The sequence below is a fragment of the Tamandua tetradactyla genome, chromosome 10, assembly GCF_023851605.1.
Source record: "Tamandua tetradactyla isolate mTamTet1 chromosome 10, mTamTet1.pri, whole genome shotgun sequence".
Taxonomy (NCBI): domain Eukaryota; kingdom Metazoa; phylum Chordata; class Mammalia; order Pilosa; family Myrmecophagidae; genus Tamandua; species Tamandua tetradactyla.
This window is the reverse complement of record NC_135336.1, coordinates 63,188,901-63,333,079: the sequence shown is the minus strand read 5'-3', so window position 1 is coordinate 63,333,079 and position 144,179 is coordinate 63,188,901.

The following is a 144,179-nucleotide window of genomic DNA, read 5'->3' as shown; positions in this document are numbered from 1 at the left end:
AAGCTATTTGGAATTAAAAGTCTAGTCTTATTATTCACATTTCATTGTTTTTATCAGTGACTAGATCACATCCAGAAAAGTATGTACTACTGATTTTTAATGATTATTTTAATTAATAAATAAAATCTGCATATCAACTGAAGGTAAATGCATTACTATTATTAATTCATCTAAGTCTTCTTCACTGTTATCAAATTCATACAAATGTCTATTTTTGTTGTTATGGAACCAATCTAACTATAATGTTTGAATTTTCAACTTACCTTATTCTGGTAATGCAAAATGATGCTTCTGGAGCACTTTGTTTGAGTTCAATTCAATTTTCAAAAATTTAAGACTGTAATGTTAATGGATACTATATAATTAGCATTTATTCCAATGAAAAATCAATTTTTAAAGTATTATGATGAACTTTCACATTGAGTTTACGATAATATATTGACTCTAATGTGCTATTTTTTTTTCCTATTTTCCTCTAATGAAATTGAATGTATTGTGCCCTCAAAGTGCTAACTTAGTGATTTACTGTGTTAGCATTGCTGCCTCGACTCTCTATATTTACAGAGGTAACAAAAGCTATTATTAAATCACTGATGTTCCTTATAAGCTGTAGCAACTCGAAATGATGATAATGCACCAATTCTTCTGAGGATTTTATTTGTTTTCTATTGACTAGGTTCATCACTATTCAAAATTATTTGAAAAATCTGCCCATTTTGACTATTTCTTGTCATCTGGTAATTCTCATCATAAGAATATTACATAGTTCCATATTTTATATGAAATGACTGTGACAATTTTCGTTTCTATTGAGAGTAAAAGTAAATAAAATAGAAAGAAGTGTGCTCTTTGTGTTTTGCATTTAGCCTCCTGAATACTCTTTCATATGTAGATGTGTTTAGCACTTGCCTTGACTCTAATGCACAAATTAGTGCAAATTTATTTTGGTTTTCCCCAAAATACTTGAGAAAAATTTAGGGGAAGTAATCAGGTTGTAAAATTGTGTGTGTAGCAGAGGGTAATCTTGACTGTGTCAAGCATTTTATACTCAGGTTTATTGTAAATATCTCATCAAGAAAAGAAAGGAGACAATCTATCACCTCCCAATTTTAGCAAATTTCCTTTCCAGCTCCAAGTCAACCATTGTGATTATTCTGCTACAAATTATGGTATATTTTGGTATTCCTATTCCTATGGTACTGTTCTCATAAAAACAGAAGTAATTAAAGAATCCCTGACAAAAAGAAAATTTAACAAAAATGTTGATAATTTACTAGAAAACAAATTATAACAATCTAGAATGAATATACAAAAATTGCTACAGCAAAATTTGTTTACAAATTTAGGGAAGAATAAATAAATTATTCATTCTTTGGGAAAGTTGCTTTGATTTCCATAATGAGAATGGATGGAAATTAATGAGAATTTTATCCTTTTTATTTTCTCCCAATATGTATTTGTTTCAGTGATTTGATTCTAAAGTCAAATGCAAACAAAAGTAGATATAACTAGAAGCTTATTAAAATTTCATCTTCAGAATAACACCATTTATCTGGAGTTTAAATGAAATAGGAAAAAGAAATAAAATGTGATTTCAAAGCAAGTAAAGTAAAAAGGCTTATGCAAATAAAACAGAATACTATGAAATGTTTAATTTTTCTTAATGTAATGACTTTGGCTGTCCAAACTCTTTCATTTATTTAGTGAGAGATGTTTGCTGAGTTAAATATAAAAGGAATTGTCTTTAAAATTAGTAGTCTCTTTGCTATTACACATTCTGAATTGTAAGTTAAAATATCCAAGTTCCTAAATTTGTTGTAAATTAATTGATTTGTAAATTAATCAATATTCTTATGTATCTTATGATTTAAATGGTGCATCAAAGTTAAAATAACTTGGAATATCGAATCTAATTTATGAGCTATACTGAAAATCAAGATCTCTCTATCATATACAATATCATAATCCATGCTAGGAGAAAAAGAAAAAAGTCCTTATTTTCCTTCCTAACAATAATGCTTCAAAGTTTCTTATGCTAATAAGGACATAAAGTCTCATTACAAGTTAAATTAAGGAAGTTTCTATGGTTGTTTTCATTCATTTAAATTAAATGAATGAAACTTCCTTTTTTTTACTATCACTTTCTCCCAGTAATTTTTAACAATGCTAATTATATATATCTTGAAAGAATGGAGAATCATAACTATCAACTCAATTTGTACTATTGCAAGAATATCTGAAGAAAAATAAATAAATATACTGTTTTTAAGTGAAAACATTAAAAAATATATAGCATAATAATTTTCACTGTTGGAGAAAGATCCCCCAATTTTTGGAACACAATCTAGGGAAGAAAGTTCACAGCACAGTTAGTTTATAGAAATGGTTGTAAAGTGCAGTGTCCTTCGCAGGTGTGCGATCTTATAGCAACTAAACTAAACAGTGCTACAATGCTACAATTGAGTACTCCTACTATTAGATTTTATAAAACAGAACTTCATCTGAGCAAGTGGTAATGCAGTGAGTGTAGTATGCAAGAGGCTTAAAGTATCAAGCAAGTAATAAAAAATGTTCATGTCTTACTACGTCATATGATTGATAATAAGAATGTAGTCAGGGTTTCAAAATTGTCTTCTTAAGAGATTACAAAATACTGGGGATGGTAAAGAGAAAAATGGGATACCTGGGATCATTATATTGCAGTACAGTTGTGTTGTAATTATCACTAGCTTTAGCTTTTATTTTCCTTCTGTTAGCTTTAGACATAATAAATAATTCTATAATTCAAAATTGTAATATGAAGATAAACTGATTTAGAGTATAAATTTCCCTGTTTGGTTTTAGGCACATATTTTCTAGAAATTTAATTCATTCTTATTCTACTGTGCACATTCGTAGGCATAAATGAGGTTTTATGTAGGAGGTGACAGAGAACCATAGATGATTGCATGAAATGCTTTTATACTCATGCTAATTCCTACAATAAGATTCTCATCCTTCCATCATGTTTTTTTCCTCAAAGACAAGAGCAAATGATTATTTCTACTGGCTCTTATTGACTTACATGACCATCCTAAACTTAAAATGTTGGAAGGGATTCAGGATCCTTTATTATTCAGATTCTACTCTTTCTTTACTAGTTATTCCTGGAAACATTTATATTTTACAGGGTATTTCTACTTTTTAAGAACAGTATTTAATATTCTTACTTTTAAAAAATACCTTCCCAGTTCCCCTTAGTTTTATAGAATAACTTTTTCTGATTTTGGAGAAAAATTGTTTTAATAAAAATCAACCTGCCCTAACAATTCAGACATAAACATTATTGATGTTTTCTTTGGGGATTTATGATAGAATATTTGTATTTTAGGATAGGTAAGGCATTTGCTCTGGTATTTTTTGGAAGAAACAGGTCGGGGACAGTAAAATTAGACAAAAGGTAAAGTAAGATAAAAGGATAAAGATAAAAGGGGGGAAAGGTTTTGTGAATAGGTTGGTGGGGAATTCTAGGCTTCGATTTAGAGTAAATATGGAAATAATATTGTTTTTCCCCTCTAAGCCAATAAAAGAAGCATCTTACCAAAATATACAATATACAGCATCACCTAAAATTCTCAATTCATGTGTATAGAAGATAAATTCTTATGTCTTAGTTTCATCTTCTGCAAATACAAAATTAAATATTTATGCATGTGATTTTTTTAAGTAACCATGGCACATAGAATACATTCAAGACAATTTTACTAGTAGAAAATCACTTTATAAAAACAAGCATAGTGATGAAACATACTGGTATGGATATACATTTCAAACCGCAATCCATAAAATGAAGTCCATTACAAAATAAAATTTTACTTTTCCTCCAAAAATTATCGAAAATTTGGTGGTATGATAATTTTTGCTGACAAACTAACAGTAAATATTCTAAACAAAGTTGAGTAGATTTTCTTTGCCTGCTGATGAGCTTACATGTCAAATCCATATATTAGTCAATTGCATTACATATCTTGCGAAATATTCTTTCATAACGTGCCCATTTTAAATTAAATCATGTTTATTTATTTTATAAGCTCACTATGTCATAGTTAATCATTTAAATTTTATGTTAATTGACATACAAAATTTAACCCTTTTAAGGTAGTGAAAAGACCCATATGTTCCTTTAAGTATTTTTCCTTTCATATGTTTTTTAGAAATTTTGACTATCTTGAATTATGCAAACTTAGTTAATTTTTCTTCTGATATTTAGGAAACATAAGATAGCATTTAAAAATATTTTGTTTAACCAAGGAAATGATACAATTCTATTTTCTCTTAAATAATATTTAAAGCATTATCAAATACGCCATCTTTTTCCCTATTGAATTGAAGGGTCGCCTTCTAGAAAGTCAGTATATTTTCTGCTATCAAAGATCTTGTATTTTTTCAGATGTATTTCTTAATTAAAAAAATAAACTATTTTGCATTCTTAGATTTTACTTTACTGGATATGTAAGATTATTCTTTAAATAAAATGTTAAATTCGAAAAACACATTTTATATATAGTATGTTCATAAGAGAAAGTAAATTCATATTGGACCACTGTCATATATTAATTTTGAATTTGCTTGTTTACACCTTTTCTTCTAAATGATCATCAGGATTTTAAACAAAAAGGGAAAACAGTTTTTTTTGTGTGTGAAAGACTAAAAGAACATCTCTGTATCTATAGTCAGATGTTTATAAACGTCTATATACTTCCAGAAAGATTGGCCAAAGAGAGTAGCTGGAGTTCACCACGGCTCCACGGACAAATTAGAGAAAGGATGGCAGTAGCGACTGAGACTGCATCTTAAGAGTACAACTGACCTAAGAGAGCCTTCTGCGCCACAGATGGTGGCCCTGGTTGCACAGGCCAAGGAAGTGAGAGGCAGAAAGCTGGAGCCTGGTGCAGAAGCACCGAGCTGGCAGGAGGGCACGGATGGGAGCCAGGGACCAGGAATTAAGCGAGGCTGCATTCCTTGAACACACTACCCGCACCAGTGCAGCCCCATGACTGCTGATTTACCGCATACCCCATGCACCAAACCCCCTCACCCACTCCCATTCCCCATGCTCCAGGTGACCCTCCCCACCAGCTCCCAGCGTGCTTACCTGCTCACACGCCCACTCCGAGTGCAGCCCGACTCACCTCTCCTGCATACCTCCTAAGCTCTGACTCTCCCTCCCTGTTCCCTGCAGGCTGTTGCCAGCACATAAAGGCTACAGGCACTAACCTCCATACTCAGTCTACCCATGCCCCCAGCCAATAGTGTCACACAGCTTCACCCTGCCCTCCTGAGCTTTGCACATAGGTTTATGGCACTCCTAGACCTGCGCATTCCCATGGGCCCTCATTCGCGTCCTTCAGCTCCGGGAACTTTAGTTTCCAGCACTCCTAGACTCGCATATGTACACTGGCCCCCAATCATGACATTCACCTCTGGGAATGTCAGCTTATGGCAGACTTAGAACCATGAGCATGCAGGGCCCTCAGTCACGCTTTCAGCTCTGAGAAAGTGCTGACCTATGCAACCGGGTCACACCTGCCCCAAACAGATGAAGACATAACACTGACCTGCTTCCCCACTCTACACTTGCACACAAAGGGCCCTGTGCCCTATCAGTGCAAACCAGGGTTATGTACCGCACCAATGCACCTGCATAGCTACATCCTCCCTGGCCACTGGGGTCCCACATTCACAAGCACCAGCATAATATCCTCAGTTGTGTCTATACCTGCCCTGAAAAGAATCATCCCCAGCTGCGTCTATACCTGCCCTGAAAAGAATCATCGCACTGTTGTGCCCCCTCATTCCCTGCTACTTCCTGCATGTCCATCCGCAAACACAAAGACTTGAGCTCCTGAAAGAATTCCCAAAGTAAATCAATCAACATATTTACATGCAACAAAAACAACAGAAGATCACTAAGTCACTGTCACAACGCAGACAGATATAGCCCTGCCTAATGACCAAATTAAAACACCAGAGAAGGCACAGATGTTGGAGCAACTAATCAAAAATGTTCATATAATTCTACTTAAATAAAATAAGTGGGGTGGCAAATGGCATAAAGGAGATCAAGAAGATAGTAGAAGGGTATAAAGAAGAATTTGAAAGAATAAATAGAAAAATAGCAGATATCACAGAGTTAAAGACTCTGTTGACCAAATTAAAAACATACTAGAGTTACACAACACCAGATTTGAAGAAACAGAAGAAAGAATAAGTGATATAGAGTACCACATAACTGACTTCAAAGCTCAAAACAGCAAATGGCAAAAATGATAGAAAAATTTGAACTGAATCTTAAGGAAATGATAGACAAAACAAAGTACACAAATATAAGAATCACTGGTGTCCCAGAAGGAGAAGTGAGGAATATAAGGGCTAGGAACAGTAGTTGAGGATATAGTGGGGAAAAACTTTCCAACACTTGTGAAGAGCATAAATACACAAGTCAAAGAAGCCCAACAAACTCCAAACAGAATAAATCCAAATTGGCCTTCCCCAAGACACACACTAATCAGTCTGTCAAATGTTGAAGAGAAGCAGAAAATTCTGAAAGCAGCAAGAGAAAAATAACCTACTACATACAAAAGAAACCATAAAAGACTGAGTTCAGACTACTCAAGTAGCACCACTGAGGTGAGAAGTTAGTGGTATGATATATCTTAGATCCTAAAAGAGAGAGACTTTCAGCCAAGATTCTGTACCCAGCCAAATTGTTCTTCAAAACTGAGGGAGAGATTAAAGTTTTCACAGACAAAGAAGTGCTGAAAGAATTTGTCAATAAGAGACCAGCCATATCAGAAATACTAAAAGGAGTTCTGCCCACTGGGAGAAAAAAAAAAAAAAAAAAAAAGACTGGAGAAGGGTACAGAATTGAAAAGTACAAGTAAAGGTAATTAAAAGAATAAAAAGAGAAAGAGGCAAAATAATACGATGAATAAAAACAGAAAGATTAGATGGTAGATTCAAGGAATGCCTTTTAAGTAATAACTTTGAATGTTAACAGACTAAATTTACTAATTTAAAGATATAGATTGGCAAAATGGATTAAGAAATATAATCCAGCTATATGCTAGACTCATTTTAGACACAAGGATACAAATAGATTGAAAGTGAAAGGATGGAAAAAGATTTTCCACGTAAGCTATAACCATAAGAAAACAGGAGTAGCTATAATAATATCAAACAAAATAAGCTTTAAATGTGAAGACATCATAAGAGACAAAGAGGGATACTATATACTAATTAAGTGGTCAATTCATCAAGAAGATATTACAATCATAAATATTTATGCTCCCAATCAAGGAGCTCCAAATGAGACAGTCATTGGCAAAGGTGAAGGGAGTGATAGATTTTCAAAAATAATAGTAGGAGACTTCAGTACATCACTCTCCTCTGTAGATAGAACAACCAGACAGAAGATCAACAGGGAAATAGAGAGGTTAAATAACTTGATCAATGAATCATATCTAACAGACATATATAGGTCATTGCACCCTAAAACAGAAGGATATATATTCTTCTCAAGTGCTCATGGAACATTATTCAGTATAGATCATATGTTGGGGCACAAAATAAGTCTTTATAAACTTAGAAGCATTGAAATTATTCAAAGCACTTTTTCTGATCACAATAGGTAAAGTTGGATCTCAATAACCCCAGGGATTGAGAACATTTGCAAATTTATGAAGATTAAATAATACACCCTTAAATAACCAGTGGGTCAAAGAAGAGATTGCTAGAGAAATCAGTAGCTATCTGGAGATGAATGAAAATGAAAATACACTTATCAGAATGTGTAGGATATGGCAAAGGCTGTGCTGAAGAAGAAATTTATTACCCTAAATGCCTATGTTAAAAAACAAGAGCAAAAATCAGTGACTTAACAATACACCTGGAGGAACTTGAGAAAGAACAGCAAACGAACCCTAAAGCAAATAGAAGAAGAGAAATAATAAAGATTAAAGCAGAGGTAAATGAATGGGGGAAGAAAAGAATAATAGAAAGTATAAATAAAACCAGAAGTTGATTCATTCAGAAAAAATCAATAAAATTGATGGGCCACTAGTCAGACTGACAAAGAAAAAAAGAGAAGATGCAAATAAATAAAATCAGAAATGAGAATGGGAGCATTACCACAGACCCTGAAGAAATAAAAGAAATCATAAGAGGATACTATGAATAACTGCATGCCAACAAGCTAGACAACATAGATGAAATGGATTTATTCCTGGAAACACACAAAAAAGCTATATTGACTCAAGAAGAATTAGAAGAGCTCAACAAATCAATCACAGGTAAAGAGATTCAATTAGTTATCAAAAATCTTCCTACAAAAGAAAAGCCCTGGGCTAGGTGGCTTCACAGGGGAATTTTATCAAACATTCTAAAAATAACTAACATAAACCCTGCTAAAACTTTTCCAAAAAAATTGAGGAAAAAAAAAAACAAAAAACTCCACCTAACTCATTTTATGAAGCTGGAATCATCTTACTGGCAAAACCAGGTAAAGATGCTATAAGAAAGGAAAACTACAGGCTGATCTCTGTAATGAACAGAGATGCAAAATTCTCAACAAAATATTAGCAAATCAAATCCAACACAGTAAAATAATTATACACCATGATCAAGTAGGGTGTATACCAGGAATGCAGAATGGATCAGCACAGGAAATCAGTTAATGTAATATAACACATTAACTAATTGAAAGGGAAAAAATCACATGATCATCTCGACTGATGGTGAAAGAGCATTTGACAAAATTCAACATCCTTTTTTGATAAAAACACTCCAAAAGATTGGAATCAAAGGTAACTACCTCATTATGATAAAGGGAATATATGAATAACTGATAGCCAGCATTGTACTCAATGAAGAGAGACTGAAAGCTTTCCCCCTATATCAGGAATAAGACTATTATTCAACATTGTGCTAGAAATTCTAGCTAGAGCAATCAGGCAGGACAAAGAAATAAAAGACATCCAAATTGGCAAGGAAGAGTAAGACTTTCATTATTTGTAGATGGCATGATACTATACTTGGAAGATCCTAAGAAATATACAGCAAATAAACATAATTAATGTGCAAAAATCAGTAATGTTTCTCTGCCAAGCAATGACCTAGCTGAGGAGTCAGTTAAGAAAAAAAATTCCACTCAAAATGGCAACTAAAAGAATTAAGTACTTAGGAATGAACTTAACTAAGGACATAAAGGACTTGTACACAGAAAACTGCATAGCAATGCTAAAATATATCAAAGGAAATCTAATTTCCCTGCCAATGGATAGGAAGGCTAAATATGATTAAGATGTCAATTCTCCCCAAATTGATCTACAGATTCAACACAGTAAAATTCCAACAACCTACTTTGAGTACTTGGAAAAGCTAAGTATGAAATCCACTTGACTAGCTAAAAGCATCCTTTAAAAGAAGGAGAGAATGGAAGGATTAACACTCCTGCCTTTAAGACCTATTAAAAAGCCACAGTGGTAAAAACAGCATGGTATTGGCACACAGATAGAACCATTGACCAATGGAATTTAATTGAGAGTGCAAAATAGACTACCAAATCTATGGGCAACTGATTTTTGACAAGACCCCCAAATCCTCTGAACTGGGACAAAATAGTCTTTTCAATAATTGGGCATGGAAAAACTGGATATCATTAGCCAAATGAATGAAAGAGGACCCCTATCTTACACCCTACACAAAAATTAACTCGAATCAGTGCCTAAATATAACATCTAGCACCATAAAACTTCTAGAAGAAAATATAGGGAAACATCTTCAAGACCTAGTAATAGGTGGTAGCTTCCTAAACTTTACATCCAAAGCAAAAGTGAGAAAGTTGAAAAATAGATAAATGGGAATTCCTCAAATCAAACGCTTCTGCATCTCAAAAGACTGTAAAAAAGGTGAAGAGGCAGCCAATTCACTGTGAGAAAATATTTGGCAATCACATATCAGACAAATGTTTGATTTCCCATATATACAAAGAAATCATACAACTCAGCGACAAAAGAACAAACAACCCAATTAAAAAAATGGGCTAAAGATATGAAAGGCATTTTTCTGAAGTGCAGATGCAGATGGCTCAAAAGTACAGGAAGAGATTCTCATTTTCATTGGCTATAAGGGAAATGCAGATCAAGACTACAATGAGATACCACCTCACACCGACAAGAATGGCTGCTATTAAACAAATAGGAAGCTATAAATGTTGGAGAGTATGTGGAGAAATTCAGACACTTATGCACCACCGGGGGAAATTTATAATGTTGCAGCCATTATGGGACACTGTTTGGCAGTTCCTTGGGAAACTAAATGTCGAGTTGCCCTATGACCCAACAATGTCATTACTTGGTATTTACCCAGAAGAACTGAAAGCAATGACAGAAACAGGCATTTGCACACCAATGTTTATAGTAGCATTATTCACAATTGCCAAAAGATGGAAACAACCCAAATACCCATCAACAGATGAGTGGATCAACAAAATGTGGTATATACATACGATGGAATATTTTGCAGCAATAAGACAAAATGATGCCCTGAAGCACATGACAAGATGGATGAGACTTGAGAATGTAATGCTGAGTGAAATAAGCAGGCACAAAGGGATAGAAACTGTATGATTCCACATTTATGACCAGCACAAAGGTATAATCAGAGGCTTATAATACACAAAATAGAGGACTTAGAGATACACAGATGCTAGAAATGGGTGAATGATTAGCTAATGAGGTTGAACTCTAATGTTAGGGAATACATAAAAATGAAGGTGGTTCTCTAGTGGGTCTATAAGTAATATTACCATATTGAAGATAAACAAGATTGAAAGGGGTTGTATAGATCTACCTGTCCCACTAAGTAACATTAGAAATATTAATTAGTTATTGCAAGAATTACTTCAAAGACATGATTCGTGTACAAAAAGTATTTAAATCCATGGTACAGGGGGAAAACTGCATTTGCATTGTATGGACTATGTACAAAAGGAAAACATCAGCACTACCACAGCAACCACAGAGGATTAATAATGTGGGGAGGGACAAGAGTTAAGAGGAGATTTAGAGATCTTATTTGGTGAGGGTATGTTTATTGGTTTTCTTTCTCTTGGGAAAAATGAAATTATTTAAAATTGAGAATGTTGATGGACTGTGGATTTTGGGCACTATACATGATGCCCCATGAATGCAGATGGCCGATGGAGAAGTAGATTGGTGAATGATGGTGTACTCTTATGAACAAAAGTTGTGCTGCTACAAAAAGGAACAAAGTCATGAGACGTGCAACGATGTGAATGAACATGTGGAACATTTGGTAAGGCAAAATAAGCCAGAAACAAAAGAACAATAGTAGGGTTACCTTTAGAAAATGTTTATAAGAAAAAAGGGGCCTAGATTGTAAGCTTTTAGAGGAGACACATTAAGTCTGGAGTGCTGATCATTATTTCTGTATTTTGAGAGTCTGATATATTTATTTATATACCCTGATATTTGGAGTTAAGAATGAGGCTGAACAGATTGGGTTAAAGTAATTCAGAACACAGGGGGAAGGAAGACAGTGTCTATATTTTAGAACCACACATTCCCTTTGAGACCAAAGACAGAAGGACTTATTTGGTCTGGAAGTGAAATTTTCTGTAGTGCATAATCTAATTTAACCTATCTGTATAGCTGATTTGAACAACTGAAAAACAGGGAGTCCAGAATAAGCAAGAGGTCCTTTAGAACTGTATAGATCATTGTGATGCCTGGATATATCCTAGAGTGCATTTGAGCACAAAATCAAAAAGTATTAACAAAGACCCCTGAGGAATGGGAGAAAGAATATGGAACTATTGAACTTTACCATCAGGGAATCTTCCCTGATACTGTGTCAAACTTTAGGAACACCCAAATCAATAGGCCATGCCCTTGATCCTGAGGCTTACTCTTGTGAAGCTTATGTAGGTAGTGGAGAAGCTTAGACTACCTATAGGCATGCCTAAGAGTTACTTCTGGAGGACCTCTGTTGTTGTTTGGATGTGGCCTCACTCTCTAAGCCCAACTCTGCAAGTCAAATCATTGCCTTTCCCTCTATGTGGGACATGACATCCAGGGATGAATGTCTCCTTGGTCACTTGGGAGATGACTCCCAGGGATGAATCTGGCCCTGGTACTGTGGGATCAATAATTTCATCCTGACCAAAAAGGGGAAGAGAAGTGTAACTAATAAAGTAGCAGTGGCAGAGAGAGTCCAAAGAGAGTCAAGAGGCTACTCTGGAGGTTATTCTGATGCAAACTTCAGTTAAACCTTGCTACCTATCATAGCAAATCCCAATCAGGACCATTCCATCCAATTCTAAAGAATGCGTAAGTCGATATATAAGATTCCACAAAGGTTCCATGCACTAGAGTAACTTTCCAGAAACCTACAACCTCCAGATGGGTTCTTGGTTCAGATAAGTCCTGAAACTTAGACGACCCAGCCTCTCCAGAACTTCAGATAGTTCCATCGCCTTAACCCTTATTAGTGACAGACCCTTCCAATATGAAAAATTTAGAATGGCCATAGCTCAAATACCCCTGAATAGAGGGAGGGAAAGATCAAAGGTGATGATGGAATTATGTAGTGAAGACAGGATTTAACAAATGAATATGTATGCTGAATAATTAAATTGATATATCTTTTAGTCTCCAGTATCTTAGAACAACTAGAAGTAAAAACTTAAAATTGTGGAATGCAACCCATGTCAAACTCTGAAATATATTCTACTAGTTGTGGTGCTGTGCTTTGAAATTTATAGCTTTTGTGTATATATGTTATTTTTCACAAAAAAAGAAGGCAAGACTATATTTTGATAATAAAAAAAAATATGTAAGCCTTCTAGCCTCCTATATTCTGAATCAGTTAGAAGGAAAAATCTGAGAGGTCTGTATGGTAGCACATGACAAACTCTGGGATCTGTCCTGTAACTACTTGTTGAAGAGTGCTTTGAAAACTTTTGTTTTTTATTTCTTTGCTTTGTATATATGTTATACTATACAATAAAGAAGTAAAAAAAAAAATAAAAGAAGTCTATATATTCCTTGTCAGCTATTTACACTGACATAATTTTATTTTAAAGGTCAATTTTATAAGATATTATTTTACAAATTGCCCATTTTACCCTACTTTGCAAGTGCATTAATGTATAAACTGTAACTTGGTAATATTTTATGTCAGAGGAACACTCTGCCAACCCCAGACTCTCTTGATCTCTGGCCTACCAATAGGAATGAGGTTGATCCACTGAGTCAGAAATTATGCTTCTTCATTAACTTCCTTTCTCTTACAGGAGAAATCTACCTTTCAAATACTGCCTCTCCAAATTAAGGATTTGAGTGAGATTTTGCCAAGATGTGCTCTATTTCCCTTTTCTTGAAAGCACTCTCTCTGTGATGCTTCCTTCCATCTCATTTCTTCAGCTTTTTTTCTTATAGAATTTCTTCAGAGTTGATGCTATAACTTTGTCTACCTCACTTAATTTCAGAGCTCGTGTGTATGTATGATATTATCCCCTCACTTGTGTTTATTTTTATTTTTATCAGATATCTGAAAGGGATTTTGAAGATCTGTTCTCATGTAATATTATTTTGGGACAAGTTTAAATAGCTATTTATAAAAGATAATATTGGATGAATGTTTCATTATGGTGTTGTGAAGTTGTACGTACCATAGAAAAATATTTTCTTCAATTTAATCCATTCCTATGGATGTGAACCAATTGTAAGGAGGACTTTTGATGAGGCTACTTCACTTAAATTGTGTGACTCACCTCAATCAGGATCAGTCTCAATCTTATTAGTGAAGTCATTTATAAATGTAATGAATTCAGACATGGGAAAGAGAAAGCTATAGAAGCAAGAAGCTGAAATCAACAAAACCCAAAACTGGAGGGAGAGACCAGCAGGTATTACCATATGCCTTGCCTTTTCACAGAGGATCCAAGGATTAGCCAGCAGCCGGTCTTTGACAAGAAAGAATCACCCTGTGGCTGTCCTGTCTTGAACATTATTCTGGTCTCAAAACCATGAGAGAGTAAATTCTCACTGTTTAACCTGACCCATTTCATGGTATGGCTATCACTTCTACATCACTGTGGTTAGGGGCATGACATCCCCACAATTTGGAAAAGCCACATACAATTTTTGGTATGTCCTTCTTACCAGAGAAGAAGTCTGATTTTTTCTTTTTCTTTTATGGGGTGTTTACAGTACCTTACTCTAAAATTCAGATTAAATACTTGGTTATAGGCTATATGTAGGTGAATATTAAGTAAAAATGCTGTAAGAAAAAGTAAAAAGAAATACAAAATAAATATGTTTTTTTAATGAAACAAATTTCAGAATAATACTGAACACACTATGTAACAAAAGACACTAAAAATATCTTTGAATTTCCCTGCTAGTACTCACCATTAGCCTATGGTACATCTCTGCTGGTTTTTGCATGTCCCCCTCTGCAGTTTCTGCAAAACTCCCCAAAATTCCCATTTATTTTCTCATGCCAAACTATGATATATTAAAATTGTGATGGGAAAAGTCACAAAGTGGAAGGGATAATTGTATTTAATATTTAATATATAAGTTGTATAAGCAATTTATTTATTAATAAGAAAACTATGAGGTTAATTTTATACTTTCCAGGTCTTATACTGGTTAATTCATTATTTCACTATAGATATAGATTTGATATGGGTTTGTCTTTATTTTAGCTTTAGATATGCAATTTTCAAAAACATTATAATTAAGGATTTGGGATTTAAAATGGGAATCATATGACATTTTATGTGCAAAGTATTTTTAATACAACTTATGTAGTGAATATTGACTGGGTTTCATGGATCATGATTAATTTCCCAATATGATGTCTAGACCATTTTTAGTTGTAAACCATTTGAATTTTATTTGACCAAAATTTTATTTTATACATTTCCAGAGATGCAGATGAAGTTTTATATATCATTTGGAGTATATATCCATTCAAAATTATTTGCAGGAAAGAACTCTCAAATGTTGTTGCTGTACTAACTTGATTATTCTATATAACATGACCTGTTTGCCTTTCACTAAATTCCTACTCATTTTCTTAATGTAAATAACATTATGAAAATTAAAGATGCAAGTAACTGAAGGAATTAGTTCGCTAGTATAATGAATTAAGGTAAAGTAAAAGAGCATCGCTAGCATGTCTTGCACAATTCTCTGAGGTTAGTTTTGCAATTCTTAAAATTTAGGATGGCAATTTTTCAAAAGACAGCCTTTTTTTCTTAAAATGTTTATTCTGATGACATGTATACAGCCTAAGATTTCCCTTTTATTAGCATTTCAAATATTAAGGCAGTGCTGTTAATTACTTTCATAATGTTGTGCTATCAGCACCACCATCCATTTCCAAAATTTTATAACCACCTCAAATAGAAACTCGGTACAGTTTAAGCATTAACTTACCGCTCCCTATCTCTCAGCCTATCCTCTGGTAAACTATGATTATACTAATTCTATCATAATAAAGCCCATACAATATCTTCCATATCTTGTTTATTTCACTCGGCATGGTATCTTCAGTATCCATCCATGCCATTGCATATATCACAACTATTCCTTTTAACTGATGAATAACAGTCAATTTTACATATATTTATGTAAACATATGTTTTGTTTATTGATTTATTGTTTGATGGACATTTGGGTTGCTTCCATCTCTTGGCACTTGTAAATAATGCCACTATGAATGCTGATGTGCGAATAACTTTTGGAATCCTTGTTTTCAATGCTTTTGGGTACAGACCCAGAAGTGGAATTGTCGGATAACATGGTACTTCTATATTTAGCTTTCTCAGGAACTGCCAAACTGTCTTCCACGTGGCTCCACTGGTTAACATTCCCAATAACAATGAGTGGGTATTTCTTTTTTCCTCTCCAACAACTGTAATTTACTGTTTTCTTAATGGTAGCCATTCTATTGGATATAAAATGTTATCTCATTGAGGTTTCAACTTTCATTTCCCTAACAGCTAATGATGTTGAAGATCTTTTCATGTACATTTGGACCATTTATTTCTCCTTCTTGAATAAATGTCTATTCAAGATCTTTAATTGTTTCTTAAATGGGTTATTTGTCTTTTGATTGTTGAATTGTAGGATTTCTTTATATATTCTGAATATTAAACCCTTGTGAGTATGTGGTTCCAAGTATTTTCTCCCATTAAGTAGATTGTGCTTTTATTTTCATAATAATGTTCTTTGAAGCACATATATATTTAATTCTGTGGAGGTCCCATTTATCTATATATTTTTTCTTTTGTTTCTTGTGCTTTGGATGTAAAGCCTAAAAAAAACATTGTCCAACACAAGATCTAGGGGGTTTATATTTCTGGTTCTTATATTAAGGTATTTGATGCATTTGGAGTCAATTTTTGTATATGCTGTGAGGTAAGGTTCCCATTTCATTATTTGCACATGGGTATCCAAGTTTCCTAGCACCATTCGTTGAAGACACTATTCTGCCCCATTTGGGTGAACTTGGCAGCCTTGTTAAAAATAAATTGACCAAGGGGGTGCAAGGGTATTTCAGTGGTAGAATTCTCAATTGCCATGTGAGAGACCTGGGTTTGATTCCTAGTCCATACACTTTCTCCTAAAAAACAAATTAAAAAAAAAAAATAGTGCTGCAATAAAGGGATACTCACTTGGAAAAGTAATGAAATATAACCCCCACCACACATCATACAAAAAATAAAAATAAAAAAGCAATTGGTCATAGATCTAAGGAAGGGTCTATTTTTGAACTCTTAAATTGGTTCCATTGGTCTATGTATTCGTCCTTATGCCATTGCCATGCTGTTTTGACCACACTTGCTTTGTAATAAATTTTGAAGTCAGGAAATATGAATACAACTCACTTCTTTTTTAAATATGGTTTTGACTCTTCAGGGCCTCTTACCCTTCCAAATAAATTTGATGATTGGCTTTTCCATTTCTGCAAAGTAGGTTATTGCAATTTTGATTGAGATTACATTGAATTGCTAAGAGCTTTTGGATATAATTGCCATTTAAACAATATTTATCTTCCAAATCCATGAGCATGGAAACCATTACATTTATTTAGATTTTACTTGATTTCTTTTGTCAAAGTTTTGTAATTTTTTGTGTAGGACTTTTAGATACACAGTTAAATTTATTCCTAGAAATTTGATTCTTTTAGTTCCTATTTTAAATATATTTTTTACCATGATTCCCTCCTCTGATTCTTCATTACTTGTGTACAGGAGCACTATTGATTTTTTTCATGTTGGTTTCATACTCTGCCACTGTTCTGAATTCAATTATTAGTTCTTGTTACTTTCTTGTAGTTTTTTGTTGTTGTTGCTGTCGACTTTCTTTATATATGATCACGTAATCTATGAGTACTGAAAGTTTTTCTTTTTCCTTTCCAATTTGGATGCTTTTATTATTTTTTTTTTTCTTGACTAATTGCTTGGATAGAACTTTCAGTACAATGTTGATTAACAGGGGTAACAAACACCATTCTTTTAAAAATATTTTTTATTCATATATGCAGAAAAATGATAAATTTCAAAGTACTTTATAACACTTTATATCTATAACAAGCAGATATAGAGCAAATTTCAAAGAATGGTATAGTTACAGTTCTACAATTTCAGTTATTTCCTTTAGCTCTTTTAATACATGAGGAACTAACATGAAATATCAATACAGTGATTCAACAATCACAATTATTTGTTAAGTCATATCTTCACCTTTACAACTCCTCCCTCTCATTTGATTCTTCTCTCAACTCTCAAGAGATATTTGGACAATGACTGTTCTAACTTCTTTCATGTTGAAAAGAGGTGTCAGCATAAAGAAGTAGGGAGCTGAAACTAGTTGATGCTCTTGGTTTCAGAACTTATCAGTCACAGGAACAATCTGAAAGTTTTAATTTCTGAAAAAGAAACAGTTAGTGAAACACTTATAGAGACTCAGATATAGTCCTGGGTATTTTTTTTAGGGTTTCCAGGAATACTGTTGATTGGGGCTTGGCCTACCATGGCAATTAGCAATAACTAGCTGAAGTTTGCATAATAGTAAACCTCAGAATAGCTTCTGGACACTTTTTGGAATCTCTTAGCCAATGATAAATTATTTTGTTAAGTTTATTTTCCTCCTTTTGGTTAAGAAGACATTGTCAATCCCATAACACCAGGGCCAGGCTCATTCTTGGGAGTCATATTTCACATTGCTAAGGAAACTTTCACCCCTGGAATTCACGTCCAATGCAATGGAGAAGGTAATGAGTTTACTTGCAGAGTTGGGCTTAAAGAGAGACAGGACACATCTGAGCAATGAAGGAATTTCTCTGGAAGGGACACTTAGTCATAATTACAATAAGGCTAACTTCTCTATTACAGAAATAAGTTTCATAAGAGCAAGCTCCAAGACCAAGGGTTTGACATATTTAATTGGGAATTCCTAATAATAGAGAGAGTATCAGGATTTCCTTGGCTGAGAAGTTTAATAGTTTCATATTTTTCTTCAGTCCCTAAAGGGATATTGTCAATACTTTTCAATTATCTGCCCAGCATACTCTGGAATGTATAACAGTACTACAGCAAGCTATACAAAATTACAAGACTGCATCACAATTCTAGGATCCATGTGTTTAGTTTGTATAAATGAACTGGACAGACAAGATAAGTAAAATTGTGTGCTACAGAAAATTTGAGTTTGGAGCAAAATATATATCTCTTCCTTTGGTCTCATATAGTGGGTGAAGTTTTAAAATATATACAATTTCATCCTTTACCCTTTATTCTGATTTACCTTTGAGGTAGGGCAAGATGGTAGCATAGTGAGGAGTGGAATCTAGTCATTCTCCAGAGAAACTAGTAAATAGCCAGGGACAGTACAGGACAACTGATGGGGGGACCTCCGTGACTGTACACACATTGTATACCAGTCTGGAATGAGTGGAATCGCTGGGATTCCACAGTCTCCAAAGCCATAAAGAATAGTGCCCCTTCTCCATGGGCACTGAAGACTGGTTCACCAAGGGGAAAGGAAGTAGACTTTATGAGTAGCAAGGAGTTACCTCAACAAAGCTCTAATTTTGTAATTAATTAACAAATTATGACTGTGGAAAACAGGGTCTGAACACAGAAAAACCTGGATCCAAAACTAAAGGAATTAGGAATTTTTACTCCAGCAAGGAAGAGGTGGGACTGACAAAAAATAGAAGCATTTTGAGTAGGACAACACAAAATGCTGGAAAAGGGTCAGACCCCAAGTAAAAGGGACACATAAAGCTTTTGCACTCATAGAGCTGTTTACAAACTCCAACGTTTTTGGGGCAAACCCAGGGTCTTTGCAGTAGTTCAGCTCTGAAAAGCCTTCTTTCTTTCTTTCCTTCTTTTTTCCTTTTTTTTTAAATTTGTTAACAGCTCATTAGACAGAATTGAGAGTACTCTCAGGCTTCAACACTGCACTAGGCAAGGGTGTAGTTAAAGCATGATTGAGAGACAAAATAAATAATAAGGTAGATGGGGATAATTCCTGAAAGGCCAAATCTTCCTCAAGGGGGAAAGGCCCAGCTCAAGTGAAATCCCTTGTACAAGTACTTCAGGCCCCAGAGGCTGGAAAACAGCAACAACCAAAGCCCAATTACTACTATAGCCTCTGCTCAACCACATCTCTTGCAGGGAGAAGCTGCTGAATTTAAATGTCCCACATCTCTTTATGCTTGTGGGAAGTTGCAGCAGAAAAACATCACATGCTGAGAGGATAGAAAAAGTACAGTGTCTAGATACTTCACAAGAAAGAAAGTCTGACAACCTGTTCGATCTCACCCTCAAGAAAACTTGATACTGGCTACATTCTCTTCCTGCGATATGGGCTTTTCTGGCCTGGGAAAATCTGACTGGTATCAATAATATCTGAGAAGACCCTCCCCAAAAAAGTCTCCACATAGGCAGGGTAAGAAACAGGAAAACAAGAACTGTAAAATTCAGATCAGTAAAACAGAAACTATTGTAGAGGTCTAGAATAAATTCAGCTGAATGCCAAAGAACAGATGGAGAAAAAAGCCATCTGACAAGAAAACCCTAGGTAAAACATTGAAAACAACTTCCAGGAGAAACCAATTAAAGAAATCAAATGCCTAGAAAGCAGCAAAAAATAACAAATTATACTAGGAAAACCAAAGATATGGCTCAGTCAAAGGATCAAACTAGCATTTCAAATGAGATACAGGAGTTGAAATATTTAATTTAGGATGTTCAAACAGACATGAAAAATCTCACCAAGAGTCAACTCAATGAGTTGAGGGAGGTTATAAGGAAGACATTGGACAAACATAAAAAAGAGCTTGAAAGTTTGAAAAAGCAAATTGCAGAACTTATGGGAATCAAAGGCATAATAGAAGAGATTAAAAAAAAACAATTGAAACCTACAACAATAGATTTGAAGAGGTTGAAGAAAGAATTAGTGAACTAGAGGACAGGACATCTGAAATCTGGCACATAAAGGAAAATATAAGGAAGAGAATGGAAAAATAAGAGCAGGATTTTGAGGAGTTCAATGACAACTTGATGCATAGGAATATGTATGTTATGGGTGTCTCAGAAGGAGAAGAGGAAAGAAAAGGAGCAGAAAGACTAACATAGGAAATAATCACTGAAAACTTCCCATCTCTTTAGAAAGACATGAAATTACAGAACAAAGAAGGGCACCGTGCTCTAAACAGAATAGATCTGAATAGATTTATTCCAAGACACTTGCTATTCTGATTGTCAAATATCAAAGGAAAAAGATTTTGAAAGCAGCAAGAGAAAAGCAATCCATCACATACAAGAGAAGCTTGAGAAGACTACGTGTGGATTTCTCAGCAGAAACCATGCAGATGAGAAGGCAGTGGTTTGATAAATTTAAAATTCTGAAAAAGAAAAACTAAAAACCAAGAATTCTATACCCAGAAAAACTGTCCTTCAATAATGAGGGAGAGTTTAAAGTATTTCCAGACAAACGATTATTGAGAGAGTTTATGAATTTGAGACTGGACCTACAACAAATAAAAGGGAACACATCAAAGATACAAAAACGCAAGAGAGAGTTCTGGAGAAGAGTGTAGAAATGAAAACTACCAATAAAGGTAAAAAGAAAAAAAAATAAATCTGACATAGAAAATCCAAATGATAAAATGACAGGAAAAAGTACTACTTTTACAGTAATACAATTAAATGTTAATGAATTTAACTCCTCAATGAAAAGGCATAGATGGGGAAAATGGATGAAAAAACAGGACCCATCTATATGCTGTCCACTGGAGATGTACTTTAGATTCAAGGACAAAAATAGTTTGAAAGTGAAAAGTTGGAAAAAGATATTTACATAAACAACAACCAGAGAAGTGCAGGACATAGCTATACTAATATCCAGCAAGTTAGATTTCAAATGTAAAAAACAAAACAAAACAAAACAAAACAAAAAAAAAACACTGAAAGAGACAAAGGACACTATGGATTAATAAAAGGCACATTTCACACTTTAGATTCAAGAACAAAAATAGTTTGAAAGTGAAAGGTTAAAAAAGATATTTCACATAAACAACAACCAGAAAAGTGCAGAGTATAGCTATACTAATATCCAGCAAATTAGATTTCAAATGTAAAAAAAAAAAACACTAAAAGCACTAAAAGAGACAAAGAAGGACACTATGGATTAATAAAAGGAACATTTCACAAGAAGATATGACAACCGTAAGTATGTATGCACTGAGCGAGAGTGCTCCAAAATATATGAGGCAAACACTGAAGAGAGAAGTAGATACCTCTACCATAATAGTTGAAGACTTCAATTCCCCACTCTCATCAATGGATAGAGCATCTAGATAGAGGGTCAGTAAGGAAACAAAAATTTTGAATAATGTATTACAAGAACCAGACTTAATAGATATTTACAGAACATTACACACCCCTGCAGCAGAATACCCATCTTTCTCAAGTGCTCATGGATCATTCTCAAGAATGTACCATATACTGGGTCACAAAGCACATATCAATAAATTTGAAAAGATTGAAATTATACTAAACTCTTTCTTACGTAATAATGGAATGAAGTTGGAAATCAGTAACAGGCATAGAGTCAGAAAATTCACAAATATATGGAGGCTAAATCGCACAATCTTAAACAACCAGTGGGTCAAGGAAGAAATTATGAAAAATCAGGAAATATTTTGAGCAAAGGAAAATGAAAACACAGCATATCAAAGTTTATGGGATTTAGCAAGGGCAGTGCTGTGAGGGAAATTTATTCTGATTTACTTTAGCCTCAACTAGAGCAGCTTCTTTCTCACCTCTAATTGAAGTCTGATCTCTCTTTTGGCCTCTTCAACAGTTGCTGTATGGAGAAATGCTGACTTTAAGAGCTGCAGAGTTCCAAATTTGAGTCTTAGATGTCATAGGTACCCAAAGTTCCAGGGATTACCAGGTTATACACACAGAGCAGACTATTTCAGAACTTAGAAATAAGACTTAGCTCAGGAATAAATGATACTGCTGTAAGAGCTTAAAATTTAGGTCCTGATTTTGTTGTAAGTATTTCCTAAAAGAGACCATACAATGTTTGTCCTCTTTCTTTTCTGGTTTATTTTCTCAGCATAATGGATTCAAGTGTCATTCACCTCATTGCAAACATCATGACTTTGTTTCTTTCTGTAGCCACACAATATTCCATCATATGTATACACCACAGTTTGCCCTCTGCTTCTCAGTTGATGTACCATTTGGCAATTTTCATCTATTGGGTATCATGGATAATGTCACCATAAATACCAGTGTAAAAATGTTTATTTAATTCCCTGCTTTCAAGTCTTCTGAGTATATTCCCAGTAACAGGATTGCCTAATAATATGTCAACCCTATCTTTAGCCCCTCTGATTCAGTACATTACCCTCTGGAGGGACTATATCTTTTGGCTATACTACCAACATTAAATACATATAATTCTCTCTCCACATTTTCTCTGGCACTTGAATCTTTCTGTTCATTTATTTATTTACAAACTTCAGATTTTGTTGATATATATTCACATAGTATATATAGTATCCAAATAAAACATTAATGTTTCACAGCAGCCTCACTTAGTTGTACAATCATCACTCTATATTTTAGACAATTTTCATTGCTCCAAAGAGAAAAGTAACAGGTAGAACATACTCACAGCAGAAAGAAAATTCAAAACACACCACGACTCTTACCCTCCCCAATTATATACCTTCAGTATTATTAAGATATGTTCTTGTTAAATATAGTCCATAGTATGTGCGAGGTATTTTAACATATACTATTCTATTATTAACATTTTGTACAAATGCCACTCCTTTGAAGTAGTTCACGCAAGAACTTATTTCTATTTGTACTGCTAACCAGTGAGATACATGACTTTGAACAACTCCTTTCAATACTATTCATATTCAATACAGGACTATTATTTGTAATCCCACTGATATATTACCAACACCTCTATTCATTCCATATGTTTAAGATCAAACTCGTTAACAAGCCTGTACACATTTGGTAACTGTTCCACTTTTCTAGATTCTGGCTATCTCTAAGTCTCCTCTATTCTACCTTTTAAGAGTCTGAGTTCACATTTTCTAGGGGTAAATATTATGAAGTCTTATGGTATCTATCCTTTTGTATCTGGCCTATTTAATTTAGTAGTATGTCTGCAGGGTTCTTCCATGTTGTCATATGCTTCAGGGTTTCATTTCTTCTGACTGCTATATAATATTCCAACATGTATAAAACACAGTTTTTGTTTGTTTGTTTGTTTGTTTTTTGTTTTTTTACCCACTGGCCTATTAATGGGTTGTTACTTGGGTTGTTCCATCTTCGGCATTTGTGAATAAAACCACTATGAACATTGGTGTCCGTATGTCTGTTAATGTCAGCTTTCAGATCTTCTAATTATATACAAATTAGTGGAATCACAATTCATAGGGTAACTCAATATTTAGAACCATTATACATTACCAATAGCAGTAGACAAGTGTTTCAATTTCTCTACCTGCTTTTCAACATTTGTAGTTTACTATTTGTTTAAAGGCAGCCATTCTTATGGATGATACCTCATTATAGCTTTGATATTCATTGCCCTAATAGACAATGAACATAAATATCTTTTCATGCGTGTTTTTAGCCATTTGTATTTCCTCTTCAGAAAACCATCCATTCATATCTTTGCCCCTTTCATAATTGAATTTTCTGATCTTTCATTGTTGAGTTGTAGAATTTCTTTATTTATATATGATATCAAACTCTTATCAGAAAAATTGTATAAAAATATTTTTCAAATTGAGTTGTCTGCTCTTTCACATTTTTTGATGACATCCTTTGAGATGTGGAAGCATTTGATTTTGAGTTCCTATTTATTCATTATTTTCTTTCATTACTTGTGCTTTGTATGTTATGTCTATGAAGCTACTTCTTATTACTAAATCTTGAAGATGTTTTCTGATATTTTCTTTTGGAAGTTTTATGGGACTGGCTCTGGTACTTAGGTCTTTGATGTACTTTGAGTTGATTTTTTTTTTTTTTATGGGGAATGAGGTAGGGGCCCTCCTTTATTCCTTTGGCTATAAATATTGGTTTCCCCCAGTCCCATTTATTGAAAGGACTGTTTTGTTTCAGTTCAGCGGATTTGGGGCCCTTGTCAAAAATCAATTGACCATAGATCTGGGAACCTATTTCTGAACTCTCAATTCAATTCCACTGATCAATAAATCTATCTTCATGCTGTTTAGACTACTGTGGCTTTATAATAAGTTTTGAAGTCTAGAAGTGTAGGTACTCTCACTTTGTTCTCTTTTTTGATGATGTTTTTTGCAATTTGAGGCTTCTTTCCCTTCCAAATAAATTTTGTGTCTAGCTTTTCCAAGCCTGCAAGGAAGGTTGTTGGAATTTGGATTGGCATTGCACTGAATATGTAGTTCACTTTGGGTAGAATCCACATCTTCATAACATTTAGCCTTCCTATTCATGAACACACAATATTTTTCCACCTATTAGGTCTTATCTCATTGCTCTTAGCAAACATTTATAGTTTTCTGTGTAGAAATCCTTTATAACATTGGTTAAGTTTATTACTAGATTCTTGATTCTTTTAAATGTGATTGAGATTGAAATTTTTTTCTTAGTTGTGTTTTCAGTGAGAGTGTATGGAAACCCTACTGATTTTTGTGCATTAATCTTATATACTACCAACTTGCTGCAATTTTTAATTAACTCAAGAAGCTTTGTCATGTATTTCTTAGGACTTTCCAAATACAGTATCAGGCCACCTGGAAATTAACAGAATTTTATAACTTTTTTCAGATTTGGATGCCTTTTATTTCTTTTTCTTGCCTGACTGATGAAGCCAGAACTTCTCACACAATGTTGAATAGTGGTATAGTGGGCATCCTAGCCTCACTCCTGATCATAGAGGGAAAGATTTCAGTCTCTTGCCATTGAGTGTGATGCTGGCTATGAGTTTTTCACATATGCCCTTATAATATTGAGGAAATTTCCTTTGAGTCTGACCTTTTGAAGTGCTTTTATTAGAAAAGCATGCTGAATTTTGTTGAATGCTTTTTCAGCATAAATTGAGATGATCATGCTATATTCCCCTTTCAATTTGTTAATTTGCTGGTTTACACTGATTTTCTTATATGAAACCATCCTTGCATGCGTGGAATGAACCCCACTTGATTGTGGTGTATAATTTTTTTAATGTGCCTTTGGATTCAGTTCGCAAGGATTTTGTTGAGAATTTTATATCTATATCCATTAGGGAGATTGGCCTGTATTTTTTCCTTTCTAGGAGTATCTTTATATTGTTTTGGCACTGGAGTGATATTGACCTCATAAGTTGAATCAGGTAGTGCTCCTTTTAAAATTTTTTTTGGAAGAACTTGAACAAGAATGGTTTCAGTTATTTTTGGAATACTTGGTAAAATTCCTCTGTGAAGCCATTTGGCCCTAAGCTTTTGTTTGAAGGAAGGTGTTTGATGACTGATTGAATCTCTTTGTTGGTGATTATTTTATTGAGGTCTTCTATTTTTTTTTCAAGTAAATGTGGGATGTTCATGTGTTTCTAGGAAATTATCCATTTCCTCTAATTTGTCTAGTTTGTTAGTATACTGTTGTTCATAGCATCCTCTTTATATATCTTCTAGATCTATAGTAATGAACCCCCTCTCAATTCTGAGGGTTTTTTTTTGTATCTTACTCTTTTTTTTACTTTATCAGTCTAGTTATGCAGTTGTCAATTGTGTTGATCTTCTTAATGAACCAATTCTGTTGTTACTGATTCTCTTTATTGATTTTTGACCTGCAGCTCATTGATTTATGCTTTAATAATTTTTATTTCCTTTCTTCTACTTGCACTAGTGTTACTTTATTATTATTTCTGTAACTTCTTCTGTTGTTCATTTAGGACATTGGTGTTAGCTCTTTCTTCCTTTTTAATGTATGCATTTAGAGCTATACGCTTCCCTCTCAGCATCACCTTTGCTGGATCCTATAGGTTTTGCTCTGTTGTAGTCTCATTTTCATTCATCTCCAGATACCTACCAATTTCTCTTACAATATCTTCTTTGAGCCAGTGGTCATTTAAGAGTGTATTTTTTTTAACCTTTACATAGTTGGAAAGTTCTATTTCTTTCATGGTTATTGATTTCCAGCTTCATTCCATTATGGTCGGAGAAAGTGCTTTGAATAATTTCAGTCTTTTTAAATTTATAGACACTGGTTTCGTGTCCAGAATATGATCTATCTTGGAGAATGTTCCATAAGTAATAGAGAAGAATGTATATCCTGGTGTTTGGGGATGCAATGATCTATATATGTCTGTTAGCTCTAAGTCATTTATCATGTTGTTTAAGATGTCTATTTTCTTATTGGTCCTCTGTCTGGTTGTTCTATCTATAGAAGACAATCACACCTCCCATTATTATTATAGAAGGTCTTTTGCTCCCTTCAGTTTTACCAATGTTTGCCTCATGTACTTTGCAGCTCATTGATTGGGTGCATTGACATTTATGATTGTTATTTCTTTTTGGCAAATTGTCCCTTTCCTTAAAGGTACCCTTCCTTTTCTCTTATGACATCTTCACATTTAAAGCCTATTGTGTCTGATAATAGTATAGCTATCCCTGCTTTTTTTGTTACAGCTTGCATGGAATTTTCTATTTTTCATCCTTTCACTTTCAACTTATTGTATCCTTGGGTCTAAGATGAGTCTTTTATAAACTGCATATAGATGGATCATACTTTTAATTCATTCTGCTAACCTGTTAGCCACTGACATTGGGGGTAGGGAGTGTGCACTGCATAACTTGAGTGAGACTCCACCTGTGGGCATAATGTATCTGGTCATTCCCAGGCTCCTGCATGGAAAGGATTCAGTTTGCAGGTCTAAGAATTTCTACTTCACTAGCCAACAGTCAGCCCAGGAGTTATCTACTTTTCACTGCCCAGAAAATCTGGGTTTGTATTAAGCCACTACTTTGACAGTTGGGTTGCTTGTGTTTCTCAGCAAATACAGGGTCAGATATCTGGGCAGGGTGTTTAGACCAGCTCTGACTGCTCCTGAAATAGGAATTGGAGATGCTCTGGTAAGCCGTATAATTACCCTGCACTTTCTGACCTACCTAACAGATGGCAGTGTTCAGTGACTTAATCATCCTCAGAAGCTTTTTCTCTCTGAGCTTTTGACCAGGCAGGGCTGAATTACTTTGAGTAGGCCTGGCAGCATCTGACCAGGAGGGGTTGAATTACTTCTGAACCCTGACTTCCTCTCACTGGGCAGGACTGAATTACCTCTGAGTCCCAGTGACCTCTGATTGGCAGGACTGTTTTACTTCTCTGACCAGGAAGGGCTGTGGCTGCAGGATTCTTGTGTCTTCACTTCACTGGCTAAAATCTGACTCAATGTTGCGCTGTGTTCCCCAATTTACTTGTGATGGTAGATTCCTCCGGTTGCCCCAGTCTACTATCTTTCTCCTTTTGAGTAGGAGAGGAGCACCAGGGCACAGATCTGTAAATACCAGCTCTGTCCATGTTTTCTCATATTCTTTATCCTTCAGTGCCTTTGGACCTTGAAATGTCCTACCCGGTCTCGTGTACCCTCACAAACCTGATTTGGACGGTCTTAGCCTAGCTTCTTGCTGATTTAAGGGAAGATTTTGGGGTCCCCTCCCTATTCCTCTATTTTGTAAAATGTAGGAACCTATTATAGTCAAATATTTCTTGCACATTAAATAAGTAGCTAATTTATAATCTTAGATTATGCCAAAGGAAAGATAATGAATAGCCACTTACAGTCCATTTTTATTATTCAAGTACAGTGCATAACAATTTCCTGATATCACTTTTTTCAGAATTTCCATATAAACATGTGTATGCTTATGCACACTTAATGTGTGTGTGTATGTGTATCCACATATGTACATATACATGCATATAGATCTTTGTGGTTATTGTTGCTTTTTTTCCCCTCAGATTCATACTTTGGTTGCCACTAGTGACCTTGTAGTCAGTTATTAAAACCCAATCACAACTCTATATTTATTAGGACAACAAGAAGCTTCTAATGTGACCAATTCATTCATCAGTTGATTTCCATCTGCCTCAACAATTTCAGCTTGCTTAGGAATATTACAAGATTGAATGACTAATATAGGGAATCACTTGCACCTAAATACCAACAATGTTATTAAACAGTTGACATATGCCCTCTCATAATGAAAAAGACTATGATCATACATTTTATAAATAGTTATGTGTACTACAAATAACTGCACATTGAACAATTCAAAGTGTGCATGCATATTTTAAAAATCTATGGTATTTAGTTACACCAGAAAGTTTTGATTAAAGTAGGAAAACATCCTATATGGATTTCATGTAAAACTTGAAAACAATTAACAACCTAAATGAACATAATTAAGTTTTAGATATTTATATTTGGATAAATAAATAAGTGAATAATTGATTCATGCCCACATAGAATATCTATTGGTTACTGAAATGTGCATTTTCATATATAGATTACAAAACACTTTTTAAAGTCCTGGAATATAGTCTATGTATAAAATTAATTTTTATTAATTATAGCTATTGAAAGAAAAGTCAGTATGCATACACAGATAATATGTGGGGAAAACGAAATATTTGTAACTGCTTCAAAAGTTTACTGAAGTTTATATAAACTCCTGTGCTTTTCACATTGTAAATAATAAACATCAAATTAAAACATTATAGCTGATAATTCATTATGCTTTCAAAGAACAGGTACTACTCTAACCAAAATAAATGAAACAATTGTTTGACTGGAGGAAAGTTGTCTGCTTTCTATAAATAAAAGCACTCAAAGTAATTATCCAAATGTATATCTGCATAAGGCTTCATTCTCAAGAAAATATATTCAAGCAAAGAAGAAAAGATGAGTGAAAAGAATTTTTGCCTTCACTGAGAGCAAAGACAAAACTTCTTCATAAACTACTATATCTAAACAGCCGCTTAATTTGTACTACACTTTTCTTTTGCACTCATAAATTGAAAACTGTTAATCTACATTGTACCAAAAAAAGTTTATCTACACCAAATTTTCAAAAAGGAGCAATAATAGCAGCCATAACAACAATATCTATTTTAAATATTACTATTGAATATACCTGTCATAAACTTGGCAATTAACAAGGATCATGAGATGGGTGCTTAGGACCAAAACTGTAAATTATTAGGAAAAGAAAAAGGAAAGACAAAGCTTTCCAGAAATTTCAGTATTGAAAGGTAAAGATTAAGTAGTTTAGATGTGAACACAATACTGTATTCTTTCAATGCAAAATGGTTGAGCTTCTTTTATTAGGACATTTTCTCCTCTCCTTTACTTGTTTATATGCCTGTGTTTCCATTAATTCCTATTCTTCTGCTAATAAAATAGAGTAGTTAAAACTAGCCATTGGTTATGTTCAATAGAACTGACAAGGTATTGAGTACTGTCATGGCCAGGTTCATGTGTCAACTTGACCAAGTGGCGGTGCCCAGTTGTCTGGTTGAGCAATTGCTGGCCTGTCTGTTGGCATTAGGACATTTCAAGGACTTAAAATCATGATTATGTTGGCTGCATTCACAATTGATTGCTTTTGTAATCAGCTAAGGGGAGTGTCTTCTGCAATAAGTAATGCTTAATCTAATCATAGGAAAGCCTTTAGGGAGGATTCAGAAGAGACAATCACTCTCCTGCTTCAGCCAGGGAGCCTCTCCTTTGGAGTTTGTCCAGACCCTTCATAGAAGCTGCCAGCTTCACAGCCTGCCCTATGGATTTTAGACTCTTCCATTCCCATGGCTGTCCAGCCAGAGTCTCCTGAGAGTTCAGGGAAGACCTTCATCAAAGTTGCCAACTCATGTCTGCCCTGCAGGCTTAGGACTCTACATAGCCACGGTTATGTGAGACACTTTTATAAATTTTATATCTACGGATATCTCCTGCTGATTCTGTTTCTCTAGAGAACCCTAGCTAGTACAATTAGTAAGAAAAGCCATTTACTCTAGGGTTTCTGCAACCAAAATATATGTACAGAATTTGGAATCTCTGCTAATTATAGTGGTACAAATAACAATGACAGTCATTTATTGACAAGGTGTATGTGGTGCTGTAGAGTAGATTTAAAAGTGTTGTTTAGATACCATTCCTGTCCCTGAAGCAAAGCAAAGTCAAGGGATATTGCAAAAATGAATTGACAGTAAAAATTAGTACATAAATACTGAATAAAAAAATTGGGGGCAAGTGAATATTTGAATTATTCATAGGGTTAGCAGAGGAATGTCCCATATTGGTTACAGGAATAACCCACAGAAAGAAATGTGAGTTTTAATTCAAAAATATCTACTTACTAAGATCTTTGATTTGGGTTAAGTTAATTAGTCCCCTGAGCCTAAGTTTTCCAATATGTAAAGATGGAAACAAATTTTAAATCATGAGAAATAAATGAATAACTTGTGAAATAAGAGCTGTAAATTATATTTGAATGACTGGTACCTATTAGGCAATTAGTAAATGGTTATTTTTAAATGAATATTGAATTCTATCTTTAGGTGAAAATAAATGAAATATTTATTTGTGGCTAAATAGTCAATGAACATGCAGGTAGTTATAATGTTTTTATTAGTTATTTAATTTATTATATCTCATATTATTCCAAAAGATTTTTAAGTATCTTACAAATGTATACCTAACACTTTTGAATGAAAATATTAAGTAACAATATGAAAGAGGAATTAAATTTAGAGCAGACTTACTTTGGGCATTCTCCTGCTTTCCTTCTGGCCTTCAGAAATCAAGTTCTTATCATGGGAGCTGTTTACTGCAGAAGATGCATGGGGAAGCCTCTAGGAAATTAGCAACTTCTCTGGCCAACAGCCAGAAAAAAAAAAAATACAAAACTGAATTTTGCCAACAACATAAATGAATTCACAGTGAATTTTCCTTCTGTCTAGCCTACGCACGAGAACACACTTCCCCTTGACTGCAACCTGATGAGACTTTGAAGGAAAAATAAAAGTTAAACCACACTTAATTCCTGTCCCAAAGAAACTGGGAGATAATAAATGTGTGCTGTGTAAAGCTGTTAGGTTTGTGGTAATTAGCTGTGCTGCAGTAGAAAACGAATACAATGCTCTCTGCACCCCACTGATTTTGGTCATATTATTCTTACTTCTATTTTCCATATATGCTAATTGCAAACATCTCCAGAGCTTTTCTTTTCATATTTGATCTTTTCTCAACTATAGCACTCTTCTATATAATTTTGTGGTTGCATTTTCTTTGCCCTATCTTATCCAATATGAAGATGTTACATCAAATATACATGCTTGTTTGTTTTTTAATTTCTTCCACCAGTATCTCAAGGGAGGGGTAAAAGAATATAAGTTTAATCTACTATTTTAAGCAAGATCCCCTCACTATTTAGACTGCAATAGATATTAAAAATGATGTCCAGCCAACTAATGAATCTGTACCGTATGGGACTTACAGTATTGTCTTTTTCCAAAGTATTACAGTCCAACTAAATGGAATGCAACCATGACCTTAATAAGTATGAAACTTTGGCCAGGATGAGAAAGTTCTACTCAGAGAAGATCTGGAAATAGAAATTCTGATAAGTACATATTTACTGAGTATTTTTGAATGATATATTAATAACAATATAGATAAAATCACAGCATTTTAATAAAATATAGTATTTTCAGAATATGCCTACATACATTTTTTTATCTGACTTTCAGAACAAATCTGTATGATGATTTTAGTAGTGTTACTTTTGATGTGAAGAAAATGAGAATAAGGAGGGTTAAATAACATGCCCAAAATTAAACAGCTAATTAAATAAATGCTGAGGCGAAGGCTGCAATCGAGACCTGGAAATAGCTATGCGTATATCTTCACTAAATCAGTGATTTTCAAACCTGCCCATTAAATCCTCTAGATATTATTTTTGATCATCTTTGCCACATACACACCCCACCTCCATTACCAACACACTCCTGACAAACAAGTTCTACTTTTATTAGCTTTACATATTTTGAATTTGGTAAAAAAAAAAGTTAAAGGTTTTCTGCTGTTAGACAATATTCAAAGCTATTTTTAAATTTAATGTTGAGTTCATCATTTGATGATGATATAGCATTCTTAGATAACACATTTTATAAAATAGTTCATCCATATTGTAATTGATGGGTAGGAGATCAATAAATTTATATAAAAAGAAACAAGAGCTTGGGGGGAGAAATATGTTTTCTTTCTTTGTCCAGTTGTTAACTGAAAATATTATTTCTTTGACTTTAAGCTGGTTTAAACTTAAATCTCCCAACAGGAGGAAAGCCAGTGCATAATGTTAGAACTAAACAGGATCATAAGGACTGTATCAGTGAAGTATATTTCTACTGAAAACAAAACAAAAGAAAACTATTTAATCAACTGATTTGTATATGAGCAAGTTGAAATTTAGAGAAGGAAAGGTAGATTTTGACCATGCTTAATGGAATAGTGCAATTGGGATAAAGACTTGATATTTTAGCTTCAGTATATTTTACAGGACCAACTCCTTATATAATCATATTTTTCAATGCAAGACTTTCTTGAGTCTTTTGCTCATTACAAATAAATTGCTTACAGACCTAGAAAGTGATTCTTTCGATGTCAGATGGAAGTAAACCTCTACTAGAAAAAAAATGGTCTGCAGTCAAATGAAAGTTTGATTCTATTTATAACCAGGAAGATGTATCTTAGGTATAAATTGAATAATTGATGACCGTGCTGGTTTGAAATGATGTATGTACCCTAGAAAAGCCATGGTTTAATCCTAAACTTATTGTAAAGGCAGCAGTTTCTTCTAATCCCTATTCAGTATTGTATGTTTGAAACTGTATTAGATCATCTCTCTGGAGATGTGATTTAATCAAGAGTGGCTGTTAAACTGGATTAACACACAGAGGTGTGTCTCCAGCCATTTGGGTGAGTCTTGATTACTTTCTGAAGTCCTCTAAAAGAGGAAACATTTTGGAGAATGAGAGCAATTCAGAGAGCAGAGTGGAACAACGTAGCCACAAGTACCAGAGTCCACCAGCCAGCGACATGGGGAGCTTCATGAAACAGGAAGCCAGGAGAGAAAGTTAGCAGATGGTGCCTTGCTCACCATGTGCCCTTCCAGCCAAGAGAGAAACTCTGACTGTTTTCGCCATGTGCTCATCCATTTGAGAAAGAAACCCTGAATTTCATTGGCCTTCTTGAACCAAGGTGTCATTCCCTGAATGCCTTAGATTGGACATTTCTATAAATTTGTTTTAATTGAGATATTTTCTCAGCCTTAGAACTGTAAGCTAGCAATTTATTAAATTCCCCATTTTAAAAGCCATTCTGTATCTGGTATATTACATTCTGGCAACTAGCAAAATAGAACAATGACATACTTAATCTCTCTAACAGTCAAGGCTCCACAGAAGAAACAGAAATCAGTTATGGTATTACAAGTAGGAAATTATTTAATACAGATATTAATATTCATACAATAACAATGATAGGGTAGAAGGATTGGAAGTCTGCATCGTAATGTGCAAATATTAGTTTCAAGATCAAACTATTGTAGCTGAAACCCAGAGGTTGGAAAGCACCTGTCATAAATGCCTCAATCCCTCCTTCCCCCTTCGCTCCTTGATAGCCGTGAATCTTACCAAGAAAAGTCCCAGAACATTGAATCTGACAGCCACAAATACCCATGTCATGAGAATTTGTTTTCCACCTGACATAGACATGGGAAGATGGCTTACAGGTCATTCTACTTTCCGCATCTCACTTGAATGAAGTTGTCTGAACCCAACTAAATTCAGTATCTCTGCTACATAAAAGTCTAAGAAATGTAATTTTCATATCTATTTGCCCCTGCAATACAGAAGAGAATATAAAAGAAAGTAGGAACAAATTCTGAGTAACCATAAGTCTCGTTAACTATAATTAATATTATATCCCATTTGCTTTAATTATCTAAATTTATTAATTCCAAAAGATAATCTTTCTCATTGCTTATAAGAATGAAATTTTAAAATAATATATGCACTAACATCCATTGCTATACTTCATAGTAGTGGCTTGCTTATTTATCTCACATATAGTATTTAAGTTCAAGCATATTTAGAAATATGATTTTTAAAAAGTTGTACATATACCTTTAAAAATTTAAAAATTTATAAAATTTTCAATTATAAGAACCAATTGTTTGTACAATGTAACATTAATCTATTAGCAAAATAGAATAATTGTAACAAAAAATATGAAAAAAGCAATACAATCTAATTGGGCAATCTATTAGCTTTAATGAAGCTAATCTCACATTCTAAATGGAAGATTTATTTTTCAATAAATTTTACTTTTTTAATGAAGTGTTATTTCTGCTGAAAGAAAAAAAAATCCTGATTTATTACTGTTGTTGTTATATCTCATGCTAAATCATTTCAGATTTTTTTAATATTCCCATCTTTTGTCAAAACAATGCCTTGCCTAAATTTGCAAGTAACATTTTCACTTTAGAAGTCCCTACAACTTTACTCAGAAGGAACTGGGCCCTACTTTTTATATATAATAGAATATGACATTAAAATGCTTTTCAGAGATGTTCATTTCTAAGCAGAAATTAATTTAAGCTAATTTAGTAATTTTCATGATTTCAGTACAATTAAAGTATACCTCCTCTCTCTTTTTATTGTCACAAAAAATTTGTGTTTTAAAATCTAATTTCGGTGCTGATCATTGTGGCATCAGCAGTAGGCTAATTGCTCATGTTACCACAGAATTATTTTTTAAAAGAAATACATTTTTTCTAGTAAAGATTTTTGTGTTTAAAACTCTGAAATGATGCCAAATTTTGAGATTTTATTCTTGCAACTATAATAGAAACTATTGAAATGCTAAATTCATGAGTTGAATTTTTCAAGTTTGATTTTTAATCTCAGATTAATGAATATAGATTTACCTAGATACCAGTGGTTATCATTTATAGAAAGATATTCAGGATATATATGCAAGATCTAACAAATAAAGTAATCAACAGGTAGCCACTAATCATCTATTGCATTCTAAATATAGTATAAAATGCATAGAGCATACTCAATAATCAGAAATTATTATCTCATAAACATCTTAAATCTAGCTGTGAAAATAAAGTCTAAATGCATACAGCAAGTACAAAATGCTAAGAAAGTTTTAGAGTTTTACTGATACCAGTTAATGGACCTTAATGAAGTGTTGATAAACAGACATCAAAGAGTGGATGATATGCTTAACGGAAAACTTACGTGAAAGAATCCCTTACACAATGCCTGGAAATAAACTGTTCCTTATTATTCACGCATGCAATTTTTTTTTAATTTATGGAGAAAAATTGTGAGATTCTCTACAATACCTTTTGTAGTTATTGCTGGGACATAGTCTTTGAATCACACATATTATACAATGTACGAATACCCAAGCATTATAGAGATTCAGGAAAGTATGAAGTATACAAGTTTAAGGGGCTCACCTGAGACTTAATTGGAGGAATGTGACCTGGGATTTTCCATCCTTACCACAACCCAAACCAATGAGACTCCATTCCACACACCACCAGTATGCACATACCATGACAAGATCTAGACAGATTTGAATATAGTAGCTGAAGACTGTACTTCCTTGCTGGCTACGTGTACAAACTCTACAATATTTTCAATAACCTGTCAGCAATGCAACCCTTCATTTTTAAGTGAATGCATATATATTTCCCCTCATGAAATTTTTATGAAGTTTTACTTTACTGTGATATCTCTTTGGTACATTACTTGGAATTTTCCTGGGTATTAAATGCTGTTTTTTGTTTGTTTGCTTGTTTGTTTTGTTTTGCTTTTTGCTTTTTTTTACAGTGAAAAGAAATATAAACTTTTACTATAAAGTTTAAGTTTAGCACTATGCAGAATTTTATCTCAAAATTATTTCATTAATAAACTTCTCCTTCTTACTCTTAAGGACAACTTTACATACATTATATTCGTAATGTTTCTGAACATCAAGTGTTAAAAATGTCACATATTTGATTAAACTTAATATGGAATGTTAAACATTCTGTTGAATCTAATTTTCAAAGAGTATTTTTAATTTATATATTTTTACATGAACAAATCTGCAGACAATTCTACCCAATTTATACTTTACATGTTGAAGGATTACTTTCTTTTTTGCATTTCTTTTTTAAACCATTTTTAAAGTGACTATAGCCATGACAATAGTGATATCCCGCAATATCAGCTGAAACAATGTTCTAAGTTAGAAATATCTAGTATTATTGGTAAAGTCACTAAAAACAGAAAAGTGATGGTTTTACTGGGAACTTGGTCATATTCCTTAAGTTTTCCTGTGATGATGGAACACAAGGTGTGCATTCATTGAAAAATAGGGTTCTAATATTCCCTTACCTGATAAACATGACACGGTACAATTTTTATTGTGTAGAAAAGGAAAAGCTCTGTATTTCATCTTCTTTTCTGTATAGCTACTTCACTTAGATGAAACTTTTAGTTTCATATCATTTATTTATAGCAATCAAAATTATGTTAAAATTATAAATTGTGATATTTTATCTTTGCTTCATAGAAAACTTGATAGTACATTATATCTAAGATGGGTTTGAGTTGAATATTTTAAAATACAATTATAACATTTGCACACTATACACACACACACAAAGCACATTTTTAAGGATTACTTAAAAATATTTTTATAACATATTGTAAAATAAATTTTCAAGTATACAAGGTAAACTCAAGACACAAGTGAATCACCTATGCGTCAGAGTAATCTCTACAAATTAGGTGTGATTTTCACAGAAAAAAAATACTTTGGAATTTGAAATAACTTACATTTTTGGAAAATACATTTTTTTAAATTTCTCCTCAGAGTAGTAAGGACATCTATTGTACTTCTTTCTCTGACAAGTGAAATAATACAGAATCTCATGATTCACACACAAGAAAGAATATCTTCTTCACTGTAAATAATAAGTATTCTATGAGTAGTGGCAGTAATGGCATTTAATTAATGGCTTGAGAGAAAATAGAGATGCATCTTTTCTGTGACAATTTAGGTAAAAAGCAATCAGTTACAAGCAAGATAAAATTCAACCTTTTTTCCAGCTTAGATTCCAGGAGACTGTGTGCTGGCATGAGGTAAGGATAATTTGTGGGCTGCAAAGAGAGGATATGTGTTAAGTAGGAAACAGATTTTGAGAAGCAGAATTGTGAGCAGGAATTGTGTAGTCCTATCTAGAACAACAACCATCAAGAGTGAGAAGGAGGCAGAAAGAGGCCAAGGAAAAAGTTTGTTTGAAATAACTGAGATCTCAGAAAAATCCTACAAGGAGCTATATAGATTTGTGCCAACTGAGGTGAGAGGATCAGCGGCCAGGTCTTTGAATTCCCACACTGACTGCCATTCAGATGCAGGCTGCCTCTGGTAAGGAGTGTAATTTTGGGTGGGGCAGCTGTTTTCATTCAAGTGCCAGCAACAATTTCAGGAGAAGAGTTCACAGTAAGACACTGCTGGGAGGAATCCTCTATATTATGCCTCTGCAGGTTTATGTGTGAAGCACTAAATCTTCCTTGTTTCAGACTGTCATTTCAAAGGTGTTTGTATAGTGAACATGCTTGGAAGATAAAGATAGTAACTCTATCAGGATCCAAATGCAGATTTTCTAACAGCTTTAGAAGTGAGAGACAATTCCCTTTGAAGCAAAGGGTAGACTTTCTTACTTTCCAGCATAATAAAAAATGTTTTGCTCTTGAGGTAAAGGCAGGCATTCTTACTGACTATTATAAAGGTTTTAAATTCCCTTAGATTCAAGGTCCTCTTACATAATGCAAATGAGGGCATTTATTTATGTGGCCTTCTTTATATTACACTTTCAGGAATGGTGCTTGGGAGACTGGTGAAAAAATGGTGTTGATACTTTAGTTATTGATACTACATTGGGTATTAAAATTCTTTTTCTCTGAACCAGGAACCTCATGTCTTCTACTTGTATTCATGAAACTGTATTGGGCTAATTTGTTAGGTTTCAAGTACCATAAGCTCTTAGGCCCTTCGTTGTTTTTGACAGTCATCAGCAGCCAGCACACTTTGAGCAGCAGAGAGAACAGGTGCATTGGTCCTGAAAGCAGAGCTAGTAGTATAACTTAGCATCCAACCAAAGATCCATGTAAATCTAGAAAGATATATTAATGAAAGAAGCAATATTTGGGATGCAGATTGATAGTGTGAAGAAAGCATCAATATAGAGAGACAAGCAAGCAAAGAGAGACAGACAGACAGGAAGAGAAAGCTAAAGAGAGAGAGACAAGAGAGAGATGCTAAAAAGCAATAGCCTACAGCATCAGAATGCGAGCCCTTAAAAGAAAATAATTATGAGAATTAAAAGTTCAAGTGATAATGTGCTCCATGTGGTTATGGTGGGCGTGGTGGGCTGCGAAGCATGTAAGAAACTCTGGACCTTCTTCATGGGGAAGAAATTGTGAAATCAGTGTATATTTTGGGGATCATGAACTTTGAGAATATTTTGAAATTATTATATAATTTGAAGAAATATACAGAAACATCTTTTTTTTAACATGGGCAGGCACCGGGAAGCGAACCGGGGTCCTCGGGCATGATGGCAGGCAAGCACTCTTACCTGCTGAGCCACCGTGGCCTGCCCCAGAAACACTTTTATAAGAGGAAAACTGAACATTTTCAAGGTGTACATAAATTCTTAGTAAAGTGCTCTAATAAACAAACAAAAATTAAAGAAATTCTAAGGCTTAACTGTTTTCCTATAAACATGCTATAAACCCTAATTATTTAATTTCAGCAGTGAAACACCATTTATTAATTTGTAAATCATCAGTGTTTTCTTGAAAATAACTCAATAACTACTGATTTATTTCAAAACAACAATTTATGAGAATCAAATATTTATTTTTACTTTTTTACCTCAAAATCAATTAAACACTTTCTATTTACCTGTGTTCTATTTGATATAAGAGATGGATGGTAAAATGGCATGAAACTCACTCACAAGCCATGGACATGGGCAAGGAAATAATCAATCATCATGTCAGTTGAAAGGTGCACCAAGATGAGCTATGGTGACATATGGAAGTAGAGATTAACTGTGAAGCAAATGATATCCAGACAAACAAAATGACTTATCCATAAAAAAGTCATTTAGTTTGAGTGCTAAGAGTATAGTTATAACTCCTGTAATTCAGGCCTATACATTTTTTTCCCAATTACAACAAAGGTTATTATAATATATAAAAGTTAAAAAAAAATTATTATAGATAAAAGGGGATGGCAACAGAAGTATGGTCTGTTTCCAATTTTATGAACTAATATTAATTTTTTTTAGTTAGAGAATCTATAATTTTACAGAAAATTCATGTAAAAATAGTAATATTCCCATATACATCATTATTGTTACCACTTTCCATTAGTGTGATATCTTTATTAAAATTGATAAAAGGATATTAAAGTATTACTGTTATTTATACTCCATAGCTTGTATTAGGTGCATTTTTCCCCATATACCACACTTTTACAAACACATTAAATTGTATTGTACATTCCTTATAATTCATGAAAGCACATTTTTATATCTGTACCATGAACTACTGCCCAAGGTTCACAACAGGGCTTCCTGTGTGATACAGTCCCATGTTATTTCTTTTAGTTGCCTTCTAATAACATACATGACTGTAAAGAAGCCTGTTGGAATTTTGAGTGGAATTATTTTAAGTCTAAAACAATTTTTAGGTAGACTTGACATCTCAACGATATTTTATCTTCCAATCCATGAACGTGAGATGGCATTCTATATACTTAGGTCTTATTTGATTTCTTTTAGCAATGTTTTGAAGTTTTCTGTGTACAAATCCCTTATATTCTTTGTTAAATTTGTTTCTGAGTATTTGATTCTTTTAGTTTCTATTGCAAATGGAATTTTTTTCTTGATTTCTTCCTCAGATTGTGCATAACTACTTTATAGAAACACTGCTGATATTTGAATGTTGACCTTGAATCCTGTCACTGCTTAACTTGTTTTAAGAGCTCCAGTATTATTATTATTATTATTATTTTTGCATGGGCAGGCACCAGGAATTAAACCCTGGTCTCTGGCATGGCAGGAGAGATGTCTGCCTGCTGTGTCACTGTGACCTGCCCTCCAGCAGCTTTTATGTAGATGTTTCAGGACTTTCTATATTTAGGATCTTGCCATCTTCAATAGTGAAAGTTTTCCAATTTGGATGCATTTTCTTGCCTAACTACTCTAGCTGAAACTTCTAGCACAATGTTGCATGACAATGGTGGCAGTGGCTTCCTTGTCTTTCAGATATCAGAAGGAAAACATTCAGACTTTCACTATTGAGTAGGATATTAGCTTTGGGTCTTTCATATATCCTTTATCATGTTGAGGAGTTTTCCTTCCTTTTGCAGTGTTTTTTATCAAGAAAGAATTCTGGATTTTGTCAAATGCCTTTTCCACATCAGTTGAGGTGATCATTTGTTTTTTCCCCTTAGGTTTTTTTATGTGGTACACCATATTAATGGATCTTCATGTTTTGTACTGCCTTTGCATAAAAGGAATATAGCCTACTTGCTAATGGCATAAAATTCTTTTTGTATGCTGTTGTATTCAATTTGCAAGTATATTGTTGAGGATTTTGCATTTTCATTCTTTATAGAGATTGATTTGTGCTATTTCTTTGTTGTAATAGCTTATCTGGCTTTGGTAGTAAGGTGATGCTGGCTTTGTAGAATGAGTTAGTGTTCCTTCTTCAGTATTTATGGAAGATTTGAGCAGGATAGGTATTTTGAGGGAATTTCTCCTTTTATTAATATATAGTGTCCAGAACAACCAGCCAAGGACTCAATCTTGAGTTGGCCCACCTCAAAAATGGGAGATGGGCACCAGAAGCCACCATATAGTGACCTAATCACATTGGATTAGTTTCTCAATCTCCTCATCCCACCCTTTCCTAGATGATGTATAGGCCACCCTTGGTCTCCATAGTCCCAGAACAGTTGCTTCAGAGAGGTCTCACCTGCCCACTAGCTGTTTTGGAGTAAGAGTGAACCTGGAGCTCCCTACTCTGCCATCTTCTATGGGAGTTTCCAATAGCTGTTATCTGAAATTGTCTATCTGGGTTTTTTTCTTCACTTTGAACACTTCTATTGGCAGTCCCACAGATTTTTGCTCATATCTATGTATGAGGAAAGGTAAGGTTAGACAAAGATCAAGAGAAAGAGACTGGATGAGTTTCAGAGATTCATTATACTCATAGTTCCCTGAAGAGAGCACAGTACATCTCACAGAGTCCCTGTCATGAGGCAGAGGAGAGAGAGGACTGGAACTCATTTTTAATCTCACAGATTCTCTACATGCATTAAATGTTTGTGTTGCTTTGTTTTTTTTATCAATATTTAAAGCTGTTCATATAATTAAAAAATGTCTGCATTAGTATTTCCCAAGTAATAAGAGAAAAAGTTTTTAAAGGATTTAAGATAAAGTATTTGAAAAAGATAAATGGGTCTCAAGGAAATAGAAATTTTATGAAAGCCATTCATTATTTCTGCACTGAAAAATAATTCAGGATTACCAAATCAAAATTGTGAGGGGGGCAGGCCATGGTGGCTCAGCAGGCAAGAATGTTTGCCTGCCATGCCAGAGGACCTGCGTTCGATTCCCAGTGCCTGCCCATGTAAAAAACAAAAAATTGTGAGGGGAATACTATATTCACTTATAATACTTTTCTCTAGAACATGTATCTTACTGTTTACTCTAAATATAATACTTATATTTAGAATATATATCTTACTTTAGAGAAAGAATAAAATTGTCTCTAGGATTTCTACTATTTAAACAAATTCATAATCTCAATTTTCACAGATTTCTATAACAAACGTCTTTTTACCTGATGGACTAGTGGGGTAACCAATGATGTAATGTAGCATTCTCCATTAAGGCAGCATTTTATAATCTGTTTATTGTTAATTAAATATATGTATATATATATGTCTTATAAATTTAATCCTTCTTCTATTTTCATCTTCCTCACCTTATTCACAGTCCATTGAGATGTCAATTAACTTATAATTTTAACATGTGAAAATAGTTTCTGTTTCCTAAAAATGGAAGACTGAATACAAATTTTGACATAAATTTTGGAATGAAGTAATAATTTGTTGATAAGTGTTTAGCAAACAGCTATCTGAAGAGGGTATTGGAGCTAATTTGAAGTTTTTACTGCTTTCTAACCTATGAATTCTCTTACCAAGGTCGATTTCATGCTACCAATATGACATTACTGAAACCAGATTTTCAAGTCAATGTGAGTCAAAGACAAGGAGTATAAAACTATAAAGAGTGAATATTTTCAATGGATAATAGTAGCAGATTTTAATAGCCAGGTGTAGACTTGAGTATAATAGTTTCTAATTTTGGATGATTTAAAATGCTATATATCATGTAACTGCATATTTTCCTGAGTGAATTTTTCTATAAATCAGTTCTTTTAACTTGAGATACATTTTTTCAAAATTAATACTTTTAAATTATGAAAATATTACTTGCTTGCAGTTAAAATTGCCATTAAAACCATTTTTCATTTTTATTTATAAAGCTGAGCCCCTACTTTCTAGAAAAATAATTTTAATTAAATATAATGTCTTTCCCTCAAAAAAAGAGTTAGGCTAAATATATTTTTCATATCCATGTCTGTGACCTCCTCTTTTAATATTAAGAAGGAAATATTAAGCAAGAATCTCTAGGGCAGCAATATTTTGCTTAATTTCAAGCAATTGACTCTCAGCTACATGAGACACTGGCATTTTTACAAATTATTTTCACAGTAGCCTTTCCCATAAAATTTTATGTCAATTATTCAATGAAAAAATGGATTTTATTTGTAGTCACTTATCATATTATTTTATTATCATCTAGTAGAGTAATAAATAAAGGAAATGTTTATTTAACACATGTTGCTGAATATAGCACATGACATCATTTTGTTAACCTATCTTCCAATACTTCTCCAGGCATCTTTGATATCATTTTCCTGTTAAGAGAACTCTGACTATTAAAAACAATGATTCTGTTACCGATTGCATTTGCAAATGTCATCTTAACTATATCATTTCATGATTTGAAGATGCCAACATATAGAGTATCTCACACAGAGCTGAAGAAGTTGTACTTTGTATACAAATTTAACATAATTAGTTTTCATCTCTATCAGATCACCTACTTAGACTAAGATGAAAGTGGAAAAACCCAGGCACCACCAGAGAAATCAGTTATAGACTCCTTTCTCACAGGAAAACATTCACATCATTTGTTGGCAGATAGCCACTTCCTGTGAAGGATATGCCCTTTTTTCTTGACCTTGGTGAGAGTGAGCTTTCCAACAGTGGCATATTTGACAAATACTCATATTTTAAATGGCAGTTTTCTTTGTAAAATGAATAGAGGAATTGGTTTTAATTAAAGATCTCATATTTTCCAGGGACTCTGAAGAAATTCACACAGGCTCAGAAGCTAATACATTCAGATTGAAAAGCAGAAAGGATAATAGTAACTCAGGAATTAAACAGCAGTCTTAATTTCAAATTCCAATGCCAAGTACTTTAGAGATTAGTGGTATTTCAAGTAAATTTGGTCTTGGGGATTTTAGTTACAGATATTTTGTGTCTTACTCGAGAACGCTGTGTACAGGCAATATCAGTAACTTAGTGGAAAAGTAAATCTTTTTTTACTTACATTAAAGTTTGAATTGAAGCCATGTTCTCTGAGGTAAAGGGTCAGGGGTTTTATCCACTAAGTCACCAAACCTTCATATCAAGTATTTGTGAATCTGGGCATTTCTTTGGGACAGAAGACACTCATGAGGAATTATGTGCTGTGCCTAAGGGTGAAGATATACAAGAAAGACAGTTTTACTAAAAGTCTATGTGCTGCAGCCCAGCAGATTTGACCTTCACAATGACACGAAAGGAAAGATGAATGCAAACGAGCTTCACTGCCTTTAAACATCGTAGCAAGGCGATCTTCAAGCCCTCTGTAGAAGAAATAAAAAAACTGTTTATCACTATAAGGAAAATGAAAACAAGTTTAGTATTGGTCTGAGAAAAATAGAGAAAATTCAAAGATAGAAAGCTTTAAAGGGTGAAAGGTGATGGTGAAAGCAGATACAAAAAAATAAGGAATGCGAAGTGTTTGGTAATCGTGTTAGATATTTTTTGATATGCATTGTCTGGCATAAATGGTCAGATTGACAAACTGCCGTTGTCATTTTAAAAATAAAAATTATATTTTTTGCCTAGAAGGAAACACACAGAGAAGCTACTCTTCAGGTTGTTTTTAAAAACTATATTCTGATTGGAGAAATAAACATATCAAGATTTAACCACCAAGGAGAAATGAGCAAATACAGAGAATGCTACTAGTTTAATTGTAGTTTCAATCAAAAATTAAGGGGGGAGGAATTATTAAAAACAAACCGGGGAAAGACCCAACTTGTTCCAAATATCACTTTGAACAATGAGTATATGTGCAGTGATATTACAGCTGGTATAACTCATGTATAAAGCTTCTAGTAAAAGCATATTATCACTTATCTATCTTTTAGTTTTCACTATTTATTGTACTAGCCCTCATGTATCTTCATCCTTCAAAAGTTATCTCTTCTCCTGTTTTTCCCACTGCTTTGTCCAAAATACCTGTGTACTTATCTACTCCAAAATTGTTTAATTCTCCTTGTGGACAGGAGATAGCAAAGGAAAGTTCAGTACAACCGTGGCTACTCCAGATGTCATGGAGTCCTCATCGTTAGCATCCAATTACAGTTAATGATGGTAGTGTCTAAAATATCTATTTTCATCTCAGTTTAGAAAAATTTAAGAAATTAAATCTACCACATGTTTTCATTGTGTTTATTGTGAAATTTCTCAAGAACACTGTTTCATAAGTTTCAAAGATTTTTCAAATTACAAATAATTACAATTATATTTAAACTTAAAATATTTCAAAATTTTACTCAATCATAATTTGTTAATGAAAAATTTAATGATTGGAAACATGCCCATTACTAGGAGCAATTCATTTTGAATAATGCCTGTATGTCAAAATAGATGTTCATTTTTATTGTCTTAATATGTTAATAATCAAGTCATATAAACAAAATCTGCAAATATATGAATTTAAAAGATATATATTAGCAACAGAACTTACTTAAAAGATGGACTTTCCAATACTACTGTCTCAAACTTTGCAAATGTATCTTTTCTCCTCATTCATGCATTTAATGATGTAGCAATGGAGGAAAACTTGTTCAATCTATCTATGTAATAGCAATTGGCTTACAAGACCAAAATACAATTATTATAATTTACCAATCAACTTTGATAAACCGTGGGCAAGTAGCCCAAACTGTTCCATTAACAGAGAAGCAAAGCGCAAAGCAAAAGTCTGTTTATGGATTTAGGAGTGGAGTACAACTTCTAGTATATCTGACTTTATGATTTCACATGGTAAGGAGACCCTCAATGCATATGATATTTTATATTATTATTATAACATGGCTTGGGAATTATAATTTTAGTTATAGTAAAAAATATTCTTCTATTCATGCATTTTTTTTGTTCTATCCCAAGTCTCAACACATTTTCTAGTATCTGGTATATGTTATTCATTTTAAAAGATAGACGGAATAAATGTCTGAGAGAGGTAAGTTTGTAGTCTGAAAGAACACCGCAAGCTTAGGTTTACATCACATATGTGCCAGGCCATTTAATACTTCTCATACTTAGTTTTCTTAACTCTGAAATGGATGAAATAATATTGTTCTACTTTGAAAGCTGCTGGATATGATATACCAGAACCAGAATGGGTTTTAAAAAGGTGAATTTAAGGGCGGGCCATGGTGGCTCAGCAGGCAATCCATACCAGAGGACCCAAGTTCCATTCCCGGTGCCTGTCCATGTGAAAAAAAAAAAGGTGGATTTAATAAGTTGCACGTTTGCCATTCTAAGGCTGAGAAAATGTCCAAATTGAAATAAAGTTATAGAAATGTCCAATCTAAGACATCCAGGGAAAGATACCTTGATTCAAGAAGGCCAATGGCATTCAGGGTTTCTGTCTCAACTGGAAAGGCACCTGGCAAACATCTGCTAGCTTTCTTGTTTACTGAAGCTCCCACACGGGAGTTGTCCTTCTTCATCTCCAAAGGTCGCTGGCTGAGTGGGTACTAAAGCTTTTCTAAAATGGCTCCCTCTTAAAAGGCTCCAGTAAAGCAACCTCACCTTGAATGGGTGGAGACACATCTCCATGGAACCCATTTAATCAAAAGTTACCACCCAGAACTGGATGGATCGCATATCAGTGGAAACAATAAAAATCTCCCACTTAGCAATACTGAATGGGAATTCAAGAACTTGGCCTTTCTTGGATTCACAAAAGACTCAAATCAGCACAATACTGATCTTCTAGATGTTTACTATGAATTTTAAAAGCAGCTAACACAATACTAGATCCACAGGTATTTAAAAAATAGAGACATAAAAGTAGCTGATAACCAGAGTACTCTAGAATCAACATCAAGTAACTAGCACTATATCTAGACTCATTTTCATGTTCTTTGCTTGTCAGTCTTCTACTGCTCAGTATCACAGGTAGAAATATTGCATTCTCTGTGTCAAAGAGCTGGATATTGGAACAGCATACATATCCAAAGCATGTGTCTTTATATAGGCAGGGTCTTCATATTTTTCATCAGCTTCACCCTGAATGCTAGGAGAAAAAAAAATAACGCTAGGAGAAAAAAAAAATACAAACACACACTTTGATAACTAACTCAAAATCTATTTATTGTGCAGTGATTCTCAAGCTTTAGCCTGAAATCAGAATTATCTGAAGGGCTTGAGAAACATTGCTGGTCTCCATCTACAGAGTTTTTGATTCAGTTGGTAAGTATTGAGTACAAAGATTTATATTTATCAAAAATTTCCAATGATGCTAATATTGCTAGTTTGGGGACCTCACTTTTAGAACCACTGTCCTAGAGAATCTGTGTTTTTATCAAATTCATGAGTGATTGTGGTAAATAGCCAAGATTAGAAAATACTATTATGTGATTGAGATCTAACTAACCTCCTGATTCCTGAATTCTCATACTTGCTATCATCGAAGCTTATCCTATCCTAGTCTATATTTATGGCTGACACATTTTCATTTAAATCTGAGAATGGTAACTCCATGAAGTATAATTCAACCCAATCAGAAAATTAGAAGCTGGAAGAGGAATTAGTTACTTCTTTCTTCAAATGATATTAAATTATTTTACCACTTTTATAAAACTATATTCCAATTATTGGTTTCTCCTTGCAGATCATGAATTATAATCACAAATGCTTGCAAGAAGCAGGAGACAAAATAAAATGAGATAAAAAAATTGGGTGGACACTGGTGAATGGGAGGACCAATGCCCTATCAAAAACAAAAACAAAATAATTTCCAATTAAATGTTACTTAGAAAGCATAGAGACTCAATATTAAAAACAATACGATTTTAAAAGAGAAGAACCAAAATAAATATGCATGTAGGTATGTAAATTTAAGCATTCAATATGTTTAAGTAACAGGATAAAATAATCATGATTCTTATCTAATAGTCTGTGATTTTCATAAACTGTTTATTTTAGATTAGTTACAGAGGTCTAGAAAAGTTGCAAACAGAGTAGAATGAGTTCTCATATGCCCCTCATCTAGTTTTCCCCATTTTTAACATCTTATATTTCTATGGTATATTTGTCACAATTAAGGAACCAAAATTGATATATTACTATTAAGCTCTCTCCTCAATTTGTTTAGATTTCATGAGTATGTCCCTAATGATCTTGTTCTGTTCAAGGATCCCATCTAGGAGATAACCTTACATTTAATCACCATGTCTCCTTAAGCATCTCTTGGCCATTAAAGTTTCTTATAATTTCTTAGTCTTTGATGACTTTGAAAGTATTAAGGATGATTGATCAGTTACTTTATAGAATGTCACTGAATTGGGATTTGTCTGATGTTTTTCTCAAGTTTGATTAGGGTATTTGATTTGGTCAAAAGACCACAAATGTGAAATGCTGTGCACATCACATTACATGGAGGATAGATTCTGTCAACTGAACTCATGATGTTAAACATTATCTCCCCAAGGTAACATTTGCCAGATCTCTCCACTGTAAAGTTACACCTCCCTCCTACTATATTCTATTCTTGGGAAGCAAGTCAGATCACACTTAAGAGAATGTAAAGGCAGTTAATTCCACCCTTTTGAAAGGCCACATATTCATAAATTACTTGGAATTCTTCTGTGAAGGAGATTTGTCTTTTATTTCCCATAATAGTAATCGTTTAATAAGAAAACATCAACAAGAAAACATTCTCCAATTTGAAACACTTTGGTACTTTAAAGGGATAGATAATCTTCATTTTATTCTGGTAGAGCAATTTTGATAATTAAGTAATGCTTTCTAAATTCAGCTACACTACAATGACTTTTACAGACATGGCTGCTAAAATAGGGTACCTATTGGTGAACTATAATGAGAAATGACATACATATTGAAGAACACAGATCTGAATGAAATCAATTTTTCTCTGGGATAAATCTTGATAATGTAAGGCTTTGTATAACATGTAATAAACAAGGTGCAAGGATAAGCAATGCATGCTGTGATTGATTCCAACCTCCTTAATATATTAAGGGCTCCCATCACTTACCATAGTTTTAGTTTTTTGTTTATTTTTTTGTATATGACCAGTGAAGAGAAAAAAGCTAAGATAAAGAGAATATTGAAATTTTAGATCAGGAGAAAACTGAAGCTATCATCTAATTTAAAAAGTCCATTTCATGTATTTAACCTGAAAATGTACCACTTGCATTGTGGTATGTATCTGTCAGATGATTATATCACTTTGTATCTTATTTTTCTAATTCACAAGCCAATACCTTATTATTACACATATTTGGATTACAATTGGTTAAGAAGGAAATTTACGTGAATTTTGGAAGGCAAAATTGAATCAGCAGCTTTTACTGCTTATGAGAACAGCTTGGACTGAGTAAAACTCAGACACACACATTTGGAAAGGTGTCTGTAAGTCCTAGCTTGGTTTTACTCTCTTCTACTCTGTTTAAATATGAAACTGGCCTTGACTGTTGACCCTGCTGACCCCAGTGGCCCCAGGCTCACTCTCAGGTGCTTAACAGCAGACCCATAGAAGAGGTAGATATTCAAACACTTTCTCAGAGATGGAAATTTTCATGGATCTTTCTCCAAGTTCTCCCTTCCAAATAGTCCATCAGGCACCTGGATGCTTGACTTCTGAGATTTTCCTGTGAGCTCTTTGTGCAGCCATGCAACAAAAGGATTGGTTAGTCACTTTTTATCTGATTATCTGATTTCCTGATTACAGACCTTCACTTCTCTCATATTCCTCACACACACATTTGGGTAAGATCTAATACGTAGAAAAAAATTCTGATCCCCATAATAGTCAACAATTTTTTTTTCTGGGCTTATACCCACCAACTTTGGCATGACCTGTTTGTCTCACTGGGTGACCAAATATGATTGGATCTCTTCTCCTGCTCTTTTGGACCTTTTTTCTGCGTTAATATTAAAGTGGCCATTTTGTTGAGAATCTCTGATATCTCTAAGCCTATATTTCCATCATGCACTGCACAGTCACTTGCTCCACAATATGGAATCAAAATCTCCAGGGAATAGATGTGCACATTTATGTTATACAAAGCTCCAAATGATTCTGAAGAAAAAAAAAAAAAAAAACAGGTTTAGAAACATCTAGTTTAAAACACCAAATCCACCTTATTGGTTTTATGGTTTTAGTCACATTACAGCTTGACCTGAATTTGAAAAAGTACTGTTTTTGATCAGAAACATGTATCATAGACATAACAAGTTGTATTGTGGCAGGTGTTGGGCCATGCCTCGTTTAAAGTCAAAAGAGGTAGGATGGATAAGATTCATGCCTACAATTTGCTTTTTTAATTGAATATGATTTATCTTTAATTAAGATTTTGTTTACCTAAAATTAAATTAAAAAGTCTGAAATCTATTGTGAACATTTAAAGCAAAAGCTAAAGCAAACATTTTATAAATGTTAAAGGTATCTAACTTTTATTACACTTAAGAAGAAAAGACCAAGAATATAATAAAGGTTAAAAATGAGAGATATTTTCTTGAACAATGCAAGAAACTATGAAAATCCAATTCCTTCAGCATTTAGGTCTGCTCTTAATAAATGTAAATGATTTTGATAAAGTAGCAACTCCTAGAAATAATAAATGTTTGCAAAACGCAACCACACTCAAATTTAAATAAATGTTCGAAAGCACAACTAAACACCTAAATCAAGCATAATTATTTTTCTTATAAATAAGAATTTTATTACAGAGTGAATTATTGAATTTAAAAGTTCATGAAGGATTATTGCAGAAATAATATTGAGCAATTTTTTCTGTCCCAGCTAAAGTTATGACAAAACCGGTAACCTATTGAAGGAGAAATCTGATCACACATTGTGTGCAAACTACTAAACTAACTATTTTTAAGGATCATGCAAAGGAAGAAACTACAAAGTCCTGGCGTAAAAATGTAGGATTTGGTAGGATAAGCCATTGGTAAAAACTATACATAGATAGCATAAATTTTGTCTGAGAGAAAATGATTTAAAGAGATAGGTTAAAGCAATATACAACTAGAAAAAATTCTTTAAAAAGGAAGATCTTTATTGAAGCAAATGACCCCTCAGCCAAATTATTCCTTTAATTTTTTTCCCAGTAGATTATATTCCTCTTTTATGTTCGAGTGTTAGTATTTGATAGTAAACAATGCAATTAAATGTGATGAAGTTACATCGGGATTATCAGAATGGGGACTGGTGTGGAAATTAATATTCTCTTGTTAAGACAGCATGCCAGTACAGTGTTTTAGAATTTTTAAATTCAGCACTTGTTCATTATTTACACATGTCCATTGTCAGCTTGCCAATCATAATGCATGCGCAAAGACAAATGCTGCATAATTAGTTGTGGATGACCTGTTTTGACTGGAAACCTCCCTTTGATGTGGCAGAAATGCTCATTTGAAGCAAATATTTTGATAAAATCTTTTGTGGAATGGATATGATTGTCACGAATAAACTTTGTTTATAACAAAGTGCACTTATACACTCTTTCAAAAAGTGTTAGTTTTTATAAAAACATTGACTCATTTGGAGGGCATAAGTTATTTTTTATTTAATGTTTGCTAATAATATGGAAAGTGCCTGCTTTGCACTCATATACTCCTTCAAAAATTGTTTGTTGTTATGAAGACATTGGCTCATTTTGAAGGTATGAATTATTTTTTATTTAATGTTTGTTAATAATATGGAAAATGTTTGCTATAAGCATTAATATGGAGAATAATGGTTCTGACATCCCAGTAGCAATAGTGACTATATTTTCTCATGTTTTATGTGCATTTTGAATTGCATATTACTGTATTTCATAGTTGATTTTGGCATAGGATGCAGATGTTCCTGACACATCTGTTTTATACCTTTATATAAATGAGCTTGAAAATGATACTAGCAACTCCAAGGACTGCATTAGTCACAATAGAAGGAACATATTTTTGTCTTGTCTACATGGGAATCATCTATGTATAAAAGAGTTGCCAAGTAGCTAGTCATTTTTCAGGTGTCCTTGCAGTTCTGTTATTTACATACTACTGATTTGCTATGCCTAGCCATCTGGTTATGGGTGAAATGTGGCAGTATTTTTTTTTTCCCTTTGCCTTTGTTTAACAAAACTTTCGAAATATCACCAATACCAAATGTTCTAGGCTCCTTTATGCTAATAGCCTATAAAAAATAAACCCTTTATTAGACTGTTGTTTAGCACATTTATAAATTTACATACCATTAATTTTTAGCTGACTGTGAAAGGATAGATTTAAATATAATCTTTTAGAAGTTTTTTTCGATTGTGTATGGCACAAATTCTTTCTTAATAACTATGTAAAACAATAGATCCATACCTCCTATTTTTTTAATCAGTTAAGAATAGCCAGGCATGTAAAAGCTTAAGCAGAGCAGTCAAGTTTTCAGTAAGGATTTAGTGACTATGAAATTGGGCAGGTTATAAATATCTCTAAATCTCAGTTTCTTTATCTGTAAAATGGGGATAGTTGTATCAATTCATATAATTCATTTAATTCAAATACCTTCTGTGTGGTTTAAATTAGATAACCCATTCGAAGAACTTCACACATCATTAAGCAAATGACAAGTACTCTATAAAGGATATGGATATCATAGGAATAAATATAACTAAATGGAGATAGTTAATATATTTTATGTAAATTTGAAGAAGTTGACTTTATCACTATTTATTGTAAGTAGTTTGCTAATTTTAATAATGAAAATATGCTATTATATAATATTATATCTTACTGTAATCTACTTATACCATATCCAAAGAGGTTCATAATATTATGTCCTAATTTTTAATGTTATTGAAAACTCTTTAATGTGAAGTCTAAATACCTCTAATATAGATCACATTTATATACATAGCGTTTTCTAAATTTTGAAAGATATTAGTTAATGAACTTTATAGTCTAAGTCAAGGTCCAAATACATAGATAAACTTACACTCAAAGTAAACCTGTAAATGTTAAACCATCATCTATGTGATTTATTTTCACATTGTTTTATACAGAAAATTACATGCAGTATTTACATCCACAAAACATTGTATGACTTTTTAAAAATTATACGACATTTTAAACAAAATAATGGGTGAGAACATTTCAAATCACATTCTAAATGGAATTATTAAGGATCATATATTTTGAGAAGGTTGCCAAATATCGAATTAGAAATGTCTTTCAGATTTTACTAGGTTAAGAGAATTATTGTGACCATGGTAATTTTAAAGCGATAAAGAGATGAGATTTTAAGAATTTTATTACTTACATCTTGGTATTTTAGTTATATTTTGGCTTAATATATAATTATTATTAATTTGTTTCCATTATTATTTTTAAAAAGAACATCTGTTTTTTAAGGAAAAATACTGATGTTAAATGGGGAACAATACAAAAGTACTGAATCAGCAAGATGTAAAGTGCTAAATGAAACTCTAAACTATTTTTCTCCACATTGATAAAACCAAACACATTTGAGAGAGAGCCCTTTAGAAAAAGAGGAATTTTAATCATTTTCTATATTTAGTAACAGAGGAAGTTCTATACTACAGGCAATTGGTTCTAAAGAAAGAAATACCTCACTCAAAATTTATGAACATTTAAGGACAGTCTTATTTTTCCCAAAATTTTAAGTTTTTGAAAAGATGCTTGTTTAGTATGAAGACAAAAATAGTAGCCTTCTTTTGAATTATGGACATATGGTGATAATATTTATTAGTCTCCGATATTTCCTATATATACTATAAGACCATGATTTATTTTAAATGAAATAATCATTTAAAATTAAAATCCCTCCCTGTTAAGGGACTCCACATCTCCAGATACAAGTAAGGACTCGCAATGGAGGACATCTATTACGTGTCCTAGTGAGATTTTAGCTAAAATTCCAACTTCAATTCTGTGAACATGTGTGTTTAACAAAACAGGAAATGGCCACAAGAATCGGTCATTGCAAGGATGGACCCATTTCTGAGAAAAGATTTTTCACAGCACAAAAATAATTGACCTGCGGGAGCTGTCTGATAAAAATGAATATGGAATATAACCTACAGAATTGCAGACAAGTAACCCAGGGTATAAACCAGTTTGGGTCCAGGAGAGATAACTTATCAGAAAGAACATGCCATACTAATCAATGTATATCTGCTTTTCTCTTTGTAAAATCCCCATAGGTAAAATGGAACCTGAAGCCAGCCAGAGTATTTCCTTTCTTGCTTCCCTCTATAAACTTACACTTTCCATTCCCTGGGTGGGGCTCTTTATGCCTTTCCATTCAGTGCTGCCCAATTTGCAAATCACTTGTTGCCCAAATAAACCCTAATAAAATTGTGTAAATACCTCAGTTGTACATTGGCCTTAGGATATATATACTATATGGAAAAATAACTCCATGATGACATCAAGCATGTCCTTCCATAACAAAGGAATTTTGGTTGTTTTAAAATTTCTTCAATAACATTAAGCTATTGCCACAGAACTCATGAATTTCTTTTGTTAAATTTACTCAGGCCACTTTTAACTGCATTACTATTGCAAACGTCTTTTTTCATAGCTTTTCATTTATGAATATGGAGAACTACTAATCCTATCAAAGTTTAGATGGTTTTCTTAAAGCTAATAGTTTTATGCGTCTGTAGACAGTGAAGGACTCATATTATGCACAAGAAAAAAATTGTCACATTTTTTATTTTCAAATTCTATGACTTTCTTCTCTTTTTCTTGACCTATTGTGATATCCTATAATACAAATCTAATACAAAATTAAGTAGAGGTGGAGATAGCAGGCATCAGGTCCTATGAGGAAACATAAAACTCCAGGGGAGATTTAATGTGCAGAATTGCTTAAAAGATACTGGAAAATTTCAAAAAAGAAATGGGAAAAGAAGGTTGTCCAGGACATGCAAAATGAATTAGATAACACCCAGCTATTAGAACTTACTAATGGCTGGCCTGAAATCCAAGAGAATGCAAATACAGGTAGTTATTCTGTGGGAAACAGTCATTGTCTGTCTTAAAAAGACATAAAATTCGCCATAGAAAAAGCTCTTCCAGGCATTTGAACTGTACAACTTATACTTCCTCTGCTTAGGCTGCAGGTGTCCAGAATCATCCTACCATTTGCTGTCTTAGCAATAACCACAAGCAATTTCTAATATATGCCAAAAGGAGGATCTTCCTTTCTTCCTCCTGCCTTCTGATTGCCTATCAAGTTCTCTAATTGGCAGAAATTAATAGGAATTACATTGACAAAGGATTCTGGGAAACACAATGGGCAGAATTTAAAGCCCAGCAGTACAGAGAAAAGTTAATACGTAAGGTTTTGAGTGAAGGAGGAAAAGTAATTTATGCCTTTCTTTATTCATTTCAAGTACATTCTCTTCTATTCTTGGCTAGTTATGCTTTTTGCTTTTGTTTTTTATGTTTTTACATCATTGATAGATGTTAAATTGGAACAATGTTTTTATTCTATACGTTTTCAGATATTTTTATTCTCTATTAATAGGTCAATATGATGTATTGTTTAAATAGGTATTTTGATTTTTAAACTTCCTTTTGTTCCTGATATATATTCGCTTGGGTAATTACTTTTAGTTTTTCTTTGTTTGTTTGTTTGGTAGGTTGGTTTTTGTTTTTACAGGGGCAGGCACTGGGAATCAAACCTGGGTCTCCAGTCTGGTAGGCAATAATTCTGCCACTGAGCCACTGTCACACCACCCCAATTGTGTATAGTTTTTATATGATACTGTATTTGCTTTGACTACATTTTAATTAGTAATTTTACCTCATTATACATAAGTGAGGTTGGCCTCCATGTTCTTTCTCTTTTACAAATTTTGTCCCATTTGTGGATTAGGAATTTACTGGAATGATAAAATGAATTGACCATCTTCTGTTTTGTTATTCCCTAATGTCGTTTCATGATATAAGGGAAATATATTTTAAATGTTTGTAAACAGTGCTTAAATTATATTGAACTTGGTTTTTAGAGGTAGAAGGAAGGAAAAGATATGAGACATTTGACACTGAATTTAATTTTTAATCTTTATTGGATTTTACTAATAAATGTGTATATTTAATATATGGTAGAGTATGTTTGTATGTGTGTGTGTGCATGGTGTGTGTATATATATATATCTATATATACACATTCTCTTGCTGATGCTTTGCCTATTATATTGTGTTTTTCAAAGAAATGATTTCAGTTATTGATCAAATCTTCTTTTTGGCACATTTTATTTTATTTATTTATGCTACATCTTATTCCCTTATCTATACTATATTTAGATTTATTCTGTAATTTCACTAAAATTTTAATTCAAATGCTTAACTACTTTTATTTTAATATTTCTTATGTGTATTTGTATGCATTTTAGAGAATTTTAGGTGGTAAATTTTCCTATTTCAGTTATATTCCATGATTTTTGACAAATAGTCTATCCATTATCCTTCAGTTGATAATTCTCTCAATCCAGAAGTATCATAGTATATTATTTTAACTTTTCAATGTTGCTCAATGTGGTTCATTTTCTGCTATATTTTTATTTGAATTACATTTAATTGCATTCTAATCAGAAAATGTGATCCGTATCTTATATATGTATATAAAATAAATATATATACTCAATAATTTACTTTTGATCATTTGGAAATGCATTCCTTTTTTGATTATGAAAATAATTCCTTTGTTTCAATTATTTATTTGTTTAAATCTGGTATGAATTGAAGTGCCAATTTTATTTTCTTTGCTGACATTCTTATCCTTCATTATGCAATACCTTATTAAGTAAACTCCATCTTGTATTAAAAATGTTTGGTTTATTCGAAGGGAAGTTTGGGTTTCCTGTTTGATTTTATTTGTTTCTCATCTCCCTCTCCCTCATCTCTCATCCCTGCCTTTCTCGGATTTTGTTCCCCTACCACCACTGCTGCCACCCCTCCATGTCCTCTGGACATGTCAATAACTTCAAACTGGAGTTCAGTCCTCTGCAAGATTATTAAGATATTTAGGTCAGGACACCATGGCAGAGGGCAGTTTGACTCAGCTTTGGAATAGGAGCTTTGGTTTCTGTCCTCTTTCATTTGCACCTGCAGTTTGCTGTCAACCATAGTCCTTCCTCCTTTAATAGTCAAGAAATGTTACCCCTTATTCTGGCTCTAAGACTGAAGTCTGGCTTCAGGCCATCCATCTTGCATGAGGCATACTTTGTCCCATTATCCTAAAGGGCAGAATTCTTAGGCCGATGTGTGCTACTCAGCCTAGAGTTTAAGTAATGGCTTCATAACCACTGCTTTATGTTCTTTCTGGGGGTTTTGTTTGTGTGTTTGTTTGTCTTTTTTTTTTCTTGTTTCCTGTTTTAAGTTTCTTTTCTGGTATTGAAAGACGTTTGGATTATTTTTTAACCTAAGCATGCATTTATGTAAATACAAGTTTAGGGCTGACAGGATATGCCAGAGTTTGAACTCACTATTCATTCTGTACCAGAATTATTTTTATATTGTTCATTTTATGGTGTTAAATAAAATGAAGAAAAAAAGAAAGAAAGAAAGGAAGGAAGGAAGGAAGGAAGGAAGGAAGGAAGAAAGGAAGGAAGGAAGGAAGGAAGGAAGGAAGGAAGGAAGGAAGGAAGGAAGGAAGGAAGGAAGGAAGGAAGGAAGGAAGGAAGGAAGGAAGAAAGAAAGAAAGAAAGATTTGGCTGCCTACATTGCCATTGTTGGGAGCAGTCCCTTTTCCAAGAAGTGAGAGTGACTGTAGAGTTAAAAATACAAGTGGATATTTCTGAAAAAAGAAAAACAAAAAAACTGAATATACCCAGTGAAACTGGCAGTTTAAGTTACAATCTTAAAAAGCTGGTTTTAGTCCAGTAGAAATAATCTATCAAAAATAGCCAAGTCTCTATAATAAATAATCTGTGATAATTTGCTGCTTTGTAAGATCCTCCTTTATAATAAAGAATTGAATGTCAGCCAATTATGGTAAATTCTCCTTTAGAAATTCCCTAATTGCCTTTATAAACCAATAAAACTTACTGACCACTTACTCTCTAACCACTCTTACTTCAGTTTCAGATCTCCCTGCTAGAGCAGATTCTGTTAATAAACTCATTATATTGATTATTGATTATAATTGGTGACAAAGTTTCCTTTGAACAATTTTTATGATATACTCTAAATTGTCAGTCATGATCATGTCATGTGGACAGCTTTTGTCACATGTAAAAGAGTTTTGGATTTAGTTATAGTTTATATAGATGGCCAGAAATTAAAATATTGGCAGGACCAAAATCTAAACTCTAAATTATGAATTGGTTTCAGAGCTTAGAATATAGTTTTTCATAATTCACAGCTGACATCTTTGAAAAATCCTTAAACAAATATTTAAACTACACTTATTATCTTATTGACTTTCATATTTAAAAATATACCCTCTGGTGCACAGGTGGTTCCGTGGTAGAATGCTCTCTGTTCATGCAGGAGACCCGGGTTCGATTTCTAGACCATTCACCTAAAAAAAAAAAAAAAAAAAGAAATCCCCATTATATACCCATTTTCCTGTCATTAGCCATACATGATTTTAAAGGTTTATTGTAGGGTCCTAGAAAAAATTAGTGAGAATAGGGGGAAACGCCTTAATCTAAAGAATGAAAAGAAACCAGCAACTTCTCACATTTCCAATGTTTGAAATCTGGTAACACTCTTCTTTCTCTGTCACATAATTTTTTTCTTCTTTATGATTAAGGGAGTTACTATCATAACTCTTAGATTAAATATCATAGTTAGAAAATCCAATATCATGAGGCTTATAGTGACTTGATATCTGTTCCAAGATCCTCAGATAAGAAGTGATGTTGCATGTGAACTTAGTTCATTGATTAAAAAGGATATGAAAGATGGGAATTTAGGTACAAGTTCTTAAAGACAAATATGGATTTTTGAACGTTTTTATTATAACAGCACATGCTATCACCCATTGATGAGTATCATTGCATTGCACGGAAATTAATACATTCACCTTTTGAAGTTTTGCTTTGCTTACCGAGGAAATTACCCTTCAATTTATAATATCAGTTTATCTCTTGTTCCACATTAAAATTGGACAGCATTTCACACACTCCATTATATTTTTGAATATGAAAAATTCTTTGAATTTAAAATGAAAGATACTAATGGTACATCTGCAACCCTGTTTTCCTTTGGCTCAGCAATTCAACATTTCCTTTAATAAACGAGGATAAATTCCTAATCCACAAAGATCAGAGGATGTTAATAATTAATTTGGTTTAAAACCTGACAAGCATAAAAACATATAGTCATTACATAAATGGGTATTATATTACATAAATAGTTTTTACTATGCTGGTTTGCTATTATAAGATCTGCCTTCAATTTACTTGTTATGTGTGTACCTACAGGTTGCAAAGCACTAGACTGAAGGGAAAGACTTTTGAGTCCTCATTTTTATTCTGAACTAACTAATAGTACAAATTATAGTTTCTTATTTTCTCATCCAAGAAATGAGTACCTGTGTAAAATATTTGTGTCTCTTCCACTCAATATGTTCTATGTGTTACCCAAGTCAAACTAGAGTTTCAGGAAAAAAAATCTATTTAATTAAGGGAAATACTGGTGAATCTGAAATTTCTTGAAGGAAGCCCAACGTACAGAGGTATGAAATGATGAAATGAGACTGAAACTAGGAATTTCAAATATTTCTTTCAATTAACAGGAAGACAGCAAATAATACAAGAGTTTTAGAATTCAGAATAAAATAACACACAATGCATTTCTGACCAAAAGTCACATTGCTAAAAGATTGTTGCTAAAATTCCAATGCAACCTACTGCATTCCAAAGGAAAAATGAAAAATATTAGAGTAATTACTAAGATCGGTCTGCTCCAGTGAGAATCACAACCTGATTTAAATGAGCCCAATGAACTCTCCTGCAGCAGAAGGATTCCTATTACATTAAAATGGATTCAGCCCATGGCATGTGTATGGTTGTGGTCCAAATCACAGCTCGCTGAGAGTGGCAGCCCCTCCATCAGTGTCTGTCAGGAAGCAGACATTCCTTTGTATTATCAAGGAGCTCCAGGCTCCTGTACCGGTCAGACACAGTGAAATGCTGACAGTTAGTTGCTGGGCAGAGAGACCAGTGAGAGACTCTCACTCTGTATTTAAAGGACCCATGAGCAGCAGGAAGACATTGCTCATGCGTCATCTAAGTGGCATGTGTGAAGAGATACCTGATTTAGGAGTTCTGACAGCCGATAGGAAACTTAATCCAAGCAGAAATAGAATGTAAAATAACAGAAACTCTCATCCTTGAGCTTAAGAAAGACACGAGTCCACTAAGAAACAGAAGTCCTCCCAGAATCCATGCATTTGCTAGATGAATTTACCTTCATTTAAATTCCAGAAAAACATGCATGCTTATAGCATTTAAATAATATGCCTTTGGTCATATACTCAATAAATAGCTATTGAGGGTAAAAATCTATTCATCTGATATGAAGCAGAGATTAAAACACTGCAATCCAAAGTGTAGGTTCTGGAATCCATTATTTATTAATAACGAGAACTTGACAAGGTTCCCAAAGTTTTGTTTGTTTGTTTTCCTTTAGGTTCCTGTTGTAGTACTTCACTCACAAGATTGCTATAAAATTCAAATAAGATTATCTCTATTTATTGCTTACACAAGTATGTGATGTTTGCTGGTGCCAAATAAATGTTGTTCCCATGGATACTCAAAATCCATGCTCATTCTAAAATGGCATTCAGCCTGTTATGTATATGATATTTACAATATCCACAGAAATGTATTTTTCAATGTTTCCAAACCATTTACATAATACCTTCACATCCTCATTTATATAATTTATGGTGGTATTATTTATGCCATTTGTGTATGTGTTCAAACACAATTTAGTTTACTACTATTGCTTGAAAGATACTATTTGATGAATTATAGGTAAAACATCAGTAGAAATAGAAAACTTAATCTGTAACTTTGCTGTCTCCAAAATTGTGACTAGAGATCAATGGAGATATAAATAAAAGTAGAAAAGCAGGAAAGATAAGTGCATTAAGTGAATTAGAGAAACACAGATAAAACACTTCAAAGTTGTTATTTTGTAATAATCACCTGAAAGCCTCGCAGGTAACTTGACTTCACATATTCAAAACTACAGACTTCCACCTCCCTATTGCAAATTGCCTCTTCACTCTGTTGTGTGTCCTGTTTGATGGCATGAATTAAAAAGCTATCAATCCGCTCCAACTGAACCTACATTTTTCTGATTTATATACTGTAAAGAAAAATATGTCTTAATATGTACTTATGCATACATAGAAACATTTATTCAACAAACATCTCACTAATAACTACCACGGACATTCACATTTTTTAACTTTATCAGTAACTGTGAACAAGCAGAAGCAGTATTTCCCATAAAGAATTTACAAGTCTTTGCAGACAAATGCTAAAATCATATATAAAAAAACACAAACAAAACAAAAAAGAATAGTGTAATGGGCCAGAAGTTCAGGAGAGGTTTTGGAGTGCTGTTTCTTTGGCCTGAACATACTTTCCCCCAGATAATTACTTTGTCCTCTCTCTCAATTCTTAAGGTCTTTGTTCCAATGTCACCTTCTCAGAACATTCATATAATATATCAACCCTCCTCCAAAGGGAAGAATGTTTGAATTATTTTACCTTTCTAAAATGTTTATAATATTGCATAACAGCTAACCTACAGCATGTCTATTTAAACATTTGTTTATTTACAGTATTATCCACTAGAATGAAAGATCTGGAAAGGCAAGGATTATTTCATGTATTTTTTTATCCCCCTCCCCAGCCTATAGGAGCCTGAGATACTAGACAACTCAATAAATAGTGTTGAGTAAATGAATGAGAGACATTCAAATGTGGAGACCTCAAAAAATAAGAACTTAAAGGATAATGGGTGGGAAGAAGCACAAATTGATCAGCAAAGGGAAGATATTATATATTGGCAATAAAATAATAAAGAACTTGACAATTTGGGGGAAATAAAGAAGACTAGTAATCCTGGAATATAGTGAAGAGAAAGACTGTGGCTCCAGAAAGATTGAAAATTGACTAAAGTATAAATTTACTCAAAAAATTTCTGTAAAAATATATGGAATTTAAGTGTATCATAAAGCCACTAGAGTCACTGTTTTAAGAGTGTTGCAGTATCACATTCATTTACTTTTTATTTACTCTAGCTCCTTTTAAAGTTTTTTTTTCTTTTTTTTTTGAATGGGGATCGTTTTTATACATTTAAAAAACCCAACTTTATTGAAGTTTAATTTACATACTATAAAATTCAGCCATTCTGATTATTCAAGTTGATTCTGATAACTCTATAAAACTACATAGATACAAACTCAATCAAGATTTTGAAGATTTCCTAATTCCATAAAGAACCCTGGCAATCCATTCCAGTTAAGCTGCACACATTATGGACTTTGCTGAACCATAGATTTGTTTATCCTGAAATGAAGATTTTTACAAATGGAATAATACTTTATGTATTCACTTGCGTAGTTCTTCCTTTGCAAAGGATAGCATTCTTGGAGAGTCATATATATTGTTGAAATCATTAGTAGTTTCTTTCCTGTTGCTGAGTTCTATGTCATTGTACAAATGTATCACATCAAAAAATTTTAACCATTCATTTTCTATGGATATTTGTATGTTTAAAGTTCAAGGACATTAAGAATAAAGCTCCTATGAACGTTCAACAAAAGAATCTTTATGTCGATATATATTTCATTATTCTTGAGTAAATATCTAAGATTGGAATAGCTGAACCATGCAATGAGTGTAGAGTGTATTTTTTAACTCATAATAAATTACCATAAGGTTTTCCAGAGTAGTCTCATGATTTTAAACCCCTATCACCATTGTATCAGAGTTCAAGTTTTTCTACATGCTCAATAGCACTTTGTAATTTAGAAATTCTAATGGTCATGTCACTGTTCAGCATTGTGGTTTTAATTTGCATTTCTTGATGAGTAATGATATTGCCATCTTTTGTGTGTTTATTCACTTTTCATAGGTCATGTTTCATAGAGTGTCTATAAAAAGATTTGCCCTTTGTAAGGGAATATTTGTCTTTTCATTACTAAGTATAACAATTCTTTATATTTTAGAAACATGTCCTCCTTCAAATATTGTAAATGTTTTCAGCTTGTCTTAGGAAGTGTCTTATTACTTTCTTAATATTTTTGCAGTGCACAATTTTTGTTTTATTAAGTCATTTCCATGCCTTGACATAGACAAAGATTTCTTAGGAAATAAAAAGCTACAACTAATTAAAAATGACTTATGTAGCTTTTTATTTCCTAAGAAATCTTTGTCTATGTCAAGGCATGGAATTTTCATAACATTCCATGTATTTTCCAATATTTTAGATTTTACTTTTTCTAATTGAATTATCTGGTGGTCTGGAAATATGCTCTATGATTTCAAACAATGTAATTATTGAAATTTGTTTTATGACCTATGGTTTGCCGATGTTGGTAAACATTTCATGTTCATGTGAGTAAAATGTACATTCTGGAATTTTTGTTTGTAAACATCAGTTAAGTAAATTCCCCAACAGTGTTCCGGTTTTCTATATCCTTGGTAGTATTTTGTCCGCATACAGGTAACTTTTGTTGTACTATCACTTACTGAGATAAGAGTGCCAAAATATTCAAGCATGATTGTAGATGTATTCATTTCTTATTTGACAGGTTCTGATTCATATATGTATTATTTTTATTAGAGAAAGTCTGTGTTTGCAAAAGAGTCATGGATAAAATATAAGAATCCCACGTATCAACCAACAATAAACATCTTGTATTAATGTGGTATATTTGTTACAATTGATGAAAACACAGTGTTTAATTGTAGAATTTACTTCACTTATGGTATAATTTAGGGTTCACTGGGTAGTGCAGTTCATTGGAATTTTTTTATTCCATTACCATAAATGCACAGTAAAATTTCCCATTTTAATCACATTCAGATATATCTTTCAGTGTTAATTATATTTGCAAAATTGTGCTACTATAACCACCCTTCATTACCAAAACATTTCCATCGTTCCAAGCAGGAACTCTGTTCATTTAAGCCTTAACTCCCTACTCCCTATCTCCATCCCATCATCTGGTAATCTCTTTTTTAGATTCTGGTACTGTGGTTTGCATATTCTAATTATGTCATAACAGTGAGTTCATACAATATGAATTCATATGTGTCTGGCTTGTGTCACTTAATATGATATTCATCCATGTTATTGCATATATAAGAACTTCATTCCTTTTATGATTAAATACTATTCTAATATATGTTTATGACACATTTTGATTATCCATTCATTGGCTGGTGGATGCTTGGGTTGCTTCAGTCTTTTTGGTAATTGTGAATAATAACTCTATGAATATAGGTGTGAAAATATCTGTTCAAGTCCCTGCTTGCAATACTTTTAGGTACATTATTGTGCATTGCCACAAGCAATAGAATAGAGTGAGTGTTCCTATTTCTCTGCATCCCTCCCAACATCTGCAATTTTCTGTTTTTTTTTTCAATAGTAGCCATTCTACTAGGTGTGAAATGTTATTTTGTGGTTTTGATTTGCATTTTCTGATGGCTAATAATGTTGAACATCTACTTCTGTCTTTGCATTTCAGATGAGTCTTAATCTTAAATACAGTGACAGTGAATAGTTTGGTAATGCCTTTTTTTATCCAGTCTGCTTTTTGTCTGAAGAGTTTAAATCTATTTGCATTTAAAGTCACTACTGGTAATGCAGGACTATCTTCTGTCATTTTGTTATTTAGCTTTTGTGAGTTTTATACCTATTTTGCACCCTCAGTTCTTCCACTAATGCTTGCACTAACTTTTAAGCAGCTGTTGATAATGCAGAGATTCTATTGAGTTCATGTCTCCAATCATTAAAGGTCTACGCAAGATGAATGCCAAATGCAAGGTCCACCCTGCCTTTTTGGGCCTATATACCTTGTCTTTGGTGTTCTTGTTAGAGGTTTTGACATGCCCCTGTTTATAGGAATTTGCATGGCCCCTCTACATCCCAGGAGACAAGTCTCCCTATCTGGGGTGTTTGAAGAATTAAGCCTCTGACTTGGGTATCTGACACAACAGTTTTCTTACAGGCCTTTCTTTCTCTTAAGCTGCTTTTACCTGAGGGCAATTTCTGGAAAAGGGGTTTATAAGAGAGGAGTTTTCCAAGGTAGTCTTCGCTGTCTTCAACAAGCCCAGAGAACCATGAAAGGGGCACAGACCAGCTCTAAATTGCTATGGGGAGCTCAGGAAGGGAACCAGGAGCTTCATCCACAGATCCCCAAAGTTATACTTTCCTGACCAGCCTAACAATGTAGTCCTGAAAAGGTATATGCTTTCAGGTCTCCTGAGCCACCTTGGCATGGGGTGTGTTGAAACAATGGCTTTCCAGAGAGCCAGGACCTCAGAGATCCAAAGTCACTCATCAAAAGTAGTGATCAGTGATTGCCTGTTCCCAAGATCAAGGGATCTGGGGAAGAAGATTTTTACATCCTTTTCTGTCACTAGTAATTTTAGAACCCATGGTGGACTGCTGCAGGAGTGACAGGAGAGCTGAAACTCAACAACTGGTTAAAAAAAAAATTAAGGAACAGACATCTCATGGAATAAATCCCAGAGTTAATTTTTTTAAATATTAAAATGTACAGTGTGTAACAAAGGAGTACAAGACAAAGAAACAGGAATGGACAGCCCATTTGAAGGAAGAGGATAAAAAATCTAGAAAATACCAAAGGAGAATAGAATGTGAACATGGGGATGGTAATTTCCTCTTGGAGAGAGCAACTCACTAGCCTTTACTGTAGTCTGCCGGCCTCTTTCTCTCACTCTTCTTGGATGCTGTCCAGTGCTGTATTGGACTCCAGAACTTTGAAATAGTTGTTTCAGAAAGTACTGACCCATTTAATAGTTATTCCAGTCGAGTGACTGAATCTGAAGCTTCCCACTCCATTATGTTCCCACAATCTTTTCTTCATTTATTTTTATGTGGTGTTGAAACAAACATATATATTTTGAATTGCTACTTCTGTTTGGTCAACTGAACCCTTAGTCATCTAAATGTCCCCATTTTCCTTAGAAGTCTTTCTTTTATTGAACTGAACTCTAAGATTAATATATCCAGTTCAGTTTTCTTATTAGTAGTATTTGAAAATAAATACCTATAGATAGATGATAGTTGGGCTCTGCGACTTTATCCTTTCTGATATTTCAGTCTTCTAGTTGGAGTTTTTGAATCACATATTTTTAGTATAATTTCTGATATAGATAGTTTCAATTTCTTTTTAAGTTGCCAATTTTTCTTTCTTTGAGTGTGTGGGAGACTTTCCATCCTTTTTATTTTAATTAATTGAACTCCATGTAGTAGTAGACGTTGTCTCTTTTTTTGGCTTTTTGATTGTGTATTATTTTTAAATTACATCTTAAATTTTATTTTACAATATTCATCTTTAGCATCATAGAATCTATTTTCACATAAAAGGCATTTTCCTTTCTCCCTTCCCATCATTTATTTATTTTTTCATTCCTTTGTTCTGCATATGTTACAAACCTCACTCTACAGAGTTAACATTCATATGTAGTTTTTAATACCAGATTTTTAATTTTTTTTGTTTTCGATAACCTGTATTTTCCATTGATGTTTCTTATTTTTGAATCATTATAATTATATTTTTCTTTATTCCTTTAAGCATAGTTTCTCTTAATTCTTTGAAATTACATATATTATCTAATTTGAAGTCAATGATAAATCCAAGATGTGGATCCCCTCAGAAGCAGTATCTTATCAATATTTGTTTTTACAGTGTATGTCACAATTTCATTTTTTCATGTCTAATTTTTTGTTGGAAATTGGACATTTTATGGGCTGTTTCAGAGTAATTTCAGATTTTGACACACACTCCACCTTGAGATGGCTGTGATTGCTTTAAAAACTTTTAAAATTGTTTACATTTTAGTTTTAATAATTAGATATATTCATTTATTTTATTAACTCACCTGATTTTAATTTCCCTTGCAGTACATGGCCATTCATATCATTTGTCTCCCTTGCAGTATATAATCACTGATGTCATTCTTGGGTTTTCCCCCTTTCTTTCTTTTTCTTATTTTTATTTTTATCCTGGCTTCTTTGATGTCACTGCCTTATCTGCATAGCATTGTGGTTAACCAAGGATTGGTCAGATGTTTTGAAGTTAAATAGTTTCCCATCTCTGTTAATAAATTTGTGGGGGGTAGATATTATTCAAAGCTCAGGCAACTTTCAAGCCTTGTTCAGCTTTTATTTTCTCCTGGGCATCTTGGATCACCCTTGTACTCATCCATATGCTTGTCAGTCAGTTAGGGGTGCATTAAGAGTTAAATAGCATTCACTGTCTCTCTAGTTTCAAGACCCCACCAGTTTTCTGGCTGGATTGTCACTGGTCCAAACTGTATGATAATTCCTGTGTGGCAGTTCATGGGCTTTTCCCATTCTTTCCTTGGAATTTGCATCATTTGCTGACAAGGCACCTGTTCTAGTTCGCTAGCTGCGGGAATGCAATGTACCAGAAATGGAATGACTTTTAAAAAGAGGAATTTACTAAGTTACAAGTTTACAGTTCTAAGGCTGTAAAAATTTCCCAATTAAAGCAAGTCTATAAAAATGTCCAATCTCAGGCATCTAGGGAAAGATACCTTGATCTCAGAAGGCCGATGAAGTTGGGGGTGTTTCTCTCATCTGGAAAGGCACATGGCAAACAGGGCATCATCTGCTAGCTTTCTCTCCAGGCCTCTTGCTCCATGAAGCTCCCTGGGAGGCGTTTTCTGCCTTCAGCTCCAAGGATCACTGGCTGGTAAACTCTCTGCTTCTCCTGGCTTTGTCGTTCTTTGCTCTCTTAGAATTTCTAACTTTCTCCAAAATGTTTCCTGTTTTATAGGATTCCAGTAAACTAATCGAGACTTTTCACCCTCTGCTCCAAATCAAATCTGTGATCTAGCATTGGAGCTGTGGTTTTACATTTCTAGCCCTGTCATAGTAATGCTGCCAATCCAGCTTAGTGGGACAGGGTGGTTTGGGGTAGGGGACAGAATAGACAGAAATAGTGCAGGGCAAGAAGGCTACAGATTACCACTGACCTTCACTATATTTTTGGAGTTTTTATGGATAAACATTTATTACTCTGTCATTCATTTTTGTTCACTTTCCAGAAGTGGAAATGTTTCTTTGAAATTTTGATCAGTTATTAGCTTGTCTTCTTATATGGAGGTAGAGGTGGGTTAGGGAGTTTGCCAAACTCTGAACTATAGCTGGCAGTCAAAAATCTATTGATTTGTTTGATGATATTTTAAATTATATCTTTAATTTTTTTGTAAATTTTCATATTGAATGTTATTTAGGATTGCAATTGATAATTATCTTGTATCAAAAGAAGTTGTTGAAGTCACTTTTCAGTTTATTATTTCTTCTGTAGGTTTCTCTTGATCTTGTACATACACAATCATTTGACCATAAATAATAGCAAGTTTATTTCATTCTTCTCAACCTCAGGCATTTTACCTCTTTTCTTACATTTTGGAGCCTTTAAAATCTAAAGTAAAATTTTAAATTCATTTGGGGATAGCAATTTCTACTCCCAAGCGGAATCTCATTTTATCAGATTAAGAAAGTTTCATCTTTCTCCTAGTTGGCATTTACAGTTTTTTTTGGTCAGAAATTTATTTTGAATTTTATAAAATGCTTTTCCTGTCTCTATTAAGATGGCCATATGTGTATTTTATTCTATTAACTTGTATATATACTTTGCCTGATATATTGAAAATGATATTGTGTTCTACAAACAAATCAAACTTTTCTATGAAGTATTGTTTTTAATTGGGTATTATTATTTAAATTGCAGATTCTCCCATTGTAGAAAAATTTTTCTATAATCTTCCCTTCTTGCTGTTATTAGTGTTTTGGTTATCTATTTTATGCTGTCCCCATAAAACAGTTAAGGAATACTAATATCTGAAAGAATTATTAAAGAATAGTATAATTTTTTCCTTAAATTAATGGGTAAATTCAGCCAACAAAGCCAACTGGGCCAGCACATTTCTTTGTGGCTAAGTTCTGAAGTGAAAGTTTATTTTATTCATTGGATACAGAATTATACAGAAATTTTATTTACTCATGTTTCGGTTTGTCTAAGTTGTATTTTTTCATAAACTTTTATGTTTATCATGTAAGTTTATTTGATGAAGCTATTCATAATATCTCTGTTATCTGTTTAACATTTGACACATAGCAGTGACTTTAAAAGCATTGACTTTTCTCAGAATGTTATTGATGTATATTAATCTGATGGTTTTTAATACATTGTTTATTCCAGATTAAATGACAGGTTCTTAAGAAATGGATAAAAACTAAAATATATATTAAAATGTGATAGGTATACTATGAGACATATTTATATATGTTAACTAACACATCAGTTAACGATTCTTTCCTATAAAATTAAAAACATTAATTTGTAACCTGATTGATGCATTACTGCTACTGGAAATTGAAACCAAGATTTATGTGGAAAAAGGAATTATTTCTAAAACATGTACTGGTTTGAAACGGTATATACTTCAGAAAAGACATGATTTTAATCCAATCGTGTGGGTGCAGACATGTTGACTCGGCCTTTTGACTAGGTTGTTTTCATGGGGAGATGACCCACCCAATAGTGGGTGAAAACTTTTGATTAGGTTATTTCCATGGAGATGGGACCCACCCAATTAAAGGTGGGTCTTAACCTTTTCACTGCGCCCTCTATAAGGAGGGTAAAAAACAGAGATCTGAGAGTCAACAAAGAAACAGATGTTTGGAGATGCAGACAGAAATGTCCCACAAGAGACCAGAAGCTAAGAGAACTGTTTGAATCTGGGAGCCTGGAGATAAAGACAGCAGACATCTTGTGCCTTCCCAAGTGACAGAGAAATGATGGACATGATTAGCTTTTCTTGATTGAAGTTATTCTCTTGTTAATGCCTTAATTTGAATATTTTCATGGCCTTAGAACATGAAATTTGCAACCTAATCCCCTTTTTAAAAGCCAATCCAATTCTGGCATATTGCATTCCAGAATCATTAGCAAACAAGACACATATATTCTGATTTATATTTAAAAGAGTTAGATTTTAGTGATAAGAAAATACCACTTTTATTAGAATGTCTTATTTGATCTGGTTTCAACATTCCACTTTCTATTGTCACTCTAGGAGGACATTTTTATTAATAAACTCTACTTTTCTACTGCTTTGAATCAAGTTTCCTATCATCTATAAAATTATTGAAAGTATGAGTATCTTTTATGATTACACTGCAGATGAATCATTATAACTATCTAAATAATAGCATTGTTATAGGAATTTATAAATCAATTTGCAATTATATTTTTCATAAACACTATATATTACCCATCTCACATGAGTTTTCTGAACTTAGATCTTATTAACACTCAGATTGTTTTATACTAAGAAACTGAGTCTCAGATAGCATCTATCAAAAGGGGAGGACTATTAATCAAGATATGCTTTTAAAACTTACAATAACAGCCCAACTCATTAACCCATGTAATGGGTACTTCATAATTAATAGAGGCCAAAAAGGTGGTTCAAGATGGCGATATACCTCTGAAATAGGTTTGCTCACTTCTTACATGGTTTCCCGTGCACTCCAGTTTTGAAATGCAAGCAATTAAAAGTTTTACCTCACCTCAGCAAAATGACAAACTACTATTAAAATTCAGGAACTTTCAGGGTTACCCACAGATAGTTATAATTATGAGATCTTTGAATGACAATCCCATTTTCCAAATCCTATATTCTTCTTCACTATAATAAGCAAAGAGAAATACAATTGTCCTAATCAATTACGTGGCATCTCAACATAAGCAGACTATTCAACGTCAAAATCAATATTTTCATTATATCCCATGCAAAAATAACAATCTTACCTCAAAATATAGTATTCATTGCTTTATTCCAATATAATTTTCCCTAAGATTTACTTATGTCAGTGCATTCCAAATATATTTTTAAAATCTGTAATTCTGTGTATGCGTTGTGTGTATTCTTTTATAATTTTTTCTGAATGTTTCTTTGGAAAAAAGCATCAAATATTCCTTACCTTGAATATAAATATTTTATCTCTGTATGGTACTCATAAACCAATTTATATCAATAGGATAAAAAAAATGAATGTCTCTTTGAGAGCCTCACCTCAATTTGCTATGAGGTAACTGTCGTCTATGAAATGGATAACTTTTGGTATAATGAACATGATACACCTAGCTGTGTACTAAGCATAAGCATGCACATGAATTGAAGGGATATTTCCAACCCTACATCTCAATCAAGAATCTTCATCTTTTCCTGAAACATTCCCAATGCTCATGGTCTTGATATTAGTCTTTTTCCATATTTTAATACTGATAATACAGTTAGCACTTGACACTTAACTAGAGACAAGTTTAAGTCTGTTATTGTTTTTTGTTGTTGTGTTACACTCATCAAAATTGCATTTTCAAAGAAATTATATATACTTCATTTTAGCTTATAAAAACCTGACTTGCAAATGCCCCACCTGTAAATCATTGCTGCTGACTTTCTTTCTAGGTATTCTTGTTACCATAGCCCCTTTCATCACAGTCATGGAGTTATATAAAAACAAATTAAACAGATGTGCAATGAAAAAAAAGGACAAAAAATAAAGCAAACATGCTTTTAAAAAATCAATTGCAAGAAATAGGAAAAAATCAATATAAAAGAGAAGCAGTGTCAACAATATTTCTCAATGGGTCGTCGTTAAACCCGTTAGATCAAAAGTCCCTAATGTCATTGTTAAAATGCAGATTCCCATGCCCTGCCTTGGATCTACTAAATTCTCAGGTTATAGCACCAGTTAAAACCCAGGTTATGTTAATATACAGAAATTTAATAGATCAATTTGGTCAACCTGGTCTGGAGCCCATAAATCTGCATTTTCAAACATTAAATTATTTAATGAATATATTCATTCAGCAAAGAGTTTTCTTCACACCCTCCACCTGAATAAGGATTTCTGAAAGAATCTAAATCCACGTTTTGTAAATGAAATTTTAATTTTAGAAAATTGCCCACACTGAGTTAATAATGGCCTGTGTAGAAAGTTACATGCAATATTAGTCTAAGGTTAATTTGTCACTAGACAGATGGATATTCAGTTTTGGAAGGTTTGTATTAGGAGAGAGTGCACACATAAACAGTTACAATTGCTGCCTAACTTTGACTTGATGAGGCAGTTAAACCTTTTAGAATATTTTGGTAAAATATGGCCTCCTTTCCCAGGATGCTGGGATGTTATATTCTGTACAAAAATGAAAATTAACTGTATTCCATTAATAAAAAGGAAAATCCTACTGGTAAAGAGGAGTCTTTGATCAGAGTAAGGTTTGAGAATGTAGGCTGTATGTAAGGCAAGAAGCTGAAGAAGTTTGGTTGCATAAAGCAGGGAGCTGAAATATCCTGCACCATCAGCCATAAATAGGAATATATATTTGCCTGGAGAATCTGAAAGAAGTTATGGGTGTGATTAGATCTTGTTTTAGTATCTATTACTGTAAAACAAATTACCTCAAAACTTACTGGCATAAAACAATTATGAACACCTCACAGTTTGGTGAGAACAGGAGCTCTCTAGTGATAATTCTGGCCTTGGATTTCTTATGAAGTAAGAGTCAGATGTTGGCCAAAAGGTAGTCCTCTGAAGGCTTAACTGGGGTGGAAAAATCTACTTCCAATGTAGTGGACTCACACGCTTCACAAGTTGGCCTGGTTGCTACCTGACTTCAGAAAAATCAGTAATTTTACTTTTGTTCTGGTTCTATCACTCTCAGTCCTATTTTATCTTCCAATACCTATTTTCTTGGATAGTTCATGATTCAAAGTCTAGCCGCCTGATAGTGAAAATAGACAAGAGAAGTTGAGTTAAAGAAAATGAGAGAAAGGTATTGTGATCATTATTTTAAGTTTATTCTAAACACCAGGTAACAACCTATTGTAGGTGATTAGCTTTAGCTATTTAATATGCTTAGGGTCATTTTCTTTCTGATATTTGCTTGGCCAATTCCCTCATTTTCTTCAAATTTTAGTTCAAATCTCACTATCACAATAAACCTTGATCTGAACAATTTACTACTGGAAAATTTCCCATGCCTTTTCCCTTTCATACTCCCAATTTTCCACAGATGGTTTTAGATGGCAGTATTTCGCACTTTCTAACACATTATGCAATGTACTTGCTTATTGCGTTCATTATTTATTATATGTATCTCAGCTTACATCTCCTCACTTTTTGAATCTCCCCACAACTTAGCATTTTAGAATGTAAGCTCCATGAAGGAAGGCTCCATGACAGAAGATTTCATATCAGATTTTTTCACTAACATACCCAAGTGTTAGAAATTATGCTTGGCACATAGTAGACAATAAATAATTATTAGATAAAGCAATACCAATCTTCCTAGGTAGTTTAAGGTTTGCATTTGTCAGGGATGTTGAATGAGGAAGATAGGGAGATAAGAGAGAAGAGAGAAGAAGGGAGGAGGGAGAAAAAAGGAAAGCAAAAGAGAGAGACAGAGATACAGAGACTGAGAACTGGGAGAGATATTATACCATATAATCTCAAAATATACTTTGAAAACCAAGATCATTTGAGTCTAAGAAATGTTCAAGTAGAATCTATTGAATAATGCCTCAGTTTTCTACTGCTTTCTATTAAACTAGAAATAAAATAGAAAGGAAACCAACATCAAAACTTTTATTAATAGAATTTTATGAACACATTTCATCTCAATATGTATTTCATGGCATCCAGGCGCTAAATGCAATTTCAAACATATTCTAACCTCCCATAAATTATACAGTAAATCATCATTTGGTAATGGGCACTTTATTTTTCATGCTGATTTCCTTAAGTGCTCTGCTCTGAGGTCTCTCAGTCATGGCCATATGTTCTGCTTTCCTATTACATATTCAAATATAGATGCACGCAGATAATCCAAATAATCTTTTGACCTTTTTTAACGAACACTGAGTTACTTAAAACTGTTCCTTCAGACCAAGAACACAGTGAAAATCATTCACAGAAAACCAACCATAGCAAAAACTTTTTTTCTTTAATCACTTCTGCTAAGATTCATTTGAAAAAGATTTTCCTGAAAAAGATGAAAGTATAATAACTTTGGAATAAAAATTTCCTTGAAAAGAAGAAACACAGGTCAAGAAAATGTGTTTGAATTTCTAAGAACTTTGGCAAATTAAAGTTGCATTATTTTTCTGTTTCATTCGGTTTGGTTTTTATTACTCTTTGTTTTATTTGGGAGTAAGTAGACTTACTATCTAAAGATATGGGGTAAAAGGTAAATTATAATTTACAAATACATATCATTTAAGACTATGTTGCTATAGATTGCTACAATTTTATTTCTCTTCATCTTCCTCAGAAATACTAATCAAAATTAATTCAATTACATTATCACAGCCCAGTCCCTAGGCAATCTTGGGCTGCTGTCTGGACAAATGTTTTTCCATGCTGTTAATTCCATGTACTGTTCTCTGGCCTATTCCCAGCTGTTCAATTTTCCTTGCTTCAGAACGAATTTTCATATTTCAAAAGTTCCTAACATTTTGCACAAAAGGTTTTGAAGGGAAAAGTTTTTCTTCTTAAAATTTTATTGCCAAATTTTCAAATATTTTACTTGGCTTTAAAACCCTATTATTATAGAGTGTCATGACTCACAAATGCTAGAAGATAAGATGGAGAAATTATTGTATCTAATTCTCTCTGGTTCTCCAGAAAACGTTATTTCTACACATATTTTCTTTTTTAAAGTGTTACCAATATTAACTGAAAAATGTAAATTCTTCTGATGCACGATAGAAATAGTTCTTCTGATGCATGATTTACAAATCTTACACTGGGTAAATGAAGGTATAAGAATTGTTCTTTTATTAAAGAAGTTGTAGGTTTACCAAAAAAATCATGTGTAAAATACATGGTTCAAATATGTGTACCCTATTGTAGCCTTGTACTAAGTGTGATACTTTTGTTACTATGTCTCTATGAAAAAAAAAACAAAAAAACAAAGAGTGATTCTCATACAGACATGGGAGAATGGAAGAAAAGCAAATTTATTAGAAAAGTTCACTCTTATACTGCATATTTGCTCATTTGCCCAAATATTATAAGCTTGAGTAATACATATGACAGTAGGTAGTAACATATTTTAGCTTTATGGTAGAATGTTAAAATGCAAATGCAATGTGTTTCCAATAAATTTTAATGCCTTTTATTGACACCAGAATTGAAATTTAATGGAATCATCAAATTTAAACACATGAATACACTTTTTTAACGTTTTGCAAGTAAAATAATTTTGATATTGGTGAATTTAATTAAAGAGTAAAATAATTTATTGGAACTTTCAAGTAACATAATCTGTACCCTGAAGCATATTTGAAGTAACTCTTAAAATTTCAATTTTGTGTTATTTTGCAATCTACCAGAATGTGATTTACCAGAACTGCAATAGTTTTTAAAAGGAGAATTAAATACATTACAAGTCCACAGTTCTAAGCCTATAAAAATGTCCAAAGTAAGGTATTCAGAAAAAGACACCTTAATTCAAGGTAGACATACGGGTCAAGAACATCTCTGTCAGCTGGGCAGTCACGTTGCTGGCATCTGCTGATCCCTTGCTCCAGGGAGCCATGCTTTCAACTGCAGTTCCTGTGGGAGTTCCTCCCTTGCTTCTCCATGGCTTCTTCCATCTCTTGGCTTCCCTTGGTTCTCTTCTGGTTCTGGCTTGTTAATATCTCATGGTGATGCCTGCTAAGCTCCAAGCATCTCCAAACATCCCTGTCTCAGTTCTCCAAGTGTTGACATCTGTGTCAGTTATGCTCTGAAGTTTCTGCTGGCTCTGTCATTTCTCTCTCCAAAATGTTTCCGCCTGGAATGGGTGGAATCACATCTCCACCTAATAATCAAAAGTTCACACCCACAATTGGACATGCCACATAACCACGGATATAATGTGATCAAAAGTTACACACTACAATATTGAATTAAGATTAAGAGAAATGGCTGCTCCCAAAAGATTGGATTAGGCTTAAAACATAATTTTTCTGGGGTACATAATATTTTTAAACTGGCACAAATTTCTTCCCCTGAATTTTATTGAACTATTTCTAAAATCTAAGATTCATTGAGTTGTCTTCAGAATATTTGTATGTACAAAGTATTTGTATATCCTGGATCCCTTCCTATCTATATCTCTGATATCACTTTGAATATTCTTCTGACAAATCATGAAGAACTCATGCCCTCAAAAATAATACATGAGTAGAACTTGACAATTCCCAGTTAAGTTTTGCTCCCACCCCCACCCCTTACCTCTTTTTCTCTTATTCAGTTTCAGACTACTACAAGTTAACTCTTCATAACATCTTCTCATCCCACCCATACCTTGAAGGTGCTCCCCAATTTTTCTTTTAAAACTGTATATTCTTGTGTTTATCTGAAAGTTTATCATTTAGTAAGACTGGCATGGACTAGTTAATTTTTAATACAATTTTACACCACTCAGGTAATTGTTCTCTTCAGTCATATTCAGGAATAATTCTTCTAATCCCTGCAGTCTCTCTGGCTTTGGCCTTGAAAATAGGCTATCATGTCATTGTTATTATTTTTTTCTTTTTTTTCCCAATCAGGCAGAAAATGTACCAAATAGCTCTGAATAGATAAAGTGGATTTTCATTTTCTCTAATTCTCCCTATATCCCAGAAATGTTAGCATAAGTTTTGAAGGAGAAGGGAAAAACAAACTTTCTTTTTTGTAGCTCTTTTTGAATTATTTTAGACAGTAGTCGGAGTTTCTTCTTAGCTTAAAGGTGGGAGATGTTCTATTACCCACCATATACGCGTTCTGATAATTTCTCTGTATACTTGTCCTACTGTTCCTGTTGACAGCACCATTTTAGCTTTCAGATGGATTTTGTTACTGCTCCATTATTAAATGTTGCCAGTGTTTGTGGTAGGTTACCCTAGGACTTCATCAGGGAGGTTATATGAGTGAGGATATGAGGTATGAGCTCAAGGCACAAGGAGGATACATATTCCTTTCAAAGAGACACAGCACCCTGGTCTGGCTCTCCCTTTCAGCTCTGTGCTTACTTATTTGAAGGACACAACTCCATGTGTATGAGATTATATAAGGAAGGGCTTCTGAGGAACTATTCCTGCATCTCAAAGTCTTGTCTTTTTTGAGTATAATTCTGCTACAAAGCAAACTGCTCAGAAGTCTGATCTTAAGAAAAAATGAAATACTGAAGATATTAATAGAGTTTAATTCCTCTTGCCACTGAATACAGTTTTGAGAGAAATTAAGGTTTTGGACATCTTAAATTGATGTATCCATAAATATCCAATTATTGGAAACATTTAATACAGTAAAGTAGATGGTTCTTGGAGTGTAATGTAGAGAGGAGCAGAGTAATAGGATTATGGTTGGGAGGAGAAATGTAGGGAATTGAGGTTTTCTTTTTACCTTTTTTATATGAGAAATATGTACATTTATTTAAGGAAAAAAAAACTACCAGAAAAGGAGATTTTGAAGACACTTGAAAGTGCAAGATTGGTAAAAATAATTTAGCCTAAGATAGAAGGCTTTTTTTATGTAATGGGAAGAGATGAAAGAATTATATGTATGAAACTATGATAGTTGGTGTAATAGTATTGTAAGCAAGGAGTTGTCTGGCCTGGATTTCCCTTCAAAAAAGCATTTGCCACAGCTGTCATCTGTTTTAACATTTGTGTCAACTATAGAGCTACTTTGATCAAAGATATGCCCTTCCAACGCTGGTGTTCATTTTGGCCTGACACAGGAAATATGTTCCAGAGTTCCCAATGGGGTTGTCCAAGTTCTTTCTCCCTCTGTCCAAACCCTGTTTATTTTCCTCTTCCTTCCAAAGGTTTTGTTCTCTAATAAATGCCCAATATGATAAATTCTGTTACAGAGAACTCAGTCAGTAGTAGGAAACTAAAGGTCTTATCTAATAGATTATTTTTTTTTTTGAGGGGAGGTATTTAGATTAGGAGACATCCTTCTTTGAAAATGAGTTTTGAGATTCAAATGGATGTATGCATGGTAAGTTCAAGGTGAGTGCAAATGTTTGAGGTAGAAGCTAGGAAAAACAGCCCTGAGAAAGGTCTAAGGCATCAGAAGTATCATAGAGCTGTGCTGGAGGCCAAATTGAGACCATAAGCCAAGATCACAATGGAAACTCCTTACTTTTTAAAAAATTATCTTCCCTAGGTTGTTATTATTATAATTTTTGAAGAATTGTGATCTTACAGAAAGATCAAGCATAAAAATAAGGTCCCCAAATACCACCCTAATAAAATCAACTTTCATTGGTGTGATACATTTGTCAAAAGTGATGAAAGCATATTTTATAATTCTACTACTAACTACAGTTCATGGTTTAATTTAAGATACACTGTTTCATTGTGTACTTCCATTGATTTTTCAAAAATATTTATTCTAATAACATATATACAACCTAAAATTTTCCCTTTTAACCACATTCAAATACATAATGCAGTGCAGTTAATTACATCCATGATGTTGTGCTACCATCATCATTATCCATTAACAAAAACTTTCCATCCTCCCAAATAAAAACTTCGAACAATTTAAGCATTAAATTCCTGTTTCCTACTCTGACCCTGTCCGCTGGTAACATATCTTCTAAATTTTGACACTGAGTTTGTTTATTCTAATTATTTCATATCAGTAGGGATCACGTAATATTTGTCCCTTTGAGTCTGGCTTATTTTACTCAACATTATATTTTCAAGGTTCATCTATGTCGTTGCCTGTATCAGAACTCATTTCTTTTCACAGCTGAATAATAATCCATTGTGAATACATAACATATTTTCTTTATCCATTCATTGCTTGATAGCTCCTTAGGTTGCTTCCAGCTTACAGCACTTGGGAACAATGCCTCCATGAATTTCAGTGTGTAAATGTCTTTTCTAGGTTTGTTTGAAATATGCACTTATGGCTTTCCTTCCCTCTGTCTGGTCATGTCTGCTAAGTTTTTTCAATTCATGCTTTGCTTATCCTTACTTATTTTGTTAAATTTAAGGTTCATCAGGTTCTGCCTTTAATTTGCTGTATACCTTTTTTCTGAGTATGCTCATCTATGCTTATACTTCATTACCTTTTATATGTTGATGAATACCCAAACTTATTTTCACCGTCTATATCTCTCTCTTAAATACATGACCATGTATCTAATCTAATAGTTTATCATATGCATCTGGAAATCTCACAGGTGCCTCAAATAGAACATATGTAAAAAATTAACAATTTTTTGTGTAAAATCTTCTCTCCTCAAAAATATGTCTAGATTTTCAAAAAGGGAGACTATTTCCTCAGAAAGACAAATGTTTACATAGGGATTGTATTTATTTTTGAAATTCAGTTGAGGAAGTGTAATATTGATTGGGTGATGGATCCATAAGTTCATTACATTTATTGGTTAATATTAACAAATTAAAAAATCTATCTTCAATGAATATGATAGATTATGAATAAATGTTTAAACAATGTTAACTTGCATAGAGATATACTTTTTAGCAAACAGTGATTTCATTCTACTCTCTGACATTTTTCTAGTATATATAATTAAGGGAAAAGTAAACATGCAAAAATCTTGCAAAGTCTTCTTTAAATTATCATGTCAAAAGAAAAAATTCTTATTACAAATGTAATAAAACCCTGAAACAGTTATTTTATTATTCTAGTATTTAAAGAAAATGCTTCAAAATGAGAGACCCTTCTACAATGAGCTTTGAAATTGCATTAATGGAACTTTGATAACATTCCTTTCTGATAGCATTGCACATTCTCTCAGATAACTCTGAAGTTACTACTAAATCCTACTAGCATTAAATATGAACTAAATTTTGTACAAAACAAAGATTTTGCTAAATTTAGAGCTGGCAAGGGGCCTATTAAGCTATCATTTTGTAAACTAGTAACAAACCCAAAATTAATGCTTACTAAGGGGAAATGCATAAGATAAATAAATAATAGGTAGAACAAGAGAAGCATGAAAAGAATCACTTTCAAATCATTTTATGATCTTGTTCTCCAGAGACTTTTTAAATTCTCAATGGTTCTAACAAAAATTATTCCAACTGATACTTTAGGGCTTCCTCAGCTTGAAATGCTGAATGGAATTATGATGCACGAAGGCACTTAACTATTAATATCTTAAATCATAAAGTAAAGTACAGAGAATGAGAAAATTGTTAATCCTCATTTTTAGGAAGGAAAAAATGTGTTTAAAGCAGCTGGCAAGAGAAAATTGAAGTCACTTCAGAGAAAAAAGTTGACTGTCATGAGTATTTGATGTGTGACTGAAATGGGGACGAGAGGCAGAAACTAAATGTGAGGGATTTTCTACTCGAACATCTGCTGGCATTCTTATAAATCAAAGCATTTAGGGATACGGAATGTCTCTGTAGTATTCAAATGAATTATTAATAAATAGGAAAAAAAACACCAAGAGAGTGACTGCTGGGCAATGTACAATGATATTGACAAAAGGAAAACAGTTGAAAAGGGCAGTTTCATTATAGCCACTAAAATTGGAAGCAGTTCTTAACATTCTAATCACTAAGAACAAAACAATTATTAGGCAATTGAAAGACATAGTTCCATTACTTTAGTGTCCTAAGTTGCTCAAGCAAATATCATGAAATTGTTGACAAACAGTGGAAGTTTATTTGCTCACCTTTTGAAGCTGGGATAAAGTCTGAATCAGGGCATCAGAGAGAAGTTTGCTCCACAATGGCTGTGACATTCTGGGGCTGGCTGCAGACAATCCTTGGTTCGTCTGTTGCATGGCAAGGAACATGACAGTGTCTCCTTGTGTGCTGGTTTGAAATTATGTATATCCCCTAGAAAAGCCATGCTTTAATCCTAATCCCATTTTGTAAAGGCAGCCGTTTCTTCTAATCCCTATTCAATATTGTATGTTTGAACTGTAATTAGATCATCTCTCTGGAGATGTGATATAATCAAGAGTGGTCATTAAACTGGATTAGGTAGAGGTGTGTCTCCACCCATTTGGGTGGGTCTTGATTAGTTTCTGAAGCCCTATAAAAGAGAAAACATTTCAGAGAATGGGAGATTCAGAGAGAGCAGAGCAGAACAATATATAGCCATGAAAAGCAGAGTCCACCAGTCAGCAACCTTTGGAGATAAAGAAGAAAAATATCTCCCAAGGAACTTCATGAAACAGAAAGCCAGGAGAAGAAGTTAGCATATGACGCCGTGTTCACCACATGCCCTTCCAGATGAAAGAGGAACTGTGTTCACCATGTGCCTTTCCAGATGAGAGATAAACTCTGTGTTCGCCATGTGTCTTTCCACTTGAGAGAGAAACCATGAACTTCATCAGCCTTCTTGAACCAAGGTATCTTTCCCTGGATACCTTAGATTGGACATTTCTATAGACTTGTTTTAATTGGGACATTTTCTTGGCCTTGGAACTGTCAACTAGCAACCGACTAAATTCCCCTCTTTAAAAGCCATTCTATTTCTGGCATATTGCATTCTGGCAGCTAGCAAACTAGAACAGCTTGTCTGCTTTCTCTCTTGGGTTCTGTCGATGTAGCATCATGATTCCTATATTTTTTTCCCTTTTTCTTGCTGAATTTCATTCTTTTATAAAGACTCTTGTAATAGAATTAAGACCCATGTGATTGCGGTGGGCTACACTTTAGCTGAAGCAACCTCATTAGAAGGTCCTACTTACAATGGATTTGCACCTACAGGACCGGATTAAGTTGAAGAGCATGCTTTTCTGGCACACATTATACACACTTTGATGTTAATTTATGTAGCAAATACAACTGCTTCAAAATGAAGTTTTTTAAATACAGTACTATCCATGAAATATTTATGAAATAAATGATGCTTTTACCCCAAATTTTATAGAAATGAAGCTCCTTCTTTTCTCGATAACAATTGTCTGGTACAAGCACAACAATGGATATGCAAATTTACTTTGGGAAATTAGGAGTAATTAAAAATATATTATTAATTATATAAACCAATAAAAATGTTAAATATTTTTCATAATGCCCAGTTATTTTATAGTGCACAGTTACGCATCATAGTTTCTCAAAAGAAAACTATGCTGAAGTGTTGAATCACAATATTTCATTTTTTTTTTTTTTTTTTTTTTTTTTTAAAGGAAGGAAAGACAGAGAAGGAAGGAAGGACGGAAGGAAGGAAGGAAGAAAGGGAAACATTTTTAAACATTTTCTTGTTTTATTATATTTTGTTTGTCCGTTTGTTTTTCACATGGGCTGGGGCCGGGAATCGAACCGGGGTCCTCCGGCATGGCAGGCAAGCACTCTTGCCCGCTGAGCCACCGCGGCCCACCAATATTTCATTTTTAATGATAGTTAATCCTAGCACACATGATGCGATTAGAATCATAATGGGACCTATCATAAAAATTATTTTAATAATTATATCACTGTTCATATTTGATCAATATGAAATAATTTCCCTATTTATAATTCTTTAAGTTTGCATGGATATAATTCATAAGAGAGTTTTTTTTTGGTAATCATTGCTGCTGGTTACATATATCCTGTAACTTTATGTTAGAAACCAATATTTCTTGCTTTCTCACATACAAGACATACAGAATGATTGCTCTTCTCTGGCCACTAAAAGTTAAGCATTCATTTGTGTCTTATTTAGCCAATGAAAAACAAGCTAATGAAAAATGAAGCAATTCCTGGTGGAAACAAAGAATAATTAGAGGATATTTGCCATTATCTTTCCCTGATCTACTTATTGTGGAAACGCAGGATTTCATATTGCAGATCCATCTGGTTTGCAGAGATGTTGCATAGAGGATGGCTGCCTGGAAAGATGTTTTAATCACAGTTGACTTGGTGAATGAGAAGTAAACATTCATTACTAACATTTTAAAAATGGAGATCTGTGGGTAATTTCTAAGCACAGCATAATATGGACTTTCTTTATTAATAAAACCTACCTGTCCTTAATCAATAACTGTCCATTTGTCTCTCCTGTCCAATTCACTGCTTAAATTCACATTAAAATTTTTCCTGTTTTCATGCAGGGGAGGTATAAATGGCACTATTTTAAATTAAAAAAAAAATCCAGCTGAAATTCCTGATTTGCTGGACAACACTTAAGTGACAGGCTTATTGGTGAGTTATATGTTCACAATGATGATAAGATAGATCCCTGTTCACAAGGAGTATATGGCAGATAAAAAATACATATGAATGGCACAAAATGATGTGATTATTGCTATAAAAGAAATATATATAAAATAAATCAAAGCAGACAGAAAGAAATTATATGTCTGGCTCAGTGAGTGAAGGAAGATTTTGCAGAGAAAGAAGTTTGGAGTCTGAACACAAAGCTTGGGCACATTGTAGGCTCTGCAAAGGCTTAAAATATGTGAGTTCAGGAGCAGAATGTGGTTCAATATTGCTCAAGTACAATATCAGGGAGATTTGGGGATATGTAAGAATGAATAAGACAGGGCCATATTTCAATGAATGGTATAGTTCATGGGAAGGGCTGTATATGTTTGTCCATAAATTTTAGTTTTACTTGGCAGCTCAAGCAAATACCATGCAATGGATTGGCATAAACAAAGGAATTTGTCCACTCACAGTTTGGAGTTAGGAAAAAGATTCAAATCAAGGCATCATCAAGGCGTCATCAAGGCGATGCTTTCTTCTTGAAGACTGGCATCCTGGGGGAGACTGTCAATGATCCTTGGTCCTGGGCTTCTCTGTCACATGGCATTGCATATGGTGGCCTCTCTGTCTCTACTCTATATTCCATTAAATTTCAGCTTCTTGCTTCCTATGACTCTTTCTTTGGTCTGTTTGAATTTCTTTCTGCTTATAAAGGATTCCAATAATGGGAATAAGCCTCATCCTAACTGAGGTGCACCACACCTTAATTGAAGTAACTTTATCAAATTATCTTACTTACAATGGGTTAAAGCTCACAGGAATGGAGTAAGTCTAAGAACATGTTCTTTTGTGGGATACATACAGCTCCAAGCCACCACAAATCAGATATGGAGAAACTCTAGAAGAATTTTGAGTAAAAATTTAAACAATGAGTCTGCATTGTAGGAAACTGTGGTAGTTAGATTCAGTTGTCAACTTGGCCAGGTGAAGGTGCCTAGTTCTACTGCTGTGGACATGTCCCAATGGCATGTGAACCTAAACTGTTGCTGATTACATCTGCATTCGGCCAGGAGGTGTGCCTGCTGCAAAGAATGATGTTTGATTTAATTGACTGGTGCTTAAATGAAAGATTCAACACAGCACAGCCCAAGCAGCTCAGCAGGCCTCATCTCAGCACTCACAGTTCAGTCCAGGCCTTTGGAGATGCAGAAAAAAATCACCCTGGGGAAAGTTGTTGGAACCCAGAGGCCTGGAGAGAAAGTCAGCAGAGATTGCCCTGTGCCTTCCCACATAAGACATAACTCAGTGGAAAGTCGGTTACCTTTCCTCTGAAGAACTAATGAAATAAATCCCCTTTTATTAAAAGCTGATCCATCTCTAGTGTGTTGCATTCTGGTAGCTAGCAAACTAGAACAGAAACAAAAATACCAATTATGAAGCTCAGGATACATTAGAATGCAGTATAATAAAAGCCATAGAACATTAGGAAACCTATAGAAAAGAGCAGTTATAGAAAGAAGAGCGCTGGGGATGTAGAAAAACAATGAACAGAACAATACTACAAAGGGAAACAAAATAAAGCTTGTTGATTAGATTTGAAGAATGCGGATGTTGAAAGGATTTAGGAAACTCTAAGAATTAAAGTTCATGGAAAAACATACGGAATTATTGATTGAAGTGAGAAATCTAAAAAGACAAACTGGTTTGAGTAGTGGAAGGAGCTATTATGATGAGTTCAGTCTTAAGACCAACTTGTTGGATTTGTAGTGTATTTGGGAGAAGATGTCTAGCAAGTGTTGAAATTAGAGTGTTAGATTTCTGATTCACCCCACTTTAATAAAGTTTGCCCCTACAATTGGTCAAAGAAAGTTCATAAAGTGAATTGAGAAAAGTAAAGGTTAAATAAAAAGTATTAGGAATTAAAGCTAGAATGACTTTCTGAACTTTTATATTTATTTTTCTCTGTATCTGAATCACTGGCTCTTTTCCATAGTTTCCCAGTAGAGAAAGCCTGTTATCATTCATTAAAATCTAAGAATTGTGAAATTGGTTTACTTACATTTTATGGTCCAGAGAAGTTATAACCATGTTTATAATTAGGAATCTCAATTATGTGTAGACCAGAGTTTACAATTTATTGGATATGTCTAAATATATAGGTACTAGAGGATTTATGTGTATGTGCCAGGGTAGCTAGCATAAGAATGCGATTTAGGGGGACAATGAATACCCTTTTTTCTCCATCTATTGATCTGTGAGATGAGTCATTTGATGAGGAATTTGTGGGCCCTAAGTATACCAAAATATATCAAGTAGGAGTGGCTGACCATTGGCATTCATTGTTCTGATTCACTACTTATTATAAAATTAAGACAATCTGAAAGTAGTGAACCTTCTCAATATTCCTTGTTAGGGAGGAATTTCAGGTCCATTAACAGTTTGGTTTAGCATGCACCATTAACAGTTTGGTTTAGCATGCATTGTCCTCACAAACAAGACAGATGATTTGTGTGTTTCAGTCTGTGATGACTTTTTGCCTTACCTGTGATGGTAAGGGAAAAAAGAATTTATTAAGGGTCTAATGGCCAGGACTGAACTTCCAAGCTTTTACAAAATCTGTGGCATATCAGTTAGCAAGGTATCCAATAAAGTCCATGTGCAATGAAATTGTATATATTCATTGATCAGCAAACTTATTCACATTGTTGAATATTAAGTGAACATGTCACAGGTCTGCTTGTTATTGATATTTGCCTTTGAACACATACCCTGATAAATATTTTATTGGTCTTAAGTTTATAGATTTTTTTTTAAGAATCTCCACTGAAATTCCAGTCTCATTATAATTATACTGCAGTACTGAATATCTGGCTACACTGATTCTAATTGCCAATATAGAATCTTATACAATCTTTTAGACTTTAGCTGCTCGCCTTCCATGGCTCTGGTGACATAGGCTTATGGTATTGGATTTGATTTGGAACTTAAACTTGTGGCAATAATCCAAGGCTTTATCTTTATACCTGTAAACCATATCTTAATTTCAAAACTATATTTGGAAACATGCCACTCTTTTCAGCTTTCAAAACCTTAGCCCTGTTCCTAAATCAGACCCCTGGATCTATCTGCACTCTTGTTTAAGTCCATCTGTCAGCTGCCATAAAAGACTATGCTTTACATTGAAGCATATCTGGCATATGGTTTCCTAGTGTTCATTAATTCAAGAGACTTGTTCCAAGTAAAAGGAGAAGCAGTTTAAACAAATTCAAGAATTTGTAGAAAACAAGTTAATTTGTTTTATACATCTTTGTTTCAGAATGCATTTATTGAGAGAGCTATTTACCGATGTACAGAATAGCCAACAGATCCAATGGCATTAAACTGTTAAAAGAGTTTGTTTTGTAGATCAAGAAGATTCTATCATAAATATTGCCACATGATTAAAAAATGTTTTTGATTTTTAAAAGAAGGGTAACTAAAAACATGACTAGTATCATTCAGTATGATGTGAGGTGACAATCATTCGTAAATATTCTGAATCACAGCATGCTTACTCTTTCCAAATCAAACCTAAAACACACAGAGTTAATGTGAATTCCTTTTCATGGGCTGCCTCCCATTTAACTTTAAGCACTTCTAATTTTCTACTGATTGTATTGATGTTAAAGTAGTTTGCCATTTGCATGATATACAGGAATTTATATTGAAATAGAGCATAGTTTGGTCTCTATCTTATATAATTAGCTATTAAAATTATACTTCTTGGCGGGCCGCGGTGGCTCAGCGGGCAAAGTGCTTGCCTCCTATGCCGGAGGACCTCGGTTCGATTCCCGGCCCCAGCCCATGTAACAAAAACGGAGAAACAGAATACAATAAAAACAAGAAAATGTTTAAAGATGTTTCCCTTTCTTCCTTCCTTCCTTCCTTCTATCCTTCCTTCCTTCTCTCTGTCTTTCCTTTAAAAAAAAAAAGATAAAAAAAAAAAAAAAAATTATACTTCTTATATTTTTCTCTGCTCTGTGTTTATGCTCATAGTATTACAAATCCTGCATGAACTATAACTTTTTAGAAATATTCCTGTAAAATGTACCAGTTTCCTCTTATTTTTCATGCTACCTGATCATGGTGATTTATCGAAAGACCTTAAGCAATATGATAATATGGAAGGTGCCATGAATACATGTGGAGCTTTTTGGAAATGAACAGGAAAATCTAGGTAACATGGAGGGTAAATTTTATTGAACATCAATATATTAAGTTATACATGAGTGTCAGCTCTGTGCAATAAACCTCTGTGAAGGGAATTTAATGAAGTTGTCAATACTGCTAAATCAATAAAAAACGAAATAATAGGAAAGTGGAAAACACTTTTAGAATACACCTATGAATACTATAGCATAATATGTGAACAGCACACTAGACACAACTATGGAAGAAAATAGTGAGACAGAAAGGATCTTGGAAAGGACTGTGGGGATCTGAGCCTTTGGCTGAATTCTGCCACCAATGAGCTCAGCAGTGTTAAGCAAGTCACTTCATTGCATATGCTTTTCATCTCCAAGGATTGGTTGAATGAACTCTCAGTCACTTTCCCTCTTTTCGGCCCCAAAGAATATGAAATTAGATTCCGTTTGAAGTACATTTATTAATGAGATTTGATAATAGACAGTGACATCATGAAGATGAATTTTATTGGTATAAATAAAAGTGACTTATAGGAAGAGAAACTGAAGGTGCTTAGGTTTGTCCATAGTTAGCATAACATGGCAGCATCTGTGTCTCCCCAGTTTTGCACTCTGGTACTATAGAAAATAGAGACCATGGAATCCTAAAAGTTATATTTTCTTTCAGTAAATGAGAGAATATTTAGGGAAATCTTAGAAAAGCATCAGTAAAGAAAAGTATCATCCTTAATTAATGTGTAATGTGGTGAATGATCATTTAGTTCAAAGCTTCTAAATAATCATAATGTCATATGAACTCTGAAGCGACTCCTTCACCATAGACAACTATCTCTACCATGTGACATGCTAATTCAAATATTTTCTCTATGTTCATATAAAAATTAGAATATTATTTCAGAAATGCTCGGGTTTAAATTATCATTAAAATTTCACAGATATGGACAATTGCAGAACATAATTTGAAACACATTGGCTGCACCAGTCAGTACTTCTCAGGAAAACGGACGCTACTAACCAGTTAATTTAAAAGGGAAAATCTAATTATAGAAAATTGATTAAATCCCATACACGTTAGCTGTGGGAGGACTAAATAGTAACACAGAATAGTCCAATAACATAGAGATAATTGCTTGAAGTATCTAATGCATTCTAAGGCTGGAGAAACAAAGGGAAGATGTTGTAGTTATCAGAACATCAAAGTGTGGAGGTCTCATGGACTTTTGATCCAGATTTCTGAACAGGGGATTCTGGCCAGTTGCTACTTGTGCAAATGAAATGGGGTTGGAACACAAGGAAGTTGGTTCCAGAGGAAAAATAGAGTATCCAAGGGTGAATTTGATACTAAGAAATAATAGCAAAACCTGAAATATGGACTAGATTTTAATAAACATGTGAAATGTATCCTATTTCCTTTTGATTACCAGTTTTTTACGTTTGTATGTGTTTTTATTTTACTTTTAGGAAATGAAATGAGAAAGCTATTTGATATTTTCTATCATAACGTCTTCACATTTTTGTGATTTCAAATATGTTACATATATATTCAACACAGTAGTTTATATAACAAAATGTTTCCAATGTACCCAAGATGTAGTAACAACTATTTTTTATATCAGCTTTCAATTAAAATAATGTAAAGCTAAATTGAAACATGATGATGAAACATGCTCAGAAGTTTGAGGCACAAGTAGTTGAAAAAGTAACTCAAATTTATCTCCAGGAATGCTTACTAAGTCCAGAATATAAAGAGTTTATTTATTAACATTAGCAGCAGAGGTCCATGTGGTTTAAATTCACATAAAGTTGTCAGGTGATAATCTGGCCTAACACGGGTAAATGTATCCAACTATGGATACATTTTATGAGGAAGATTCACTTCTAATTTTTCCTGGAAAAATGGAAATCAACAGTGGGAGTTACTGTGCTGGTTTGAAAGGATGTATGTCCCCTACAAAAGCCATGTTTTAATCTACATCCCATTTCATGAAGGCAGAATAATCCTTATTCAATACTGTATGTTTGAAACTATGATCAGATCATCTCCCTGGAGATATGATTTAATCAGGACTGGTTGTTAAACTGGATTAAGTGACAACATGTCTCCACCCATTTGGGTGGGTCTTGATAAGTTTCTGGAGTCCTATAAAAGAGGAAACATTTTGGAGAATGAAGGAGATTCAGAAAGAGCAGAGAATGCTGCAGCACCACGAAGCAGAGTCCAACAGCCAGTGACCTTTGGAGATGAAGAAGGAAAATGCCTCCTGGGGAGCTTCATGAAACTGGAAGCCAGGAGAAGATGTTAGCAGATGATGCGATGTTCACCACGTGTCCTTCCAGATGAGAAAGGAACCCTGACCGTGTTCACCAAGTGTCTTTCCAGATGAGAGAGAAACTCTGACTGTGTTCACCATGTGCCCTTCCACTTGAGAGAGAAACCCTGAACTTCATCGGCCTTCTTGAACCAAGGTATCTTTCCCTGGCTACTTTAGATTGGACATTTCTATAGACTCATTTTAATTGTGACATTTTCTCAGCCTTAGAACTATAAACTAGCAACTTACTAAATTCCCTTTTTTAAAACCATTCCATTTCTGGCATATTACATTCCGGTAGCTAGCAAACTAGAACAGTTACTAACCTGACAGTGTATTCCATGACTAAATCCTATGGAAAAAAACAAAACAAAATAGACTGAACTTTACACAAATTTAATACCACCAAATGACATTGAAAGAGAATTTATTTTAAGGAGCATCTCTACCCATTTTGCATTGTCTATGCTGATTGATTTTTTTTTAATTTATTAAGCTCTTTTTGTATTGGCTATCTTCCACTGAATTCCATATAAAAATGAAATAGAAAATAAACATCAAAGGTCCATTTAAATACAACAGGTAGTAATTCCATAAGTGGTTATTTTGATATGTTTTACTCTTAAAGCTACAACTTCTAATGAACATAAGTTTTACTGACTCTAAGACTTAAAATTTACATAATATTTATTTGAACAGGTAAATATATGTGGAAATATATATAGACATATGTGTTCATATATTGTGTGTTTGTGTGTGTGTATAATATTACTATATGAAAGAAAGCCCAAGAGCAGAAGATAAAAATAGTAATGCTTTTCAACAAAACCTCAGTTTTAGATGATGATATTCTAAAATATGATCATATTTTTAAGTACTATTGACTAAGCTGGCAATGATAGTATAGCCTCTATTTGATGTTATTGTTATGTTTTGCCAAAAATTTAACAAATGCAATGCTTATTATTTTGGAACTGGACTAAAATCTATAATTTCTAAAAGCTGACTTTGTATACACAAAGAAAAAATTAATACAAATGAAAAATTTTAGAAGATAAGCTACCAAGAAATAGCAACCTAAAGAAACAAGTATCTTGGAATAAATCTTATGAAAATTTATTATGTAAGTAAAGGACTTGTATATAGATATTTACCAAACATTGCCAAAAGAAATCAAAGGAAACCTAAATTAGTGGAAGAACATTCTGGGTTTATGGATGAGAAAATTAAATATCGTAAAGCATCAATACTACCCAAAGCAATTTATATATTAAATACAATCCCAATAAAAATTGCAACAGAAATTGAAGCAGAAATTTTCAAAAATGGAAAAGTCAATTATCAAATTGAAATGGAATATAAGCAGCCCCAAATAGCTAAAGCCATCTTGAAAAGGAGGAATGATTAGGAGGATTCACATATCCTGATCTTAAAACTTCTTACAAAGCCACAATAATCAAAACAGCATGGAAGTGGCACAATGTCAGATATTGGCCAATGAAACCTAACTGAGAGCTCAGAAATCAACTCTCACTTTTAAAGTCAACTGATTTTTGACAAGGGGGTAACTACCAATAAATTGTGAAACAGTCTCTTCAAAAGATGGTACTAAGAAATCTGGATCTCCATTTGCTAAAAAATAAGATCATCTACCCCACAGAATATAGAAAAATTAACTTTTAAAAAATAAATCAAAGGCCTAAATAAAATACTTAGAAGTATCAACCCCCTAGAAGAAAATATAAGGAAGCATCATCAGGATCTTCTGTTAGACAGTGGTTTCTTACTTTACCTGTAAAGCACAAGTATCAAAAGGGAAAATAGATAAACAGGCCTCATCAAAATTTAAAACTTTTGCACCTCAAGCGACCTTCTCATGAAAGTAAAATGACAACCTATGCAATGGGAGAAAATATTTGAAAACCTCATATCTGATTATGGTTTATTATACAGAATCTATGAAGAAATCCCTTACTTTAAAAACAAGACAAACAACCTATTTAAAATTGCGCAAAATATTTTATATAAAGAATATATAAAAATGGTCAGAAATCACATGGAAAAATGAGCAACATCATTGACCATCAGGAAATTGCAAATCAAAACCATAAGGAGATGTCATTTCATACCTATTAGGATGTCTGCTTTTACAAATAAACAAACCAAAAATACCAAGTGTTGGAGAGGATGTGGAGAATAGGAACGCACATTCATTGCTAATAGCAATGTAAAATGGTACAGCCACTGTGAAAGACAGCTCGGCAGTTCCTCAGAAATGTTCCACATCAATGCCAGGTGTTGCTGCTAAGGTAGTGTATGGAAATATTGTATTTTATGCATGGTTGTTATGTAAACTGAGAACAAAGAAAGAAAAGTCAAAATCGTTACCAAACTGTAAAAATATACTTCATCATATTGAGGAATTTTATAAATAGCTTAGTGTTTGAATGATGACTCAGTTTTATCATTGAAAATAATACTAGAAACAATTTTTAGGGCTTTAATAAAGTAATAAGAAGAACCTAGTAAACATGATCCAAATGAGTATGTGGATAGATTTTGCTGCCATAATGCAATTTAAAATCCAATGTTGTATATATTATTCAGTCTCTTCATTTTTTAAATGAATGTAAACATCCACATTAAAATGAGCAAACAACAATCTCAGTACACATAGGTACAGAAAAATATTTGCATTATAATTTCTTCACCAAGATCACTTACAGTGTAACTACTTTGCTTTTTCTAAGAGATACATTTGTAAATGTCTTGTTCAACTTTACATATCTTAATCTCAACTTGTTTACTGGAAACACAACACTATATTGTAGAGAAAATGTGCTTTTAGCATATGGCAATAATGAAATGTTATTAGAAGTGTGTGTAATCATATTAATTGACTGAAATAAAAGAAATTGTCTATAGATATTTATGTGATATCTATTTCTATTCACACTTGCTACTCACAAATAGTAAATAGGCTTCTTTACTGTCATATGCAAATCAAACTTGGTCCATCAATTTCATATTAAAAATAACACAGTAAACACCCCTGGATCACAAAGCTTATAATATCATTCTGACCCAAATCACTAATTTCCAGTGTGTTTGTAGTATGGGACTGCATATGTCAGAAAGAAAAAAAGGAAATTCCAAATGCAGAAACTGTGTGTATATGTGTGTTTCTCCTTAAATCTCTGCGTGTTATCTCCCAACTAGCATCTAGTAATTGTCTTGTTAAATTTCCTTCATAAAGTGACCAGATTGCTGATCAAGCAATGCAAAACAGCAGGAGAAACAGGTCCCTTATATGCAAGCAATGAATACAAAAAGAAAAATAAATGAGAAGAGAGATAAAATGAAAAATAAAATTAAATCAGAGAGGAAAGAGGGAAGGAAAAAATGAAGGAAGGGTTACTCAAATTTTTACCCGAGTCCTCTGATCTAGAAAACAGGGATGGTTCAGAAGCCCCTTAGCCTTTTTATTTCAGTAAAATAGCTTACTATAAGGAACCACCCTTGCCCATATGACTTAGATCTGGCTCAAGAATGCCTCCCTTTTTTGCCTATGGTAAAGTCAGTCACAGACTCTTTACATTCCCATTCTTTGCTTAATAAATGGTCAGCTGGACTGCTTGTCCCCACTGAGCAATTGGAACAAAATGCTTGCTTATTAAACATTTGTTAAAGCTTCTTTGCTTCCTCAGGATCACTGAACTTTAAGGGCATCTTCCAGAAAATAGATTGCTTCAACATACAATATACTCAGAGCTACTTTCTGATAATACTAACCTTTCATCCCAATTCCCTCTGTCTGTTTTTCTCTTCACTATAAAAGAAAACACTTTTTTAGCTATTTCTCATGACACTTGAGGACCTTGAGTGGTCTGAGCTTTGTTCCTATTGCAATAGTCTCTTTTCCCCATAGCAATGATCCTTTTGAGTAAAGTCACTCCTTACCAATTCCAAATTTGTTTTTTACAGGATGGATGAAGGAAGGAAGGAAAATTGGAAGGAAGGGAGATAGGGACATAGGGAGGAAAGGAGGAAAAAATGAAAATGAAGGAAAGAAGGAAAGGAAAAGTGAAACAATAGGTGGAAATATGCGTTTTATCATTCCTTTCTGTTTATATATTTTTAATTTTTAACTTAAGTTTATTTGTGCCAATCAATGTCTGTATAGTTGTCTCTGATGACTCAGACATAAAAAGGATTGGCAAAAGTGACAGTAACCTTAGAGATGATACTTGTTCTAGTTTGCTAGCTGCTGGAATGCAATATACCAGAAACAGAATGGTTTTTAAAAAGGGGAATTTAATAAGTTTCTAATTTATAGTTCTAAGGGTGAGAAAATGTCCCAATTACAACAAGTCTATAGAAATGTCCAATCAAAGGCATCCAGGGAAAGATACCTTGGTTCAAGAAGGCCAATGAAGTTCAGGGCTTCTCTCTCAAGTGGAACGGCACATGGCGAACACAGTCAGGGTTCCTCTCTCATCTGGAAGGGCACATGGTGAACATGGAATCATCTGCTAGCTTCTTCGCCTGGCTTCCTGTTTCATGAAGCTCCCCGGGGAGGCATTTTCCTCTTCATCTCCAGAGGCTGCCAGCTGGTGAGCTCTGCTTCTTGTGGCTATGCTGTTCTTCTCTGCTCTTTCTGAATCTCTTTCTCCAAAATGTTTCCTCTTTTATAGGACTCCAATAAACCAATCAAGACTGACCCAAATGGAGGGAGACATGTCATCACCTAATACAGTTTAACAACCACTCTTGACTAAATCACCTCATCCAGGGAGATGATCTGATTACAGTTTCAAACATACAGTATTGAATAGGGATTATTCTACCTTTATTAAATTGGATTTTGATTAAAACATGGCTTAAAAGGGGCATACCTCCTTTTAAACCAGCACAATACTCCTCTATGTCGATATTACCCCAGAGCTATATTTCAGAAAAACACAAAGATACTATTCTTAAGCGCATTCTCACCAAGCAACCAAACTCTTTTTCTTCCTCTGAGTTTGGAATTAGTAATGTACATTTCTTTCTTTACATATTATCTCACAAGAAAAAAAATGTGGGGGCTGGAGATATGTGTAATCTTCAAATTAATTAATTTTAAAATAATTTAATTATGTGCCAGTGGCTAATATTCTTATTTTGGAAGTATTTCAGTTTAAATACCTAAACCATGATTAAATAATTGCACTGGTTGGGGACATACCACTGAAGTTTCAGTCATCAAAATAATGTAGAAATTATTAGAAAGAAGTTGAGCATTCATCTATTAACAATATGTGCTTATAACTGCCATGAGGTTTGATAGAAAAGTTAATCTGAGTTTAAACATTTTATAATGAATTTATGCAGTAATCATTTAGATGGATTTACTTTTTATTTGTTAAAGAGAATTAAAAATTTTCTTCAAGATAGTAAGATAACCACAAAAATATTATTTTACCTGCTTGTTAGAAGGAGTGCAGAGCATTGACATACCCTTCGTGTTGGTTTGAAAGTTTTATGTACCCCAGAAGAGCCATGTTTTAATCATGATCCAATCTTGTGGAGCAGTGATTTCTTTTACTCTTGATTCAATACTGTAGGTTGAAAATTTTCAATAAGATTATCTCCACAGAGATGTGAAACACCCAATTGTGGGTGTGACTTTGATTTGATGGAGATGTGGCTCCACCCATTCCAGGTGGGTCTTGATTAGTTTACAGAAATCCTTTAAAAAATAAAACATTTTAGAGAGAGAAATGACAGAAATAACAAAGCCAACAGAGAGCGTTCCAACAGAAATCTCAGGGCCAACAGAGAGATCAGATGTTTGGAGATGTAAGTAGCGCAGAAGACATTGCTGTGTTCCTTCCCATGAGATGTTAAGCAAACCAGAACCTTGAGAGAGCCAAGGGAAGCCAGGAGATGAAAGCCGACCCCAGAGAAGCAGAGTGAGGAACCCCCACATAGACAGGACTGAAAGCGATGGAGCTCTCCTGGGGCTTTCAGATGACTTCCCAGCTGACAAAGCTGCTCTGGACAGTATCAGCCTTTCCTGAGAAAATGTAACCTATTATTGGTATCTTAGTTTGGACACTTTCACTTCCTTAGAACTGTAAATTTGTATCTTAATACATTCCCCTTTTTAAAGCAGGTTCTAGTTCTAGTATATCAGATTTCAGCAACTTGCAAACTAGCATAACCTTGTAATAGATCTTTATTTTTAAAAACATATTTAGAAAATAGTTGCAAGGGTACAAGATTAGGGGTGCAAGAATAGTTTAGTGGTAGAATTCTCGCCTGCCATGCAGAAGACCTGGGTTTGATTCCCAGTCCATGCACTTCCGAAAAAAAACAAGCAAAACAAATAAACAAGCAAAAATTCAACAAATTGTACCACAATAATGGGATACTCACATGGAAAAATAATTAATGTGATCCCGCTACAGAACACACCCAAAAAAATAGTTGCTATCCCAAGACTCTGAGTTGGAGTTCTACAGCTCTAAAAGTCAGCATTACTCCATACAGCAACTGTTAAAGAAGATGAAAAAGAGATCAGAATTCAATTATATGAATTAATCTGATCTAGTTGAAACTAAGGTAAATCTGAATCCATAGTAAAGAATGATATTGTCTATATTTTAAAACTTCAACTTCTTTGTGAAACCAAAGGAAGAGATGTTTCTTTTGTCCAAAATTTAAATTTTCCATTGCATACTACCTAACTTAACCAGTCTGGCCTGTTTATTTAAACAATCTAAATCCCTGGAGCCTAGAAGCAAGAATGAGATCTGATGATCTGTATACCTTAATGTAATACCACGGTTCAGCCCAGAGTATTTAGGGGAGATAATAAAATGTATTGTGAGGTCCTTTGAATGACTGGAGAAATAATGTGGAACTAATAAACTTTCCCACCTGCAAAATTTCTGATATTCTCTTAAGCACTCAATTCAATAAGCCAAGCCCTTAATCTTGAAGGTGACCCTTGTGAAACATTCCTTAATGGTAAGCTAAGCCTACTTAAAATATACCTAATAGTTAACCTAGAGAACCTCTTTTGCTGATCAAATATGGCCTCTCTCTAAGGCAAATTCAGAAAATGAACTTAGTACCCATACCCCTACATGGGACATAATTTTCAAGTGTTCCTGGCAATGTGGGACATGACTCCCAGGGATGAGCTTGGCCCTGGCATTGTGTCATGCCTACTTGACCAAAAAGGGAAAAAGAAATGTATCAAAATAAGGTCTTAATGGCTAAGAGATTTCAAATAAGTCAAGGAGTTATTCTGGAGGTTATTCTTTTGTAAACTTCAGCAGGATATTACAAATTGCCATGGGATGCCAAGCCCCAAACAACAGTTTTCCTGAAAATTCTAAAGAAAATCCAGGGCTCTATCTAATACTCTACTAAGATTTTACTTAATAAATCTGTTTTTCAGAGACTTAAACCTCCAGATTATTCCTATGCCCTGTAATTTATATGTCCCAATCCCTCCCAGAATATCAACTACCCCATGATGTCAACATCCCCTTTTAACATGAAGAGATTAGAATGGTCATTGCCAAAATATTTTTGAAGATTCTTAGAATGATGAAATCAGAGGGAAGAGTTGTAACAGACAAGTTAGGATTTAACAAATTATTATGACTACTGAATCATTATATAGATATTTCTTTTTATTTTCTAGCGTTTTAGAACAGCCAGAAGAAAATACTTGAAATTGTGGAACTGTAACCCATACTATACTTTGAAATCTGCTCTTTAACTTTCTTTTTTGAAATTTATTACTTTTCTGTATATAAGTTATATTTCACAATAAAAATGTTAAAAATGTGGTTGCTACATTTTACATAATTGTTGAAATATTAGTGTCGCAAACATTTAATATCACTAAGCTCCTATGTTTAAAAGTAATTTCTTTTAACTTTATGAACAAAATCATGAATTAATTATCACTGATGGGTGTCATCATTTGCTTTGTGTTTTAATATTTTACTCTGGGAAAACATGTATAGAGTTATCTATATGTCAGAAATTAGTTGATAAGTAAAATAATCTAAACTAATCCATATATTCTGTGGCAAATAAAATGGGAGGCATTGTTATTTAGAAATGTTGTGTATTCAGTTTTTTAAAACCCCACACACCTGATTAGTTCAATAAGACACGCAGTTTGAAAGAATTGATTTGAATCCCGACTGTGTACCTGGTGTATTACAACTTACATTTCTCCCTAAGATTCAGAATTCTCAAAATTTTCAAAAGAGGACACATAAAAATAACACAAATAGGTGACACTTATCGAGGGCTTGCTAAATACCATTCTGTGTCCTAAAGAGTTTATATCATAGTGTAAACAATATGTTAATTTTAGGATAGTTTTAGGTTTATAGAAATATATCAGATCTGATACAGAGAATTACCATATATCCCACGCTCAGATTCTCCTTATACATACTATCATGTTTGTTAAACATAATGAACTAATATACATAGTTTTTTAACTAAAGTTATATTTTATTCATATTTCCCCGTTGTTGTTTTCTTTTTTTTTTATCTAATATCATTTTTCTCTTCCAGTACTGCATCTAGGTTACCACATTGTATTTAGTTGTAATGTCTCCTTAGGCTCGTCTTATCTGTAAGGGATTCTCTGAGTTTCCATTTTGATGACCTGAACAGTATTGAGAGTTACTAATCAGGTATCTTGTAAAATGCCCCTTAATTGAGATTTGTCTTGCATTTTTCTCATGATTAGACTAAGGTTATGGATTTTGAGAGTGAAGGCTACTGAGTAAAGTGCCATTCCCATCACATGGGTATTTCAAGTGTACGTACTATCAACATTACAGTGTTCATGTCAACTTTGACCACGTGCCTGACATTGTGTATCAACTTTCTCCACTGTAGTCTTTGTCCCTCCATCTTCATACTCTTTTCCTCTCATTATATGGAAAGAATTAACTCTGTATGGCTCTTTCTTAGAAGTAAGGAATTATAATCCATCTTCTTAAAGTTGGAATATATGTAATGAATTATTTTAAATTATTCTGTAGGACACATTTTTTTCTTCTCCCACCTTTTTACATTTATTCATTCAATTATTTACTCTCCCAATATGGATTCATGGAAATTTGTTTTATACTTTGGGATATAATACACACCTACATTATTTTTTTTAGTGCTCAAGTTGTTCCGGCTTTGGCTATTAAGAACTCAATCAGACTGCTCCTATGTCCATTTGATATAACCTTATTATTTTTTTTCTTATTTTTAGCACTTTCTGGCACACAAGATGCTCCAGGGTCATATTTTATATAGCTTGCCCAAGTAGAATCACACATTTTTCCACAGAATTCTCATTCATATCTTTTATTTTGGAAAGACTGTATAACCCCAAATCTGTCTACTATTTGTAAATATAAAGGTTGACAATAAGAATTGCTCACATGACCAAGAGGACAATCAGAATTTTATAGGGCAAGCCGAAAATTGAAAACTTGTTAAAGGTGACACCGAATTCCACAGAAGCTGCAAATTGAGACTTCCACTAAAGGTAAAGTGAATTCCCAAGAGAAGCTGTCTGTCTGAAGTAGAGACAGAAATTCTTCTTTCTTAATGCTGTATCCCTCAGTTCTCCCTTGAAGGCTTCCAATCATTGTATGAAGAGACTTCTCTCATTGTTGAAGACAATCAGCTTTGTAGATTGTAGATGTAATCAGTCACAGGTGCAATGGACTGACAAATGACTCTAATTATGAATTACTTCACAATTTCAATAATCCAAGAAGTACCCTCAAAATAACAATCAGAACAATGATTGCTTCAACAAACAACTGGAAGGCATAACCTAGCCAAGTTGACACATGTAATTAACCATCATACCCTACACTGAAAATTTTAAACAGTAAAGAATCATCTGTTATGTAAAAGAAATTGATGAATACTTTTATCTTTATAGCATACCATAAAAATTCAGTAAATTATTCAAGAAAATAATTTATATATTCCCCCAAATATATATATGCATGTGTGCACATATGCCAATATATATATATATGCATTCTATGTAATTATATGTGTAGATAATTGCATATATATGGATACAGTATTTGTTTAAAGTATAATTATATAAATATATTAATATGTTTGGCTAAGTTTATTACATTTTTATATAATTTAAAGGCCTTTATTATTCAATTAAGCTGAAAGGTCCAGGTTTTTAAAAAGATGCAATAAACATAAATTTTAAAAGTATGAATGAAAGTATCCTTTGTCTTGTTTTCTACCATGTACTGCTGAAGAAATAAATGAAAATGTTAAATAATAGGAGTTGCTTATTGAACAAATGTGTGGCTGTCAGGTCCTCTTTAGGAATGAATTTTCTTTCAATCCATTCTTATGATCTGTTTCTCAAAGAGCTTTTATGTTATGAATGAACTGAAAGGGTACAGAGACAATAAAACCTAGGAAAAAGTTCAAATAGCCATATATACATAACACTGAGGATAGTCAGAAATATTTCCCTACAGAAAATATTGACATCATCGTGAATTTGTCACTATTTTTAACCCAGAATAATTCACCACCACATAAACATATATATATACATATTATTTACATATATATATATAAATAATCAATAAAAAGTAAATATTTAAAAAATTTCTCTGGGAACCTCTAAGTTAAAGAATTCCTTGGGTTATTTCCAAAGTTAAAAAGCAATGACATTGGGTGAGCAACGGTGGCTCAGCAAACAGAGTTCCCACCTGAAAAAAAAAAGAGCAACGACATGGAAAAAAAATCCACAAATTTGCCTCAAGCTATTCTTTTCAACAAAAATTACTCTTTTCACAAAATTTTATGAACTACTTATTCAGTTCATGAAAATAAAATTACATAAAATTTCTATCCAAAGTTTCATCCAATTTTATGTTACATGGCCTCTTCATACCTCTACCTAACACCCAATTTAAAGCATAATTTAAACATATTTCATTTTATATTAGTCTTTCTTCCCACCGTCCTTTTCTGAAAAGCATCTATTGCTTATTTGTCATAGCAATGATCAAATTCAGCTGTACTTTTTACTGTAGGATAAGTAAAAATTATCTTATACTACATACTGTAAAAAAGGAAAAATTTACTATGTTCCTGACACAATTTTTTGTTTTGAAATCTGGTTTATTTGCATTTGAAATTTAAGGAACTAAATCCTATTATTAATGTTATGATACTCAGATGCTTGTATTCCTGATTGTAATCCAGTCTAACAAAATATGTGTTTAATTCTGTAAAAAATATCGTTGTGATTACTGATAGGTTAAATAATGTGCATGTGTTTGTTAATGTAAATGAAAATACTGTTTTCATGATTTTCAATCAGTTATCCATTTAGTTGACTAGTCATGATAATGCTAGCTATAATTATCGTTAAAAGTAAATCATGTAACTACAAATTTTCTTAGTGCAATCATTTAATTTTGTTTTCTATAAATTCATAGATTTTGTGAATTTGACTTTCAAGTAATATTAGTTTTATCCTGGAAAAACTTTAAATATTAAAAGGTATTTATGTATTATACTTATCTTACAATAATTTTAAATTCCAAGTGTCTCTTTTTAATAATTTGGTCACAATAAGACATTTTTCAGGATCATGAAGTTTGCTTTCGTAGTTGAAATGCTTACTGTTTTGGTTCCTGATAGCTATTCAAACTTATCCAAGGATTAACTTACACATCAAAGATTATGCTCTTTGTTAATAGACTAATTTGTCAATTTTTTTATATTATAAATATTGAAATTTTGGATATTAATGCAAAAGTAATGTGCTGGTTTAAAAGATTTATGTAAAGTAGAAAAGCCATGCTTTAATCTTAATCAATCTTGCGGGAGCAAGGGTTTCTTCTAATTGCTATCAGCACGACAGGTTGGAAACTTGATTAGGTTATCTCCAAGAAGATGTGACTCAGTCAGTTGTGGTCATGAAACTTAATTGGATGGAGATGTGTCTCCAGCCTTCTATGCAGGTCTTGATTAACTTATTGGAGTCCTATAAAAGATGGGGCATTTTGGAGAGAGTCCTCTTTGAGAACGAGGAGATTCTGAGAGAGCAAATGATGACAGAAAGGAGCCATGAAGCAGAGTGCCCATGCTGCTAGAGACCTTTGGAGATGAAGAAGGAATATGTCCTCTGGGGAACTTCTGGAAGCAAGAGGCCTGGAGATGAAGCTAGCAGATGCAGTGTCCGCCATGTGCCTTTCTACTTGAGAGAGAAGCCCTGAACTTCATTGGCTTTCTTGAATCAAGGATCTTTCCCTGGATGCCTTAGATTGGACATTTCTATAGATTTGCTTTAATTTGGACATTTCCATGGCCTAAAAATCTGTAAACTTGCAACTTATTAAATTTTCCCTTTCAAAAGCCATTCTGTTTCTGGTATATTGCATTCTGGCAGCTAGCAAACTAGAACAAGTAATAATTATATATTATTAATTATGTTGTGATGCAATTCCCTAGACACTAGTCATCCAATAACCATTTTCTAAACTAGAGAAGATTAGGAATTGCTAGAGAATTAGATTTTATTCTTTCAAACACATATTACTCTATCAATTCGTCATTCCTTTAATGTGAATTACTTTTATCCCAAAGTATAAAATCTCAGTTTCCTCTTCCTATTTACCCCCAAATTCTCTGAATGCCTACTTTTTATTTAAAATCAAAATTGGATTAAAAGCACAGACATTGCAAGAAGTGAAGTTTTAAACTATTCCTACCTGTCTTTAAATTTCTCCTTTCTTTTCTAATTCTTCCTGGATTTGGAATAATGTGGATTTTATTCTCAGTTCCCTGTCTGGTAGGAATTTTCATTGCTTAAAGAAATATGCAATTAATATTGCTAGCAGGTAAGAATGATTAGGTTTTGTGTATCCTATGGAATTGAAATTGTCATCAGATGCTGCTAAATGAAATTGGAGACATGAAAGTTATATTGGAATGATTACTCTTCATTCTAAAGAATAAAATATAATTATAAATAATAAATGATTATTATAAAAACTTTTGAAAATGTGCCTTAATTTACCCTTAAATATATTTTATTATGTATGTAAAAGAAAAATACATAATCAAGCAAATGAAATGCAATTGTTATATAATTATTGTATAAAATCAAGCTTGATATGAGTTATAAAATTTTTTTAATCTAAAGCTTCCAAATTGATTACTCTGATATATCTTGTTTCTACTGTAATTAAATGTGAATATTCCTCTTTCTAACTGACACCTTTTAAGACCAAAGTTCACATATTTTCAAGTGTTTCTTCCATTCCATCTGTATTGCTTTAAGATAAACAGAAGTAAACAGGCATTTATTAATAATTATTCAATTAAATACTTATTTTTATTACTAATGACTTCAAGTGTCAATAAATAAATTTTTATTAAAATTAAACAATTTCTAGTAACATAAGATATAAACCACATGGAAGTTATTTTTTATTCACATTAAGCTTCTCTCAAACTAGTGTCAAGTAAAAGAGCTTGGCAAAAGCATAGTCACTGGGGAGCATCTCTGAAGATCAAGGCGTGGTAAGCTATATACAAGTAGATGCATGCATATAATCAGTAAACAGTAACTAAAGCCTTTGGTATTAGATCTGATGTAATGTTTCCTGCCCTAAAGCCACGGATTCCTTGCCCATATCCATTTAGTAAACTTCAGTTTTCAGTAATGACAATAAAACTTCATCACAGTTGCAGTCCTTAAATGTTTTATATATATTACATTTTTTATTACTCATAATAATTCCATAAGACAAGCAATACTAATTATCACTGCTTCCCAGATGTGAAAATTGATACATGGTAACTGTAAATAAATTTGATCAAGGTCAAGTTCACTCTGCTAATTACCATAAGAGCTAAAATTACAACATGGATATTTGATGTCAGTCTGCTCTCTTGAAGGGTAGGTCATGACCTATTGAAATATTTTAGCAGGAATGACATAATCATATTTCTGTTTTAGAAAGCCAATCTAGTTCTAGCACATAGAAAATTTGAGGGGTCAAGAACTGATATAGAGAACTGTTAAAAGACTTGAAATAATTAAGGCAAGTTTAGAGTGTTTGAGTGGAAAGATAGAAGCATTAGATTTAATGAGAAGTAGGATATTAATTAGACATAGGTGGAGAGGAGGAGGGTGGAGAGTGGGTGTGTCGTTTGGAAACCACTTAGAAAGCTGTAGGTAATAATGCCAAATATTAATTGATATTCTGGAAACAGGTGTTTTCTCCATTCCTCTGAAAATATGTGAATTTTGGTCTTAAAAGATGTCATTCAGAAAGAGGAATATTCATTTAGTTACAGTAGAAACAAGATATATCAGAGCAATCAATTTGGAAGCTTCAGATTAAAAAAATTGTATAACTCATAAAGCTTGATTTTCTACAATAATTATATAACAATTACATTTCATTTGCTTGATTATGTATTTTTTCTTTTATATACATAAGCAAATATATTTAAGGGTATATTAAGGCACATTTTCAAAAGTTTTTATAATAATCATTTTATTACTTATAGTTTATTCTTTAGAATGATAGGTATTCATTTCAATATAGCTTTCATGTCTGCAATTTCATTTAGCAGCATCTGATGACAATTTCAAATTTTAAGTTCAATAGTGCTCTCCTTTACTTAGAGAGATTTAAAACCTGAGGAGGCATACGTATTTAACATATTTATATAGCACTTTAAAAAATTATCAATCCATTTAAAAATATTTACTTTAGATTTCCTCTTTTTATTTATGTATCATTTAAGTGAAATAGGATATGTTAGTATTTAAGTTTCACGCTGAATATAATAATGGTTTTCAAATGCTAAAAGTGAAATCTCAGAAGCTACTATGGGCAAATCATTGTTATTCAAGTATGTGTAAAAATGGTGTGTGACATGTTGAATAAAATTGATGTTAATGTTACCAGATTTCTATTGCAGCTCTTTACCTGCTGCTTGCTGGCCATGTGGCCTTGAGGCAATAATTTAGCTCCTCTGGGTCTGAATTTCCTCCTAATACATAGTGAAAACTTTGAATTAAGTGATCTTCATGGATCATTCTAATTATAAATTTTATTATTATGTTGAAGGACACTGCATGTTTTGAAGTTAAATAGACTCAGTAGCGTATTCCATGACATCTCATCTTATGTGTATAAGAATTATCTAGGATGCTTGTCGTAGATGGAGATTCCACATCACTGAACTTGGTAATTCTTCATTTTTAACAAGCTCATCACCATGATGCCCATGCCCGCTGGCCTTCAGACCATATTTGTGTAGGCAAAGGTTTTAACCTCTCCATTTTAATCAGATGAACTTTAATCTCTCCTTTCCACAGAGAGTCTTCATTTATGAAATTAGTATCAATGTTTCCATTATTTAGAAATCCTAAAATAAGAATCCTTTGGTCTAATTATTTATAATTTTCATTAGCAATGATATAATAGTAAGAAAAGCAACTAATGCTAATCATTTCAGAAACCTGTGGTTTTAATTTCTTAATTTAAAAATTATTTTCCTATTTCTATCTTTAACTTGAATGAGTTTATCATATGTATTCCTAACTTTTTCATTTATTCTTTATTTTCCATTTATTCTTCTTTAGTCTTCTTTTTATTTCATGCCAAATTGGCCCCTTTTAATTCTAGATTCAACACTCAGACATGACAGTCACTAAATGCTACCCCTTTGGCAATGTTAAATTCCGAAGTCCATTGAGCTTCCACCATTAGGCCAATCTGTGATACTCAGTCCATATTCAACAAGCCCAATCTACTATTTCTGTTCTTTTAAGGCAATTGTTCCAAGGAAATCTCATTAAAAGAAAAATAAGTACATGGGGTTGGGTAATGGTTTCTCAGTGGCAGAATTCTCGCCTGCCATGCTGGAGACCTGGGTTTATTTCCAGGTGCCGGCCCATGTCAAAAAAAAAAAAAAAAAGTACACATAATATAATTCAGATTCACATATCTTTCTGTACCAGAGCCCATAAAAAGTATGATCATTTTTCTGTTTAAGCTCTTCTTCATTCCAAATGTTTTGTTTCAAAATTTTGAAGAATAATATAGGACCAAAGTTTATTTTAAAGTACCCGGAACATGAAGTGATATATCCAAATTTTTCATTTGGCTTGAAAAAATATTTATATAAATATGCCAAATATGTAAAATCTAAACAATACTATCAAATTTCAATATAGCACGGAGAATGAGTAAACTATTGGTATGCTCAGCAGCATTGCTAGATCTTTTAAACATAATGCAGAGAAAAATAAATTAGACAGCAATTGCAAGTAATGCATATGTTACCAATTTGACAATGTCCTATACAAAAGACATGTTTAGGCCCTAACCCTCATTCTTATATTGTGAACTCATTTGTAGATACTATTTTGAACCGAATTACTATGGGATGTAACCCGTTATTACTAAAACAGCAGAGGAAATTTTGGCCAGAACAAAGGAAGAGATGGAGTTATGGATTGCCAACAAGTCACCACCAGAGAATTGCTAATTTCAAAGAAAACATGAACTGCCAACATATTGATTTTGTTTATAGTTCCCAAAACTGAGAAAATAAAGTCACATTGTTTTATCCACTGAGTCTGTGTTTTTTTTACAGAAGCCCCGGCTAATTTAGGCATGATTAAGCTGTGAGAAGTAGGATGCTATTATTACAAATACCTAAACCTGTGTGTTTGCGTTTGCTAATCTGATGAAATACAATATACTAGAAATAGACTGATTTCTACAATGGGGATTTATTACCTTAAAACTCATAGTTCTGAGGCTGCAAAAATGTCCAAATCAAGGCATCAACTGGCAATGTTTTCTCCCCAAAGACCAGCTAGGGACAATCTTCAGCCGTACATCACATGACCAGGCACATGGCATTGGCTGCTGGTCTCACTTTCTGGTTTTATTGTATCCAGCTTCTGGCTTCAGTATTTTCCTCTCTGTTTTTTGTATGTTCTCTCTCAGCTTCTCTGGCTTTACTCTATGAGCTTTTCTGGTGTTTTTTTCCTGCAGCTTCTCTCACTTTCATTCTCTTACAAAGGATTCCAGTAAGATTATGATCCACCCTGAATAAGGTGGGTCCCATTTCAGGGTAAGTTAAGATCCTACTCACGAAAAGATCATACTTACAGTGGGTCACAACCACAGGAATGTATTAGCCCATAATCTTTTATGGGTACAAACAGCTTCAAACATCACACTGTAGAAGTGGTTATAGAATTGGATAATTGGTAGAGGGTGGAAGAATTTTGAGTCACTTGATAGAATTCCAGTGAGAGCTTAGGTGAAAATGATGAGTGTGTTCTTGAAAATGGGAAGAAAGTTAATTTTTGTCATAAAATAGAAGAGAATTGACTGAATTATGTGTTAGTTTTGGGTTAAAAGTGGAACCTGTAAGCAATAAACATGGATATTTAGTTGAAGAGAATTCCAAGCAAAGTGTGGAAGATGCAAACTGTTTTCTTCTTTTCCAAACATTAGTACTGTTTCCTTATAGTAAAATATGAGAAGAAAGATATAAATCATGGACTGAACTGTTAGACAAAAGGAACCAGCACTGGTAATTTGGAAAAAATTATGCCTGTTAAGATAGGGTACTCTGAGACTTGGTCAGAAGCAACCCTAACAGGGCCCTCTCTGAGTTCACAGGTGGTAAGTTTCTAGAAAATGGGCCTCAGTGAAAGAACATTTAATATAAAGAACAAGTGTATAAACAATGGAGTCAATCTAACATCTCAGTGGAAATCAGGAATGGAGATGCAATTACTGAGGAACATTGATCAAGCAATGTCCCTCACAAAACTCAGCGTTCCACATGAAAGTTTAACAGAAAACCCTCTACTAAAGAGGGTGTGGCTGAACATGGATCCAGATGACCATTTTAGTGGAAGCCCTTTTATCTCTATTGTATATTAGGTGCAAATAACTTGTTTTCTAAATTTCATACATGCATAAGACAGAATAATTTTGCCCTAAGACATACCATACCCATAATTGATTTTGATAGGATGTTATACTTAGCATTGGGATATTGTGATGAAATGAATGGATTTTGCACATGGGAAGATGTCTTTTGAGGTTCAGAGGACAAACAACTGGGAATTTAATGGTGTCCCCCACAAATGGAGTCCTAAGGTCCTAACTCCTAGTCCTGTGGGTATGGACTTGTTCTAAATAAGATCTTTTCAAGATACTACTTCATTTAAGTTATGGCTCACCTGAATCAGGTTGAGCTTTAATCCAGGTTACTGGTGTCCTTTAGATGCAAAATGGAAGTCGGACCAAGAGAGATGTCACAGGGATCACCAAATCTGGAAGTCAAAGGAACAAGACAGAGAAAGGAGAAAAGGCCTTCATGTAAATTGTTATTGGATAGAAAGAAAAGACAAAGATTGCCAGCCAGGCAGTAGATACTGAACCTGAGAGTAAGAAAGCCTTTCTAGTCTTTGTAAGCATAAGCCAATAAATCACTGTTTTTAAAGACAATCCATTGTATGGTAATTGCTTTAACAGCTAGAAATCTAAATAAGAATGAACTGTGGTAAAACCTCTATCTGGATGGTTTGGACCCCCATGAATACTGTCAGATTTTTGGAAAATTATCTATCAGCAGAAACAGTGCCAACCCTGATTAAAAAGAACAGAAAAGGGCAAAATGAAGTGGCTTGGTATTTTAAATAAATTTTAAAAATTACTACATTTACCAAGAAATTAAGTAAAAATAGATATTAGATTACATTTTCATGCAAAAAAGACACTTAATTATAAAAAAATTAAATAAATTCTGGTTAGTCAGAAGAGTTTTTTTTGTGAAAAGGATGTTTTTCAATTGCTTTCTTCCCATTCATGAAAAAAATCTGCCCTACTCCACTCTCAAAAAACAAAGTAGTGCTGAAATGTGAGACAAATTCTAAGTTCCTATATTCTTCATCATCATGAAACATCCATCAATAAATTATTAATTGTCAAACTGTTGCAATTATAATTGTTGTACCGCAAATATTAATCACTTGCTACCACTTGCAAAGTCCCAGTTATGGGTGCTGCCATACCTGTACATCCTGCTGATCAAGGAAATTTAAGCAAAAATATTTTCTGTCAAATGATCTACCCCTCTGGCCATAGAACAATAATTCAAAAGTCAGTTGCCAGAATTCAAGTACAGTTATGTATTTTGTAGCAATGTTGTGATATAAGATCAAAATTGTGGTATGTTGATTCATGTACCCCAATTTAGACCTCATTCTTGTGGGTGTGAGACCATTATAGATATGATCTCTTGAAGACATTACTTTAAATTAAAATATGGACCTATTGAATGAAGTTGAGTCTTAATCTGGATTTCTGAAGTCCCTTATAAACAGAAGAAATTTATATATGGTCAGTAAAAGCCATGAGGAGCAGCCATAAACCATAACCAATGGAAACTAGATGAGAAAGGAAAGGGCATTGTCATATGATGCAAGTCAAGGATACAATTCAAGGAATTTATGGAATCATTGGCAGTCAATCCTAGAGTGTTAAAAGCTTCGGGGAGAAAATATCACCTTGCCGATGTCTCAGTTCTCTGTTGTGTGGTATTTGCCCTAGAAGTCTGGCAGACTAAGACACGTAACAAAAAAGAGATGAGAGAGTGACCACTACGCAAAGTGACCAATTCAAATTGTGGAAATGGGGAAAAGGAAAAAGCTCACATTAAATAATCTTGATCTTTGTTAATAATAAGCTGAATTCATATGCAGAGTATTGTGGTAGAGGTATAGTCCTCAGTTCCCAACTTTTAAAAAACAAGTGGAAAAAAGTAGTAAGCAGAGGGTATTGAAGTTGCAGCAGAAAAGTGAGCACATAATGGTGGCAGCCATTTCTTGAATGCAGCACTAATGATGGGATGTATGGCAAGAAGAAGAGTTATTTCTACTTGGTAGACAGACTTTATAAAGGAATAGAGAGACTGGGAATCTGAAGTTAATATGCAGGCCTTTGTCTTAATATTGCTTTGATCTAATTTCTAATCTTTAGCAAATTTAGACATCTACCTTTTAGTTGCACATTTTAGGTTTTGATACTTCTACCCTCAATAACGTCCAAAAAAAAGTATTTGTGTATGTTTTCTTACGTGGATCATTTATGGCTTATTTCACATGATATATTCATGAGTGTTCCCCCAAATCCCTAACCATTAGGCTTTATTCAATACTTTACTTTTCATTTCTGCCTGGTATTCTAAAATGTAAACTTCTTGAGAGAAAACATGATTTTTATTGTTGTTCTACACGTTGTCTACAATAATTCAAATAACAGATGTATATATAATATATTTTGTTCAGTTCAATGATGAAATAAATAAATGTTGAAATATTTATTAACATTAAGTTGACCAAAAATAAATAAATAAAAATTAAAAAATTAAATTGACTATAACATTAATTAAAGTTTAGATAATATACCTAATCTAGATTAACATTAGGAAAAAATTCTAATGTGAAATTGTTTAATAGAGAGAAGTCAGCTATTGGAGAATAAGCATGAACAAATTTTCTGGGAGGAATTTATTTTGCCAAGTCAAGTAGTCTAAGAAGCTTGATACAAAAATGGGAATTTTGCGCACTTCAAAAAAGGCACACTATTAAAATTAGATTCAAAATAAATAGAATAAACTGTAATTAACAATAATTTAATTTGTTAAAAAGCAGCTCATTTTACCTTAAACTATTTCAATTTAAAGTAGTGATCCCTGCCCATCATGAAAAAAAGCTTAACAACATTGCCTAAGCTAGACTGATGTGTACAACAAAAAATATCTGCATATATATGTGGATATATTTGCCTATGTATGTATGTATGTAGGTCAAACACCCTCTTGCAAACATGTCCATGCCTAATCCCTAGAACCTGTTAATGTTATTTTACATAGCAGAAAGGTTTTTGCAGAGGAATTTAAGTTTGCTAGTCAATTGACCTTTAAATAGGAAGTTATCTTGTATTACCCCTGGTGTTCTAGTTTGCTAGCTGCCAGAATGAAACACACCAGAGATGGATTGGCTTTTAATAAAAGGGGATTTATTTTGTTGGTTCTTCTGAGGAAAGGCAGCTAACTTTCCACTGAGGTTCTTTCTTACGTGGAATGCACAGGATGGTCTCTGCTGGTCTTCTCTCCAGGCCCCTGGGTTCCAACAACCTTCCCCGGGGTGACTTCTTTCTGCATCCCCAAAGGCCTGGGCTGAGATGCTAGTGCTGAGATGAGGAATGCTGAGCTGCTTAGCAGTGCTACATTGCAATCTCTCATTTAAGCACCAGCCAATTAAGTCAAACATCACTCATTGCAGCAGACACGACTCCTAGCTGACTGCAGATGTAATTGGCAACAGTTGAGGTTCACATACCATTGGCTTATGTCCGCAACAACAAGACTAGGTATGCTCACCTGGCCAAGTTGACAACTGAATCTAACTAACACACCTGGTAAAAATGAAATCTCATGGTTTCTTAAAGCCACAACAAATAAAAGGAAGAAGAGTCAGAAAGATGCTGTGAAGGAGGCAGAAGAAGGAGGCAGAAAGGAGTTGAAGCAAAGGAGGTGAGCAGAGAAATGTGAAACAAAAGAAAGACTTTATCACCTGCAGTATAATGAAAAATTTGGCTGGTCTTTGACCTCAGTTCTTGGGGATCCAACCTCTGAATCTTTGGAATTACCTATGATTGGAGTGTCTCTATTTCTCCCTGTTGGATCCAGGAGCACAACTGGTGGCTATTAAACTCAGACAACAGTGAAGAGTAAGCCACATCTACAGTTTTAGGGAGGAGTTGGCCCAATCAGAAAGGACAATTTGGTAATTTGGAAGTTGGTACTTTGAGCCACGTTATGTCAGTCCACTTCTCCACTCTATGGGACAAGAATGGGGCTTCAGATTGACCTCAACCACATGGTCATTAATTCCGTTGGCCATGCCTACATAATGAAATCTCATGTAAAGTCAGGATACTGAAAGGTCTAAAAGTATCCATGATTGATAAAATACATCATTGCTGTGCCAGGAGTTGTGACACATTCTGTCTCCAAGTGGAAAGGACATGTGTTTGTCTGTGAGTCTATTTTCTACAAAAGTCTTTTTTTTGGTGGGGGGAGGGAGCGGGGGAGCATTCAAGACCAAAGAAATGAAGCAGGGTAACTCCATACAGGAAGATAGTAACAGTTTAGTAAGAGAACTTACAGACTAGGAAGCTGGTCCTGGGCAGCCTTAGGACAGAGTAGCATTCCATGCCACCTGGTGGGTACCAGGGATGTTATATATGGCAAGAACAAGGAAGACACAGAGCCAAATTAGTATTTGCAAGATCTGTAAGCATGTCTCTTTGAAGTTGATGATATGTAGTTAGAATGGTTCTAGGTCAGATAGCTATAATGCTTCGAAAGGAGCATGCGCACTTTAAGACATACAGGGACTTTGTTTGCTTGTTTTGTTTCATTTTGCTTTAACAAGGAATTTATGCCTCCATCTGCAGCTTCACAACATGGAAACTTGCATTTCAAACCCTCCTGGACCTTGCCCTATGCATTTGTTTTTTTGACTACTTATTTGTATAATTTACTATAATAAAGCTATAATCATAAATATAGTGCTTTCATGAGTTGAGTTATTTAATGGAAGGGTGGGCATCCCTGAATTTGAAGCCACTTGGTCAGAAGTAGGTGTGTCCTCAGCCCCCAAATTTGTGATTTGTTCCAGTTGTAGTGGAATTCCCTTAACCTGTGGAGTATGGTATAATAATTCCTCATGGAGTAATAATTGAATCAGATTGAGTGATTCAACAGCCTTCACAATGGCTATGAAGGTATTTGATAGTATTCACATCTACCATGGCTGGTTCAGAGATGAAGGGGGTAATGGGCCTGGGAATGCAGGTAGCCTCTAGAAGCTGAGAATAACTCCCAGCCACCGGTCAACAAGGAATCAGAACCTCAGTCCCACAACTGCCTAGAACTGGAATCTGCCAACAGCCTGCATGAACTTAAAGGCAGATTCTTTCCTAAGGAAAAGTAACACAGTTCAGTGGTATCGTTATGACTATCAATTTTTGCATGTGTTGTCATGGTAGCCATCTTACCTTGGCTAAGCTGCTTCCCTCAGTACTAAGCTTTGGTCTATTTAATAAGCAGCTTTCCAGCAACGGGGCATAAACTCCTCCAAAGTCAAAACCCACATCTGCAGCCACCACCCACACTGTGCACACACCTTGCCCGCAACCCACAGCTGGTCCTAAATGATAAATTATATATCCCTATTGCCTTCAGACCCCCTAGTCCCTTTTCCTTTTTTGCACAAATTTGCTTTAAACTAACCAGTCTTTGACTCCAGCAGGAAATCTACTAGACTCCACTCCTGGACCACAATAAAGTCACCAGCCCATGGCTCCCTCTTTCTTTGCTTGTGAGCTAAGAAACTGCTGGTTAAGCTACCCAGGCTGACCCCACTTCCTATCAACCCTACATTATGGCATCTTACTTTCCCTGGGGCATGAGAGTAACAGACTATCTTTTCTCATGTGTTATGGTCTTGATTTCCTGTTGTGTCACACCTGATGTTCACCTGGATCCAAATTTAAAATCCAGACTAGTTAATTTGAAATGGATAACATGTCATCCTTGCGAGACACTAAGTAGAGAACCACCTGAGCCCACTGGACTACTGAACTGTGGAAAATATGAGATAGTAAATGGATAGTCATTAAATTTGTTTTCAGATCTTACAGCAGCAGTAGAAAACTAATACACACACAGTTTAGATTTGTATCCAAATAATTTTATAACATCTAAAAATATAGTTCTGCTATTGTTAATGTCTCTTATCTTGAATTTAAAACTTCAGAGATTGCAGGTAACTGTGGGCACCACAAGGCAGCATACCTAACACAGTCAATGGAAATGGTCTATGTTTCAGTTTGTTAAAGCTGCCAGAATGCAATATACCAGAAATTGATTAGCTTTTACAAAGGGGGTTTATTAATTTACATGTTTCCAGTTCTAAGGCCATAAAAATGTCTGAATTAAGGCATCCAGAGAAAGAAACCTTGATTCTGACTAAAGGCTGGTGATGTGTGAGGGTTTTCTGTCACATGAGAAGGTACATAACAACATCTACTGTCCTTCTTTCTTGGGATCAGGTTTCAAGTGGCTCTGTCAGTTTCTTTGGGTCCTTCTGGAATCCCCAGGGGTACTCTACTTCTGTATCTTCAAACATTTGTGCTAAGAGGTGTCTGCTTTCTGCATCATCTCTGAGCTCCCTCTCTCTCTGTGAGCTCTCTTAGAGACTCCAGTAAACTAATTAAGATCCACCTTGAATGGGTAGGGTCACATCTCTATGGAAACAAACATAAGCTCCCAACCAACAATAAGTCTGCCTCCACAAGAACAGATTAGAAGAACATGGCTTTTCTCTGGGTACATAACAGTTTCAAATCAGCACAATCCATATATTACTCAAATATGAAAACATGAAACTATACAGAATTATTACAAAGTCTGTTGTTAAACACCACATAATATTTCTGACCATTTTAGAATTTTAATTTGTATGTTACCTAAAAATATTAAAATAGTTGCTCTTGGTTACAATTCTAAATCATGGCTAAAATAACATATTTTGGAAAAATAATCAAAATATTTACCTGCTTTCAGAAAGTTTCCATTTTCCTTTTTTGAAAAATATGATTTCTACTCTACATTTTTTCTCAATACAACCTCTCTTAATCATTTTCTCATCTTGGTGTTTTCACTTGCTACTTTTGTATTTTCTATGTTTAAAATATCACATATAAATGTTTCAGCTTGAAGGTAGTATAAAATACAAAAATAAATAATATATACAGTATGCCTTTTAAAAATGCTTTTATTGCACAGTGAGATCAGAAAATGTTCAATAAATTCTGACTTGTGCTGTTTCAGCATATTTTGAGATCAAGTCAGGAAGAACCACCACACGCTTCATTGCTAAGCTGAGTACAAATGCAAAGAGAATTATTTAAGTCACAGTTGTTGGAATAGACACTCAATCCACTATAAAATGTTAACAAATATAGTAGCTAGTCAATGGGATTTGAAAAATGAATACACTGTCCAGAGAAGTAGAAAAATTTTCAGTTGTATTATTCTCAGGTCACAACTGTCAATGCAGTTTCTTAATAATTGCATTCACCTCATAGAAATACTATTGTGAAAAAAATATCAAAATTAAATTTAATAGCACAATTCTTGGAACATAGTACATGAGTGAAGGACATTTGTCAAATAGAAAGATGAATTTTTCTTAAAATATTTTTTCTAAAGTAAAAAACAAGTTTGAAACTGGAGATACTTTGTTGAAATATTCTCAGCTGCAACCATCTGTTTGTAAGCGTGAAAGTGCACTATGCTGGAGGAAAAACAAACTACCGTATAAAATGTTCTTATATTTCTTAGAGTTTAATATATCTGTCATATGTTAAAACTATCCCAAATATTTTGAGTGACTTATATGAGAGGTTTTTCTGAAGGCATGCTCATATTGATTGACACTTTAAATGTGTCATATATTTGATTTACCATCTATCTCTTTGGATGTTTGCCTTTCTCAACTCTTCTGATGGTTTGAGCTCCATTTTTCACTTGAAAAGCAGTCTCCCTATAATTAATTAGTGCTAATGAATTAAATAATCTTTCACCAATATAATACATCACATTTCAATACTTACTCTCTGTAAACAACTAAACTTCAAGGTTTTGCTTCTTGTTTTCGATTTTCAAATTTCTCCATTAAATTCCTCATCCTTTGTATAAAGACATATTTAAAAAAAGTTAAGGTAGAGCATTTGACCTAGTCCTGGGAGTCATAAAAAGTGTCCTGTGAGGAAGCAATGATTGGACTGAGTTATGAAAAACAAGTAAAAATTGATTAGGTGCAAAGGTCCTTGATAAGGCAGAGAGGAAGCTCAATATAGGGTTTTATGAAACTTTCTAATGATTTTGTTATAAAAGCAAATGAAAACCTAAATATTTGAAGTACTAGTAGTGACATAATTACATTTATAATGATAAGATATTGCTTACTTGGGCAGATCTTAACCTTGATAGAAAGACCCTATTTATTTCTCATCATGAATCATCCTTTATATTTCAGATGGCAGTGTATAAGCACAGATCTCATTTGTTCTCTGCTTTCTCTCTTCCTTGAAGCTAAAATTGTGAGAGCCCAGAGATTATCATATCCCTTATATTAGTTTTCTAAAAGTGTAAAAAATACCACAAAATTAACAGCTTAAAACAGCACACATTATCTTACTCTCTCACCCCTTCTGCAGGTCAGAGAAGAACATTTGTCCTCTGCAAAGAGGTACGGTTTAACATTTGTCCTCTGCAAAGAGTCTCACAAAACTGCAGTCTAGGTAAGGGGTTTTATTTGGAGAGTTGATTAGGAAAGTGTTTGTTTCCCAGCTAATGTGGCAATTGTTAACATTCAGCTCCCTGTTGTAGGATTAATAACACCTAGCTAAAAATAATCCTCTAGCAAGAAAACAACTTGTATTAGTTAACTTAATGTGGAAGTGATAACCCATCTTTGCCATATCATTGCTTAAAAACAAATCACAACCTTTAAAATTAAGGGGCAAGAACTTTCTGAGGGGGAATTTGAGGCACTCTAGAACAGGGACCTGAGAGGGGAGAGAAGCCCTTGAGCAAGGACACCCAATCATGGTCAAGAGGGCCTGTGTCCAGCACAGACAACCTGTCTGGGGCCACTCACTTATGGAAAACACCTGTGGCAGTTGACTCATCTGGATCCAAATTATTCCCACCTGAGTGAGTCATGATGAAGAAGGGTGGAGCCAACCAACCCACCTAAATGCACTATCTACCACTGGGCACCATCCTTGAGAGAAGGGAGGGTAGGACAAAAGCCTCAAACAGGGAAAGGGGAAGGGGAATAAGTAAAGCTAATGTATAAAAGAGAATGGCCCCACATTGCCCATTGCTTCTCAGCTCCCGTCCTTTGTCTTTGTGAGAGTGCCTGTATGTCTTCACATATGTTCTTAAAATATTTTCTGCCTACTAAAAAAAAAATCACAGTCCTTCCCAAACTCAAGGTTGGTGCGTAGTGACAACCCGAAAGCATGAACATCAGGAGGTAGGACTCATGAGCACCAAATTTAAGTCCGTCTGTCATAACCCTGCTTTTTTAATGTTTTTTTTCCTACCACAAGGCAAGTGCTATGTCTGGATTCACTGTTCTGGGTGCGGACTAGATGTACAATTGCACTTTAACTCATCGCCTGTTATTTTTTTGTTTCGTTTTCCTGGGAGATTATACTATGAATTAATTCCATCATTCATAAAGGTAATATCAGAAACTTAGATAAGTAGGGGGTAAAAAAAAAAGTAGGCTCTTGCCCTATTTGATTCTATAGAAATATAGTATGATTTGGTGGGGACATACTGATCCAAATAGACCATGCCAGTTGTACATAATTATGTAATTGAGATATAAATCATGTCCTTAAACTACAATAAACTATTGTCTGCTTGTGTTAGTTAGATTCAGTTGTCAACTTGGCCAGGTGAGCATACCTAGTATTGTTGCTGCAGACATAAGCCAATGGTACCTGAACCTCATCTGTTGCTAATTACATCTGCAGTCCACTAGGAGGCGTTTCTGCGGCAATGAATGACGTTTGACTTAATTGGCTATTGCTTAGATGAGAGATCACAATGTAGCAAAGCTAAGCAGCTTGGCATTCCTCATCTCAGCATTTGCAGCTCAGCCCAGGCCTTTGGAGATGCAGAAAGAAGTCACCCCGGGGAAGGTTGTTGGAACCCAGGGGCCTGGAGAGAAGACCAGCAGAGACCATCCTGTGCCTTCCACATAAGAAAGAACCTCAGTGGAAAGTTAGCTGCCTTTCCTCTGAAGAACCAACAAAATAAATCCCCTTTTATCCGTCTTTGGTGTGTTACATTCTGGCAGCTAGCAGACCAGAACACTGCTTTTCATGTTTTCAACCTGCTTTGTTGATATATTATTTATATAACATGCAATTCTCCCATTTTAAGTAAATTCAATGATTTTCAGTATATTCATCCATATGTGCAACCAATTTTAGAATGTGTTCATTAACTCAAAAGGAAACAGCACTCTCTTTATCTATCACATTCCTATATCTCCATGCTCCCTCATCCCTAAAGCAATAACTAATTTAATTTGATATGACTGGAATCACACGAAATATGTTTTTTTAAATTGATTCCTTTAAGTTAGCATGATTTTTTCAAGGTTCATCCATGTCGTAGCACATATCAGGATGTCTTTTATTTTTATCTATAGTGTGGTTATGCTTAATTTTGCTGCTTCCTTCTTACATTGATAGACACTTGGGTGGTTTTACTTTTTGGCTATTATGAATAATGCTTCTATGAACATTTGTGTATGTGGTAGATTGAATCATGTCATCCACAAACACAGGTTCAAGTCCTAACCCCCTGTCCTGTTGGTGTGAACTCACATGTAAATAGGACCTTTAAAGATCCTGCTTGAATGAGACCAAATTGAGTCATGATGGGCCTTAATCCAATATGGCTGAAATCCATAAAAGCAAAGGAAACCTCAAGGCAGGTAGGAGGGCCATATCCAAAATGCTAGAGATTCTGAGAGAAAGAAATACCTTCATTTTGTACTTTGGTCTTCCCAAATGCTGAGACAAAAAAAAAAAAAATTTCCTCTTGCTTAAGCCAAATATTTAGTAGTATTTTTTATCATATTCCAGGAACACTAAGATAATGTACAATTTTTTTGGTAGACATATGTTTTCATTTCTCTTGTGTATATTCATAGCAGTGGATAGTACCAGAAATGCAATTACTTTATATTAAATAATTTGAGGAATTGTTTTTCAATGCAGTTGCATGATTTTAAATTCTTGGCAGCAGGGTACAAGGATTCCAATTTAAAACCTGTTGGTATTTCACTTTTTTATTCAATCCATTCTAATTGGTGTGAAATGATATTTCATTGTGGTTTTGATTTGCATTTCCCTAGTGACTAATGATGTTAAGCATCTTTTTATGTGCTTATTGGCTATTTGTTTATATTCAAAGAAATATCTATTCAGATTTTCTCATTTTTCAATTGTTTTTGTCCTCATATTATTCACATGGAACAATTCTTATGCATTTTATGTACAAGCCACTTATATGTGCTTTGTAAATATTTTTTCCCATTAGATTATTGTCTTTTCACATTCTCCATGGCATCCTTTGGAACCCAAACATTTTTAATTTTGATGAGGTGCAATTTATCTATTTTTCTTCTGTTGCTTGCGCAGCATAACCCTTTGTCAAGTTCAAGGTCCTGAAGATTTACTTCTAAAAGTATTTTCTTCTAAAAATTTTGTAAGTTTTAGCTCTTATATTTAGGTTTTTGATCCATTTTCAGTTTATATCTATATGTGGTGTGTGGTAAGGGTCCAACTTCATTATTTTTCTTGTGGATAGCCAGCTGTTGCAATATTATTTGCTGAAAAGACTCTTCTTCCTCATTCAATGATGTAGGCACGTGTGCTAGTTTGAAATTATGTACCACAGAATAGGCATTTTCTTTCAATCCTGGTCCAATCTTGTGGGGCCAGATCTATTGCTTAAGGTGGAGCCTTTAATTAGGTGTTTTCCATGGTGCTTGACCCACTTAATTGTGGGTGTGTCCTTTTGACTACGAGATGTGAGTCAACACAGTCAAGATTTAGTTTACTGGAGTCCTTCAAAAGTGGAAACATTTTGGAGAAACCTCAGATGCAGGCACACACATGGACATTTGGAAATGCAGAAGCATCAGGAGACACTAGGACCTGAGAAAGCTGGCAGAAACTAGACTGGCTAGCAGAAGCTAGACAGGCATCAGAAAAGGCATAGATACAGGCATTTGGAGATGCATAGGCACAGGCATTTAGAGATACAGAATATGCAGAACCCAGCAAGCATGTGCCTTCCAATGAGAAGCTAAGCAAGTCAGAACCCACAGTTCTGTCCTGAAGCAGCTAAGTGAGACCTACAGACACTTAAACAGGAAGCCAGTGGAATCAAAATCACAAAGCAACCAATGAGGGACAAGGACCTCAGATGCCAGCCACATACCCTCACAGCTGACAAAAATCCCAGATGTCGTATGACTTTTTTTGAGTCAAGGTATCTTTTTCTGGATGCCTTAGTTTGAATATTGTTATAGTGAACTCGGAACTTAATAAACCCTGTTTATAAAAGCAAACCCATTTCTGATATACTGCATTCTGTCATTTTCAGCAAACTGAAACAGCACCCTTTTTAACAAATCAGTTCACCAAAGATGCATTAGTTTATTTCTGAACTCTCAACTTTACTTCATTGTTGTTTAGGCCTATTGTGCCAGTATCACACTGTGTTATTTACTGTTGATATGTAGTGAGTCTTAAAATCAGGAAGTGTAATTCCTATTACTTTGTTCTTGCTTTTCAGAAATGTTTTGGCTATTCTAGGACTAAGTATGAACTATAGGGTCAGCTATAAAGAAATCAGCCAAAATTTTATTTGGAATTGTATTGAATCTGTAGATCAATTTGGAGAGTATTTTCATTTAACAATGTTATATCTTCTCATCCTTGAAATGGGTTATCTTTCCATTTATTCAGATCCTTTTTCTCTCAATTATATATATATATTTTTTCAGAATATAAGGTTTTCACTCTTTTTTTAAAAAAATTCTCCCTAAATATTTTCTTCTTTTTGATGCCAATATACACTATTTACTTAAGTTCATATTGTTCATTGCAAGCCTATAGAAATAAATTTTATTTTTGCATATTGACTTTGCGTCCAACAATCTAGCTAAACTCATTTATTTGTTTATATAAGTTTTAGTGAATTGCTCAGTATTTTCTATATACAGATCATGCCATCTGCAAATAAGAGCATTCACACCTTCCTTTATTATCTGAGTGTTTTTTTTTTATTCCTCTTTCTTGCCTAATTGACACTGTGAGAACCTCAGTACAATTTTGAATGTAAGTGGCAAGAGAAGGACATCCTTGCCTTCTTTTTTACCTTAGGGAGAAATCACCTAGTCTTTCACCATTAAACATGATGTTAGCTGTTGTGTTTTTGTAGATACCCTTTACCAGGTTGAGGAAGTTTCCTTCTACACCTAGTTACTTGAGTGTTTTCACCGTGAAAGTGTATTGGATTTTGTCAAATTCTTCTGCATCTTTTGGGATGATCATGTGATTTAGAAAAATTCCGTTGATGTGTGTAATGTTACATTGATAGATTTTCAGATTTAAAACCAACCTTAACACGAGGGACAAATCCTAGTTGGTCATAATATATAGTACATTGAATTTTGTACACCAATATGGGCATGTTGATCCACATACATAAAGTTGTGAATCAACTGGAGATAAGATCACCTGAATATATAATTTTATCTTTAAGTGTGGCCCAAATGAAAGACATTGGATCTTAATATGCAATACTGGAGTCCTTTATAAGGAGAAAGAATTCAGATATAGAAAGAGAAGATCACAGGGAGGAGCAGGTGGTTGGAAGTTGTCAGAACCCAGAAAGAAGAAGCATGCATTACCATGTGACATGGAGTAGGTACACAAGTCATAGAACCCTAAGGATTTCTGGAAGCCAGGGCAAGAATGTTAGAGATTTTGGGAGAAAACATCATCCTCTGGATGCCTCAGCTTTTAAATTTATCCTAGCCTCAAAATCATGAGCCAATAAATTCTCATTATGTAAGCTACCTGATTTTATGGAATTTAACTTTGGCACTAAGGTTACATAGAGGCCTACATGTTAGTGAAACATGTCACATAATAAACACATGAACAGCAATGCTAACCCTAACCCTATCCCTAACACTATATTACATGTTTGCAAAATTACGCAACATAGCTGTTTCCCAGCTTTACAGGTGAAACCTGTGTTTTAACTGTACTACTGAATGGAGAAATGTGCATAAAAGTCATATAATTCCTCACATACTAATACAGAGTACAGTTATTTTAATGTGTTGCTCTCTGTGTTTTCATAGTATTTTGTAGAATAATTTTGCATCCATATTCATAAGAGATACGGTCTTTCTATTTTTGTTGTGATGTCTTCGTTTAGTTTTGATATTGTGATACTACTGTTCTCATAAAATGATTTGACAGTGCTTTCTTCTCTCATTTTTTGCAAATGTTTCTAAAGATTTAGTATTAATTTTTCTTTAAATATTGGGTAGAATTCAATTGTGAAACCATCTGAATTTGGACTTTAGTTCATGGGTAATTATTTGATAACTAATTCGATCTCTTCTCTTGTTATATTTCTAGTGAAATGGTTTACTTTCTCTTGAGTCAGTTTTGCTATTGGCAATTTTCTGGGAATTATTCCATTTTATGTAATTTTACTAATTTGTTGGCCTACACTTGGTCTTAGTATTGATTTATGATTAGTTTCATTACCAGAGGGTTAATGAAAATATTCTCTTTCTTTTATGATTCCAATAGTTTTTCTTCTTTCTTTCATCTCATTAAATCTAGTTTAAGATTTGTCATTTTGTTTATCTTTTCTAAGAACCAACTTTCATTTTGATTTTATCTATATAAAATCAATTTTTTTATTTTATTGATCAAATTGGAAAATTGATACATTTTCCAGTTCTATTTAATAAATTCTGGTCTAATCTTTATTATTTCCTTTCATCTACTTGCTTTAGGCTTAGTTTTCTCTTCTTTTTCCAGTGTCATACGGTGGAAGGTAAAATTACTTATGTGATATCTTTCTTCTTTGTTACTGTAGCACTTTTTAGCACACATTTCTCTGTAAGTACTGCTTTAATTACTTACCATAACTTTTACAATGTTGTATCATTTTCATTCATCTCAAAATATTCTGATTTCTATTTTGATTTCTTATTTGACCCCTTAGTTATTTAGGTGTATGTTTAATGTCTACATATTTATGTTTTTCCAAGTTTTTTCCTGCTATTAATATCTAACTTCATTCCATTGTGGTTGGAGGTAATAAGTTGTATTATTTCTATCCATGTGAAATTATTGAGTTTGATTTATACTCTATTATATGGTTTATCCTGGAGAATGACCCAGGTACATTTGAGAAGAAAATGTATTCTGTTCTTGTTAGGTGAGTGTCTTCTGTAAATATTTGATATATCTAATTCATTTATAGTGTTTTCAAGTTTTCTATTTCCTTGTGATCTTTCACCTATTCATTCTATTCCTTATTACAAGTGGAGTTTTGAAGTCTATTATTGTGGAACTGTCTATTTGTCTCTTCTTTTCTGTTAGTTTTTCTTCACGTATTTTGATATTCTGATTTTAGGTGCATATATATTTATAATTGTTTTGTGTTCTTGAACTTTTTATCATTAGAAAGTGTCCCTCTTTACCTCTAGTAAACATGCAAAATTTGTTCTCTATATAGTGACTTTGGTATTTTGCATGTATTCACTTACAAAGCCCATTTCGTCTGATAATATTATAGCCATTACAGCTTTCCTGTGTTTGTTGTTTGCATGATTTTATGTATTTATTTATTTTTAATTTTTTGTGTCTTTAAATCTAAGGTGTATCTCCTATAGACAACACATAGTTGGATCTTTTCTCCTGTGGGCCTTTTGACTGGATTGTTTAATCCAGTTACATTTAATAATAATACTAATAATATATATATTTAAGTATGACATTAAATATTTTTCCTTTCTACATGACTTGTGTTTCCCCCTCTATTTTTCCTTTATAATTTTCTTTGCATTATGTGAATTTTTTAACTTAACATTTTAATTCCTTTAATGATTTTTTCACTATATTTTTTCACTACAATTTGATCCAAAGCTTACCATACACACCTGAACTTAGGAGAATCAGTTTCAGATTTGCACTGACTTATTTAATGATATATAACAAACATTGCTCATATATATTTTCTAATCTTATTCCTCTCTTTTGTGGAATTATTTAGTCCACAGTAATGTTGCAGAATTTTGTGAATTATGTTTTAATGTTATAAATCCAAAACACATCATTATGATTATTACCTATGACCTTTAATCATTCTGTAACCCATTGCTGCCTTGTTTCTAAATCCCTCATCTGTCCTTTTAGTTACTAAAGGACCATATATATATATATTTGTCATATGCTGAGCAATGTTTCATGGAATGCTCTTTTATATATTGGCTTATTAAATTGGTTTGGAGAAGAAAGCATGTCTTTCACAATTACATAATGATCTTTGCCATTGCAGCTTTTTATTTGTGTGGATTCAAATTACCATCTGGGTCATTGCCACCATTTTCACTCAGGAGAAGGTCAGCATGGCTCCTCGCTCTGTCGTGCTGGAAGTTATTTTCTCTGCCTTTCATTTGATAGACTCTACCCTTGTTTTACTTATGCCTTCCTTGTGTATTCAGGAAATAAAAGGAACAATTAGTCAGGAATTGGATTTATCCATTCCAGGTTCTGTTTCTTCACCAATACAGCCGTTTCTTAAAATAATTGAAATAAATGGAATGGTCTTCTTGGCATGCCATTTTGAAGTTTATTATAGTCTACATTTATGAGAAAAGCATATGTATTTATATATAAATGTTAAGGGACTGTGTACTCAAAAACAGGAAGGAAGCCTGAATTAGTTGCCATTTTAATTCCATAGAGCAAGAAATCAGGAATGAGTCTCTTAATCCTAGCCTAAGAACTACAGAAACAATTGTAGTATAGCATACTTCTTGGGAATAATGAAACCTGGCTAGAGTTGAAGAATGAATCGATTATTTGTGAATAAACAATGCCTTGTTTTCTGGAAGATACAAAAGAAAAAAATTGACATATTGGATTTTTAAAATAATTGACCTTTCTATAAACCCCTTGTAAAATATTTTATCATTAAAATAATAAAACAGAAGAAATCCTAAAATAGACTTTAAGTCAAGCAGACATAGATGGTATTTTGTTTTTTTTAGTTTTTTTTCACTAGTGTATTTTTACACCTATAATAGTGCACAGAACATAGTAGTAAATAGGCAATTATTGGACAAATGTTTGAATATATGAATGACTAATAATGAAATAATAATTGGATAGATCAAGTTGGTTAACATACCTCAAAGTGGTTATCAATACCCATGTTGTTGAAAAGAGTGATCATTTAAGAGTTTTTTTTTCTGGAGCATATGCCACACTAAAAAATCCCTTAATATACATAAATTTCAGGAAAAAATGCACATTGCTTCTCTTTTGTTTTTCTCCAAAAAAATACCTTTTGAAAAATTAAAAATTTTTTTAGCATAAAAATGGGAATACTTTGCCTAATTTCAGAATAGTTCTCAAGAACATTGCTTTTCTATCTGAACTTCTGTTAAGTTGCCAGGAGTTTTGCATACCTCTGCTTTGCTATAGTGTAACAAATTACCTGGACATTCTATTAAAAGATCTAGTTGCTACACTCTCACAAATTTTATTAGTTTGTAATTAATAAAATGTTTAATAAATGTGAGACAAAATAAGACTAAAAATTTATGGATCACAATTCTTCCATGGTCAGGTACCGTGAATAACCCATTTATTTCTCTTCTCACAATATAAGGGCATTAAAAATATTCTTCAATATAAAACAATAAGTTTTTGTAGATTTTACTTACTTATTAAGCATGACATGAAGAATGTCTAGAAAAGGAATTCCACTATCACGTTTTAGTAGTAGAAGGGAAAAAAGCTAAGCAACATGAGGAGAGTTAGTAGAATGATTTACAACCTTTTTGAGGCTGCAGTTGCTCCTGAGGCCATAATTGATATTTATCATTGCGTTCCTCCACAATCCATTTCAGATTCTTACCTGGTACTTCTGCTGAAAAAAAGTGATTTTTCCTGTTGGGGCAAACGGTATTTTAATCCATGATGAGTCAGGTATCCTGGACCACAGGTTGAGTTATTCAGAAACCGAAGTTGAGTAGAAGTGTGGTTTGCAGGTTTTTAATTTAGAATCAATGCTTGCAAAAGAGGGAAGAGGAAGCAGAGGCTTAGCAGAGGACAAACGCAATGTGGGTCTGATAATACTTTAGCCAACCTGGCAGTGAGTTCTGAGACAGAGAACAGAACCGTCCCTTTTCAGGACAAAATTGCCAGACCTCTAGACTTATACTTCAGTCAGCCATCAGACTCAGGCTGCCCTCTGATGGTATGACCTTGATAGAAATGAATCTATGCATCTGAGGTCAACCCTGAGAGAACTGACAGCTAGAGGCTATCTGCTCGCTATACTTCCTTCATCTAGGTAGAACACACTTCCTTGAAAAGAGCACCAGAAAGCAAATTTATGTCTGCCATACCCTGATTCCTCTACTCTTAGCAGGCAATGAATGCTGCTCAGCCATTTACAGTTTCAAGCAATCATGAGAAATCCCGTAAGATCAATTGAGTCTAAACATACTCTTTCCTTCCTCCATTATTTATCAGTATCCTTGTATTTTCATGAAAGTTAGGGTCAATAACCCTTGCCATTATGGTAACTCTTCATGCCAATATCCTACATGAGATGAGCAAGATCATCAGGCTATAGAAGTAGGTATTGATTGTGGCCTTTTCTGAGGCACAAAATAGCTTCAAACCAGCAGCTGACCAATGTATTTCTCTAGCACCTAATAAAATGAAATATCTTCTTTAGAATTTATTTAGGTTCATTCAAGATATCACAGAACATTTGTGATTAAACCATAAACAATGTCTCTGTCCTTCTAAACCTTTGAACATCTTCTACATTATGCCAAGGCAGGATCAACCTCATAGTTATGTGACTATTCACACACGACCATGTGCACAAAAGGGCCTCATGATTAATATTTTGATGCAACCATCTTGAAATTCTTGCAGATGTATTTTGTAAGCAAAGTCCAAAGGGAAAATGGAACATGCATGCGAACAAAAGAGATATGTGGAACGTGGTTGTCTGCTGTCCCTTGCCCCGCCCTCATTTACATATAACATGTGTGATGTTCTATGGGCAAGAAGACTCACAATTTCAGGGAACCCATAATGAAAGGAATTCTGCAAGATTCAAAACAAGTCAAGACAAGATTTACAACTGTGACCTAATAATCTAGGGTATGAGCCAAACTGACATAACATGCTTTCTATTCAAACCAGAACTCGTCCCAAATGCAGAAAGAAGGCAATGGTGTTCTAAGTAATGTGAATGGTCAAAGAAACCTATCTTATTCCTTATTAGTGTGATACTTCCTGTTTGCCATCCACTCATAGTGAAAATGATGTAATAGAAGGAAAGGAAAATGTAGGGCAACCTATGGGTCCTTTTCAATTCAATCCTTCTTCATTCATCAGTACACTGAAGATAGTGTTGGTAGATTATGTATACAATATGAGGTGAAATAAAAATAGTTGTGTTAGTCTTGTGCAGCATTTCCTCTCTTCTGATAAAATGAAATACATATGCTGATGAGCTACAAAACATAATTTGTGGAATTTGTGGATCCTGCATAAGTTAAATGCTCTCATATTTGCATATGAAGTCCACATTTCATGAAATGAAAATGAACTGTAAAATCCAGGCTAATAATAAAAAAAAAATTTAAATAGCAAATAAAAAATGCCATGATAAGTCACGTTGAGACAGAACATGAAAAAAAGGAGATTTTCAAACTTTAGTACTTTTAATAATATATTTCCCTATTTTTTGAACAGAGGTATCCACATTTTCATTTTGCACTGAACTCCACAAATCATGCAGCAGGCCTTTCACCATAGTATTTCTGGGATCTCACTGCCACCCAGAATAGGCCATTATTAAGTCCAAGTTTAGTCAAAACACAAAGGAAATTACTAGAAATGTATTCAGCCAGTTCCCAAACTCATTCCAATAAAATTGTTAAATTTATCATAATGATAAATTAAGCTTAATCTAGTTCATATGGTCTCCTTTCTTGACCTAATGGTGTTATTATTCATTCCCATGTATGTTTCCTAGATATTTTCTGCCTTCAATTTATACCTTAATATAGTATTTACGTATTATTGGTAGTCCTTCAGTGCAATCCTTATTTTACTGGTTTTGATTTTGTGATCCAGGGGATGTAAAATCTGCCTTTAATCCTGAATCTGGAAACTAAATGAAGTCTTTTAAAATTTATTCCTGTGTGTGCAGACCTGTTGTGGGTGGGACATTTTAGTTAGGGTATTTCAATTAAAATGTGGCCAGCCCATTCAAAATGGGTTTTAATCCTTCTACTGGAGTCCTTTCTGAGAAGATAAAAGACAGAAAAAGCCCAGAGAGAGATGATACCAAGAGAAACAGAGAGAGAGAAAAGTCCCAGAGGAGCTAATAAAGTACTCACAGAGGAAGCCACTGCAACCAGAGCTGAAGGCAATGAAACCCAGAAGTGAAGAACAAGCAGATGCTGCCATGTGCCTTCCCATGTGATAGAGGGGTCCCACCTGCCAGTAGCCTTTGTTCAGAGTCCAGGTGTTATCCTGTATGACTTAATTTAGACATTTTCATCCCTAAAAACTAAATTAAGTTAATAAATTTCAAATTTCCCCATTTCTGGTATATTACATTCTGGCAGTTTTAGCAAACCAAAACAGTGACCATTGAACCAGCATTTCTGAAAATCAGTATATGGGATGGCTTCTATATGTTAGTGATTGGAAGTGGGTAATGCTGACATATGAATAGATTCTCAGGATGCCAAACACTAATCAGCAGTACTTAACAAGCAGAACGAAAGACCCTAGTTAGTGTAGTAGGCAGGGCCAAGGTGGTGTTCAAAATGATCTGGTCCAGTGGCTTATTGATCATCCCTTTTCTAGCAATTAATTAGATATACACCTTATCTACATAACCAAAGCAAACAGAAACTGTGGCAAACTTCAATGAGATAATTACAAAATTTTTCCTTAGGAATATGGAACAAAGTCTTTCCTATTTTGTCAGATAAACTCGGCTCACAAAGATGTTTCCTGATCGAAGACAAAAACAAGAACAAACAAACAAACAAAAAACACCTGTTCATGAGATCAGAATGATATGTGGATGGACCTCTGAAAGGAAGCCCAGAATATGAGAATTTAAAGGCAGACCAAAGGAGCCAATGAGGAGAAGTATCCGAATAATCAGGTGTGTAGAATGACTTGATATGAAGGTATCAGTCACTTTTGTCCTTGGCCAAAAATTCAAGAAAGTGTAGCCATGGTGGGAGCATGTAGGTGAAGAAGAAACTCAAGAACGTGTCCTCCATGCATGAGATCTGACATGGTAACCACCACTGCTAAGGGCCTTTCTTGCCAGTATCAGTAACCATGCTGATAATCAGAAAAAAAGATGACTTCAGACATGATATCACTACCAGAAGGAGAGGAGAGAAAAAACAGAGCAGAAAAAATATCGAAAGAAATAATACAGAAAACTTCCCCATATTATAACAAAAATAATGTACAAACTCAATGAACAAACTCGACTATTATTCAAAGTAGAATAATAAATCTACCAATAAATACATTATAGTATAATGCGGAAAGTCAAAGACAAGGAGAATATCAGGAAAGCAGCAAAAGAAAAACAATTCATCGCTTGTAAGAGAAGCACATTAAGATCAACGACTGACATCTCAGCATAAAAAAAATGGAGGCCTGATGTCAGGGGATAATGTACTCAAAATGATCAAAGAAAAAATGTTCAATCAAGAATCCTATATGCAACAAAGCTATCAATCAAATATGAAGGCATAATAAAGACTTCTCTTGAAAAACAAAAACTGGGGGAAAATTTTAAGAACAGAAAATCTTTGTATGAAATACATAGGGAAGATCTGCAATCTGAAAACAGCTGAGCCCAGATGGTAATTCAAATCCACTTGAAGAAAGAGCAATGTTCAAGGTAATTGTGTAATTATAAAGGACACTATAATTGCATATTTTTCTTCTTTCTTCTCTCAACTGCTTTAAGAAGAAATTGTATGAGATAATTTGTATGCAGTGTGATTTGGGGCCTTTAACTTATGAAAATGTAATATATGTATAACTTATTTGCAAATAAGAGCATGAAGTTGATAGAAGGAATGAAAGGTATAATGGGCTAAGGACATGATTATAGATTGTACAGCAATAATAATAACAATGTATTGTGGATATTGTGACATTAATAGATGTAATATGTATAACAAAATACAACAAAAGGGGAAGGAAAATAGAGCTGCATGTTTAGTTACAAAAGTTATATTTATTTCTATATATCACTGGAATTAGACTAGAATAAATATGAAACTTATTCTGATAAGATATATGGCAAACCCTAGAGCAATTGCTAAAAAATAACTTTAAAAAATAGGGAAAATATTGTTGAATTAAAAATACTACATTAGAAAATATTCATTCATTGCAAAGAAAGAAGCAAAAGAAAAATAGATGAACAGAAATCCAAAAGAAATAAAAAACAAAATGAAATAAAATTGAAATTGCAAATGGAAATTCAATTATATTAATAACATTAAATATGAATGTGTTGGTTTGAAACCGTTATGTACTCCCAGGAAGCCATGTTATTTTAATACATTCCTGTGGGTGCAGACCCATTGTAGATGGGACCATTTGAAAGGCTAGAGAAACTGATAGACAAAGACACATGCACAGAAGCTGAGAGTGGAAGGTGCTGAAGCCAGAAGATGGAAGCAATGCAATCCAGTGGAGAAGGGCCAGCAGATGCCAGCCATGTGCCTCCCTGTATGACATAGGTGTCTCAAATGTCAGCATCCTTTCTTCAAAGAAATGAAGAATTTCTCTTGTAAATGCCTTAATTTGGACATTTTCATGGATTTTAAACTATAAATTCATAAACTAATAAATCACCATTGTAGACACCAACACATTTCTGGTATATTGCATCCAGCAGCTTTAAATAACCAAAACAATTAACAAATTGAATAAGCCAATTAAAAGGCAGGTATTGTATATGGGATAAAAAAATACATAGTACAACTATATGTGGCCATCATGACACACACCTTAGAATCAAAAACACAAACAGATTGAAGTAAAAAGATGGTAAAAGTGATATGAATACAGCAACCAATAAAAAGCTGTAGGATCTGTACTAGTAATAGTCAAAATAGATTTTAAAAGAAAAAAGTTACAAGAAACCTAATAAAAAGCATCAATTCATCAGGAAGATAAAACAAACACTTATATGCATGTAATAATAGAGCACTGCTTTAGCTTCCTCATTTATAAAGCAAATCCCATGCAATGGGCTGTCTTAAACAGGAAATTTATTGGATCAAACTTGATAACAGATGAAAGGAATAAATTCCTAGAAAGACTCCAACTGTTGACTAAAGAAGACATGGAAACTTTGAATAGACCTTTAATGCATGAAGAGATAGAGTTTGTAATAAAAAAATATTCACAAAGAAAAGCCCATTTCTGCATGACCTCACTGCTGAGACCTATCAAACATTTAAAGAAGAATTAACAATAAATCTTCAGAGACTCTTGTGAAAGTAGAAGAATAGGGAACTTCAGAAATAATTTTATGAGAACAGTATTATCATGATACCAAAAGTGGACAATACATCACAAGGAAAGAAAAATACAGACTGTATTCCTTATGAATATTGTTTGTTAAAGCTGCTAAAATGCAATATACTGAAAATAGATTTGGTTTTTAACAATGGTATTTGTTAAGTTGCAAATTACAATTCTCAGGTCATGGAAATGTTCAAATTAAGGCATCAACAAGAGGCTGCCTTCACTGAAGAAAGGCTGATGGCATCCAAGTTTCCTCTGTCACATGGGAAGGCACATGAGGACCTCTACTGTCCCTTCTCTCTAAAATACCTCTGGACATCTGTGAGTCCTTGCTTCTTTCTCTTGGGGCATTTTTGTCTTAGCTTTTCTCTTGCTGTGAACTTTCTTAAAGGAGTCCAGTAAAAGATTAAGACCCACCTTAATGGAGTGTGTCACACTTCAATGGATACAACCTAATCAAAATCCCACCTACAAAAGTCTGCCCCTACAACAGGCCTGTTCTGGGGTACATAACAGATTCAAACCAGCACAAATATGGACACATAATTACTCCACACAATACTTCAAACTATATTCAGCAACAAATAAAAAGAAGAATACACAATGATGAAGAGGGATTTATCCTAGATATTCACGATTGGTTTAACATTTAAAACTGCAATACATCATACCAAAGAATAAAAAACAAAATTACATGATCATCCGAATAGATACAAGAAAAAGCATTTGAGAAAATCCTTTCATGGTCAAACATTCAAAAAAGGCGGGGAGGGGATGAGAGAGAAATCTTAAACTGAATAAATGTATCTATGGAAACTCCAGAGATAGCATAATGCTTGATGGTCAAAGATGGATGATTTTCCCCTAAGTCAGGAACAAAACGAGGATGTCCTCTCTTACCACTTCTGGGCAACAATTTACTGGATGTGCTGGTGAGGATGTGGAGAAATTGCAATCCAGATATGCTACTGGTAGGTATGTATAGTGGTCTAGCCACTTTGGAAAAAATCTGGAAGTTCATCTCATGATTAAGTATAAAATTACCATATCACTCAGTAGTTCATTCCTTTATATACCAAGTGAAATGAAAATGTATTTCTGCATAACACTTGTATATGAATATTCATAGCAGCGGCTTCTGTAATAGCTGAACTATGGAAACCATCTAATACATCAGTAGATGAATGGATAAACAAAATGGGCTATATCCATATAATGACATATATTTGGCCATAAAAAAGAATAAAAATGTGATACATGTTACAACATAGATGAAACTTAAAAACATTATACTAAATGAAAGAAGCTAGCTACAAATGAGTACATAGTATAAGATTCCATTCATATGAAACTCCAGAAAAGGAAAATCTGTAGAGACAGAAAGAAGATTAATAGTTGCTTAGGTCCAGGTATGTGCGGCAGCATGGAAGGATTGAGGGAATCATAGCTAAATGGTATGGAGTTTATTTTTGAGATGTTGAAGATGTTATAAAATTAACTTGGGTGATGTTTGAATATACTTAAAACCACTGAACTGTGCACTTTAAATGTATGAACTGTATAGTTTGTGAATATATTCCAATAAAGCTATTTTTTAAAAAGAAATAATATAACTTGGTGCTCCAGGCTAACACTTCAGAACATAATCATTTCATTAAACCCCTTTAATAGCAACAGCATGTTTTATAGAGTGATTTAATGGCTTATTTAACCTTGTTACTGTACCTACTGTAAGCATAACCTCAGGGTTGGGTTTGCAGTTTTTTATGCTCTGAAACAGTAAAATAATAAATATTGTGCTGTTTCTCCCATAATCAGGGTATCTGAATCTGAGAACATGGAGTAGAATTGGAGCTTGTATTTCTCACTATTGCACTTGTTATCTGACCCCCAAATCTGGACTCTGCTGATTTAAAATTTTCTGCAGATTTAAGATATCTGATCCCCAATATGTTGGTTTAAGAGGTGTTATTGTCACCACCAAAGTAATCCTCACCAAGAGACATAAGAAAGCTTCTATTAAACTGGCATGTAAGATTCTCACCTGTATTTATTTGTTTTAATGATACAAGGTAAATAAATGCATAAATAAAACAGTGATCCATTGTGATATAAAGAAGGAATTTGAAAACATAGTAATCTAGAAACAGTAATGTAGTCTATATAATGTGTGTTCCAGTCATAACACTGATTAGTCCCAGAGAGAAATATTTCAAGGGAAAATAGCCAAAATATTTCTGGTTTAGGTGATTAGGTCTGCAAATTACTTGAAGTGGTAAACTGTTTGCTTAACTCGAGTTAAGTATATATTCCTGAGTTTAGCCAAAAATATGTAAAAAGCACATGAAAAGTTAAAAATAGTTTTTATCAAAAATGACATCATAAAAGATATTTTTAACTTAATAGGATTTCAATTTTCAGATTTGTGAGTATGATAAATCTAAAAGTGTTATTTCTAAAGGAAAGTGTAGTAGACCAAATTAATACTCATTTGATAAGTCTAAGTAAGCCTTCTGTGGACACAGAAACTGCAAAAGCACATACATTAAATGATTGGTTTTTAAAATCTTTTGCAATTTATTTGGTTTTCAAGTTGTTAATTTTAGCAATTTTAAAGTAATGCTTCCTTGCATTGTTAACAAAAAAAAATGATTAAAAGTATTTTTTGATGTTGGTGACCATGTGATTTGTGGCATACAGCTATGAAGTAATTAAATTAATTGTGTTCTATGAAAACTTCCAGGAACACTCACCAACATTTTTGTATGTGATAAAACTTTCTCAGTATTTAAGTCTAGAAAAATGAAATGTAAAAAAAAAAATTCTTTATCAGTCTTTCATAAGTAGAATTCATTCATGGATATATCTTTTAATATTTTAAAAAGCCTCATCCATCTCATCAGGAAATGAATTTCTAATACAAAGTTGTGCTTCAAAATTGTATACAGTTTATATTTATATTGTCTTGAGAAACCTTGCCTAATAATTTTTCATAATATTATTTTTAATATGTAGAAATTCATTATTGAAAATTTTAGAAATGATTTATTTTTATCTACTCATTTTGTGGCTGAAATTATCATAGGATAATCAATGAAAAAAAGTCTTTCAAAAGTACGTAATATATTAAATTTAGGTAATATTTTTGAAATAGTGCAATAAAAATACCAACTCAAGGGAGAAAAATATTTAACTATTTCTACTTGAAAAGACTATTTTGTTGATTTATACTTTCAAGGTATGATGGTTAATATTGAATTAGATTTCAATGGATGGATTTTTAAATGTTCAATATTTGAAATTGTACTTATTTTTCAAGTTTAAAACTTATGACATCTAAAAAAATAAAGACAATAGAGGTGGAAGATAATACACTGCAAATTAAAATGTGTGACTAGAGACTTGGGGGAAATGAACGCCATGTGTGTCTTAGTTTCCTGGGGACTGCTTCAATAGATGCAATAAATCAGGTAACTTCTAACACAGTAGAATATTATTGTCTCAAAGTTTTGTAGGTGAGAAGTCTGAAATCAAGGTATAGAAAAGACCATGTGCCCTTTGAAGTACATAGGGGAGAATCATTTCCATGTCTCTCTGCCTTCTGGTGGTCAGCCAGTGCACCAGGGTATCCTTGTCTAAGTCAGCACATGGTGCTCTCTCCTCTGTCTGTGTTCAACTCTTCTCTCCATATACTAATGCCATTCATATTTAGCTAGGGTCCACCCTGATGCAGTTTGGCCTATCTGATCTAATAACATCTTCAGAAAATGTATTTCCAAATAAGATCACATTCACAGGACTAGGGTTAGGACTTAACCCTAGGACTTAAGAGGTCTTTTGGGGGAACACAGTGCAAACATAACCATGTACTATCCTGAAAACCAGAGTTTCACAAATTATTGGGTCCCATAATGTCAAATACTGTTGTGGAACTAAACAGAAGGAAGAGAGTGAAACAGTCAATTGTATTGGCAGGAAATGAGTTATTGTTAGCCTGAGAAGAGCTATTCACTTTAATGATGTGGGAATTAGAGGGAACTGGTGGTCTAATTATACTGTGCTGAACAAAAAAGGAACAATGAAGAACAATGAAGAAATGGAGAATATGAACATATACAATCTTCTTGGGGAAGAGGAATAAAGAAAGAAATTGGAGAAGGTGTGGGTTATGGCATTTTCTTTAGATGGGTGGTGATAAAAAAATGCATCATGAAAGTTAATTTTATGCCAACAATGACAATAATGAGTCAGTAGAAGGGAAGAAATTGATAATTAAGGAGAAAATTGGCATACATTTAGGAGAAAGGCGGTTTTATTTTGCTTGTAAGTGGAATATTGAGTGAGATCCAGGATATACAGTTTTCTTTCAATGAAGTGACCACTTATTATTCCATTCTTGCAAAAATGAAGGTAGAATGTGTGATTTCAGGTATAGGAAGGTAAGTGAAATGACAGGACTATCAGAAGAAAGTGAAGGGTGAGATGGCTTTTGGGAGATGTGAAGAGATGGGAGATATAAAATCAAGATTCAGAAAGCAAATTAATAAATAAGAAATGTATGATTTTATGACAATGATGAGAGCCATCTGAGAGTTTCCATGATCATTTTGAAATATTCAACCCATTTGCATGATTGTCTGTAAGAAAATATAGCTACTTAAAAGGAGTAGATTAATGTATCAGAGGGGAGGAGAGAAAGTTAGTTAACTGCATTTTCAAAATATCTTGTAAAGTTCACACATATATATATATATATATATATATATATATATATATATATAATTTTAATACAAGTCTACCAGAGTAAACTAATAGAGAGTGTGGAAATGATTTTCTACATTTTTTCAGAAATCCTTGGTTTTTCCACAGGTTCATTTTTTTTCTTTCCCTTGAAAAACACTATTACCTTTTCTAAATCCTTAACATGTAATGATCTTCCATTTATAACCTGTTGCCAATTATCTGTCCCACAAAAGCGATCTGAACATGTGGTTAGTTCATAGATTAATGGCATTGCCCAACTGTTTTCCATTTCATCCAGTGCTAAATCTAGATTCCAAATACAAAAACAGTCTTGCATTGAATTACTCATTAATTGCTTAGTAAGGTGCCAACTTTACACTCTTACTGCTTCTTGACATTCCATAGGCCTTAGGATCTATTGACAATGGCATTTTATTATTATGCTTGCTTTCCATTTTAGAGTTGTTGCTGAATAGCTTCAGTGACACATTTCTAATTGGTTTCAGCTCCTTAAGTGTGGTTGGCTTCACATCCCACCCATCTGCTACTCCTGTTTTTATCTCTTCGTGTTCAGTTCTTGACCGTTTAGTATTCAAAATATAAAAGCTTTCAATTTGAGAAATGCCAAATTATTACTTACCACCATATAGATCTTTATCATTAAAACACGAAAACCATCCAACCAGTCAGCATTACTCTGTTCTGTGTTTTTGAATGACTGAGCATATATGGAGATTTAGATTTTAAAATTAAAATGGCACTAATTATTTATATCTCAAACCTCTAAAGAGTATTTAATATATATACTTTCTCTGAATGCCAAGCCTGTTAAGTGTAACTCCTATATGTATAATAGGATGAAGTTTAAACCATATAAAAGGATTGTTAGTTTGAACTGATGAACGTATTTTGTAAATGTAAGAAAATTTTTAATTTTCACATATTAAGTGATTAACTTTCTCCTTTGATGAAATTTTGCTTCTTATTCAAAATAATTCCTTCACAGTTATAAAATAGAAATGACCATAAATTTTTGACATTATTAGAGAATTCATTTACCTGGGAGTAAATTTAGAATAGAAATGTTCATTAGTTGCTTAACTGTTAAAATAACATCACCCATCATCTCAATAACACTTCTAAGAAAAGTCTTTGAATTTTAATATAGTTTATCCTCTGTCTGAACAACTCTATATCTATCTTACACTATCAGACACCTCTTTTTACTGACTTAGATAGAATGCAGAATAGCTGCCACTTTGGTAATCCTTTTACTGGGTAAAGCTCTTTATTGAAATTAGTATTGTCTCATTAGCTTAAAAAATGGATAATGTATTTATGTCTATATTACCTTTATTTGTAAAGCAAGTTAACATCAGCAAAAGTTTCAGCATAACAATTTTCTCAACTAATGAATTTTTCACCTTTTGCCTGGAAAAACTGCTATAGTTCTTTAATGCATTGATTGTTACATACTTTAATAGATTAGTCTTGTATATTTGTTACCTTATATGTATTACACTTCATGATCGCCTCTTAGTATTACAACTAGATATTTCATTTATTGTATTTTATAATATTTCAGCAGAAGTATTTGGTTTTTATTAAGAATTTGCTTTATTCAAGTATCACTGCACTGCATTATGGGAGATTTGAATATGAATCATGTAAAACAAGATGCTATCTAAGTTAGAATGCAATCAGACTTTGCATTCCACTGAATTTGTAAATACATCAGCTCTATCTCTTGCATTCTGATATTCCTTCTTTCCGTATCACCAGAATTATTCTACAATATCAAGTTTTTACACAGGATATTTTTTTCTTCAGTCATATGGGCCTTTTCTACAAGACGGGGCAACAATTGCTCTTTTTTTTTCTACAATTGATACTGTGCTCCAAATTTCCTATGATCTTTTTTACCACATTTGGTGTTTTCCACTATTGTTTTTTTATTTTTTTTCTTCCTTAACCATTAACTTGGAAAACCTCTGGAGACTTTGTAGTATGATTAACACTATACTATCTAAAACTCTTTATTTCTGCTGGGATGAATCATTTATATACATTTTTTTTATTCTTGTGCTTGGGTAAAATATTCTTTCCTGTCATCTAAGACATTAATTCTTTGGCTCATTAATAGTGTCACTGATTCATTCATTCACTCACAGATTCAAAGTGGATTAAACTATAGCAACATAAATTTAAAAATAATAAAAGATTAAAACAATGTCTATAACAAACCTTCAATGAAATCTCACTACTATATAATGTTTCTCTAACTCTAAGTAAGTCTTTAAAAATATTTTTATTGATAAAAGTTAACATACAAACATACATTCTTAACATACAAACATTCCATATATGGTACACAATCGATGGCTCACAATATCATCACATAGTTATATATTCATCACCATGATCATTTTTTTAACATTTGCATATAAGTAGGTCTTGCCTCTGCAATATCTGACTTGCAGTCACATTTATTCATATATTTCATAACTTCTTACCTCACTAGACCTTTGCATATAACTTTGCTAAATACTTTGGATACCTTACCAACTCATACTTGCATTAATACGTCAGCTACCTTTTTTCCCCCCATTTCAGTCTCTTTATTTTCTACCTCACCTCATTCCCTAACACAGCTGTTGAACATTTTCCTTTTTAAGTCCTATCTATTTGCTTATTTCTCTTACTGTTGCTTGAGGTCCTACACTGATTTTCCCTCTGCGTATCAAATGCAAATTCCTTTTCCACTTGATTTCATGACAACAGCTAGCTCTCTTTCTTATATCTTCATGTATATCCTCCCTAGCTTCATTTATACTACAAACCACCCCATTAGTTTAAATCAACAAATTACCTGCCTTATACCAACGCACATTTCATCCTTTCTTGCTCTTTTTCTGCTTCCAACTTAAATTTAACCACACTCTGAGGATATAATGTATAGGAATCACTTATTCTTCTAAATATAAAATGATAACAACTTGTAATATTGATCATTTAGTTTCTTCTTTTTTTTGTCTGCTGTTTCTTGACTCTTTCAATGAGCCAGCAGCACCCACTATTCCTTTGAAGAAAATAAAATTGCTATATAAGGAATACACAAAAAAAAAAGGAATATTCCAGATCACTTTTTTTTTTCTGGGTTATTTCTCAAGTATGCCTTTGAGAATAATAAGAAAAATAGCCATAGGAGTAGATACGTGTGGGAGGGAAGGGCAAGGAGACTTGTCACAGAGCGTACCGGGAGGTGGGATGAAGGGCACCTGAGCAGGGAAAAGCAAAGGAGATGAAGGGGGGTGCATGAGCACCATCTAATGCAGTGTCAGGGAGATATTTGTGAGTGGAACAGGGCATTTCATCTGTGCTGAGGGACAATTCTTTAGGTCACTGTTGGATAAGACAGCATTTGACAGGGAACCACATTTGGTGCATTAACCAAGAAACACGTCAAATCTTATAACTTTGCCTTTCTACCTGCATAATCCTCAGCAAAGTGCTCAACTCTTCTACACTTTACTATCCTTAAGTTTCAAATGGGAATTTGTGATAAGGATACCTACTTTTAGAGTTATTTTGAGAATTAATGTGATGATACATGTAATAATTTAGGATTTCTTAACATATAGCTTTCAATGGATGAAAGCAAGCTAAGGTTGCTTTGATATTAACTACATCTTTAAAAAACATTTTATCAACAAGTATTGACTGTGATTTCTAGTGTTCATTCATTTTAAATGTGGTTTCAAAGTCATATATTTTCCCAATGATCATCATATGGATGCATTCTCTTTTAAACAGTAGCTGTGTTTTAGCTACCATTTGTTCCACCATTTTAAGGCTTCTAATTCCCCCCTTTTAATCCAGAATTCAGCTACTTTTCTTTCCATTGCAATATGACAGGGACTTACCTTGAACCACGCCATGTAAAATACTATGGTCTTCTATGATTCTATAGAATGGGGAGACCATAGAAAGCTGCTTGACACTTTTAATTTGCATAAACCAAAAGGAAAGGGTGGAAAATAAACCTGGCTCCTGGTGATTGAAAACCAATTGATAAATGCTTCCTCCTTTACTCCCTGATATGTACATTTCTAAATAAAATATTCTGAAAAGCTCTTCAGATGGTGCCATAGAATCCAGCACGAATCAATGACAAGATTTTCCGACTCCCGTTGCTTTTCCCTCCTTGTTTCACTACTGTCCCCCCACCTTCCACAGTGATTCCCTCCTTCTGCTCCCTGGGATCATTGCCCACTACATGCACGCAAGCCTTGATTAGGTTTCAAGAAGATTTAAGCTAAGACAAGCTGCTAATTCTCTGCTTGGCTAGCTGAAACCACCATTTTTCCGACAGAAACTAATTTAGTTTGTACTGTGATATTAGCTCACACTTGTTCAAAAGATCCTTAAAGATGTGTTTAAACTGTTTCAGAAACTGGCATTTTGCTTGCAAGAAACATTTAATGTGCTTAAATTAAAAAATTCTGTTTTCAATGAGCACTGATAATGTTTTCAAAAGCATATATATATTTTATATATATATGCATATATGTATACATCTAAAGAGAGACAGAGAGAAAATCATATTATTATTTTCTAAGAACACATTTTTAAAGCCAGGAAACCACCTCTATGTGATTGTCATGCAACCTGTTAGCCAAGACCAGGCCACAGCTGTATAACCTCGAAAGTACCTCCAGATGCACCTCTGTTTACTGCCAAGAGAGGATCTAGAAACTGAGCCAGCCAGAGGTGACACCAAGGAGTTAGCAACCAGCTCTGATGCTTTGAATAGAACATACATTCACACTTTGGCATCTGGTTCCCACTTTCGCCAAATGTGCCTTGTTTGTATCCACAGCTGTTAAATGTGTTTGTTGAAAAGGGATAGACCAGGGAGAAGAAAGAGATTGGTGAGAGATATGCCAGCATCTGTGGGAGGCAGTGTCAAGCCAACATGCAATTTACTCACACATAATTATTTGCTTTAGAAATCTGGTGTCATTTATTAGAATGACTGTGGTTTGTGGCGAACATGAATCTCCTGTTATAGTTATCTTTATTCTTTATTGTAAGCTAAAAATTTATAATTGTGCTGAAATAATTAACACCCATAGAGTAAAAATATCTTCATTTACTTCAAGTAATATAAACTGACATTTTAGATTGAATTATTAAAAGGCAGGTGATTTACACTTTTCTCTAATCATACTTAAAATTTTTGCCTTTTCCGGACCTATTAAAAAATAAAGTGCCTTTCTGGTGGTATTCTTTTATATGAAAAGATTAACCATGGAAAAGTGGCAGAAAAGTATGTATAGAATTTAAACCTTTAGATGTGTGCATGCTTATTCCTACTCTGTTTTCTTTCTATAGTAGAAAATAGATTTTAAAATATGTTGAAAGCAAAAGGTCAATGAAATTTTGTATTAGAATTTTCTAATTGGCATAAAGGAAACTCACTGATTTTACAGTTCTTTTTTTCTTGTTAAGATAATTTAGAAAATAGCATACTTTTTCACAATTCATCATAGCTCATGAAAAAAGGTAAAGGTATGTATAAGCTGGACAAAATTTTCAAACAAGTGATATTCCTCTTATCAATTTTTTAAAAATTTCAAATAAAATTACAGATACTCCATATTAAAGAGCAAAATAAAATTAATCACAGTTGAGTAATTTGTATAGCTCTGTTATAATATCATAAAATATAGTTATTCACTTGTAAGTGAATTTCTGCTTATCATTTCAGATCAATGGTTGCTGTACGACTTTGAAGAATGCTTTTTCTTACTCTGAAGTACTGCATTATTTTGCATTACACATATCTATTTTAAGGTTTTATATTATTTTATTTGCACTATTCACATCTTCTAATTAAAGTGTTCGGATGAACTCAAATAATCACAGGGTTGGACCAATCAATGTATGAATCACTGTCTTTATTTTTACTTTTATTTTTTTAATGACTCGACCAATGGAAATTAGGACTTTAGGGAGACTTTTACAGTTGTAGAAGCAATCTTAGGGATTCAAACCACTTTTCATTCTCAGGAAATAGGCCTAAATAGTCTCAGAATCATAATCTTCCATCCTCAAATTTATGATCCATTCATTCCAAAATTTGATTCAATAGAGATGGAAAAAGAGATTCACTTCTTTGCTCATGAAAAAGGGAAAGCTTCCTGTTGATTCTGTGGTAAAAGAAATAGATATGCTCTTGTCATAGATTTCCTCTTTTATAAGTAAAGAATCTCTTATTATGAGAGGAAAGTTTCTAGTCCTCTTGAGACAATAAAAACTAATGATAAGAATCCTGGTGATTAAAAGAGCGAGTTTCTCTCCTCCTACGTCTTTTTTAGAAATAACACAAAAATGAGAACTCCAAACTGACACTCTATTTCAGTTATAAAGCAATCATCAGTACCTTAAGAAAGTTTATTTTGGGTAAGTAGTCTATGGTGTGCAGTATGGCATCCTATTTAATTACAAAATAATAGTTGAGGTTGGAGTAGATGCTCCTACTAGCTCTTGTTGAGGTCAACATGTTGCCAGTACTGTAGACAATGTTTTTGCTTTTCTAGTCCATTGTTATAGTTTGCTAGCTGCTGGAATACAACACACCAGAGATGGATTGGCTTTTAATAAAAAGAGATTTATTTCATTCTTCAGAGGAAAGGCAGCTAACTTTCAACTGAGGTTCTTTCTTATGTGAGAAAGTGCAGGGTGATCTGTGCTGGCTTTCTACCCAGGCCTCTGGGTTCCAACAACTTTCCCTGGAGTAATTCCTTTCTGCATCTCCGAAGGCCTGAGCTGAGCTGTGAGTGCTGAGATGAGGTATGCTGAGCTGCTTTTGGCTGTGCTGCATTGAGCTCTCTCATTTAAGAACCAGCCAATTAAATCAAACATCATTCATTGCAGCAGGCACTTCTCTTGACTGACTGCAGATGTAATGAGCAACAGATGAGGTTCACGTACCATTGTCTCATGTCCACAGCAATGTAACTAGGCACCTTCACTTGGCCAAGTTGACAACTGAATCTAACTACTACATCCATCTACCTCTTTTTGTTCTTTATCTTTTGTTTTCCCCCCTACGTTTAGACTATAAATTATCTCTTAATTATTCCTAATGATTTGAGAATGCTATTTTTAAAAAAAATTTATGGGGTAGTATGAAGACAATTAGTAATATTCAGAATCATACATGTATTGTGAAGTACATAAATATTATGTTAAACACAGAAGGGAAATTTGTTGTAGTTTAAATAGAAAATAAAATCAAGATTATGAATTTGAATGTTTCTAATTGCAGATAAGAAACCCAGAATAGATTGGTTTAAAG